The sequence below is a fragment of the Lithobates pipiens genome, unplaced genomic scaffold (genome assembly GCF_037356315.1).
Source record: "Lithobates pipiens isolate NorthernLeopardFrog02 unplaced genomic scaffold, aLitPip1_a1.2 Scaffold_8, whole genome shotgun sequence".
NCBI classification, from domain to species: Eukaryota; Metazoa; Chordata; class Amphibia; order Anura; family Ranidae; genus Lithobates; species Lithobates pipiens.
The window spans coordinates 620572635-620684658 of NW_027507903.1; the positions used below are offsets into that span (position 1 = coordinate 620572635).

Below are 112024 nucleotides of genomic sequence, written 5' to 3' on the forward strand. Positions count from 1 at the left end.
TACATGTGCAATGGGTTGGAAATATGGGAAGGAATATGACACATCCAATCCATCAGAACATGAAAAATGTAAAATGTGTTTTTTTTTTGTTGAAGGGAGGAGTTTTTCTTTTTAAGGTATGACATGTATTGACGTAACGGAGTTAAGATGGTGCAGGTACCCAGGAGACTGGTACTTATGCATAATAAGGTGTCCATTGGCCAGGTGATACTAGGCTTGTGCAATTCGTTTCGTAACTAATCGAAATTCGGCCGAATTTTGCATCTTTCGGACATTCGGATGCATTCGAATGATCGAAAAAAAAAAAAAACGAACGAATAACAACAAATACGAAAGAAATATAACGAATGAATTCGAATGAATTTGACATGATTCGGTAATTCTTTAACCACTTGCTTACTGGGCACTTAAACCCCCCTCAGTCCCAGACCAATTTTCAGCTTTCAGCGCTGATGCACTTTGAATGACAATTGCGCGGGCATACAACACTGTACCCAAAGGAAATTTTTATAATTTTTTTCCCACAAATAGAGCTTTCTTTTGGTGGTATTTAATTACAGCTGGGAGTTTTATTTTTTGCTAAACAAACAAAAAAAGATGCAAAAAAAAAAAAAAAATCATGTTTAATAGTTTGTTATAAAATTTTGCAAACGGGTAATTTTTCTCCTTCATTGAAGTGCACTGATGAGGCGGCACTGATAGGCTGCACTGGTGGGCACTGATGGGCTGCATTGGTGGGCACTGATGGGCTGCATTGGTGGGCACTGATAGGCTGCACTGGTGGGCACTAATAGGCATAGTTAAGGCGGCACTAATAGGCACAGATAAGGTGGCACCAATGGGCACAGATAAGGCGGCACTGATGGGCAAAGATGGGCACAGATAAGGTGGCATGGATGGGTGGCACAGATGGGTGGCACGGATGGGCACTGATAGGTACCACTGGTAGATGGGACTGATGGGCACTGATAGGTGGCACTGATAGGTGGCTCTGATAGGTGGCACTGCTGGGAACTGATGGGCGGCACTGCTGGGCACTGGTAGATGACACTGATGGGCACGGATATGTGGCACTGGGATGCAGCACCTATGTTGAGGCAGATTGTGGGCACTGCTGGGTGGCACTGTGGGCACTGCTGGGTGGCACTGCTGGGTGGCACTGTGGGCACTGCTGGGTGGCACTGTGGGCACTGCTGGGTGGCACTATGGGCACTGCTGGGTGGCACTGACGGGGGGCCCTTTATTTTTTCTATTGTGGCACTGGCAGGGGGCAGGTGGGCACTGGCAGGGGGCAGGTGGTCACTAACAGGGCTGGCCATGATCGGGACTGATGTCCTGATCACGGCCGCCGGCGATCTGCTTTTTTTTTTCTCCTCGCGCTGTCAGGAGGAATAATAGCCGATTACCGGCTCCGTTATATCACATGATCAGCTGTCATTGGCTGACAGCTGATCACGTGATAAGGGGTCGGGATCAACCCCTTGCACGGATCAGTGATCAGGCGAGTCTCGTAGACTCGCCGATCACAGAGCGCGCCGCGCAGGGCGCTCGTGCATGGGACTACGTCTATTGACGTCGTCTCGGAAAAGGAGATTCGCGCTGTAGCCGTCATTTGGCTATAGCGCGGATCTCAAGTGGTTAAAGATCTAATGAAACAAAAGGTCAGCTCAAAGTAAATTTTATAGTCCAATCAGCTAATTAATTTTGTGCCGGAGGATGGATTACTGGCAAAGTGCATTCCTGAGAACTGAGTTAGAAGGGTGTTGTATTGTATTTGAGCCGAGGAGAAGAGACGTTGTCATTGTGTGTGTTAAAAGATTCAATAAACAAACGACTTTCCAAACTACGAATCATTATCACGAATGTAAAAACATACATAAATAGCGAATTTCAACAAATACGAATGAATAAATTCGACACTCTACGAATAATAACGAATTATCCGAAAACGTATTAACATAACATAACGAATATAACAGAACGAAATGATGTATTTTACAAATGACAACGAACCGAAACTAAACGAAATTTTCCGTTGTGCACAAGTCTAGGTGACACATCAATGGGGGGAAAATGTCCTTGTATGGGGGAGATACGCCTGGTTGATGTCTCACCTGAGAGGTTGAATACCAATGAATGAATACACACGGGAGCATGCTCCGTTAGATAAAGGGAACAAACGCTGGCTACCAGGGTACAGTATGCCTTCACCACATGGCGCTGCAACATCTCACGGTGGTTGATAAAAACTAGACATGTGCGATTCGTTTCGTACGAATCTCAAATTCGTATGAATTTCCCTAAATTCGTACATTCGGGAGGATCCGAAATACGACTCGCCATGCGTCCGAATATTGTACGAAATACGAACTTTTGTTTTACGAATCCCCAGGAGGAAGTCAGCACAGCACAGGGATGCTCCCCCTCATCTAACGAAAATTCGTATTTCGGATAGGAAATTCTTCAACGGAATTTCGGATGAAAACCAAACTTCCATCAGCATCGACTGTCATATTGAGTTATATTTTTGCCTTTAAATTCATCGTAAAGAACGTTCGTACAAGTTAACGGACCTAACGACAATTCGTATTTCGTACGAATTGAAATTGAATTTCGGACACGGAATACGAAGTACGAATTAATTTTAATACGAACCGTAACGGAACAGAACTAAACAAATTGATTGACGGCGTCCATGTCTAATAAAAACCCTATAAATCACCCTTTATGTGCTGAGTATACACTGAATCAAGTGCGGTCATTGTACCAGTGATGTGCGAACACAGAATGAGGTCCATGCAGGATGCTTATTTCTGAGGAGTAACCCAAAAGAGGAGGGATGTATTCAGCACTATATTGGGGGGAATAGGAGCTGGGATGGGCGTTGTTAATGGAGTGGACATCAACCTCCTGAGGAACAAACTCACAACCATAGCTTCAGAGAAGAAGCGTGACTTTGTTACCCAGAGAGATTGGTGGCATCCTTGATAACATTCAACGAAGTCACAGAAACACCCAGGTTAGAGTGGCTCCGGATTTTGTCAACCATGTTGAGAGGTTGGTGAAGAGTGTGATGGTACAGGGCAGAAATCTGTCATTGGCTCTGGCGCGCACTCTGTGGCAGGCAGAAATATCAGCCAACATCAAGCTGATTGTACCGTCTCTGTATGTGGGGCAGTGGCCTGATGAGTTAGCATCGACCCTCATTAAGATTTTGCCAAAACATGTCGCTAACACTAATCCAAAGTAGTGCTATACCGCCTAACCTGGCACTAATGTATACTGCCTAACCTGGCACTACTGTATATCACCTAGCCTGGCACTACTGTATATTACATAGCCTGGCCCTATTGTATACCACCTAGCCTGGCACTACTGTATATCACCTAACCTGGCACTAATGTATGCCAGATATAGGATCCGCCCCGGGTGCCAATTTTGAAAAACATTTATCATTTTCCTTCCACTTCACAATTATGTGCCACTTTGTGTTGGTCTATCACATAAAATCCCCCAAAAAATAAATTTACGTTTTTGGTTGTAACATGACAAAATGTGGAAAATGTCAAGGGGTTTGAATACTTTTTCAAGATACCTGTGTGTGTGTGTGTATATATATATATATATATATATATATATATATATATATATATAATTTTTATAGTTGGCCCCCCTACCTTTGTATCTGCCCCCCTCCCAAATATGAAAGCTGGAGACGCCACTGGTTGGCAAGCGGGTAAAGTAGGCTTTGCTGAAGGGGAATTCTCGGGTGCGGTGACGCCTGTAATCCCTGGGATGTGCCATCAGCTGGCAATCATACAATTTATGATCACAGTCCTCAGACACATCTTCCTGCAGAGCGACATTCCACAATCACTATTATGAAATATGAGAATTATTCCTATGGGGAGGGGTCAGAGGAGAGGGAAACACAGACTGACTTCCAGATCTGTCATTCCACACACATCCCCGGGGAGCTGAGACACAGGAGCTGACACTCTACACCCAGCCGCTACTTACAGGTACTCACCGCACTCTCTGATTGGCTGTCACATTCCCTTACTCGCTTATATCTTTAACGTCTGTAGATTTGCTGATAAGTACATGGCAAATGAGCTTCAATGTAGAAAGATAAAATAATGCATTTGGGTGGAAAAAATATGAATGAAATCTATACACTGGGGGGAGAACCTCTGGGGGAGTCTAGGATGGAAAAGGACCTGGGGGTCCTAGTAGATGATAGGCTCAGCAATGACATGCAACGCCAAGCTGCTGCTAACAAAGCAAACAAAATATTGGCATTAAAAAGGGAATCATCTCCAGAGATAAAACAATAATTCTCCCGCTCTACAAGACTCTGGTCTGGCCTCACCTGGAGTATACTGTCCAGTTCTGGGCACCAGTCCTCAGGATGGATGTACTGGAAATAAAGCGAGTACAAAGAAGGGCAACACAGCTAATAAAGGGTCTGGAGGATATTAGTTATGAGGAAAGGTTGTGAGCACTGAACTTATTATCTCTGGAGAAGAGACGCCTGAGAGGGGATATGATTTCAATGTACAAATACCGTACTGGTGACCCCACAATAGGGATAAAACTTTTTTGCAGAAGGGAGTTTAACAACACTCATGGCCACTCATTAAAATTAGAAGAAAAGAGATTTAACCTTAAACTACGTAGAGGGTTCTTTACTGTAAGAGCGGCCAGGATGTGGAATTCCCTTCCACAGGCGGTGGTCTCCGGGGGGGGGGGGGGGCATTGATAGTTTCAAAAAACGATTAGATAAGCACCTGAATGAACACAACATAAAGGAATATACAATTTAATACTGATATATAATCACACACATAGGTTGGACTTGATGGACGTGTGCCTTTTTTCAACCTCACCTACTATATAACTCTCTCGCTGCTGTTAGTGCAATAACGGACAGCCAGAGCTGAGATCCTCCTGAAAATACTACTCACCTGGCTGACCCTTGGATACTTCCTGAGCCAGGCGCCCCAAATCAAGATCCTGTGGGGCAGCCAGGCCACTAGCATTAGGGAGGGAGCAGAAATTTATGTCACTCCCCCTCCTCCGTGTCACCTCCTCTCCTCTGTGTTACCCCATCCCCGTGTCACCCCTCTCTCCTCTGTGTCACCCCTCTCTCCTCTGTGTCACCCCCTTCTCTGTGTCACCCCCCTTCTCTGTGTCACCCCCCCTCTCCTCTGTGTCACCCCCTCCTCTGTGTCACCCCCCTTCTCTGTGTCACCCCCTCTCCTCTGTGTCACCTCCTCCTCTGTGTCACCACCCTTCTTTGTGTCGCCCCCTTCTCTGTGTCACCCCCCCTTCTCTGTGTCACCCCCCCTCCTCTGTGTCACCCCCCTCTCCTCTGTGTTACCCTCCTCTCCTCTGTGTCACCCCCCTTCTCTGTGTCACTCCCCCTTTTCTGTGTCACTCCCCCTTCTCTGTGTCACCCCCTCTCTTCTGTGTCACCCCCTCTCCTTTGTGTCACCTCCCTCCTCTGTGTCACCCCCTCCTCTGTGTCACCCCCTCTCCTGTGTCACCCCCCTTCTCTGTGTCACCCCCCTTCTTTGTGTCACCCCCTCCTCTGTGTCACCCCCTTCTCTGTGTCACCCCCCCCTTTCATCTGTGTTACCCCCCTCTCCTCTGTGTCACCCCCCTTTTCTGTGTTACTCCCCCTTCTCTGTGTCACCCCCTTCTCTGTGTCACCCCCTCTCTTCTGTGTCACCCCCTCTCCTCTGTGTCACCACCTCCTCTGTGTCACCACCCTTCTTTGTGTCGCCCCCTTCTCTGTGTCACCCCCTCTTCTCTGTGTCACCTCTCTCTTCTGTGTCACCCCCCTTCTCTGTGTCACTTCCCCTTCTCTGTGTCACCCCCTCTCTTCTGTGTCACCCCCTCTCCTCTGTGTCACCCCCCTCCTCTGTGTCACCCCCTCTCCTGTGTCACCCTCCTTCTCTGTGTCACCCCCCTTCTTTGTGTCACCCCCCTCCTCTGTGTCACCCCTTCTCTGTGTCATCCCCTCTCATCTGTGTTACCCCCCTCTCCTCTGTGTCACTCCCCCTTCTCTGTGTTACTCCCCCTTCTCTGTGTCACCCCCTTCTCTGTGTCACCCCCTTCTCTGTGTCACCCTCTCTCCTCTGTGTCACCACCCTCCTCTGTGTCACCCCCCCCCTCTGTGTCACCCCTCTCTCCTCTGTGTCACCCCCCTTCTCTGTGTCACCCCCCTTCTCTGTGTCACCCCCCTCTCCTCTGTGTCACCCCCTCCTCTGTGTCACCCCCCTTCTCTGTGTCACCCCCTCTCCTCTGTGTTACCTCCTCCTCTGTGTCACCACCCTTCTTTGTGTTGCCCCCTTCTCTGTGTCACCCCCCCTTCTCTGTGTCACCCCCCTCCTCTGTGTCACCCCCCTCCTCTGTGTCACCCCCCTCTCCTCTGTGTTACCCTCCTCTCCTCTGTGTCACCCCCCTTCTCTGTGTCACCCCCTCTCTTCTGTGTCACCCCCTCTCCTCTGTGTCACCACCCTCCTCTGTGTCACCCCCTCCTCTGTGTCACCCCCTCTCCTGTGTCACCCCCCTTCTCTGTGTCCCCCCCCTTCTTTGTGTCACCCCCTCCTCTGTGTCACCCCCTTCTCTGTGTCACCCCCCTTTCATCTGTGTCACCCCCCTCTCCTCTGTGTCACCCCCCTTCTCTGTGTTACTCCCCCTTCTCTGTGTCACCCCCTTCTCTGTGTCACCCCCTCTCTTCTGTGTCACCCCCTCTCCTCTGTGTCACCACCTTCTCTGTGTCACCACCCTTCTTTGTGTCGCCCCCTTCTCTGTGTCACCCCCTCTTCTCTGTGTCACCTCTCTCTTCTGTGTCACCCCCTTCTCTGTGTCACTTCCACTTCCCCTTCTCTGTGTCACCCCCTCTCTTCTGTGTCACCCCCTCTCCTCTGTGTCACCCCCCTCCTCTGTGTCACCCCCCTCCTCTGTGTCACCCCCTCTCCTGTGTCACCCTCCTTCTCTGTGTCACCCCCCTTCTTTGTGTCACCCCCCTCCTCTGTGTCACCCCCTTCTCTGTGTCACCCCCCTCTCATCTGTGTTACCCCCCTCTCCTCTGTGTCACCCCCCCTTCTCTGTGTTACTCCCCCTTCTCTGTGTCCGCCCTTCTCTGTGTCACCCCCTTCTCCGTGTCACCCCCTCTCCTCTGTGTCACCCCCTCCTCTGTGTCACCACCCTTCTTTGTGTTGCCCCCTTCTCTGTGTCAACCCCCCTTCTCTGTGTCACCCCCCCTCTCCTCTGTGTCACCCCCCTCCTCTGTGTCACCCCCCTCTCCTCTGTGTTACCCCCCTCTCCTCTGTGTCACCCCCCCCTTCTTTGTGTCACTCCCCCTTCTCTGTGTCACTCCCCCTTTTTTGTGTCACCCCCTTCTCTGTGTCACCCCCCTTCTTTGTGTCACCCCCCTCCTCTGTGTCACCCCCTTCTCTGTGTCACCCCCTCTCATCTGTGTTACCCCCCTCTCCTCTGTGTCACCCCCTTCTCTGTGTTACTCCCCCTTCTCTGTGTCACCCCCTTCTCTGTTTCACCCCCTCTCTTCTGTGTCACCCCCTCTCTTCTATGTCACCCCCCTCTCCTCTGTGTCACCCCCCTCTCCTCTGTGTCATCCCCCTCCTCTGTGTCACCCCCCTTCTCTGTGTCACCCCCTTCTTTGTGTCACCCCCTTCTCTGTGTCACCCCCCTCCTCTGTGTCACCCCTCTTCTTTGTGTCACCTCTCTCTTCTGTGTCACCCCCCCTCCTCTGTGTCACCCCCTCCTCTGTGTCAACCCCCTCTCCTCTGTGTCACCCCCTCCTCTGTGTCACCCCCTTCTCTGTGTCACCCCCTTTCTCTGTGTCACCCCCTTTCTCTGTGTCACCCCCCCTCCTCTGTGTCACCCACCTTCTCTGTGTCACCCCCCCCTCTCCTCTGTGTCACCCTCTTTTTTTGTGTCAGCCCCTTCTCTTTGTCATCCCCCTTCCCTGTGTCACCCCCCTTCTTTGTGTCACCCCCTCCTCTGTGTCACCACCCTCTCCTCTATGTCACTCCCCTCCTCTGTGTCACCCCCCTTCAATGTGTCACCCTCCTTCTCTGTGTCACCCCATCTCCTCTGTGTCACCCCCTGCTCTGTGTCACCCCCTTCTCTGTGTCATCCCCTCTCCTCTGTGTCACCCCCTCTCCTCTATGTCACCCCCCTCCTCTGTGTCACCCCCCTTCTCTGTGTCACCCCCCTTCTCTGTGTCACCCCCCTTCTCTGTGTCACCCCCTCTCCTCTGTGTCACCCCCTTCTTTGTGTCACCCCCCTCTCCTCTGTGTCACCCCCCTCTCCTCTGTGTCACCCCTTCTCTGTGTTACTCCTCTCCTCTGTGTCACCCACCTTCTTTGTGTCACCCCCCTCCTCTGTGTCACCCCCTTCAATGTGTCACCCCCCTTCTCTGTGTCACCCCCCTTCTCTGTGTAACCCCCCTCTCCTCTGTGTCACCCCCTCCTCTGTGTCACCCCCCCTCTCCTCTGTGTCACCCCCCCTCCTCTGTGTCACCCCCCTCTCCTCTGTGTCACCCCCCTTCTCTGTGTTACTCCCTCTCCTCTGTGTCACCCCCCTTCTCTGTGTCACCCTCCCCTTCTCTGTGTCACCCCCCTCTCTTCTGTGTCACCCCCCTTCTCTGTGTCACCCTCCCCTTCTCTGTGTCACCCCCTCTCTTCTGCGTCACCCCCTTTCTTCTGTGTCACCCCCCTCCTCTGTGTCACCCCCCTCCTCTGTGTCACCCTCTCCTTCTCTGTGTCACCCCCTCTCTTCTGTATCAACCCCTCTCTTTTGTGTCACCCCTACTCCTCTGTGTCACCCCCCCTCCTCTGTGTCACTCCCTCTCTTCTGTGTCACCCCCTCTCTTCTGTGTCACCCCTCCTCCTCTGTGTCACCCCCCTCCTCTGTGTCACCCCTCTCCGCTGTGTCAGCTGCCCTCCTCTTTGTCAGCCCCCCTCCTCTGTGTCAGACCCCCTCCTTTGTGTCACCCCCTCCTCTCCTCTGTGTCAGCCCCCCTCCTCTATGTCACCCCTTCTCTGTGTCAGCCCCCCTCCTCTGTGTCACCCCCTTCTCTGTGTTGCCCCCTCCTCTGTGTCACCCCTCCTCTGTGCCACCCCCTTCTCTTTGTCATCCCCCTCCTCTGTGTCACCCCCTCTCTTCTGTGTCACCCCCTTCTGTGTCACCCCCTTCTCTGTATCACCCCCCTTCTTTGTGTCACCCCCTTCTCTGTGTCACCCTCTCCTCTGTGTCACCCCCTTCTTTGTGTCACCCCCTTCTCTGTGTCACTCCCCCCCTCCTCTGTGTCACCCCCCTCCTCTGTGTCACCACCTTCTTTGTGTCACTCCCTTCTCTGTGTCACCTTCTCTCTTCTGTGTCACCCCCATCCTCTGTGCCACCCCCTCTCCTCTGTTTCACCCCCCTCTGTGTCACCCCCTTCTCTGTGTCACCCCTTCTTTGTGTCACCCCCCTTCTCTGTGTCACCACCCTTCTCTGTGTCACCCTCCCCTTCTCTGTGTCACCCTCCCCTTCTCTGTGTCACCCCTACTCCTCTGTGTCAACCCCCTCCTCTGTGTCACCCCCTCTCTTCTCTGTCACCCCTCCTCCTCTGTGTCACCCCCCTCCTCTGTGTTATTCCTCTCCGCTGTGTCAGCCCCCCTCCTCTGTGTCACCCCCTCCTCTGTATCAGGGGAGTCTGTGGGGAGGGAGGTGGACGGTGTGAGTAGGGCAGAGAACGGTGTCAGTAAAGCAGAGGTCGGTGTCAGTAGGGCAGTGGACGGTGTCAGTGGAGCAGTTGATGGTGTCAGTAGAGCAGTGGACGGTGTCAGTAGGGCAGTGGACGGTGTCAGTAGGGCAGTGGACGGTTTCAGTAGGGCAGTGGACGGTTTCAGTAGAGCAGAGGATTGTGTCAGTAGAGCAGAGGACGGTGTCAGTGGAGCAGAGGACGGTGACAGTGGAGCAGAGGACAGTGTCAGTGGAGCAGAGGACAGTGTCAGTAGAGCAGTGGACAGTGTCAGTAGGGCAGTGGATGGTGTCAGTTGGGCAGTGGACGGTGTCAGTAGAGCAGTGGACGGTGTCAGTAGAGCAGAGGACAGTGTCAGTAGAGCAAAGGATGGTGTCAGTGGAGCAGAGGACGATATCAGTAGAGTGGTGGACAGTGTCAGTAGAGCAGTGGACAGTATCAGTAGGGCAGTGGACGGTGACAGTGGAGCAGTGGATGGTGTCAGTGGAGCAGTGGACAGTGTCAGTAGAGCAGTGGATGGTGTCAGTAGAGCAGTGGATGGTGTCAGTAGGGCAGTGGACGGTGTCAGTGGAGCAGTGGATGGTGTCAGTTGGGCAGTGGACGGTGTCAGTAGAGCAGTGGACGGTGTCAGTAGAGCAGAGGACAGTGTCAGTAGAGCAAAGGATGGTGTCAGTGGAGCAGAGGACGATATCAGTAGAGTGGTGGACGGTGTCATTAGAGCAGTGGACAGTATCAGTAGGGCAGTGGACGGTGACAGTGGAGCAGTGGATGGTGTCAGTGGAGCAGTGGACAGTGTCAGTAGAGCAGAGGATGGTGTCAGTAGAGCAGAGGACGGTGTCAGTGGAGCAGAGGACGGTGTCAGTGGAGCAGAGGACAGTGTCAGTGGAGCAGAGGACAGTGTCAGTAGAGCAGTGGACAGTGTCAGTAGGGCAGTGGACGGTGTCAGTAGAGCAGAGGATGGTGTCAGTAGAGCAGAGGACGGTGTCAGTGGAGCAGAGGACGGTGTCAGTGGAGCAGAGGACAGTGTCAGTAGAGCAGTGGACAGTGTCAGTAGGGCAGTGGATGGTGTCAGTTGGGCAGTGGACGGTGTCAGTAGAGCAGTGGACGGTGTCAGTAGAGCAGAGGACAGTGTCAGTAGAGCAAAGGATGGTGTCAGTGGAGCAGAGGACGATATCAGTAGAGTGGTGGACGGTGTCAGTAGAGCAGTGGACAGTATCAGTAGGGCAGTGGATGGTGACAGTGGAGCAGTGGATGGTGTCAGTGGAGCAGTGGACAGTGTCAGTAGAGCAGTGGATGGTGTCAGTAGAGCAGTGGATGGTGTCAGTAGGGCAGTGGACGGTGTCAGTGGAGCAGTGGACGGTGTCAGTGGAGCAGTGGACAGTGTCAGTAGGGCAGTGGACACTGTCAGTAGGGCAGTGGACGGTGTCAGTAGAGCAGTGGACGGTGTCAGTAGAGCAGTGGACGTTGTCAGTAGGGCAGTGGACGGTGTCAGTAGGGCAGTGGATGGTGTCAGTAGGGCAGAGGACAATGTCAGTAGAGCAGTGGATGGTGTCAGTAGAGCAGTGCCGGTCGGGACCCCAGTGAGTCCAGTTGCGGGTCCCGCGGACTCGATCACCACGGGGATATCCTCGATCGTCTCACGGGGAGGTTGAACGGGGAGATGCCGTTGTAAACAGCATCTCCCCGTTCTGCCTAGCAACAAGTGACGCTGATCTCTGCTCCATGTGATTGGAGCAGAGATCAGTGTTCACTAACACAAAGCCCAACCCCCCACAGTTAGTAACACGCCCCTAGGAACACTTAACCCCTACACTGCCACCCACTGGTTAACCCCTTCACTGCCAGTGCCATTTACACAGGAATCAGTGCATTTGTATAGCACTGATTGCTGTATAAATGACAATGGTCCCAAAAATGTGTAAAAAATGTCCGATGTGTCTGCCATAATGTCGCAGTCACAATAAAAATCGCTGATCGATGCAATTACTAGTAAAAAAAAAATATTAATAAAAATGCCATAAAACTATCCCCTATTTTGTAAATGCTATAACTTTTGCGCAAACCAATCAATAATCGCTTATTTCGATTTTTTTTACCAAAAATATGTAGAAGATTACCTATCGGCCTAAATTGAGGGAAAAAATGTTTTTTTTTTATATATTTTTGGGGGATATTTATTATAACAAAAAGTTAAAAATATTGCGTTTTTTTCAAAATTGACGCTCTATTTTTGTTTATAGCGCAAAAAATAAAAACCACAGAGGTGATCAAATACCACCAAAAGAAAGTTCTATTTGTGAGAAAAAAAGGACGCCGATTTTGTTCTGGAGTCAAGTCGCACGACCGCGCAATTGTCAGTTAAAGTGACGCAGTGCCGAATCGCAAAAAGTGGTCTGGTCTTAAGTCAGCAAAATGGTCCGGTCTGAAAGTGGTTAAATCTTTCTATTTGATTGACAGGCTGGCCAGCCCATCAGATCTCTCTGTTTCTATTTCCTCTGTAATATAAGACTGCCAGGTTTGCCAGACAATCATGGTCTGATGAAGAATCTGTAGCTTTGAAATGCATTGCCCTTCAGTGCCTCTGTGAATAATCACATTTCCTGTGAAGACAACCAGCTGCTTCTTGTTTCCTGCCTCCTGGTTCCCAGCATTCTCTGGATCTCTGTAAGATCACACCAGTGGCCCAGGCTGCGAAGGGAAGACATTTATGAGACTCCAGGACTGGCGATTTTCACCACATACTCATAGTTGCCAACATTGTAAAAAAAAAATTCGTGACACTTTTTTGACAGTAGGCGGGGTTGTATTATAATTAGGGGGTGGGGCATGCGGTTATAGGTGTGGCATATAAAAAGGTGAAAAATGTGGTGCGCGAAGCGCGTCGCTGCAAAACATGGGCGTGGTTTGCGTAAAATAGTGGGCGTGGCTTACATGGAGCATGGCTCAAAGGGGTGTGGTTAGAGTCTGAGATTCGGGGGGGAGAGGGAAAGGAGGGGGGGAGAGGGAAAGGAGAGACAGCAGCCCCCCGATCCTATACCACAATAGCAATATGTGTTTGCCAGAGTTTGACAATCAGCAGAAAAAGATACTCCAAATACATGGTTTTAGCGTTTCAATCATCCCGGCGCCATGATTGTTATGGTGTCAGGATGATTGAAGCGCATTATTTCTATTATTACATTGTAATATGAAATGAAATCATTCAACTCACCATAATGCAGAATCAGTGGGAGCCATGAGTGCATCACTAGCCAGGTTGCCTGCCACCAGATGCCATCAGGTGTCCCAAGTGGAGTCTGTCCTTACATCAGGTGCCCCATCAGAGGTACCTTCCTCACATCTGTGTCCATCAGCGGAGCCCCTCCTTACATCTGGTGCCCCTCTGACATCCAGACTGACCGGCCCCCACAGACTGGCCCCGGCATCCACAGACTGGCCCTGCCATCCACAGACTGGCCCCCGCATCCACAGACTGGCCCCGGCATCCACAGACTGGCCCCCGCATCCACAGACTGGCCCCCACATCCACAGACTGGCCCCCGCATTCACAGACTGGCCCCCGCATCCACAGACTGGCCCCGGCATTCACAGACTGGACCTCGCATCCACAGAATGGCCCCCGCACTCACAGACTGGCCCCCACATACACAGACTGTCCCCCGCATCCACAAACTGGCCCTCACATACACAGACTGGCCCCCGCATCCACAGACTGGCCCCCACATATACAGACTGGCCCCCACATATACAGACTGGCCCCCACATACACAGACTGGCCCCCACATACACAGACTGGCCCCTGCATCCACAGACATTGTCTCTGCCGGCCGCGGACCTCTAGCCGGTGGCAAAAAAACGGGAAATTCAATTTCCCGGGACAAAATTAATTTGGGACAAATGTCCTAATCCCGGGAATGTCCCGGGAAATTCGGGACAGTTGGCAACTATGCATACTGAACTCATCTAATTTAACCTGCGAGTTATTACTTGTTTTTATTAAATATATGATTTACTGTATACTGCACTCAGTCTGGTGCCCCTCTGTTCCCATTTCTACACAGAGCCCAACGCTGCACTCTAAGGGAGCTGCCTCCATGTTTTAAACAAATGTTTTAATATGATTATGTGTGCTTATTCACACACATTTTATGTATACCTATATTCCAGTTGTTATATATTTTATGTTATCACCATATTTAGCGCCGCTGTTCACCCCTGTTTTGACGGTGTCAGTAGGGCGGAGGACGGCGTCAGTAGGGCGGAGGACGGTGTCAGTAGGGCGGAGGACGGTGTCAGTAGGATAGATAGTGTGTGTGTGTGTGTGTGTGTGTGTGTGTATGTGTGTATGTGTATATATATATATATATATATATATATATATATATATATATATTCATTGCAATACTTTCTATCCCACCGTATTTGCGCAGTGGTCTTACAAGCACACTTTTTGTGGAAAAAATACTTTTTTGAATTAAAAAAATAAGACGGCAGTAAAGTTATTTATTTATTTTTTATATTGTGAAAGATAATGTTATGCTGAGTCAATTGATACCCAACATGTCACACTTCAAATTTGTGCTCGCTCACTCGTAGAATGGCGACAAATTTTACCCTTAAAAAATCTCCATAGGCGACGTTTAAAAAATAAAAATAATTCTACATGTTGCATGTTTTGAGTTACAGAGGAGGTCTAGGGCTAGGATTATTGCTCTTGTTCTACAGATAGTGGCGATACCTCACATGTGTGGTTTGAACACCGTTTTCATATGCGGGCGCTGCTCACGTATGCGTTCGCTTCTGCGCGCAAGCTTGGTGGGACGGGGCACGTTTAAAACTATTTTATTTTATTATTATTTATTTTAACTTTTATTTTTGATTTTTACACATTAAAAAAAATGGTGTCACTTTTATTCCTGTTACACGGAATGTAAATATCCCTTGTAACAGAAAAAAAGCATGACAGGACCTCTTATATATGAAATCTGGGGTCAAAAAGACATCACATCTCATATTTACGCTAAAATGCAATAAAAAATAAATTGTCATTTAAAAAAAAAAAAAAACCCTTTAAGAGCTGTGGGCAAAAGTGATGTTTTGACGTCGCTTCTGCTCTGCAATGATATGGAGATGGGTGGGGTTCATCTTCCCCCCCTCACTCGTCTCCATACCAAGGAAGGAGAAGGATCCGATCACCTTCACCGCTACCGACAGCTTCAGAAAGCGGCGGAGAGCAAAGGGAGGGGGGGGGGGGGGTGCCTCTCTCGCCACCGATAAAAGTGATCTCACTGCGAATCCGCCACAGAGACCACTCTTATCGGAAACCGAACCGCCGGCTGAAGAAGAGGATACTGGGGTAATGGCAGCTAGATGCTACCATAACAACAATATTCTAAAAAAATAAAACGAATATACCGCGCTGTCTACAAAAAAAGATGGTCTAAAAGCAGCCAGCAAAGAAATGGATCATTTTTTTTTCTCCCCACAAACAGATCTTTCTTTTGGTGGTATTTGATCATCTCTGCATTTTTTTTTTTTTTTTGCGCTATAAACAAAGTGACACTTTTGGAAAAAAAAACACAATATTTTTTACTTTTTGCTATAATAAATATCCTAATTAAAAAAAAAAAGAAGAATTTCCCTTATCGTCATTCAAGACAGCCACTATGAGAGATAGGCTCCTCCTCTTCCTCTAGGAAACACTGCCCCGGTGTAGTGTCATATTTTGCTGCCTATCACAGGATGCTACGCCAGAAATTGCGCACTGCGCATGCGCAAAGCGTTCCAAACACTCGCGCCGTGCGTTCCAACATAGTTTCGGCAATACAGTTCAGCGAAACCATCACATAATGTTAAGGAAGTGACGTTACACACAACACAAACAATGGGCCGTGCGTTACAACACTAATACTTCCCTTGTTACCTCGTATCATTATTTACCAACCATGCTGAGCTACGTGCCGTGTTAGGTTCTGCATTGCTGGGACTTGTAGTGCCTATCCTGAGCTACGTGCTTCAATGTTCAGTGTCCTCATCCTTATCCTCATGCTTCAATGTTCAGTGTCCTCATCCCTATCCCCGAGCTTCAATGTTCAGTGTCCTCATCCCTATCCCCGGGCTTCAATGTTCAGTGTCCTTATCCTTATCCCCGAGCTTCAATGTTCAGTGTCCTCATCCCTATCCCTGAGCTTCAATGTTCAGTGTCCTCATCCCTATCCCCCTGCTTCAATGTTCAGTGTCCTCATCCCTATCCCCGAGCTTCAATGTTCAGTGTCCTCATCCCTAACCCCCCGAGCTTCAATGTTCAGTGTCCTCATCCTTATCCCCGTGCTTCAATGTTCAGTGTCCTCATCCCTATCCCCCTGCTTCAATGTTCAGTGTCCTCATCCCCGTGGACACTGAACATTGAAGCAGGGGGATAGGGATGAGGACACTGAACATTGAAGCCTGGGGGTAAGGATGAGGACACTGAACATTGAAGCACGGGGATAAGGATAAGGACACTGAACATTGAAGCCCGGGGATAGGGATGAGGACACTGAACATTGAAGCTCAGGGATATGGATGAGGACACTGAACATTGAAGCTTGGGGATAAGGATAAGGACACTGAACATTGAAGCCCGGGGATAGGGATGAGGACACTGAACATTGAAGCTCGGGGATAGGGATGAGGACACTGAACATTGAAGCATGAGGATAAGGATGAGGACATTGAACATTGAAGCACGTAGCTCAGGATAGGCACTACAAGTCCCAGCAATGCAGAACCTAACACGGCACGTAGCTCAGCATGGTTGGTAAATAATGATACGAGGTAACAAGGGAAGTATTAGTGTTGTGACGCACGGCCCATTGTTTGTGTTGTCTGTAACGTCACTTCCGTAACATTATGTGATGGTTTAGCTGAACTGTATTGCCGAAACTATGTTGGAACGCACGGCGCGAGTGTTTGGAATGCTTTGCGCATGCGCAGTACGCTATTTCTGGCGGCAACGTCACTTCCGTACGTAGCATTCTGTGATAGGCAGCAAAATATGACACTACACTGGCCCATAAATAAATACTTCCTCTGCCTGACCTCAGTTCTAGTGTTTCCTCCGGTGGGGAGACACTGTGGATAGGACCAGGCTTGAGAGCAGCCAGGGGGACTGCGGCCATTAAAAGAGCCCTGATGGAGGCAGGGGTTTTCCTGGGCACATTTAGTGTTTTTTTTACCTGTAACTGAAGCCACCCCTTCCTTGCTGAGCGCAGCATCAGGTTGCGCGGGGGGGGGGGGGGGGCTCTATTGCGTCCATAGGGCCGCAGCAAGGAACCTTCTGCTCTCCCTGTACTCCGTATGGGCTGCATTGTTTGGAACCTGAGCGCTGGACGGCGGGTGTTACCTTTGACCCATGACTTCCGGTTGCAGGTCACGGTGCTGATGGGGGGCCGGGCACAGGCTGGAGAGAGTCTGTAACATGCACAGGCATTGTGGGACTCCCTGGAAAGCAACCACCTGCAGTCATGTCGGAGGCAGATGCTACGACTCATACTGACCCCACCTCCAACCTTCCTAAGGTAAGAGCACCCTGGGGAAGGGTCCTCTCTATCCGGGATTGCCCCTCCTAGTATGGTTCCTATCTGGGGGGGGCAGACCCCCTGGGTGGTCGGGGGCGGGGGGGGGGGGAGGCTCAGATCCCATGTAAGAAGGGTCTAGTGCACTCCCAGGGGGTTGTTGTATGCCTGTTTTTTTTATGTTCTTTTTCTGTCTTTTTTGGTCCATGTTTTGCAGAAAGCTACAGAAAAGACTAAATCAACTCATGGCTCTAAGAGGAAGTGTGCCTCCTGTAGAGATGTTTTAGGGGAGTCCTGGACAAAAGTTTTTTGTAAAGGGTGCATAGAGTCCCTGCTCAAAGAGAGGGAAGCTGAGCAGGAGTCTGGGTTGGCAGCCTCTGTAAAGGAGCTCTCATCCACCTTTTCTTCATTTAAAACACTTTTTGAAAAACTCCAGCTCCCCCCCTAATCCCAGTCCCCAGGATACAACCCCGCCACAGCCACCCGCTCAGGGCTCTGTACCTGCCCGACCTGCGACTTCAGCTAGGGCAGAGGAAATTGCAGGCCCTTCCGAGGTGGAGCAAAGGCAGCCAGATAGTGGCACCTCGGACACCCAGGAGGAGTCAGAGGGTGAGGACAAGGATGGAGAGGTATAAATTGTCTGACAAGGATGGAGAGGTATAAGTTGATAGGTATAAGTTGTCCTTAGATGAGGTAGAGGACCTCCTGGGGGCAATTTACACAACCCTCAGTATCCAGGACGACAAGAAGCCCCTGACCCTCCACGACCTAATGTACAAAAGCTTGGGGGAGCAAAGGAAAAGGTTCTTTCCAGTACACGATGTACTGATAGAAAAAATTCTAAAAGAGTGACAGGATCCTGAAAGGAAGCCCTTCTTTTCTCGTTCTCTAAAGAGAAGTTTTCCATTTTCAGAAGACCCAACAGCCATTTGGAATAAAAGCCCCAAATTGGATGCTGCCTTTTCTCAGGTTTCTCGGCACACGGACTTGGCCTTCGAGGATATGGGGGCCCTGTCCGACATCGTAGATAAGAGCATGGACTCGCTGCTTAGGAAAACTTGGGACTCAACAGTAGGCAACCTTAAGCCAGAAATGGCTGTTACTGTGGCAGCCCGCAATTTGGAGCATTGACTCTCTCAGATCCAGGCGCACATTGAAGCTGGTACAGGGAAGGAGTCTATTCTATCCTCTTTCCCCACGATTCTACGTGGTGTCGCATACATAGCAGAGTCAGTCCGCATGTCGGCTAGGTCAGCGGCTCGGGCCAACTCTGCCAGAAGAGCCCTCTGGCTGAAAACTTGGCCCGGCGACAGCGCCTCTAAGGTCAAGTTGTGTAGGATACCCCTGACAGGGGATCTCCTCTTTGGTCCCTAGACTGTACGGTGGACAAAAAAGAAGTCTTTCCCTCTCAAACGGAAAGTCCTGGCTCATACTAAGAAAGGGTTTCGTCTGCAAAAGGGTAGGGAAACTTCAAAGCCTGAAGGTCAAAAAATCTTGGGGCTGAGGAGGGGCGATTTTTCGCCCTCCTGAAAAGGCCCGTAAGGAACAATGACTCCTTTGGTGCGGTAGGAGGAAGACTGGGGGCCTTCCTTCCACCGTGGGAATTAATCTCCCCCAACCAATTCATCCTGGAGGTCATAAGAAGGGGGTACCTCTTGGAGTTCACAAGACCTCCCCTACAGAAATTCCTTGTCGTGCACCTTTCCAGTTGCACGACAAAGGCCGAGGCTCTGTTAGAGGCTCTAAGGTATCTAGAACAACAGAGGGTAGTTCGCAGAGTTCCAAGAGGGGAAAGAGAGGGATTCTATTCCCATGTTTTTGTGGTGAAAAAACCCTCGGGGAAATTCAGACTAGTTCTGAATTTAAAACCCCTAAACAGGTCAGTCACTAACAAGAGATTCCGCATGGGATCTCTATCTTTACGGTCAGAGCCCTGGTTCCGCACAATTGCTTCATGGTCTCACTGGATCTGAAGGACGCGTATTTACACATTCCTATCACAGAAACATCTCAGTGGTTTCTCCGGCTAGCTATAGACCTGAATGAGTAATAGTGCATCTGCAGTTTCAAGCACTGCCTTTCGGGCTATCCTCCTCGCCACGCATTTTTACCAAAGTCTTGGCGGCGGCCATAGCTTTCCTGCGACTCCAGGGAGTCTCAGTCATAGCGTACCTGGATGACCTGATCCTATTTGCAGTATCCCCAGATACTGCAGGGACCTGGACCTAACAAAAAGGGTCCTAATAGGCTTGGGCTGGCTGCTGAACTTAGAAAAGTCCAGTCTGATCCCTTCACAGCGGATTATGTACCTTGGATACCTGTTGGACTCAACACAGTTGAGGGTGTTCCTTCCAAGGGAGAAATTCCTAAAACTGGACAGAGTGGTTGCCTCTCTACAATGCAACCAGCAGGTCTCCAAGAGGTGTTTGATGTCGACTCTGGGCCTTCTAACTTCTACTCTCCCAGCAGTACAGTGGGCAGGACTGCACTTTCGTCCCCTGCAGACGTTTGTCCTAAGGGTATGGGATCACAGTCAGGGAGACCTAGACGCACTAGTACATGTTCCTCACCATGTAAAAAGATCTCTCTAGTGGTGAAGGGAAGAGAACCTGTCGCAGGGACATCTGTGGTTCCTGCCAGTCTCTCAGATAGTAACCATGGACGCAAGCGGCAGGGGCTTGGGGGGCGCATCTGGGTTCCCTTTTGGCTCAGGGCTCCTCGGAAGGCGATGAAATAAAAAGGTCGTCCAATTGTAAGGAGCTGAAGGTAATGGGACTAGCCCTCAGGTTCTTCAGGGAAGAACTCCAGGGCCACCAAGTCCAGGTACGGTCGGGCAATTCTTCGGCTGTGGCCTATATAAACAAGCAGGGCGGCACAAGAAGCGGAGCCCTGATGGCCCTGGCAACAGACCTTCTGCGCTGGGCCGAGTCTCCCTCTCCCTTCTTCCTGAGAGGGGAAAGCAATGTTGTAGCGGATTTTCTCAGCCGAAGGAGGTTGAGGGAGATTGGGTCCTCCAAACAAGAGGTCTTCAATCTCATATCCAAGAAATGGGGACCCCCGGAAGTGGACTTATTCGCGTCAAGAGACAACACAAAAACCTCCCTGTGTTTTTTTTTTTTTCCTCCCTAAACGGAGAGGGAGCACTGGGAGTGGATGCATTGTCCCAGAGTTGGCGGTTCAGGATATGTTATGCCTTCCCCCCCTCCGGCTCTGTTGCTGGCAGTGCTGAGGAAGTTTCAACTAGAAGACACATCACTGATTCTGGTGGCTCCACATTGGCCGAAAAGGGCATGGTTTTCGGTGCTCAGGCAATTACAGCAGAGCCTCCCCTTTTCCTTTCTCCACTGGAGGATCTCCTCTCGCAGGGCCCAGTCCTCTGTCCACAGGTTCATCAGTGGAAATTAGCAGCCTGGTTACTGAGGAGGGTATATTAAAGTCAAAGGGGTTTTCAGAGAGATTAATCTCTACTCTCCTCAATAGCAGGAAAGAGACACGCCGGATATATAAAAAGGTCTGGCTTTGTTTCAACGATTGGTGTGCGGGAATCTCTTTTTCAGTGCAGAGCCCCATAGCGGTGTTGGAATTTCTACAGTGCGGGGTGGACAAGGGATTATCCATAGCTACCCTGAAGAGTCAGGTATCAGCACTTGGTGCTTATTTAGAAAGATCTCTGGCCACCGACCTGTGGGTGGTCAGATTTTTATTTTTTTATTTTTTTTAAGGCCTTGTCTAGACAGAGACCGGTCGGAGCTCCCTTTCCCAGTTGGGACCTATACTTAGTTTTGCAGAGCCTAACGGGACCTCCCTTTGAGCCTTTAGACAAATGTTTGCTAAAGGTTCTCACCCTAAAGACGTTAATTGCAGTAACAACTGCCAGGAGAGTCAGCGAGATTGAAGCTTTATCTATTAGACCTCCTTTTTGTGTTATTTTTCCAGACCGGATAGTTCTCAGGGCTGATCCGGCTTTTTTTGCCCAAGGTGGCTTCGGGATTTCACAGAAGCCAGGAGGTAGTTCTACCTTCATTTTGTCCCAACCCCTCAGGTGAAGGGGAATGGAAATTTCGTTTTCTGGATGTAAGGAGAAGTGTCCTACAATACCTGGAGCTGAGTAGGTCAGTGAGGAAGTCAGACTCTTTATTTGTTTTATTTACCGGTGCCAGAAAAAGTTGCAGAGCATCTCGTCACACTATTGCCAGATGGCTTAGGTCAACCATTGCACAGGCTTATACATTGGCAGGGAAAGAGATCAAGGCACACTCCACCAGGGCCATGGCAACGTCTCAGGCAGAGAGGGATGGAGCAACGCCAGAACAAATCTGCAAGGCAGCAACATGGCCCAGCTACTCCACCTTTGTAAAGCATTACAGAGTGGACCTGGTGTCAGCAAGTGAGCAGACCTTTGGTCGGAAGGTTCTGCAAGCTATAGACACACCCTAGTTGGTAAGTGCTCGCTTTATCCTCTCATAGTGGCTGTCCTGAATGACGATAAGGGAAAAGTAAAGTTATGCTTACCGGTAACATCTTCTTCTGTAGTCTTTCAGGACAGCCCTAATTACCCACCCGAAGCTTTGGGGGGGGGGGGGGGGGGGTCTTGTTAAAGACCAGAATGCATGACAAAGATAAGGGGAATAATAGGGAATAAAAATAGGGGAAAAATTTATGGCATTATTATTTTTTATTATTATTATTTTTTTTACTAGTGATCTGCGATTTTTATCGGGACTGTGATATTGCGGTGGACACTTTTGACACATTTTTGGGACGATTGACACTTCTACAGTGATCAGTGCTATAAAAAATGCACAGGTTACTGTAAAAATGTCACTGGCAGGGAAGGGGTTAGCACTAGGGGGCGATCAAGGGGGTTAAGTGTTACCTAGTGAGTGATTCTAACTGGGGCGGGGACTCACAAGGGGAGGATACTGATTGGTGTTCCTCTGTACTGGGAACACGCGATCGGTCTCCTCTCGCCTGACAGGACGTGTGTTTACACGCACAGATCCACTTCTCGGACACTGCTACCAGCAATCGCGTGTGTCCGGCGGACGTCGCAGCCGCCGGTGTCACGCACACCGGGTCCTGAGTGACCCCCCCCCCCCAGACGGCTGGGAAGCCGAGGACGCCTGCTTATGATGGGAGATCCTTCCTGCGGATGTCATATTACTATGGGTGGGGTATGAAGTAAAACTGGATGGGTTTAGCCTGGAGTTCTACTTTAAGCCTGTCCAATGCAAGTCTATAGGACAGTGATGGTGAACCTTGGCACCCCAGATGTTTAGGAACTACATTTCCCATGATGCTCCACTGCACTCTGCAGTGTACTTGAGCATCATGGGAAATGCAGTTCCAAAACATCTGGGGTGCCAAGGTTCGCCATCACTGCTATAGGGCATATGTATGTTTTAGTGCAGCATTTACAGGTAGGGTTGGCACCTTTTCTCCAAGCCCGAACACTTTAGCAGCCTGGGACACCTTAGTAATGCGGTGGGCATAGCACACCGCATCGAATAGTGGGTGTGGCCAAATTGTTCTTGCTGACATCATTGCCCTGCCCCTAGACAGCCTCCCGCACCTCCTGGACGGCAACAGATCTGTGTGACCATCTTGAATACTTGGGGAGCCACAGCCTGGTCTGAATAATGTGTGCGGGTTTCATTCTGCCCAAAACCCGGACACATGATTCAAAACCTGGACTGATGAATCCTGGGCAGATGGCAACCCTATGTTGCACATTTTCAAAGCTGCCTGTCAGTACGACTTCAGGTGCAACTTGGCTGACATCTGTGCAACTTCATGCACAGACGTCTATGAAAGTCGTGCCTGAAATCAGAAAAAAGTCTTGCAGGAGCAACTTTTGCAAATTGGTGCGGCGCCACAAAGTCGGCGTCATGCCAATTTGAACAGTTCTAAATAGGGTGCGACTTGTAATGCCATTTGGACCTGTCAAATTGCATTGTCAAGTCGCACTGGTGTGAACTTGGGGGGCTGAAAAGGGATCCACCGTGGATTACTTTTTAGAGGGATGGCAAGGCCTGCCGCACATGTAAACCAGGCCCCCTAGGCATTGCCTTAGTGGACTGCGATGCCATTCACAATGAAGCACTGCAGTGCAGCACCGCATGTTACATACATTACTATTACACTAGAGTGTGAATCCGGCCTCACCTCTTTGAAGTGCGTTATGTTGCTCCTTCAATATAAACTGGTGGCCAATGCAACTCAATGTGCTTAAAATCGTTTTTTTTTTCTTTTTTTTCTTTTTTTCTTTTTTTTTTCTTTTATTTTTTTTATTTTTTTAATGGAACACAACGCACAGAAATGCACAGCTGTAGGGTGCGCTGTAATGCCGATGCATCATCTTAGCGTAATAGGATGGTATTTTAAATAACTGGCGCCCCCAACACATTTTATGTGCGTTGGCACGCATTGCACACAAGAGTTACCACAATGCAGAAATGTGAGCTGACAGCGCGAGGAGAAAAACAAAACAAAACAATCACCGGCGACAGTGAGAGGGACATCAGTCCCGATCACTGCCATGTGCTGCCAGCTCCTCGGTGCCCACCTGTGCCACCTAGCAGTAGGCAACTGTGCTGCCTATCAGTGCTTTCTATCAGTGCCTGAAGAACAGTGCCACCCATCCGTGCCCATCAGTGCCACCTTATCTGTCCCCATCAGTGCTGCATTAATTGTGCCTATTAGTGTCCATCAGCACATATAAATGAAGCAGAAAAATTACCTGTTTGCAAAACTTTATAACAAACTATTAAGAGCCCATTCACACAGGGGCAACACGACTTGTAGGCGACTTGAGTCAGGCAACTTGGACACGACTTGAGTTAAGATCACAGCGCGACTTTGGACGACTTCAAAACGACTTGTGATGACTTCAAGCCCGACTTGGGACGACTTACAAGTCGCCCCAGGCCAGGCGACTTTTGCCGAGGCCAAGCAGAGAATGAGCTCAAGGGGGAACTCCACGGCAAATTTCTGAAAAAAAATTTGGCGTGGGTTCCCCCTCCGAGAGCATACCAGGCCCTTAGGTCTGGTATGGATTCCAAGGGGAACCCCCTACGCCGAAAAAACGGCGTGGGGGTCCCCCTCAGATCCACACCAGACCCTTATCCGAGCACGCTACCCGGCCGGCCAGGAAAGGGGGTGGGGACGAGCGGGCGGCCCCCCCTCCTGAGCCGTACCAGGCCGCGTGCCCTCAACATGGGGGGGTGCCTTGGGGGAGGGGGGGCGTGCGGCCCCCCCACCCCAAAGCACCTTGTCCCCATGTCGATGAGGACAAGGGCCTCTTCCCGACAACCCTGGCCGTTGGTTGTCGGGGTCTGCGGACGGGGGGCTTATCGGAATCCGGGAGCCCCCTTTAATAAGGGGGCCCCCGGATACCGGCCCCCCACCCTATGTGAATGAGTATGGGGTACAATGTACCCCTACCCATTCACCTGTGGAAAAAAAGTACAAAAAAAAAACACAACACAGGGAAAAAATATTTTATTGCACAGCTCCGGGGGTCTTCCGTCTTCGGGGGTCTTCTCGCCGGACTCCTCCGCTATCTTCTTGTAGCTCTTTTACTAGCGGAGGAGTCCGGCTTTCTTCCTCCCCGCCGCCGGCCTCTTCTCCCGACTTCGGGGGTCTTGTCCCCCTCTTCGGTTCTTCTGCCGGGCCACCGCGCCTTCTTATAGCTCTTTTGCAGGCGGTGGCCCGGTCTTCTGTCGTCGCCGCCGCCGCCGCCGCCGCCGCCTTCCGTTCTTCTTCTTCTTCTTCTCCAGGAGATGTTGACACGACGCTCTCTCCGGCCGGAATGCCAGAGCCGCCCTGCGCTGCCACTTATATAGGGACAATGGGGCGGTGTCACATGGGTTGATGTCACATGGGTTGGTCACATGGGTTGATGTCACATGGTAAGGGTAAATATTTTTTCCCTGTGTTGTGTTTTTTTTTTGTACTTTTTTTCCACAGGTGAATGGGTAGGGGTACATTGTACCCCATACTCATTCACATAGGGTGGGGGGCCGGTATCCGGGGGCCCCCTTATTAAAGGGGGCTCCCAGATTCCGATAAGCCCCCCGCCCGCAGACCCCGACAACCAACGGCCAGGGTTGTCGGGAAGAGGCCCTTGTCCTCATCGACATGGGGACAAGGTGCTTTGGGGTGGGGGGGCCGCACGCCCCCCCTCCCCCAAGGCACCCCCCCATGTTGAGGGCACGCGGCCTGGTACGGCTCAGGAGGGGGGGGGGCCGCCCGCTCGTCCCCACCCCCTTTCCTGGCCGGCCGGGTAGCGTGCTCGGATAAGGGTCTGGTGTGGATCTGGGGGGGACCCCCACGCCGTTTTTTCGGCGTAGGGGGTTCCCCTTGGAATCCATACCAGACCTAAGGGCCTGGTATGCTCTCGGAGGGGGAACCCACGCCAAATTTTTTTCAGAAATTTGCCGTGGAGTTCCCTCTTCAGAGCTAATAATTCTGTCAAAGTCGCCTCCGTATAGACAGAAATCCGACTTGGAGGCGATCTCCATTGAAATCAATGGGTACCAGTCGCCTACAAGTCGGATAGAAGTAGTACAGGAACCTTTTCTGAAGTCGGAGCGACTTCAGTAGTGTGCATTAAGACGGCTCTCATTCACTTACATTGCTTTTTAAATGTTGTCCGACCTGAGGCGACCTGAGGCGAATAGGGGCGACCTGAAGTCGGATCAGGAGTTGCCCCTGTGTGAATGGGCTCTGAACGTGTGTGTTTATTTTTCGCTAAACAAAATAAAAATAAAAAAGTCCCAGCAGTGATTAAATACCACCAAAAGAAAGCTCTATTTGTGGGAAAAAATGATAAAAATGTCATTTGGGTACAGTGTTGTATGACCGCGCAATTGTCATTCAAAGTTCGTCAGCGACGAAAGCTGAAAATTGGTCTGGGCAGGAAGGGGGGGGGGGGGGGGTTTAAGTGCCCAGTAAGCAAGGGGTTAAAAAGCAAAAAATACCTTTCTCAATATGGCAGTCGTTGACTTATTATGGGGGTCTCCCCCCGTCCCTGTGCTGTGCCCATTATGAGGGGCTCCCCCGTCTCTGTGCCCATTATGAGGGGCTCCCCCGTCGCTGTGCCCATTATGAGGGGCTTCCCCCCATCGCTGTGCCCATTATGAGGGGCTCCCCCCCCATCCCTGTGCTGTGCTCATTATGAGGGGCTTCCCCCCGTCACTGTGCTGTGCTCATTATGAGGGGCTTCCCCCCCGTCTCTGTGCTGTGATGACTTCCTGGGTTTTTAACTTCATCATAACGAATAATCGTAATTATTATGACGATAATAAAACGATATTAATGAACGTTCGTTCTTATGTCCGATTCTTAATCTCCCAGCGACTACCAGTACCAGTCTCTCCCACTCCCATATTAAAAAAGGTAACATTACCAACCCTCACTCAGCAGCAGAAGAAAACCTCTGATTGGTCAACAAAACACCGGTCACATTTCTGTTGTAACGCAATGTGGATCCGAAATTTGTCAACGAAATTTCGTATACAATTCGGAAGCATAGAAATTCGTATTTCGGATCCTCCTGAATGTACGAATTTTCGGAAATTCATTCGCATTTTCGATTTGTACGAAACGAACCGCACACGTCTAATTGACACCATTTACCCAGGAGGCTGAGGACACCTTGTGGTGAAAAAAAAGTACTGCAGGGGGAGACTTTCAAGAAATAATATGGCACACAAATTTCTTTTTTTATTTTGTTGTTTGGCTGGAGGCTCCCATTATTATTTAAAAAAATAAAAAATCCCTGGAGTTTAGCTTTAAAGTAGATACAAACCCCGACTGGACTTCATTTAGTTTTACTGAAGCACTTTAACTCATAAATAATTGCCACTTTTATTTTCTAAAATGCTGTTTTCTCCCCCTTTTTTTTTCATGCTTATTGTATCTCCTGCAGCCTCTTTCAGCCACTTCTTGTCCAGCAAGAAGATAAATGACGCGAGATGATCGTAGCTTTTTTATTTCCTTTTTATTGCAGTTCAAAGTACAATGTTCTAAGATGAAAATCCGGCCAGCAAGCTCTCACCTTTCATAACCACTTCAGCCCCGGAAGGATTCCCCCACCCAGCCCCCTCACCCCTTCCTAACTAGGCCATTTTTCAGATTCGGCACTGTGGCGCTCTAACTGACAATTGCACGGTCGTGTGACGTGGCTCCCAAACAAAATTGACATCCCCCCCCCACAAAGAGCTTTCTTTTGGTGGTATTTGATCACCCCTGCGGTTATCTTTTGCAATATAAACAAAAAAAGCGACAATTTTGAAAAAAAATTACTTTTTGCTATAATAAATATCACACAAAAATATATAAAAAAAAGCTACTTTTTTTCCCCTTAGTTTAGGCCGATACGTATTCGTCTACATATTTTTGGTAAAAAAAAAATCGCAATAAGTGTATATTGATTGGTTTGCGAAAAAGTTATAGCGTCTACAAAATAGGGGATAGTTTGATGGCATTTTTATTAACCACTTCAGCCCCGGACCAATTGTCAGCCCAAGGACCAGAGGTCTTTTTACAATTTCACACTGCACTGTTTTAACTGGTAATTGCGCGGTCATGCAATGTTGTACCCAAACGAAATTTGTGTCCTTTTCTTCCCACAAATAGAGCTTTCTTTTGATGGTATTTGATTGCCTCTGCGATTTTTATTTTTTACGATATAAAAGGAAAAAGACTGAAAATTAAAAAAAAAAAATCTACTTTTTGTTATAAGAAATATCGAATGAACTAAATTTTAGTCATACTTTTAGGCCAAAATTTATTCAGCCACATGTCTTTAGTAAAAAAAATGTCAATAAGTGTATATTTATTGGTTTGCGCAAAAGTTATAGCGTCTACAAACTAGAGTACATTTTCTGGAATTTACACAGCTTTTAATTTATGACTGCCTATCTCATTTCTTGAGGTGCTAAAATGGCAGGGCAGTACAAACCCCCCCCCCCCCCAAATGACCCCATTTTGGAAAGAAGACACCCCAAGGAAATTTCTGAGAGGCATGTTGAGCCCATTGAATATTTTTTTTTGTCCCAAGTGATTGAATAATGACACAAAAAAAAAAAAAAGTTTACAAAAAGTTGTCACTAAATGATATATTGCTCACACATGCCATAGTTATATGTGGAATTGCACCACAAAATATATTCTGCTGCTTCTCCTGAGTACGGGGATACCACATATGTGGGACTTTTTGGGAGTCTAGCCGCGTACGGGGCCCCGAAATTCAATCACTGCCTTCAGGATTTCTAAAGCCCCATACACGCTATCAGTTTTTCTTCAGATTTACCAAAACCATATAATATGAGGTCAAACCTTAGGAGTTTCAATTTGCATGCAATCAGGCAGGACCTTGTACTACATGGTTTTGGTAAATCTGAAGGAAAAACTCTGCAGAAAAACTGATAGTGTGTATGGGGCTTAAGGGTGCAAATTTTTGATTTCACTCCTCACTACCTATCACAGTTTTGAAAGCCATAAAATGCCAAAATAGCACAAAACCCCCCCAAATGACCCCATTTTGGAAAGTAGACACCCCAAGCTATTTACTGAGAGGCATGTTGAGTCCATGAAATATTTTATATTTTGCTACAAGTTGCAGGAATAATAAATGTTTTTCTTTTTTTGCACAAAGTTGTCACTAAATGATATATTGCTCACACATGCTATGGGTGTAAGTGAAATTACACCCCAAAATAAATTCTTGGGTGGGCTGGGCAGAGGGGCAAAACGCAGGTGTTAGCAGGTATCTGGGCTGATCCCGCTAACAATGCGTTTTTTTGGAACCATAAACTGCTGGGGACGCTAGTATAGATCTGATCAGATCAGATATTGATCTGTTCAGATTCTATACCACTACGGGAGGTGTATGCTTTGCGTGTGGGTGTTAGCGGTACTGGCACTAACCTAGCGCTGCCTGGGGCGACGCAGACCCTGACCCTAAAACCTAATTGATATCACCCGCCGGGTGATCAGGGGGTTAAACCTTTATTTGGTATTAAATGGTGGGTGGCCTGATGCTATAAAAAGCAAACTAACTAACCAGAGTCATCCGTAACACTTATACGGTGATCACTGGTGAAAGGGTTAACTAGGGGCAATCAGGGGGTTAAAATCTTTATTAGGTAGTATATGGGGGTCCCTGATGCTATATAAAAACCTGACGGGGAACCTAAATAACTAACTGGCTATCCAGCGTCACCAGTGACACTTATACGGTGATCGCTAGTGAAAGGGTTAACTCTAGGGGCAATCAGGGGGGTTAAAATCTTTATTAGGTAGTATATAGGGGTACCTAACGCTATAAAAACCTGGCGGTGAACATAAAAAAATAACTAGCTACCTAGCGGCACCAGTGACACTAATGCAGCGATCAGAAAAACAATCACTTAGTGACACTGGCTAAAGGGGATGAAAGGGTTAATTCTAGGGGCAATCAGGGGGTTAAACCTTTATGGGGGGTAGGGGGCTACCCTGGACCTAACACTAACTGCCCTGACAGTTTTAACTGACACTAAATGCAGTGATCAGTAAATAAATGATCACTGCAATCAGTGACACTGTGACTGGGAGGGGGGGCGGGGGGGTGATCGGGGGGGGGGGGATTTGTGTGCCTATGTGTGCCTACATGTCAGTGTAGTGTTTGGTGCACTTACTATTGTGTTCTCCTCATAGTCCGGTCAAAAAGACTGCCCCGAGGAGAATGACATCACTTCCTCCCTGCCTGTGTTTACACTACACAGGCGGGGGAAGCTTCTCATTCGCCAGGAGCAATCGAGAGGGGATGGCCAGAAACCAACGGCCATCCCCTCATCCCGGATCGCTCCTGAAGCGAAACGGACTGCCGCAGCCAGCGGGAGGGGGTCCGATCGGACCCCCCACCCTCTGGAAGGCAAGCACGTACATGTACGTGCTTGTGCCATTCTGCCGACATACATTGCCATGCGGCGGTCCTTAAGTGGTTAATATAGTGGCTTTTTTTTTTTTTTTTTTTATCATGAATGCGACATTATGGCGGACACATCGGACATTTTTGACACATTTTTGGGACCATTGTCATTTATACAGCAATCAATGCTATACAAATGCACTGATTCCTGTGTAAATAACACTGGCAGTGAAGGGGTTATCCACTAGGGGGCAGTGTAGGGGTTAACTGAGCCCTGGGGCGTGTTTCTAACTGTGGGGGGGGGCGTGGCTGTGTGTGACACGTTGCTGATCTCTGCTCCCGATCACAGGGAGCAGAGATCAGTGACACTGTCACTAGGCAGAACAGGGAGATGCTTGTTTACATTGGCATCTCCCCGTTCTTCTTCTTCAAGGCAATCGCGGGTATCCCCTCAACCCTACTCGCGGAGCAATGTACAGGTTACGTGATTCTGCCTGTACGAGCCCTTCTGCCATGGTATATTGGTGTGATGCAGTCAGCAAGCAGTTAACGGGGCGTGGCAAGGGGTGTGTCCTAGGCCTGCGTACTTTTGCTGATAGGTGTCCCTCATTCCCATCTCAAAAAGTTGGGAGGTGTGCCAACTACAGTATGCAGAGCTGGCTGGGTGCTTCAGCCTAATACAGCAACAAAAAGAAAACACGTGGAAGTTGGTGGAGCTTTTAAGGAGATGGGGAGGAGATGGGGCAGTAAAGGAGTGTTGCATGCAGTGGTCAGAGCTGAAGAGGGGTAAACATGAGATGTGGATGGGGGATGCAGAGGTAAGCAGCTGTGGAAGAAGGATGAATTCTGCATACTGTGTGTAGAGCACCACTAAACTCTGCACTATTTACGTAGCACACCCTGAACTCTGCAGTCTGTGTGTAACCTCCCTCCATGAACTCTACAGATTGTGTGTAACCTCCCTCCATGAACTCTGCAGACTGGCAGACTGCGTGTAACCTCCCTCCATGAACTCTGCAGACTGTGTGTAACCTCCCTCCATGAACTCTGCAGTCTGTGTGTAAACCTCCCCCTCCATGAACTCTGCAGTCTGTGTGTAACCTCCCTCCATGAACTCTGCAGTCTGTGTGTAACCTCCCTCCATGAACTCTGCAGTCTGTGTGTAACCTCCCTCCATGAACTCTGCAGTCTGTGTGTAAACCCCCCCTCCCCTCCATGAACTCTGCAGTCTGTGTGTAACCCCCCCCCATGAACTCTGCAGTCTGTGTGTAACCCCCCCTCCATGAACTCTGCAGTCTGTGTGTAACCCCCCTCCATGAACTCTGCAGTCTGTGTGTAAACCCCCCCTCCATGAACTCTGCAGTCTGTACATAATGCACTCCTGGTAATTAATGGCCCTGTTAAGACCCCCCTGCTGTTAGTGAAATTTGACCACAACCACTATTTGATGCAGTTTGGAGGGTGTTTTGTAAGGGGGGGGGTGGTCGTGATTGAGTTCCTGTACCTAATTCTGAGAAAAAAAGCCCTGGCTATAACAACGTACTGATTAATGCATAAATGACACTGGTAGGGCAGGGGTTAACACTAGGGGGCGATCAAGAAGTTATGCGTGTTCCCTGGGTGTGTTCTAACTGTAGGGGGGAATGGGCTCACTGGAACATGACAGATCACTGCCCCCAATCACTGTCATGTCACTAGGCAGAACGGGAAATCGCCTTGTTTCTGCCAGGTTTCTGTACATACAATAGCTGCCTGCCTGAGTACCTCTTGTGACAGTAGCAGTCTCAGATCCCACTGCTGCCACCACAATGTGCCGTATTGCACTCTCAACCTCACCCTAAGCAGAGATTTTCCAGCTTGCAGGACAAAAACCAGCAGACTATCGGTGGGGTCAGTTATCCCTGTAGTTAACCATTTACATCAGGGCTTGACAAATTTGCTTAGAATATAGGAGCCAGCTGAAAAAGTTAGGAGCCAGTTATTTAAATCCTCTGCTCAGTGCCCAGAACTGCATATCTGGGGCATTGGACAATAATTGCTCATGTAGAAAAAAAGTAGCTGAAAAAACAGCGACTAATAAACTCTGCGCCACTAAAAAGTGAAAAAAATTGACTAGTACTCAGTGGATCAAATATACTAAATAAAACACTGATAGCTGCTCCCTAAAAAAACAAGAAAAACGACTTGTAGTGCTAAAAATATTCTAATAGTAGGGGCGCTTGAGCAAATATAAGTATCAATCACAAAAATGTGAGACTTTGATAATCATATAGCATCTAAAGTGATAAACACCATATCACCAAATACAGTAAACAAAAAATGACAAACAAAATATATAATGAGAACAATAATAAATAAAGTCCCAATTGGGTAGTGACACCAAAAAGAAAAAAACTTATATAAATATAAATCCAAAGCCCAAAACAGTGATTTTTTCAGTGAAAAACTCCTTCTGAATCCATAAATCAGAAAAAAAGGTGGAATCTTCTATAACGTAGTGACACGTCCCTTCACCAAAACTTATGGACATAGAAAAAACACCCCACTTGTGAAGATAAAGATGTCTTCTTACCAGATGCTGTTGACTACTTTATTTAAAAAGATAGTCAAATGGGCTTATGCAGGTTAATTCCCTGCTCACATGGAATAAGGTGGACCTCGTATGGACAGAAGCTTCTCCTCATAGACTCAGATAGGTCATACAAAAAAAGCCAAACAAAAATCCATAGCGTAACACCGTTTAATAATAAAAGTAAATTTTAAAAAAACATAAGGCCAAATGGCTGCTTACATATGCCGGTGCCCGACCTGGCACTGGGGCTGCTTGCTTAAAACAAACGTTTCATAATGGATACGTAGTTCCTCGTGGTGTAGGGCGTGCGTTCCACCAAGGAGCAGCCGATGACCAAAGACGACCGGAACTGTGCGTGTACGAACGTGACTGGATACCGCCTCGACGTACGTTTCGTTTGACACGTCATCAGGAAGTGTACCCAGTCACAAAGTCAGCGTTCTTTATGGTGTCTCGATCAATCCATAGACCAATCGAGAGACACTTAATTTAGTGCGCAGCCTCAGTCCCACTTAAGGCTAACAACAATACATGGTTCATTAAAACATAACTGGCAAATGAACAATAGAACATAATTATCCCAAAAACAAAGGGATGAATTGTACATACCAGAAATTTAATAGTAAAAAGGAAAATTAAAAAATACACATATAATAATCTGATGGGTTTTTTCATTAGAAAAACAAGAGGGAGTAAGTTGTTTGTAATTTGCAAAATAACCTCTAGATGTCAGTCTGTAGTTGAAAATTTTCCCACCACTGACTAGACAAGAGAAAGAGGGACTTTTCCACCTAACTGATTAGTTGTAGTTATCTTATAAAAAAATATATATATGCTTCTTTAATGTATTGGTGCCATTACCAGAAAAATGCCTGGCATTATTTCTGGCTCCAAATGTAAGGAAAAACCCCACATCATAGGCCAGAAAAAAACGCCAAATAAATTCGGAAATGGAGGAATGGCAGAAAAATTCCTAAATAAAAAAAAAATAAATAAAAAAAAATAAAAAAAAATACGGGGAACTTTTCAATCGTTAGACAAGAAACAATTTAGATCGAGCTCTATGTTCATTCCTAGAGGCTGCATAGTTTTTAAATTATATATCCACTTCGTTTCATTCTTTGATATTTCCCTTTTCATGTGGGTTCCTCTCCAATGTTTTGAGATCTTATCGATCCCATAAAATTTACAAAGTGAAGGATCGCTATCGTGATATGCTTTGAAATGTCTTGACACGCTATGATTGGGAAAACCTTTCTTAATATTTGTAAGATGCTCATTAATTCTAATTCTTAACTGTCCAGTAGTTCGACCTACATACTGCATGGAGCAAGGGCATTCCAGCACATAGGCTACATGATCCGAATTACACGTAATTAGTGGTTTAATTTTATACTCCAGCTTAGTGACTTGGGATTGAAACTGAATAATCTTCCTTGATGAGCCGGGTCCTCTGGTGGTCTTGCAGGCTTTGCATCTCGTGCAGTAATGGAAGCCAGATCCATCAAGGAAGGTTATACGTTTTTTTGGGGGGTCAGGGACATTACGGGCCAGTTGATTTCTCAGACCCGGTGCCCTTCTGTAGATAAATTTGGGATTCTGTGGAATAATAGAGGCCAGATCTTTATCTTGTTGTAAGATAGGCCAATATTTTTTAAAAATGGTTTCTACTTGTCTATACTGCTTATTGAACCCTGTCACAAAGGCTATGGCTCCTTGGTGTTCTGGTTTGGCTTTAGATACCAATAAAGTTTGTCTGTCCATCTGTGACACCTGTGTTACAACTTTCTCTAGAGTTTTTTGTGAATAGCCTTTTTCTAAGAACCTACTGGTTAGAACCTTAGCTTGTGAATGGAAGTCCGACTCTTCCTCACAGTTCCGTTTTAATCACATATATTGTCCTTTCGGAACAGCTCCTATCCACTGTGGGTGATGGCAACTATGTGTGGGCACGTACCCATTTCTGTCTGTGACTTTAAAATAGGTTTTAGTAACAAACTTATTATGCTTTTTCGTAATAGTAAGGTCCAAGTAGTTCACTTCTACCTTACTAAGTTCGGCTGTGAACTTCAAGCAATATTGATTGGCATTCATATTGCTCAAGAAGTCTTTAAAACTCTCTAGAGTACCTTTCCAAAAAAGAATTACATCATCTATATATCTTTTATAGAAAATAAGAGATTTGTGCATGTTTTTATAGATGGTTTCTGATTCCCATCTATTAAGAACAATATTGGCTACACTGGGAGCATAACGTGCTCCCATGGCCACTCCTGCTATTTGGTTGTAGTACTCATTATTGGCCCAAAAAAAGTTGTTAGTCATAGCAAGATCCAGGCCTCTAATCAAATAATTTATCTGAGCCTTCTTCAGTTTGGATTCTTTTGTTAGTGCCCACTTTATTGCTGTAAGTGCGTCCTTATGTTGGATGTTGGTATAAAGTGACTCAATGTCTACCGTAATCATGATGATGTCGTCTGATGCCACTAAATCCTGTAAAAGTACTAGCAGAACTCTGCTGTCTTTTAAATACGAGGGACTGTTTATCACTAGTGGTTTAAAAAAAACATCTAGATATTCTCCCAACCTAGCAAACAGGGACTCCATCCCGCTTATTATAGGTCGGCCAGGTGGTCTCTCGTTATTTTTATGTATTTTTGGCAAAATGTACATAACTGGAATTTTCGGAGCATGTGGTATAAGGTAATCAGCTTCCTTTTGATTTAAAATATATTTGTATAGGCCCTCTGTTACCCAATCTATAAGTAATGCTTTTATTTTTAACGTCGGATCACTATTTAATTTTTTATAAGTATTGGTATCATTTAGTAATCGTCCCATCTCATGGTAATAATAGTCTCGGGATAATATCACGAGACCCCCCCCCTTATCTGCCGCTCGTATCACTATCTGTTTGTTTTCCTCTATCATTTTTATACCTTCCCATATAGTTTTATTTTTAGCCTGTCTTTTGAATTCTAAATTCCTCACATCATGTTGTACCATATTTTTAAAAACTTCTATATGATGATGCATTCCTTTGTTGGGATTGAACACAGAATTGTTTTTTAACCCACTATGTACATATAATGACTCAGTAGTGGGAATACTGGTTTTTATATTGGGGTTAGCAAAATATTTTTTAATATTAAGTTTCCTCACATATTCCTCGATGTCAACAAATAATTCAAACTTGTCCACATCTTTATTAGGTGCAAATTTTAAACCCTGATTTAATACTTCTAATTCTTTCTCAGAAAGCTCGACACCTGCTAAGTTAAAAATACCCTCATTTACTTGTCTCTCTTTCTTTTTCTTTCTCCTGCCTCCTCTCCTTCCTCGTTTTCTATAGATTCTTGTGGGGGGTAGGGGGTAGGAGGGATACGATAAGGCCCTTTCCATCCTCTCCCTTCCCCCCCCCTGGTGATGATTTTGATGAGGCCCTGGCCTCCCTCTAAAATTACCTCTAAAAGCACCTCTAGGAGGTCTCGGTGGAAAATGATTTCTTGGTGGTTCATAATAGCTGTAATCCGGATATCTGTTGTCCAAAGGGCCATACCTATTGTAAGTATGTATCGGACAGGGAGAGGAGTGGGGGTAGGAATTGGAAGGTGGATAATAGTGGGTTTTAGGATTTCCCCCTTGTTTGATATTTGTTTTTTGGGGGTGCTGGAAACTGGTTTGGCTTTGGTCAATGAGTCTAAAGTGGGCTCTCTTTCACCTGAAGTCTCATTGCCAGATGTGGCCAGAAGAGTTTCCTGCCATTTGTATACTTTATTTTGTTCAAAATCTTTAATGTCCCTCTGATATTTTTTAATTTTTTTATTTTTAACTTCACTATCATATTTAGCTAAATGACTCTGTAAAGTTTTTAGCTCTTTCTTAATATTCATCAGTGACACTGAATGGCACCATTCTTTCTTTAAGGTCTGCGATTTTGACATCCAAAATCGCAGATTTAGCTTTCCTTTTCCTGACCATGAGTTGCATCAATTTTTGCTCACAGGCATTGAAAAACTGGTACCATTCATCCAACATTTGGAGATCCTCAGTCCCTTCATTGGGACTGATATCCCACCTGAGTCTCCTTGGAGTTAAGCTCTTTTCCATATACATATCAAATGAAGCAACATCCCACCACAGCCTTATTTGCTTTTCCATGTCTGTTTGTAATTGTGTAAAGCCTTTTTCTAGATCTAAATTAAGACTGGGAGTCTGTTGAAAGACTTCCTCTAAATTAATGTGCCTTTCTTTCATGAAATTAAACACATCCATGTCTGCGTGAGTTTTCTAAAGTGAACAAGAAATACTTGATACTAGAATAAATGTAGAAAAAAAGTAGCTGAAAAAACAGCGACTAATAAACTGCGCCACTAAAAAGTGAAAAAAAATTGACTAGTACTCAGTGGATCAAATATACTAAATAAAAAACTGATAGCTGCTCCCTAAAAAAACAAGAAAAACGACTTGTAGTGCTAAAAATATACTAATAGTAGGGGCGCTTGAGCAAATATAAGTATCAATCACAAAAATGTGAGACTTTGATAATCATATAGCATCTAAAGTGATAAACACCATATCACCAAATACAGTAAACAAAAAATTACAAACAAAATATATAATGAGAACAATAATAAATAAAGTCCCAATTGGGTAGTGACACCAAAAAGAAAAAAAAACTTATATAAATCCAAAGTCCAAAACAGTGATTTTTTCAGTGAAAAACTCCTTCTGAATCCATAAATCAGAAAAAAAGGTGGAATCTTCTATAACGTAGTGACAGGTTCCTTCACCAAAACTTATGGACATAGAAAAAACACCCCACTTGTGAAGATAAAGATGTCTTCTTACCAGATGCTGTTGACTACTTTATTTAAAAAGATAGTCAAATGGGCTTATGCAGGTTAATTCCCTGCTCACATGGAATAAGGTGGACCTCGTATGGACAGAAGCTTCTCCTCATAGACTCAGATAGGTCATAAAAAAAGCCAAACAAAAATCCATAGCGTAACACCGTTTAATAATAAAAGTAAATTTGAAAAAACATAAGGCCAAATGGCTGCTTACATATGCCGGTGCCCGACCTGGCACTGGGGCTGCTTGCTTAAAACAAACGTTTCGTAATGGACACGTAGTTCCTCGTGGTGTAGGGCGTGCGTTCCACAAAGGAGCAGCCGATGACCAAAGACGACCGGAACTGTGCGTGTACGAACGTGGCTGGATACCGCCTCGACGTACGTTTCGTTTGACACGTCATCAGGAAGTGTACCCAGTCACAAAGTCAGCGTTCTTTATGGTGTCTCGATCAATCCATAGACCAATCGAGAGACACTTAATTTAGTGCCCAGCCTCAGTCCCACTTAAGGCTAACAACAATACATGGTTCATTAAAACATAACTGGCAAATGAACAATAGAACATAATCATCCCAAAAACGAAGGGATAAATTGTACATACCAGAAATGTAATAGTAAAAAGGAAAATTAAAAAATACACATATAATAATCTGATGGGTTTTTTCATTATAAAAACAAGAGGGAGTAAGTTGTTTGTAATTTGCAAAATAACCTCTAGATGTCAGTCTGTAGTTGAAAATTTTCCCACCACTGACTAGACAAGAGAAAGAGGGACTTTTCCAACTAACTGATTAGTTGTAGTTATCTTATAAAAAATATATATATATGCTTCTTTAATGTATTGGTGCCATTACCAGAAAAATGCCTGGCATTATTTCTGGCTCCAAATGTAAGGAAAAACAACAAAAATCAAAAACCCCACATCATAGGCCAGAAAAAAACGCCAAATAAATTTGGAAATGGAGGAATGGCAGAAAAATGCCTAAATCAAAAAAATAAAAAAAATAAAAAAAAACAGGGTTCAATAAGCAGTATAGACAAGTAGAAACCATTTTTAAAAAATATTGGCCTATCTTACAACAAGATAAAGATCTGGCCTCTATTATTCCACAGAATCCCAAATTTATCTACAGAAGGGCACCGGGTCTGAGAAATCAACTGGCCCGTAATGTCCCCGACCCCCCAAAAAAACGTATAACCTTCCTTGATGGATCCGGCTTCCATTACTGCACGAGATGCAAAGCCTGCAAGACCACCAGAGGACCCGGCTCATCAAGGAAGATTATTCAGTTTCAATCCCAAGTCACTAAGCTGGAGTATAAAATTAAACCACTAATTACGTGTAATTCAGATCATGTAACCTATGTGCTGGAATGCCCTTGCTCCATGCAGTATGTAGGTCGAACTACTAGACAGTTAAGAATTAGAATTAATGAGCATCTTACAAATATTAAGAAAGGTTTTCCCAATCATAGCGTGTCAAGACATTTCAAAGCATATCACGATAGCGATCCTTCACTTTGTAAATTTTATGGGATCGATAAGATCTCAAAACATTGGAGAGGAACCCACATGAAAAGGGAAATATCAAAGAATGAAACGAAGTGGATATATAATTTAAAAACTATGCAACCTCTAGGAATGAACATAGAGCTCGATCTAAATTGTTTCTTGTCTAACGATTGAAAAGTTCCCCGTATTTTTTTTAATTTTTATTTTTTTTTAATTTTTTTTATTTTTTTTATTTAGGCATTTTTCTGCCATTCCTCCATTTCCGAATTTATTTGGCGTTTTTTTCTGGCCTATGATGTGGGGTTTTTGATTTTTGTTGTTTTTCCTTACATTTGGAGCCAGAAATAATGCCAGGCATTTTTCTGGTAATGGCACCAATACATTAAAGAAGCATATATATATATTTTTTATAAGATAACTACAACTAATCAGTTAGGTGGAAAAGTCCCTCTTTCTCTTGTCTAGTCAGTGGTGGGAAAATTTTCAACTACAGACTGACATCTAGAGGTTATTTTGCAAATTACAAACAACTTACTCCCTCTTGTTTTTCTAATGAAAAAACCCATCAGATTATTATATGTGTATTTTTTAATTTTCCTTTTTACTATTACATTTCTGGTATGTACAATTTATCCCTTCGTTTTTGGGATAATTCCGTTCTATTGTTCATTTGCCAGTTATGTTTTAATGAACCATGTATTGTTGTTAGCCTTAAGTGGGACTGAGGCTGCGCACTAAATTAAGTGTCTCTCGATTGGTCTATGGATTGATCGAGACACCATAAAGAACGCTGACTTTGTGACTGGGTACACTTCCTGATGACGTGTCAAACGAAACGTACGTCGAGGCGGTATCCAGTCACGTTCGTACACGCACAGTTCCGGTCGTCTTTGGTCATCGGCTGCTCCTTGGTGGAACGCACGCCCTACACCACGAGGAACTACGTGTCCATTACGAAACGTTTGTTTTAAGCAAGCAGCCCCAGTGCCAGGTCGGGCACCGGCATATGTAAGCAGCCATTTGGCCTTATGTTTTTTCAAATTTACTTTTATTATTAAACGGTGTTACGCTATGGATTTTTGTTTGGCTTTTTTTATGACCTATCTGAGTCTATGAGGAGAAGCTTCTGTCCATACGAGGTCCACCTTATTCCATGTGAGCAGGGAATTAACCTGCATAAGCCCATTTGACTATCTTTTTAATTAAAGTAGTCAACAGCATCTGGTAAGAAGACATCTTTATCTTCACAAGTGGGGTGTTTTTTCTATGTCCATAAGTTTTGGTGAAGGAACCTGTCACTACGTTATAGAAGATTCCACCTTTTTTTCTGATTTATGGATTCAGAAGGAGTTTTTCACTGACAAAAACACTGTTTTGGACTTTGGATTTATATTTATATAAGTTTTTTTTTCTTTTTGGTGTCACTACCCAATTGGGACTTTATTTATTATTGTTCTCATTATATATTTTGTTTGTAATTTTTTGTTTACTGTATTTGGTGATATGGTGTTTATCACTTTAGATGCTATATGATTATCAAAGTCTCACATTTTTGTGATTGATACTTATATTTGCTCAAACGCCCCTACTATTAGAATAATTAAAGGGAAAACACTGCGCTATAGTTAAATATATATGAAAAAAGGGCCTCAACAGCCAAAATAGCAGCCAACACCAAAAACAAACAAAGTTCAACAAACAGAAAGGTAAAGATAGTGTAGCGCTTCAATAGTGATAAGTGTAATCAACATAAATTGAAAAAATTATCATATAACAGAGGTCATATAAGTAATATAAATGACTAAAGAAAAAGTCTGTAAGATGGGCACAAATTTCACAATGTAGCTGGCACGGGGGTGACCGAACCGTCACAAAGCAGGAAGAGATCACACTAAGCAGATGTATTCATATGAATCAGCTTGTCTGTAAACATCAAGGAAGGTAGATAAATACTTCTTACCAACTCTGTTGGACTCACACAGTCGTATGACAGTTGAGTCTAAAAGGCTTGAGGTCACAATCTGGGACCAAGGAGTATGTGGAGGGAGGTCCGTTGAACTGGTGGAGGAACTCCAAACGGCTGTGTGTTCGATGTTGTATTTCACAGATGGAACATCAAGGTAGTTTGAAATCCAGCTCAAACGCGGCCCATTACACCGATACTCCAATCTCCCCAAGTGGGGAGGAAGATGTTTGGGGGTTTAGCCCAAAAGGAAGGGAAAAAAGAAAAAAGGGCTCCACATGGTGCGGGTCAGACGGTATAAAATAGTAATTTATTAAAGTCAAAAAGTTATTAATGACTTGGTGATCACAAAAAATGGAATAAAATGAAATTAAAAGCAATGTGGGGTGCCAACAGCTAGCCCAACGCGTTTCGACACATATGTCTTCGACAGGGGCATGTTGGACATGCCCCTGTCGAAGACATATGTGTCGAAACGCGTTGGGCTAGCTGTTGGCACCCCACATTGCTTTTAATTTCATTTTATTCCATTTTTTGTGATCACCAAGTCATTAATAACTTTTTGACTTTAATAAATTACTATTTTATACCGTCTGACCCGCACCATGTGGAGCCCTTTTTTCTTTTTTCCCTTCCTTTTGGGCTAAACCCCCAAACATCTTCCTCCCCACTTGGGGAGATTGGAGTATCGGTGTAATGGGCCGCGTTTGAGCTGGATTTCAAACTACCTTGATGTTCCATCTGTGAAATACAACATCGAACACACAGCCGTTTGGAGTTCCTCCACCAGTTCAACGGACCTCCCTCCACATACTCCTTGGTCCCAGATTGTGACCTCAAGCCTTTTAGACTCAACTGTCATACGACTGTGTGAGTCCAACAGAGTTGGTAAGAAGTATTTATCTACCTTCCTTGATGTTTACAGACAAGCTGATTCATATGAATACATCTGCTTAGTGTGATCTCTTCCTGCTTTGTGACGGTTCGGTCACCCCCGTGCCAGCTACATTGTGAAATTTGTGCCCATCTTACGGACTTTTTCTTTAGTCATTTATATTACTTATATGACCTCTGTTATATGATCATTTTTTCAATTTATGTTGATTACACTTATCACTATTGAAGCGCTACACTATCTTTACCTTTCTATTAGAATAATTGCTCATGCCTGATGCCAAGAGAAAAAAGGACAATATTACATTTAAAAAAAAAAAAAAATCAACTTTTGTTTTGTTATAAGACTTTGCAAAAAAAAAACTTTTCTCCTTCACTGATGTGCTCTGATAGGCTGCACTGATGGGGCGGCATTGAAGTTGGATTTGATGGGCATTGACAAGTGGCACTGATGTGCACCAATAGGCAGCACTGAGGTGCCACTAATGGGCACTGGCAGGTGGCACTAACTAGCATTGGCAGGCGGTACTAACTGGCAGGTGGCCCTGGATGCACTGCTTGGCATTGGCAGGTGGCACTGTATTGCACTTGCAGGTGGCACTGGATTGTGGCACTGATTGGCACTGGCAGGTAGCACTGCTTGGCACTAATTGGCAGGTGGCACTAACTGGCACTGGCAGGTGGCACTAACTGGCACTGGATGGCACTGCTTGGCACTGGCAGGTAGCACTAACTGGCAGGTGGCACTGGATGGCATTGACAGGTGGTACTGCCAGATGGCACTGGCAGGTGACACTAACTGGCACTCAATTTGCACTGGCGGGTGGCACTGCTTGGCACTGGCAGGTGGCACTGCTTGGCACTGGCACTAACTGGCACTGGCAGGCGTCACTGGATGGCACTGGCAGGCGTCACTGGATGGCACTGGCAGGCGTCAGTAACTAGCACTGTATGGTAGCACTGGCAGGTGGCACTGGATGGTAGCACTGGCAGGTTTCACAGCCGATAGTGTAACTGTGAAACTGAATGCTCCCTGCAGTGCTGCACTGTGTGAAACTGTATGGAGAGAGAGGAGCTGACAAGTTCAGCGATGTCAGAGGTGGGCGGGACCCGGGGTGGGCTATCCAGCCAATGATTGGGCTGCTTAAAGGGGCGGGGCCACATACACGTATCGGCCCGCCCAGATCCCATCCCATTGGCTGGTGCTGGAAAGCTGGGGTCCGCCCACCCCGGGTCCTGCCCACCCCGACATTCAGCCTCAATTTTGACATCTCCTCTCTATACACAGTTTCACACACTGCGGCGCTGCTCTGCCAACAGTGTGTGGAGAAGGGAGGAGGATGTCAGAGGCTGCTGAGCCGCTCTCTTCCTGCTCCATCCCGACAGTGATCTGTGTCTGGAGGCACCAAACACAGAACAACAGAGGCACCTGTCAGTGACAAAAACCCAGGCGCCAGGGCACTATTTCTAGTCGCAAAGGCGACCTGGCGCCTGGGATTTGTCGAGCCCTGATTTACATACACTCATTATACCCTTTTAATAGAAACACACTCCTACTCTGTATTACCAAAAGTATTGGGGCACATGAACTTTAATGGCATCCCAGTCTTAGTCCGTAGCGTTCAACATTGAGTTGGCACACCCTTTACAGCTATAACAGCTTCAACTCTTCTGGGAAGGCTGTCCACATGGTTTAGGAGTGTGTCTATGGGAACGTTTGACCATTCTTCCTGAAGCGCATTTGTGAGGTCAGGCACTGATGTTGGATGAGAAGGCCTGGCTTGCAGTCTCTGCTCTAATTCATCCCAAAGGTGTTCTATTGGGTTGAGGTCAGGACAGTCAAGTTCCTCCACCCCAAACTCGCTCATCCATGTCTTTATGGACCTTGCTTTGTGCACTGGTGTGCAGTCATGTTGGAACAGGAAAGGTTCATCTCCAATCTGTTCCCCCAATGTTGGGAGCATGAAATTGTCCAAAATGTCTTGGTATGCTGACGCCTTAAGAGTTCCCTTCACTAAACTCAAGGTGCCAAGCCCAACCCCTGAAAAACAACCCCCCCCCTCCACCAAATGATTTGGACCAGCGCACAAAGCAAGGTCCATAAAGACATGGATGAGCGAGTTTGGGGAGGAGGAACTTCACTGGCCTGCACAGTCCTGACCTCAACCCCATAGAACACCTTTGGAATAAATTAGGGCGGAGACTGAGCCAGGCCTTCTTGTCCAACATCAATGCCTGACCTCACAAATGTGCTACTGGAAGAATGGTCAAACATTCCCATACACACACTCCTAAACCTTGTGGACGGCCTTCCCAGAAGAGCTGAAGCTGTTATAGCTGTAAAGGGTGGCCAACTCAATGTTGAACGCTACAGACTAAGACTGGGATGTCATTAGAGTTCTTGTGCGTGTGAAGGCAGGTGTACCAATACTTTTGGTAATATAGTGTATCATGTTGCGCCAAAACATGGTACTTGGTGCCATTGGTGTGGGGGCGCCATTAAGAATGAATTTATTGAAAATGTAAATACTTATTGTAATACTGATCATAGTTATGTTATCTTATTAGTGCCAGAAATAGATCCTGACTTCGTCTTCAGGAAAACATGTCTGCAGGTAAGGACTAGAATTTTAATTTTTTTTTAGTTTTGCATAGTAAAAATAATATAAAAATACATATCCTGTATATCTGTATAGTGGGCATAGGAAAAAAAATAAAAATAAATTACATTTAGTTGCTTTGTTGCCTGAAATGAAGACTGACACTGTTTTTGTTTTTATTCAGCTGTATTTACTCAATGCATCTTATAACATCCAAGTGAAAGAACACCAGTATGTCAGGAAAAAAATAAAATCATTCAAAAACAGAATCGCTGAGTTCGAAAAATGATCACCCCCCTCCTAAAAATGACTTGTAAACACAATCAGGTGTAGCTAATCACCTTCTCAATGGCGCACAAAACTGATTGCCTTTCAACTGTGATCAGCTGTGGTCATTTTGATCAGCTCAGCATGAAAAGAGCTTTCCTGGAGCATTTCAGTCTCTGGTAGTGCAACTGAAGCAAACAATCAACTATGGGTGGCAAGGCAATGTCACCAGGATCTCCGGTATAAAGATGTGGACGGGCACAAGTCAGGAGATGGATATAAAAACACGTCAAAGGCTTTATTAATGCCTAGAAGCACAGTGAAGTCCATTATTAACCACTTAAGGACTGGGCCTCTTTTTCAGACTGTTTATGAGTTAAAAAATGTTTTTTTTTTTTTTGCTAGAAAATTACTTAGAACCCCAAACATTATAATTTTTTCTAACATCCTAGAGAATAAAATGGCGGTCGTTGCAATACTTTCTGTCACAGCGTATTTGCACATCGGTCTTACAAGCGCTCTTTAAAAAAAAAAAAAAAATATATATATATATATATATATATATATATATATATATATATATATTCGGTTTGAATAAAAAGTCACAAGGTCCTCCCCAAATTCGTTTTGAAGGGAGAACCCCACACAAAAATAAAGAGAACTTGAGGCCCACCCCCTAAAACAAGACACACCAGGCCCTTATCTAAGCTTGCAGCATGGCAGGCTAGGAAAGTGAGGTGGGAATGTGTCCGCCCACCCCCCTCAAATCATACCAGGCCATATGCCCTCAACATGGGGGGGTACCTCAGATCCCACATGGCATATCGCCTTGTTAATGAGGAGAAGGGCCCTTTCCCCACGAGCCTGGCTCGTGGTTGTGGGGAGCCTGTGGGTGCAAGGCTTATCAGAATCTGGACAGGAGAACACAAAGGCAAACTATAAGCGGATTACACTTCAGCTGTGGAAATCCCCCTCTTAGTCAACTGTCAAAAGGAGCAAGTGTCCCCTCTGGAAGATTCCCCTATATTCCTGTACTGGAGACAGCTGTCAAATTTAGGATTTCTCATCACTTTTTTGACAAAAGTCAGAAGGAATAAAGCTTAAACCTTCCCAGCAGGGACACAGCAAACAAACAAACAAAAAAACTTGACAGGGGTTCTAACCCTTCCTTACTAGGTTGTGTGTGTGTGTGTGTGTGACCATTTTTGCTCTGTAGAAACCTCCAATACTTTTGCTGCATGGTATTATTTTTGTTTGTGGTTACAGGATATCCTGCGCCTATCCAGTCTCAGCCCCAATGGCAGAATGGCTACCCCTTCTCCAAATCTACCGCTATAGTGCCACCGGGACTAGAGTGTCTTGTGGAGGTCGGTAAGACGGCAAGCTATAGCAGGGTGGTGGTGTGTGTGTGTGTGTGTGTGTGTGTGTGTTGTTTTTATTTTTTTTATTTTTATTTTTTTGGTGCTGTGGGAATTTCTGCCAATTCAGCCAAAAGAGCAATGTGAAGTGTCAGGGACTGGTGTTGGGGGAGAAGACCTGATAATTGGGTCTTCTCTTCTCAATCAGTGTCCCAATTCATTCTAAAGGTGTTCAGTTCCTCCACCCCAAACTCATCAGACTATGTCTTTATGTTGGTAACTTTGTACACAGGGGCGCAGTCATACTAGAACATAATCCCCGACTCTGTTCTTGCCCACATCTGGATTTTGGGTGTTCTTCCCAACCTTTATGTGCCCCAACACCTCCTGTTTGAATACCCCATAATAAAAAAAATCCAAAAAAATCATGAAAGCATGGTGGGAACTCCTCTTAAATGGCACAGAGATGGCGGAAAGCCCTCAAAATGGGCACAGCAGGTGTACAGACCTGGGAACTCAGCATAGGGATGGTGGGAAGCCCCATGATGGGCACAGCAGGTGTACAGACCTGGGAACTCAGCTTAGGGATGGTGGGAACCCCCATGATGGGCACAGCAGGTGTACAGACCAGGGAAATAAGCAAAGGGATGGTAGGAACCCCCATGATGGGCACAACAGGTGTACAGGGATGGTGGGAACCCCCATGATGGGCACAGCAGGTGTACAGACCAGGTAAATAAGCAAAGGGATGGTAGGAACCCCCATGATGGGCACAACAGGTGTACAGGGATGGTGGGAACCCCCATGATGGGCACAGCAGGTGTACAGAACTAGGAACTCAGCACAGGGATGGTGGGAATGCCTCATAATGAGCACAGCAGGTGTACGGGCCCAGGAGCTCGGTACAGGGATGGTGGACACTCCTCATAATGGGCACAGCAGGTGTACAGACCCAGGAACTCAGCACATGGATGGTGGGAACCCCCGATGATGGGCACAGCAGGTGTAAAGACCCAGGAACTAAGCAAAGGGATGGTAGGAACCCCCATGATGGGCACAACAGGTGTACAGGGATGGTGGACACTCCTCATAATGGGCACAGCAGGTGTACAGACCCATGAACTCAGCACATGGATGGTGGGAACCCCCGATGATGGGCACAACAGGAGTACAGACCTGGGAACTCAGCACAGGGATGGTGGGAATCTCCCATGATGGGCACAACAGGAGTACAGACCTGGGAATTCAGCACAGAGATGATGACAACCCCTTATAATGCCTCTCAAGCATCTATCAAACACTGAAATACCACATTTTGGGGGAACGCAAAAGTTGCTCTATCAAAGGGACAAACATTTTATTATTGAAATTATAGAAAAATATAAGATGCCTGTGGATGCTCCAGACCCCCAGAGTTCACTATAACTGGAACATCGGTTTCGGGTAGATTCATTTACAAATAGATAAAATAAGAGACACATTCACAAAACATAACGATCTATAAAAGCATAACACAGAAACAGGAAAAATAAAGAAGAAAAAAAAAATATTAACTACATAATAACTTTGTAACGCATTTCCTTATTTACTTTCAGGTGGAAGAAGTGATATTAAAGGATAGAGGTAAGAGAAGGGAATTAATAGAGTATTATAGATTTTCCTGCCTTTTGTGCTGGTTTTTATAGAAGAACAAATGTCTCTTGACAAAAAGCATTGCAAAAGAAGTCAAAGCAGAACTCCAACCAAAAAAAAAAAGTAGAAAAGCCCACTAAAAGATGAAATAACACTTTTGACGCAATACTCGCCTTTAATCCAGAGCTGTGACCTGCAGAAATCTTTGGTTACAAGATGCCCTTTTTATTTTGGGATGAATGATGCTGCCAATCACTTCCTGCTGAGCCCAGGCTGCCATGGACTTCACTTATTTTTTTTACATACTGTCACCAGTACAGTGCAGTGCATCATATGACTAGTGTCACTGATTGGTGACAGTATGTGAAAGACAGATAAATTGTTTTTGAATTACATTTTTTTAACAACTCTTTTAAAATGGTTTTTATTTATTTTTTTACTTGATTTTTTTTAAATGTTTAGGGATGTTTATGGATTTTTTTTTTATGGATTTTTTAATTTTTTCTTTTTTAAACTTTGATCACTGTAACAGCAATGTTTTAATCTGGCATGAATGGGTTACATTCATAAAAGCTGTGCTTACTATTGTGTTCTGTGATTGGCCCACAGCTATAACATGGTACAGGGTGATGTGATTGACCAGTTCACCAGATATCATGTGATAGCTGAGGGCCAATCACAGAATCACAATAATAAGCACAGCTGTTATGAAACTCATTGTGATCATGTGATACCCTGGCTGCTCAAAGTGGTTGGGTACCGGGAGCCGCAATCCACTGTGTTGATGTAGGTGATCCAGCCTACCCGTGCAACCCGCCAGCAGTAAATGTACTGTAGGAACTGGTAAAGATGTTATTATTGATTACAGAGCCACATTGCTTTGTGTTTATCTGCCTGGAGTCCACCTTTAAATCTAAGTCTATTGTGGAGAGTTTTGCAGCAATGTGGGATAGCATTATCTCCACCATCTGTGCCCGTTCTGGACCCAGCACCTCCAGGCACAACATGGGCAAGAGAAAGATGAGAGAGGGGCCGAGTTAGCTGACAGATTTCTTCCTCTTGGCTGACTCTCTCTCAGCCCAAGATGGCGCCAGCCATTTTCTGGCCTCCACAGGCAGTGGATTGCCAAGCAGAGGGAGAGGAGGAGACGGCTATCCAAGCGGGTCACAGAGGATCTGCCCGCTCCCCCCCCCCCCCCCCGCAGCACACCTCTCTCAAGCCCTCTAAAGAACAAGCCGTAGCATGCCCTTGATCGTCCTGGAGCAGGTGAGCACATGGCAAAGGAGTTTAATTCCAGGGATGACACAAGGGAGCTGGTGGAGAATCTGGAGGAATTTCCAACTCGAGGTCAGCCAATAATGGACACTACTTTGAAAGATATGCTGATATCTTTAAAGGGCTCATTACACAGAGACATGGTCTCCTTTTTGGCACAAGTGAAAGCTGAGGTCTCTGAGCTGGGGGACCGCGTGTATCATATTGAGAACAAAATCAGGGGAGTATGCCTCTGCTCACAATCAGCTAGTTGATGCCCATAGAGAAAAATGATGAGGAAATTGCAGCTCTTAAAATTAAACTGGCAGGTCTTGAGGACAGATCTCGCAGAAATAATGTGAAATTCAGAGGGATCTCTGAAACCATGTTATCTGCAGATTTTGGCCGGTCTATACAACAGATGATTGCTACTCTTCTCCTGGATACCCCAGTGAGAGAGATAGACAGATCCATAACAGATTATCCCTTCCCTCATTAAAGAGGATCAGGTAGGGTTTGTAAAGGAGTGTCAGGTTCTTGACAGCACTAGAAGGATGCTTGATCTGTTAAGCCTACTTGAAGGCCGTAGAGAACCCTCAGTGTTTTTCAACTCTTAACGCCGAAAAGGCATTTGATAGGGTTCACTTGGGATTCCTTCAAGCTGCTCCTGACAAATTTGACCTTTCAGGGTTTGTACAAATTACAATTATGGCTTTATATTCCCAACCCTCAGCCTGTGTGTGTGTGTGTGTATATACCTCCAATGTCCTCTCTGATCCTATTAAAATTACGAAGGGAGCACCCTTGCCTTTTGCCATATCTCCCATTATATTTACACTAATTCTGAAACCCCGGGCAACAGCTATAAAAATAAATCCACGGATCTATAGTGTAAAGGTAGCGAATTTGGTTCATAAGATTGGTTTATTTGCTGATGACATCATATTAACTTTGAAGAACCCGGTCCCTTCTCTGCAGGTTGTCCAGATGGAATTGGAAAATTTTAGTAAAGTATCCTACTCTAAAGTTAATGTCACCAAATTGTCGGCTTTTCCTATCTGTATTAAAGAGGAAGTAAACCCTGATGAGTTTACTTCCTCTTTCATTCCCTGCAAAGGCAAAGCATAATGGACAATTCTGGATAATGGATAATGGGCATCGCATAGTAGCCCATTATGTGTCACTTACCTGACACAGGAGCCAGCGAAGTCACCGCTGTCCCCTGTAGTCCGGCGCATCCATCTTCTTGGTGGGGTGTCGCAGCTTCGCCGCTGTCATTCGGCGAAGCATGGGAGCCGACACGCGCGGCAGCTCCGTTGTTGAGAATTCAGCGCTCAGTGCGCCTGCGCGCCGCTGTCTACGGCGCATGCGCCGTAGACAGCGGTGCCTGTTTTCGGGCAAATATCTCCTAAACCGTATAGGTTTAGGAGATATTTCTTGGACCTACAGGTAAGCCTTAATCTAGGCTTACCTGTAGGTAAAAGTGGTTTGTAAGGGTTTACAACCACTTTAATAACTCTTCACTTCAATACTTGAGGAATAAGTATCATTATTCTTGGGAATTACTTAGGAATTAAACTTACAATCCCATCTTCCAAAATTTTTGCGAATAACTTCCTTCCACTTTTAGACTTCCTAAAGGAAATGACAGCTATAGCTTATCATTCATGAACTGTCCTGGCCAGGCAGAATTGCGGCATTTTAAAATGCTCATTCTAGCCAAGGTGAGATATATATAGAGAGAGAGATTTTATTATTTTATTTTTTTTACCATTCCCATGCCTATCCCAAACAAGTTTTTTTTCATGGCCTTGATGTATCCGTGAAGAAATTTATATGGAAAAGGGAATATCACTGCTCCAGGAGGATCGACCAAAAGTTAATCTCTTCACCAGTTTAGAAGCCACAGGTGCTGGCAATGCATATAGGAATTAGTTCTGGACAGCCGCACTCTGAAAAACTATACCTTTTATTCAAAAACTACAAACAAAAATACATGCCACAGCAGAACAGGAAAGCTGACGCGTTTCACACTACAAACAGTGCTTCATCATAGCTAACTCAAAAATAAGAATTGTATAAATACTCTTTGTTGAGGCCCATGTGACCATACCCAGGGACTAGATGATTGATTAATTTATGAATTAACATGTCAACAGAATCCCATTCAACTGGCCACCAAGGGTTTCAACATGGGCTGTGAATATAAATAATTTTTACCTCTAAATGTGATAAAAATAAAATGTAAAAGCCTTACCCTTAAAAACCATACATCTGGTGGTTATAGAAAGATCTATACATTCAGGTTCTAGTTTTATATATTAATAAAACTCCCAAAAAAGTGAGGCCGCGTACACACGGGCGGACTGTTCGCCCAACCTTGTCCGCTGAACAGTGTTTGGGCGGACAGTCCGCTCGTGTGTGGGCTTTCAGCGGACAGTTTCAGCGGACAGTTGGACGGACAAAGTCTTTCGGAAATTCCGAAAAACTGTCCGCTGAAACTGTGTTTGAGCGAACAGTCCGCCCGTGTGTGGGCCTGTCCGCTGTACTTTCGAAATGAGCGGACTGTTCCCGCTCCGAAAGTCCGCCCATTTCGAGCGCGTGTACAGGTAGGCGGGGCCCGCGAAGGAGACGTCGCGGGCTCCGCCGCCTGGAATGGGCTTAAAGGGGAACCCCAACGCCGAAAAAAATCGGCGTGGGGGTTCCCCCCAAGTCCACACCAGACCCTTGCCCGAGCACGCTACCCGGCCGGCCAGGAAAGGGGGGCGAGCGAGCGCGCCCCCCCTCCTGAGCCGTACCAGGCCGCGTGCCCTCAACATGGGGGGTGCCTTGGGGAAGGGGGGGCCGCGCGGCCCCCCCACCCCAAAGCACCTTGTCCCCATGTTGATGAGGACAAGGGCCTCTTCCCGACAACCCTGGCCGTTGGTTGTCGGGGTCTGCGGGCGGGGGGCTTATCGGAATCCGGGAGCCCCCTTTAAGAAGGGGGCCCCCGGATACCGGCCCCCCACCCTATGTGAATGAGTATGGGGTACAATGTACCCCTACCCATTCACCTGTGAAATAAAGTACAAAAAAAAAACACAACACATGGAAAAAGTATTTTATTGCACAGCTCCGGGGGTCTTCCGTCTTCGGGGGTCTTCTCGCCGGACTCCTCCGCTATGTGTGTGTAGCTCTTTTACTAGCGGAGGAGTCCGGCTTTCTTCCTCCCCGCCGCCGGCCTCTTCTCCCGACTTCGGGGGTCTTGTCCCCCTCTTCGGTTCTTCTGCCGGGCCACCGCGCCTGGTCCGGTGGCCCGGTCTTCTGTCGCCGTCTTCCGTTCTTCTGTCGCCGCCTTCGGTTCTTCTGCCGGGCCACCGCGCCGGTGGCCCGGTCTTCTGTCGCCGCCGACTTCCGTTCGTGTTCTTCTTGTTCTTCTTGTTCTTCTCCAGGAGATGTTGACACGTCGCTCCCTCCGGCCGGAATGCCAGAGCCGCGCTGTGCGGTCACTTATATAGTGACAATGGGGCGGTGTCACATGGTATATGTCACATGGGTTGGTCACATGGTGACCCCGCCCCCTTACGATGTCATAGTCCCCATGTGACATCAACCCATGTGACCAACCCATGTGACATATACCATGTGACACCGCCCCATTGTCACTATATAAGTGGCAGCGGAGCGTGTCCCTGGCATTCCGGCCGGAGAGATCGTCGAGTCAACATCTCCAGGAGAAGAAGAAGAAGAACAAGAAGAAGAACAAGAACGGAAGGCGGCGGCGGCGACGACGACAGCGGCGACAGAAGACCGGGCCACCGCCTGTAAAAGAGCTACAAGAAGGCGCGGTGGCCCGGCAGAAGAACCGAAGGCGGCGACAGAAGAACGGAAGACGGCGACAGAAGACCGGGCCACCGGACCAGGCGCGGTGGCCCGGCAGAAGAACCGAAGAGGGGGACAAGACCCCCGAAGTCGGGAGAAGAGGCCGGCGGCGGGGAGGATGAAAGCCGGACTCCTCCGCTGGCAAAAGAGCTACACACACATAGCGGAGGAGTCCGGCGAGAAGACCCCCGAAGACGGAAGACCCCCGGCTGTGCAATAAAATACTTTTTCTCTGTGTTGTGTGTTTTATTGTACTTTATTTCACAGGTGAATGGGTAGGGGTACATTGTACCCCATACTCATTCACATAGGGTGGGGGGCCGGTATCCGGGGGCCCCCTTCTTAAAGGGGGCTCCCGGATTCCGATAAGCCCCCCGCCCGCAGACCCCGACAACCAACGGCCAGGGTTGTCGGGAAGAGGCCCTTGTCCTCATCAACATGGGGACAAGGTGCTTTGGGGTGGGGGGGCCGCGCGGCCCCCCCTTCCCCAAGGCACCCCCCCATGTTGAGGGCACGCGGCCTGGTACGGCTCAGGAGGGGGGGCGCGCTCGCTCGCCCCCCTTTCCTGGCCGGCCGGGTAGCGTGCTCGGACAAGGGTCTGTTGTGGACTTGGGGGGGACCCCCACGCCGATTTTTTTCGGCGTTGGGGTTCCCCTTTAAGCCCATTCCAGGCGGCGGAGCCCGCGACGTTTCCTTCGCGGGCCCCGCCTACCTGTACACGCGCTCGAAATGGGCGGATTTGCCTCCTCCTTACGTGGGCGAGTCCGTTCATTTCAAAAGTTGAGCGAACTGTTTGCCCAACCTTGTTCGTCAAACAGTCCGCTCGTGTGTGGGCAAGTCCGCTCATGCAAATTTTGAGCGGACTGTTTGACAAACTGTTTGCCGAACAAGGTTGGGCGAACAGTCCGCGCGTGTGTACGCGGCCTAAGAGTTCTGTCTATACCCAGATCTAGATTTGAATCTAGATTTAGGTTTAATTTTATACGTACATCTTCTCCATCGTCTTTTTGGAGCGTTCTGAGGGCTACATTAATGATACTCGCTATGTGTACTATATAAAATGGTTTATTCACGTGCTTTAAATAAGCTTGGTGCGCACAGAATGAAGTGGGGTTAGATGTCCATTAGTGCACATTATAGGTTTTGGTGTAGATTTTAAGTGTTAAAATTTGTTTACACAATTTGTTATTGAATTAAGATACCAAATACAAGTGGCTTACATTTTAATATAATGGTGGTTTTATATGTATATTTTCTATTAATGTACCTATTTTAGATTATCATTACATAGCCTACATAATTTGGTATAATATTCATGCATAGGCAGAAAGAGGTATTACATGAGTTCACTAAGGGAGCATAATTTATTTCTGTACGCCGATATCTTTCTTTATGTGGATAATCATTGGCATCCCATAATATACACACTGATTCGCATATATCTATTGTAGGTGCCATCTAGTGGCCATAATTTTGTACCTTCCTAGTTAATTCTATGATGGTCATTCAACCTGGAGAGAAAATAGCCTGATAATATATTATTTCCTCTCTAATTGTGCATGTAGATTCACAGAAGGAATAGCTCTATTGTTTTTTTTTATAAACCCCCATACTCTCTAAAAGGTCAAAAAAAAATAATGGTTCGGAGTACCCGATACTCAAAATCAGTGCACATAAAAAAAAAAAACTAAAAAACAAACAAAAATCTAGTAGACTCTATGAACCATGAATAATAAAAATATATACCGTGTATATACTTTATACGCTATATTACCAAAGGTATTGGGACGTTTGCCTTTTACACGCACATGAACTTTAATGGCATCCCAGTCTTAGTCCGTAGGGTTCAATATTGAGTTGGTCCTCCCTTTGCAGCTATAACAGCCTCAACTCTTCTGGGAAGGCCGTCCACAAGGTTTAGAAGTATATCTATGGGAATGTTTGACCATTCTTCCAGAAGTGCATTTGTAAGGTCATGCACTGATGTAGATGAGAAGGCCTGGCTCACAGTCTCCTATCTAATTCATCCCAAAGGTGCTCTATCGAGTTGAGGTCAGGACTCTGTGCAGGTCAGTCAAGTTCCTCCACCCCAAACTCGCTCATCCATGGTGTTTATGGACCTTGCTTTGTGCACTGGTGTGCAGTCATGTTGGAACAGGAAAGGTCCATCCCCAAACTGTTCATACAAAGTTGGGAGCATGAAATTGTCCAAAATGTCTTGGTATGCTGACGTCTTAAGAGTTCCTTTCACTGGAATGAAGGGGCCAAACCCAACCCCTGATAAACAACCTCACAACATAATTCCCCCCCCCCCCCCCTCCACCAAATGATTTGGACCAGTGCACAAAGCAAGATCCATAAAGACATAGATGAGTGAGTTTGACTGGCCTGCCTGACCTTAACCCGATAGAGCACCTTTGGGATGAATTCGAGCTGAGACTGCGAGTCAGGCCTTCTCGTCCAACATGAGTGCCTGACCTCACACATGCTTCTGGAAGAATGGTCAAACATTCCAATAGACACTCTTAAGCCTTGTGGATAGCCATCGCAGAAGAGGTGAAGCTGTTATAGCTGCAAAGGGTGGGCCAACTCAATATTTAACCCTATGGACTAAGACTGGAATGGCATTAAAGTTCACGGGAGTCTAAAGGCAGGTGTCCCAATACTTTTGGTAATATAATGTATGTATACAAAAAGTACCTAAAAGCTTCTTCTCATTGTCCTCATATTGATTGATTATACAAAAGAACACACCATGGTAAATATCAGTAAAAATCCCCCCCAGCCCAGGAGGACAATAATAGTCATGATATATAAAGGATATCTCCGTGCTGTGAGGAACGGAGTGTCCCTCTATTACAGATGAAAGTCCACATCCATAACTCCTAATATGTAATCTGCGATTTGGAAGCCATTGTTCACAACTTCATACCGAGGTTAATGTAAATGTATGCCCCGTACACACGATCGGAATTCTCGTCGGGTTTCGCTCAAGCTTGTGTTGCCTGCACACGGTCGCACCAAATTCCGACTGTCAAGAATGCGGTCAGGGCTGTTTTTAGGGCAGGGCAAAAAGGGGCAGCTGCCCTGGGCCCTGTCATTGTTGTGGGGCCCAAAGCAGCTGCCTCATACTTGCCACCTATCCTGGTTTAAATTCCCTTGTCCCTTGAGGTTTTAGCCCCGTGCTGTGTCCCAATATCTCAGTGTGAAGTGCTGCTACTAATGCTGCCCAGCTCTGCCCTATTGTTGTGTACAGATGACTCACTTTCAGACCCTGTGTTTACATGTAAATTACCGGCATTCATATGTAAATAGCTGTGGCATTCATATGTGAATAGAGGGGGACCGGCGGCATTGATATGTATAACATGCCCCCCCCCCGAGGTTATATCCACAGTAATCTCTAGCAACCAATCAACAAGAAGAAATCATGTGCTGTAACCTCTAGCAACTAATCAGTGAGCCGTAATGTGTGCTGTAACTTCTAGCAACCAGTCAGTGAGCGGTAATGATACACCTCTGGCAACCAATCGCAATATCTGCCTGATCTGATTCAGTAAACTGATTTTGAGTCTAGCTGCTATTTATTGTATGTCTCAATGCAGGTGGAGAGCGAAACTGCATGGGGGGCCCAAGAAAAATTTTGCCCAGGGTCCAATCAATATTAAAGATGGCCCTGAATGCGGTGACTTACAAAACGTACGTTGGGACTAGAAAAGAATTATACCCAGTAGCCAATAGCTTCGATCTCTTAGTTGAATCTGAGCATGCGTGATTTTTGGCGCGTCCGAATTGCATACACACGATTGGAATTTCAGATAGAAAGTTTTTCCATTGGGGAAATTGAGAACATGCTATCAATTTTTTGCTGACGGAAATTTGGACAGCTAAATTCCGATGGAGCGTACACACGGTCACATTTTCCGATGAAAAGCTCTCATCGGTCTTTTGCTGGCCAAAATTCCGATCGTGTGCACGTGGCATAAGGACATCACATCCAATGCCTCTTGGCTATTGACCTCTCTGATCGGTGTACATCCTCCCATGGTCTTCATCGAAGAGGACAAATATCCCAATCCAACCCATTCATGGAGTCTAAAGAAGTAATGGCTTGCCACTCATTCCAACATTACCATCAGCACAGCCAACAAAGTCCTCCATTCCAAGATAGTAGAGTATGAATTCTATGCATGAAGGTTAAAAAAAAAACTTCAGTGTGTAACTGCCCCTTCAGTGTGTAACTGCCCCCCCAATACTCACCTGAGCCCGATGCTGATGGAGCAATATGCCCGAGAGCAGCAGCTCTTCTGGCTCTCTTAATCCTCATTGGCTGAAACATAAGTAGCAGGAGCCATTGGCTCCCACTGCTGTCACTCGCAGCCAGTGAGGAGGGAGCCGGGGGGGGGGGAGGGGTGCGGTGCCATGCCGCATCATGCCACACTGCACTCTGTCAGTTGCCAGGCAATCTTCTGGGATCTGTGACGTGTCCCAGAAGATTGCAGGGAAGGAGGGGTCGACTAGGCGGCTAGGTGATCAGACCAGTAAGTGGGAGCTAGGTACCTGCTCCCCCTTCCCCCAAAAAAATAACATGCTAATTGCGGCATGTAAGGGGGAAAGGGTTACTTAACCACTTTCAGACCGGACCATTTTGCTGGTCAATGACCAGAGGTCTTTTTACAATTTGGCACTGCGCTGCTTTAACTGGTAATTGCGCGGTCATGCAATGTTGTACCCAAACAAAATTTGCGTCCTTTTCTTCCCACAAATAGAGCCTTCTTTTGATGGTATTTGATTGCCTCTGCGATTTTTATTTTTTGCGATATAAACGTAAAAAGACTGCAAATTTTGAAAAAAAATGATATTTTCTACTTTTTGTTATTAGAAAAATCCAATAAACTCAATTTTAGTCATACATTTAGGCCAAAATGTATTCAGCCACATGTCTTTGGTAAAAAAAAAGTCAATAATTGTATATTTATTGGTTTGCGCAAAAGTTGTCACATCTACAAACTAAGGTACGTTTTCTGGAATTTACACAGCTTTTAGTTTACGACTGCCTATCTCATTTCTTGAGGTGCTAAAATGGCAGGGCAGTACAAAACCCCCCCAAATGACCCCATTTTGGAAAGTAGACCCCCTAAGGAAATTGATAAGAGGCATGTTGAGCCCATTGAATATTTTATTTTTTTGCCTCAAGCGATTGAATAATGACAAAAAAAAAATTTTTTTTTTTTTTTACACAAAGTTGTCACTAAATGATATATTGCTCACACATGCTATGGGTATATGTGAAATGACACCCCAAAATAAATTCTGCTGCTTCTCCTGAGTACGGGGATACCACATATGTGGGACTTTTTGGGAGCCTAGCCGCGTACGGGGCCCCGAAAGCCAAGCACCGCCTTCAGGCTTTCTAAGGGCGTAAATTTTTGAGTTCACTTCTCACTACCTATTACAGTTTTGAAGGCCATAAAATGCCAAGATGGCACAAAACCCCCACAAATGACCCCATTTTAGAAAGTAGACACCCCAAGCTATTTGCTGAGAGGCATGTTGAGTCCATGGAATATTTTATATTTTGCCACAAGTTGCGGGAAAATTACAAACTTTTTTTTTTTTTCACAAAGTTGTCACTAAATGATATATTGCTCACGCATGCCATGGGCATATGTGAAATGACACCCCAAAATAAATTCTGCTGCTTCTCCTGAGTACGGGGATACCACATATGTGGGACTTTTTGGGAGCCTAGCCGCGTACGGGGCCCCGAAAACCAAGCACCGCCTTCAGGCTTTCTAAGGGCGTTACAATTTTGAAGGCCATAAAATGCCAAGATGGCACAAACCCCCCCCCCCCCAAATGACCCCATTTTGGAAAGTAGACACCCCTAAATTTAGGGGTACACTAGTGAGACTAGGTAATAAATGGCGGGTGCCCTGAAAATATAAAAAAATAACTAACCAACCAGCGTCACCTGTAACAGTTATATGGTGATCACTGGTGAAAGGGTTAACTAGGGGGCAATCAGGGGGCTTTATGCGGTAGTATATGGGGGTCCCTGGCGCTATAAAAAGCTGCGGCGAACCTAAATACCTACCTGCCTAACTAGCGTCACCTGTGACACTAATACAGCGATCAGAAAAACGATCGCTTATTAGGCTGAGTTCACACTGGAGCGATGCGGGAACGCCACGAATCCGCGGCGGGTTCCCGCATCGCATGCCTCCCGGCGGCAGTTCACACTGCCCTATGCGAACTGCTGGGAGTGTCAGTGAAATGTTAATGACACCCCCAGATCAGTTCGCATATCGCAGTGCGATCTGCAAACTTGGATCGCATGGTGTGAACACCCATGCGATCCGATTCTGCTGCGGACCAAAAAAAGGGTCCCGTGCGAGTTTGCGGCGGGTGCGGCGGGTGCGACGCAAATTCAGCCATACTATCTGTATGGCTGAACTCAAATCGCACAGAGATCGGATGTGATTTGCACTGCAGTGCGGTGTGAATCACATCCGTTCTCATAAACCGCTGCAATGTGAACCCAGCCTTAGTGACACTGGCGACGGGGGGTGATCACGGGGTTAAACCTTTATTGGGGGGGTTAGGGGGGTACCTTAGAACTAAAGGGGGCTAACCCTAACTGCCCTAACAGTTATTACAGTCACAAATGACACCCGCCGGGTGATCAGGGGGTTAAACCTTTATTAGGTAATAAATGGCGGGTGCCCTGAAACTATAAAAAAATAACTAACCAACCAGCATCACCTGTAACAGTTATATGGTGATCACTGGTGAAAGGGTTAACTAGGGGGAAATCAGGGGGCTTTATGCGGTAGTATATGGGGGTCCCTGGCGCTATAAAAAGCTGCGGCGAACCTAAATACCTACCTGCCTAACTAGCGTCACCTGTGACACTAATACAGCGATCAGAAAAATGATCGCTTATTAGGCTGGGTTCACACTGGAGCGATGCGGGAACGCCACGAATCCGCGGCGGGTTCCCGCATCGCATGCCTCCCGGCGGCAGTTCACACTGCCCTATGCGAACTGCTGGGAGTGTCAGTGAAATGTTAATGACACCCCCAGATCAGTTCGCATATCGCAGTGCGATCTGCAAACTCGGATCGCATGGTGTGAACACCCATGCGATCCGATTCTGCTGCAGGCCAAAAAAAGGGTCCCGTGCGAATTTGCGGCGGGTGCGGCGGGTGCGATGCGAATTCAGCCATACTATCTGTATGGCTGAACTCGAATCGCACAGAGATCGGATGTGATTTGCACTGCAGTGCGGTGCGAATCACATTCGTTCTCATAAACCGCTGCAATGTGAACCCAGCCTTAGTGACACTGGCGACGGGGGGTGATCACGGGGTTAAACCTTTATTGGGGGGGTTAGGGGGGTACATTAGAACTAAAGGGGGCTAACCCTAACTGCCCTAACAGTTATTACAGTCACAAATGACACCAATGCAAAAAAAAAAAAAAATGACATTGGTGTCACTGTGACTGGGGGGCAGGGGTAATTGGGGGGGTGATCGGGGGGGTGTGAGTGTGCCTGGCATGTTCTACTGTGTAGTGACGTGTTGGTGCAACTCACCGATCCTCTCTCCTCGGTGTCGGAACGAAAAATACCGACACGGAGGAGAGAATACATCACTTCCTCTCCTGTGTTTACATTACAGGAGAGGAAGTGATGTCACGAAGGATTTCTATTCGTCGGGAGCGATCGCGAGGGAGTGGCCATGAATGAATGGCCGCCCCCTCGTCCGGGATCGCTCCCGAACGAATACCGACCGCCGCAGGCACCGGGCGGGGGCCCGATCGGGCCCCCGACCCGCGGGAAGGCAGGGACGTACATGTACGCCAATATGCCTGCCCGTGCCATTCTGTCGACGTACATCGTCGTGCGGCGGTCGGGAAGTGGTTAAAGCGGAAGTTCCACTTTTGGGTGGAACTCCGCTTTGAGGTACAAAACATGGCATACGAGAACTTTTTAAATTGGCAAGAAGACAGTAGACGGCTAGAATGTAGCTGCCGAGAATGTAAAAATATCTAACAGTTTAAATGGTATATTGACCCCTTGGTGGCGCCCGCCCACGCAAATATGTAGCCTCTCGACGCAGAGGGGGGTGCATATTTGCATGAATTGCTGTGCATACAGCTGTGCTGAGAGCACGCGCAGTGCACTCTGCCGGGCACAGTTACCAGCAGCAAACCAAATCTTAACCACTTCAGCCCCGGAAGGATTTTACCCCCTTCCTGACCAGAGCACTTTTTAAAATTCGGCACTGCGTCGCTTTAACTGACAATTGTGCAATTTTCCCACAAATAGAGCTTTCTTTTGGTGGTATTTGATCACCTCTGCAGTGTTTATTTTTTGCGCTATAAACAAAAAAAGCGAAAATTTGGGGGAAAAAAAACACAATATTTTGTACTTTTTGCTATATCCCCATTTGTTTAGCTTTTAAAAATCTCAGTTTAGGCCAATACGTATTCTTCTACATATTTTTGGTAACAAAAAATCACAATAAGTGTATATTAATTGGTTTGTGCAAAAGTTATAGCGTCTAAAAATAGATTTATAGCATTTTTATTCATATTATTTTTTTTATTTTTATCATGACTGTGACATTATGGCGGACACATCGGACAATTTTGACACATTTTTGGGACCAATGGCATTTATACAGTGATCAGTGCTATAAAAATGCAATGATTACTGTAAAAATGTCACTGGCTGGGAAGGGCGATCAAGGGGACTGACCTAGAGGAAGTGACGGATCGTGGTTCCTAGCTAATAGGAACACACGATCTGTCACTCCTCTCAGAACAGAACATGGATTTGTGTGTTTACACACACACGCTTCCGTGTGTGTGTCCCTTGTGCTCGCGGCCGGCAGTCATCACGACCGTTGGCCACAAGCATTGGCACCCCCAGCAGTAGAGCAAGTGCTTGCCTGTGTCGTATAGCTATGATGGTTCTTGGGATCCTGCCAACCTGCCGCGGTAAAATGAGGGCGGCTGGTTGGCAAGCCGTTATAAATGCAAAATGTGTCTGAAAAACGCATCAACCGCATAGATGTGAACCTAGACTTAAATATGATACCTAAAAATGGTTTATTAGTTGACGTGTAACAGGTATATACAGTGCAACTTAATTCAGACACCATTAACCTACCACCATGTGTGTAGGGGGCAGATGCAGAGTAGGCAAGAAGGATGTCATTGGCTGAGTCTAGTGAAGACTTCTCATCCTTCTCGGCAATGGAAGATCATATTTAGTACATAAGGCTCCCAGTATAGTATCTGTCTTCTGTCTTTTTTTTTTAGAGGAACTCTTTAGAAACCATTGACCTTTAAACCTCATTCAGTTTTTCAGACCAAGAACGGGCAGGATCTGTTCACTGCATGGCGGAAGTCGGAGTGCTGTGGACCTTCACTGAACTTACGTTTTCGTAATCCATTCCAGAGGGACGTGGTTTCCCTTTACCTGAACTCCAATGGTAACTGCTGTAGAGGGCAAACTTATGTAAGTATTCTGTTTCCATGCAGCTTCCTAACTTTATAAATCAGCTGAGTTCATTCCTCATTAAAACTTAAAGAACATGAGAAGGTTCTTTAAGTTTCTTTAAGGGGACATATAATTATCAGATGGTCTGATTTCTATGTTGGGTATGTATCAATGTAACCAATGTTGGTATTCGTATCATCTCAGGGTGAGCTTCCATAAATGCACCAGTGTTTTCTCTGGTTCCAGCACTGCCCTCTTTCTAGTGAAACATTCCTGACACACTTGAGTGGTGGTCAACTTTGTCAGTATAGACCAGTGATTCTCAACCAGGGTTCCTCTCGAGGTTGCTAGGGGTTCCTTCAGCATTTGTAAGGAGGTCATTCTTCCCAATGACCACAAGTGTAAGGACCATTCTTCCCACTGACCATCATACTGATGTATCATGAGTTGTAGACTTCAAATTTTTAGCAGGGGTTCCCCGAGACTGGAGAACTATTTCAAGGGTCCTCTGTGTTGAAAAGGTTGAGAGAGGCTGGTATAGAGGGATTAAAGTGTGGCCTCGGAAATCACCAATGGGCAATTCAATGTATGCATTATTAGAAAACTGTCAGACTTCAGCAATGCTGCAGGAGATGTTCAGAGACTGCAGACTTTTTTTTAAATCAGAAAGATGTTTATTGGCACATCCAAAAACATTACATACATAGGCATATTCATGTTGTTACAAATATGGTATGAACAATGATCACTATAAGTAGCATATAACATGTAACCTACTATCGTATCAACCAGATTAGCGTGTATATATGCAAAGCATGTACCTGAGCATAGTAGTCATGCTGCCATATGTATCGAAAACCAGTGGGTTAGCAGATTTTTATACCTTTCCCTATCAGGGCAGATGTGACCATTATGTGGTCCAGCATTCTAGGTCTGCATTTGGTTTAACCGAGCCCAAAAAAAAAAGAAACAACAAAAAAAAAAATTAACTTCCTCATCGTACTCATTATGACCTGTTAATTGTATGCCATGATCCTCTAGATATAGATACAGCTATGTCTCAGATAACTGGGTTACCCTCACATAATCTGTGCACCGGCCCATCATACAGTATCTGCAGAAGTCTATCCATAATCAGCTGAGTGGGAGCCAATCCAGGTGTGTCCAGCCAGGGTTGCCACAGCACATAACATTTTTTAAGAACGTTTCTATGTTGATAAGTACGTTTTTCACGTATAAGCATAGCATTCACCATTGCGACCCAGCCTTTCCCTTTTGGGATTTTCGGAGTTATCCAGAACCTCGCAATAGCTTTGCGTTATAGGTAAAGTAATCGTAGAACCGCGGTGTGGCCACTGGGCGAGAGAGAGGGGATCTCCAGTGCGCCCAACAGACACACCACCGGATCCCGTAAAATCGGAATTTGATATACCTGGGATATAGTCGTTAATACGTACTGCCAATATCTGAATAATTTTGGCCATTTCCACATCATGTGTAAAAGGTCGCCCTCTTCTCTGCTACATTGTGGGCATAATGGGGAATCACGCAGCCCCCATTTATATAACTTGGAAGGAGTCCTGTATGCTTGATGCAACAAAAATAAGTGCGATAACCTGTGCAAAGTGGAAACTGACACTACTGGGGCCGATGTCAGACATAATTCCCACTGTTCTCCGTCAATGGGGCCCAGATCCTGCTCCCACCCCCGCCTACAGGGCAGTTTAGAGGCGTCATGTGTTGTAATCTAGCATATATTCTCGAGATCATGCCCTTTCTGTCTCCTGATAACAACACATCATTCATCAGGGGATGTGGCACTATCGCCAGAGATGATAGCCGGAGCTCGCTGTGCACTGCATGCCAGAGCTGCATATATTGATAAAACTGTGTCCTGTTAATTGGGAACTCCTCCTGTAGTTCTGCAAAGGATTTGAGCTCTGTACCTCCAAAGAACTGCGCAATAAAGTGCACCCCCGCTGCCTCCCACTGGCCAAAACTTGTAAGTTTGCGTAATTCCTTATAATATTTATTACGCCATATGAGGGTGAAGGGACAAGCTCCCCTCACCTTCAGAATGGTTCTAACATAAGTCCATAGGTTGTGCAGTAACCTTATTGTGGGGATAGATCGCTCTACATGAGTTAGGCCTGCATCCAGGTGAGGCAGCACTGTAAGCGTCGAGGCTTGTGGGACCAGTAGGGATCTAATGGGGTCCGCAACATCCAGTTCCCCCCACCCACCCAAGTGTTGAAGTTGGGAAGCCACAAAGTAGTATCGGGCATGCAGGACTGCCAGACCGCCTTGGTCTTTCGCTAATTGCAGTGAGTGCAAACTAATTCTTGCCGATTTTTTTTTTTTCCCAAATCAGTTCTCGAAAATTGAGCATCTATTTGCATGAACCATTTATGAGGTATCCATACGGGGGAGTTATGGAAGACGTACAAGAGTTGTGGAGCCCACACCATTTTAATCAGGTTCGCTCTCCCGGCCACCGACAGAGGGAGCTTCACCCAAGCAGCGCATTTCTCTCTAAATTTGCGAAGTAAAGGAACCAAATTCAAAGCCAGGTATTGGTTTGGGTCCACCTTCACCTGTATGCCTAGATAACGGAATTCATCCACCGTAAGGATATCCTTGGCACAGTCAGGAAGAGGTTGCGGTAAGGGGTCCAAGGGAAGGAGCACAGATTTGTTCCGGTTAATACTAAATCCCGACAGCTCTCCGAAATCTGCAATTAAACGCATCACATTTTTCAGTGAGTGGTCGGTGTCCCCAAGGTAAATCAGCGTGTCGTCTGCATACAGCGAGACTGAGTCTTGCCTAAGGCCCAGACGGAACCCTACTATGTCCTGAGAGGCTCTGATGTGTATAGCTAGAGGTTCAAGAGCGAGAGCAAACAGGGGTGACAAAGGGCATCCCTGTCGTGGGCCTCTAAAAAGATTAAAGGGATCCAAAACATCACCATTAATTCTCATTCTCGCTGTCGGGGCATGGTAGAGTAATTGGACCCATTTTAAAAACGAGGGACCTACCCCAAACCTCACCAGCGTTTCCCAGAGGTATGGCCATTCAACGCTGTCAAACGCTTTGGCCGCGTCTAAGGAGAGAATGGCCCGGATTATCGACAGGGATTTGTAAATTGAGGAATAGTCTGCGTAGATTTTGAGCAGTTGACCTGGTTGGGATGAACCCAGACTGGTCTCTGTGTATTACTGTTTGGATACATTTGGCCAACCTATTAGCCAGCACTCTGGCCAACAGCTTAACGTCAAACGTAAGCAGCGAGATAGGACGGTAGGCATCTGGAGACAGAGCATCCTTCCCAGGTTTCAACAGGACCACCACTAAAGCCTCACTCATAGAGGCGGGTAGTGAACCAGTTTCAAAAGCACTATTATAAACCTGAAGAAGGATAGGGATCAACTACAGGGTATAACGTTTGTAGACCTCTGAAGGCAAGCCATCGGCTCCTGGAGCCTTCCCATTTTGTACATGAGCTAGGGCCTCTAATAATTCCTCCTCCGTCAGCGGAGCATTCAGCAAGGTAGTATCCTTTCCAGATAAACAGGGTATGGGATATCTGTCTAAAAAACGACAAATATCCTCCTTAGCCCACGTACACACGGTCGGAGATTTTGCCAACCAAATCCGTCGGATTTTGCCTGTCGGATTTAGTCCGACGGATTGTGTCCGAAACTGTTGCATACACACGGTCGGGCCAAGTTGGCGAAAAATCCGATCTTTCAGAACATGATGACGTAATTTCGTTACGATGGGACTACATTCAGGCTAGTAGCCAATAGCTTTGATGTAGGAATTTGATCTGAGCATGCGTGGCACTTGGTCCGATCAAAATGCTCTACACATGATCGGATTAGGTCCGTCCGGCCCAGTTGGTCGGGAAATATTTCCAACATGTTGGAAAATTGGGTCGGACGGAGATTCGGACGGAATCAGTCCGATGCATACCACACACAGTCAAATTATCTGACGACACGGTCCGATAAGACTCATTCCGACAGATTCTCTGACCGTGTGTACAAGGGCTTAGAGGGGTGCACTTTGGATGTATAAACCTCCTGAAAAAACAGTTTGAACGTATTCATAATGGCCTGTGTAGAGCAGCAAAGATTCCCTTGCTTGTCCCTAACCGCAACTATGTGAGATGCTGGCTGTTGTGACTTGGCCACCAGAGCTAACATATGACCCGTATTCTCGCCTTCCTCGTAATGAGCTTGTTTCAGAAAGAACCTTTTATTTTCTGCTAGTTGTAGGGTTAGGTCTTTAAGTAGAGACTGGGAAGATAACCACCCTCTCTTGGTGGTGTCATTGGGGTCAGCTACATAAAGTGCTTCTGCTCTCTGTGCCTCTGCCAATACTGAATTTTCCCATTCCTTAGTTTTGGACTTAATGTAAGAAATGTCCTTTATAAATTGTCCGTGGAGGTATGCCTTGGCTGCCTCCCAGACAATAGGTAAATCTGTGGAACCTATATTCTGTTGAAAAAAAGAGGCCAGGAGAGACTGTATCTGGTCTGGGTGTGGTAAGAGGGACAGCCAGAATGGATTCAGCTTCCAGGAGCCCCCCTTCCTAACCGCTCCCAGGCCAATGTCCACAGAGAGCGGAGAATGGTCAGAGATGCGTCTGGCATGATATTCCGAGGAGACAATCAAAGGTAACATACTTTCATTCCCCAATCCCATATCAATGCGAGATAAACCCCCCACAGAGGCTGATTGACGGGAAAACACCCTAGCCTCGGGGTTATGCATCCTCCACACATCCATGAGGCCCATCTCTTGGAGAAGGCGTGCAAACGGCTTAGCCCATTGTTTGATCTGGGGCCCAACCCCTCCCCCGACACCCAATTTGTCCTGCACTACGTCAAGGTAATTGTTAAAATCCCCTACCACCAATAAGGGTACACCCGGGAAGTGGGACATATAGTCCGCCAGTAAGTTAAGGAGGATGACCGAGAATGGAGGAGGAATGTACAACCCCACAATAATACATTTAGTCCCAAAAAGGGAGCATAATAAAAAAATATAGCGGCCCTCTGGGTCGATTTTGGTATCCAGCGGGGAGAATTGTGTGCCACTTTTAACCAGGATATTCACCCCCCTTGAGTACACCAAGCAGGTAGCATGATATTGATGGCTAAACTGTCTCCTCGCCAACCCTGGAGTGATGGTTGGGGGAGGTGAGTCTCCTGTAGGCACACCACATCACCATTCAAGCGCCTGACCATCTGAAGCACCGCCAAGTGCTTGGTTGGGTTATTCAGGCCCCGGACATTCCAGGACAACACTCTTGCTATAGACATTGGGGTAAGAGCACATAATCAGCAAAGAGTATCGTTACAAGCAAAGCGTATACATATGACCCTATAGTGTGCAGGCCACCCCCTAGGGTGGGATATGGCCAGGTTAGAAAATTGCCCCTAGGAGGGTGCAATAAGTCCAGTAGCAGCAACCCTAAAAATAGACATGGAGCAATATCATAGTGAGAGGGGGGTATCCCCATTGTCAAGGCAAGTGTTGAGGGAGTCAAGGCAAGCATTGCGGTAGGAGAAAAAGATGAGGAAATCAAAAATGACAAAAATAAAAAAATTAACCAAAAACAGGCCAACAGGGCCGTAATAACTGTCCGGAGTCTGGATGGGGATCCTGTCCAGTCCATCCTGGGGGCAACAGAGGAAGTGCACCGAAGTGTCCCAAACTTCTCAACAGCAAGAACTGTACTGTAGCTATACGTATTTCCAGACACAAAAACACAGTTAGACAGATAGCAAGTTACCTCCGCCTTGGCATGATGTAAGTGGAGAGAGAAAGTGCAGTGGGACCCATATGACGGCATGCAAGATAAATTCCTCATGGGGGTGCGCCGCACCTGGCGTGCGCAGCACGAATAGTCTGTTCCTCGCAGTCCAACCATTGCACTGCTAAAGATGGAGTATCAAAGAACTGCACAGAGCCCAGAGCTTCAACCCGTAATCGAGAGGGGTATAACATAGCATACTTAAGATCGAGCTCTCGAAGCCGACGCTTGACATCTGTAAATTTAGCAAGTTTCTTTTAGAGATCAGCGGAGAAATCAGGGAAGAGAGAGATCTTGGTATTTTACATTTTCAGGGCGGTGGGCTTTATCCTGGCATTGAGGAGAATCACATCTCTGTCTTTATAATTAAGGAGTTTGAAAATAAATGGTCTAGGTGGGGCTCCCTGTGGCGGTGGTCTGGCTGGGACTCGGTGCGCATGTTCCACCGAAAACATGGGGGAGAACACCTCCCTGCCAAAGGCATTGATCAGCCATCTTTCAATAAACTCCACCGGGTTTTTACCCCCCAAAGCTTTCCGGGATGCCTATGGCCCTTATATTATTTCTTCTCATTCTATTCTCCATGTCATCTAAACAGGCGGCATGTTGCAAGAGTTGATGGTTGTTGTATGTAAGGTCATTCTGCATGGGCGCCATGTCATCCTCCAGGGAGCTCACTCTCCCAGTCTAGTGCAGACGTCCTCTCCCTAAGCTTCTGCGCATCGTGGTGCAGCAAAGTAATCTCAGCCTTAACCCCCTTGATCTCAGTGGTGAGGGTTGTTATAGAAACATTACAGGAGTTTACTGCCGTGAAAATGTCCCTTAACGTAGGTTCCCCCTCTTTGTCAGGGCTGCTCTGGGATAAGGGCCCAACAGAGGCGTTTTTTGGCGTACTCACTGTGTCCCAGGGTAGTGTGGCGTTATGCGAATCCTCCAGCAGCATGGTATCATCCGCATCCAATGTCCCTCCATTGAGCTCCTCTGTCCTGCTGGGGAAGGCTGCCAGGTCCGAAGAGAGCGGTTTGGAGAACAGCTTTGCGGCCGCCTCCCTATGGATGTCCTTCGCGGAGCGCTGCGAGGCTGCGCCATTTTGGCCCATGCGGTCCGTCTCGCGGGATGGATTTAGCCGCTTCATGGAGGCTGTCTGACTCCCGGATGGCATTGGGCGGCTCAGTCAGGATTAGCGAGGTAGATAGGTACCGTTCGGTGGGTCTCCGGGCTGAATAGAGCTGGCTCCCAGGATAATATCACGGAGATTCGGCGGAGCTGTCTGAGTGTGCGTCCAGCTACATCCGCTGCCTGGCCACGCCCCAGAGACTGCAGACTTTACTTTAGAAGGCTGCCAGAAACTTTAAATATGCCACAGGAGATGTTAAGAGACTACAAATATGTTACAGGGGATGGTCAGAGATGGAAAACATGTTACAGGAGATGGTCAGAGGCAGCAAACATGTTACAGGAGATGGTCAGAGACAGCAGACATACAATAGATGGTCAAGTTACGTATAGAGTAGTGCTGCCCTAGTAATGACACTGAGGCCCAGATGCAAAAACTAGGATATTGATGAACTTGCAAAACAGCCACAACAACCTGGTCAGCACGTCCGTCCAGCAAACCTATAGTGAATACAGTGGAGAGTAGCAGTAGAAGACCCGAGCTGAAGACAACGCCTGGCGAGAGAGGTGGAGTTGTGACGTGGCCGGTCTGACTCAATCAGGAGCTTGGAGAAGTGTAGACGTAGGCCCTATGCTTTCTCTACTACTCGGGAACCTCTCCCTACCGCTAGTGCTGTCCTTGACAGGGTACATCTCCCTACACTAGCCACTTCTGAAATGCCCACCAAGAACTGAGGGCAGGCACTTAAAAAGGCTCTGCTTGGGGGGGCGTGGCCGGACGTACATGGCGGACGTGTTTGAGGCTGGCTCCTGAACACACGGAGCAATCCGCCGCCATCCGCATTGCTGCTGGGGTTTTTTTCACCCGAGACCCACATCATCGGGTCCGGGACACTACGCTGCATCCTCCTGGGTGGTTATTGTGGGGATCCCGGAGCCATCGGATCCCGCGGAGCCGCGAGGAGAACCGGCGCCGGCCGCCGCCATCTTGCCGCCTCGAGGCCTCCCAATCGCCGCCACGCTGAGCCGCTCGGGCAGGTAGGGGACCTCCATCTTCACCCCCCCTGCCACTCATCCATTGCTGGGGGTCACTCCGGTGGCGTTCGAGGGCCCGTACGGCGCTCGGGGAGGCCGCGGCAGGCTCCGGCCTAGTGCGGCCTAGTGAGGCCTGTGAATCCCCGGCCTTTCCTGATTCTGTCACCCACGGGAGAGCTCCGAGGCCGGTCCGGCCTCCTACTGTGAATTCCACCCTGCCCAGTAGCCGTCCTGTGGGAGGTGAATTAAAGATGGACATGTAAAAACGCAGTTTGGAGCTCTGCAGGAGCTAGCCAGGGAACCAGCCGCAAACTCGCCAGACGTGGTGGAACTACATGCCAGGAGGGCGCAGGCACCGGCGGGGCTCGGGGACACCGTCAGGACACGCCATAAGCAACTACTTTCTTCGCCAGCATGGGCTCGATTCCCCTGTCGTACCGGCCAAGATGGCGCCGCAACATCTTTCCTCCTCACAAGATATCACCCCGCGGGAGATGGGTGGTGCAGCGGGGGCAGTTTCATCCCACCGGGACCCCCCTCGGGCCGAAGCATCTTCTTCCCTGGCCCCCACCCCTGCTTCACCGGCCTCTCCAAACCTGGACATTCCCTGCAGTCTAACAGGAGGGGGGGGCACGGGGGCTGGGGTGGACGGCCCCTGGCGGGACTTAGTAGCAGGCCTGCCATCCAAGCAGGACCTGCAGGAGATGGCTGCTTCTATAGTCAATGCCCTGTCTCGCGAGCTCCACGACCTGCGCCAACAAGTGGACACTGTTGATGAACGGGTTACCGCACTGGAGACCTCCAGCTCTTCCTCGGAAACCCGCTTGGCCGCCCTCGAGAGCGGGCAGCAAGCCCTGCAGCGACACTTGATTGAAATGCAACTCCGTGTAGATGACGGCGAAAACAGAAGTCGGAGGAACAATCTGCGCCTCCGGGGCATACCGGAGGCGACTATGGGACCTGACCTACGTACTACGGTGGTGGCCATACTGAATCAGGTCCTTGGGAAGCCCCCAGGTACTGACCTGGAGCTAGACCGGGTCCATCGGATCCCAGGCCCCAGAGTGACTCCGTCAGCGTCCAGGGACCCAGGAGCAGCAGACCTACCCCGTGACGTACTTTGCAGAGTGCACTTCTTTACTGTGAAGGAGGAAATCCTACGTCTTGCTTGGGAACGGGGCCCTATCGATTTTGATGGAGCGCTTATCAGGATCTACCCGGATGTCTCCAGGCAAACGAGAGCCCTGCGGGGCCTCCTGCGCCCCCTTCTTGAAGTGATCCGTATGGCCGAAGCTACTTATCGATGGGGCCACCCCTTTCATCTAATAGTCCGGAGGAGGGGAGCAGAGTTTTCTCTTCGTTCTCCTGATCAGTTACCGAACCTCTTTGGGTTTCTTGGTAGGCCAGCCGTTTCAGTCCCTAACTGGTTTGACTACTTGCTTTCCCAGGAGGCGCTCGGACCACCTTTGCCGAGGCCGCAGCGAGTGCGCCGTCCCCGGTCTCGTGCGCCCAGCAGAGAGGACACTAGACGACATCCACTGGCTTCGGAGGACTGATCCTGCCCCTGTCCGGGGTTGGTAAGCAGCTGAACTTTTTCTTCATCATTGCTGTGCTACTTAATACATTCCTTGGTTCCCAGGATTCTGTCAACGATGAACTGTGGGGTATTATTGTAACTGATATTGCATGTCCTTTCCCATGTATCTCCTACTGGTTGTTTGGGTGGGGATGGGGTTGCTCTTCTGTGTGGTGGGGGGGAGGGGGTTTGTGTTCTGGGTGAGGGATGAAGGGGTCCATGCGGGGGGATGGATAGGTCCGCCTGCCCACGGCATAGCTGGGGCCCTGCGTCCTTTCCTCCCCCCCGTTGCCCGACAGTGGGGATGCCCTTGGTCCTTCTGTGGTGCCCTTACTCGCCCTCACATATTCGGGCCCCACCCGGCAGGTTTCGGGGTGCTGGCCCCTCCCTCCGGTCCTTTTGCCCCTCCCCTACTACCGCTGTTTGAAGGTTTGAGAGTCACCTCCCCACACTGATAATGCTTTGGGTGCGGACCTACTGATCATCCCCAGCGTGCTGACCATGATGAGAATCCTCATATTCTGTATGGGTTGCTCCTGCTCCACTTTCTCCGGTCCCAGTGTGGGGACCCGGGACAGTGTCGTGGGTGGCCGGTTATGTTATGTTATGATATGATATGTTCTGCCAGTATTGACACCTGTTATGTTTTTCTGTATTAATGTTTTGTTTGCCATGTAGTTTTCTAGGTTTCCAGTTTTTGGTTCTCATTGGCTAGTCTCCTGCATCTCCAATGTTCCTGATTTATATCTCTCCACGAATTCTCGATTGACCATCTTCGGGAATCCCAGCGTTCTTTCCCCCCCCCCCCCCATTAGGGTAGGCCCTGGTGTGGACACCTAGTGTGCCCAATCGTAGGGCTACAAGTTTAAGTAGCGATCACCGTAGACTCTCTTTTTTCCTGTCCCCCTCTTTTCTCTTGTCCCGCCCTCGGTGATCCCTTTTCTCCTCTTTTCTCCCCTATCTTCCTTCCTCTCCCCCCTCTTCCCCCGTGTTCTCCGCCCTCTCTCTTTTGGGGCTCCTGTGGGTTGATCCCGTGCCGTGAGGGGGGCCCGTGGGTTGGGGATTGGCGAGCTCCTTTACCGTTGGTCTCCAGTGGGGTGGAATGGGTCACCTCCCTGAATGTACGGGGCCTCAACACCCCGGAGAAGCGCTCGCAGCTGTTGACGAACCTCCGCAAGGGTGGGTCGCTGGTAGCATTTTTGCAGGAGACGCACTTTTGCGCAGGTTGCACACCCAAACTTACTAATGGGGCCTTCCCCTGGGCCTATCATAGTGTTTCTCCGATCTCCAAATCAAAGGGGGTGAGTATTACTATTCAGCTGCTAAACGCGGCGAAGGCCTGTATCCCTTTGTGCTGGAGATCGGAGAACCCACCAGCAATGGCCCTATGGTTCTCTTAAGTAAATGAATTAAGAGATATGGCAGACCTCACAGCGACGCTCCATAATCGGGAGGAGGCCTTTCGTGAGACTTGGAGACCTTGAAAATCATTTCATCTACACTGAGGCGTACCTTCTGGTGGTAGCTTCAAATGCCCGTTGAGAGAGAGTCTCTGTTTGCTGGCTGCGGCCCCCTTTCCCCCCCCCCACTGCGGTCGGGTGGCGCTCACAGTCCCTGTTTTGCTCTTTTCTGTTAGCCTTCCTCGTTTTAGCTCGCCTGGAGCCTTGTCTGTGTTTCTTTTACTTGGTCTGTCTCTCTGTTCTGATCCCCCCTCTTTCTCCCTGGCCCTCCTTCCTCCCTGTCTCCCTCTGTAGCCCCTTCCTTTCGTAATTCCCTTCCCCTTTACCGTTTCGCTTCCTCAGCCCTTTATCTTTCATGATTAGATCCTGCCGGTTAGCCCTGGCGGGCAGCGGTGGATTGTGGGCCTCCCTGGGAATGACCAGTTCCAACAAGTGTATGCTCTGTCCGCCTGGGGCCCGGCTCTCCGCCCATCTCCCTCCTTCTCCCTTTCTTTATAAAACAACAAAACTTTGGGCATCTCGTTGTAATGCATGGCCATGCGATGATTACTACCCACCTGGGTGGGATTGGTTAGCCTAATTGGTGTTGGAGGTCTTGAGAAGGGACTCTAGCCCCCGGTTCGGGAATGTTTATTTTAAGCCTATATTGGGGGTGGTCTCTCTGTATATCCCACCTGGGTGATACTGTAAGCTGTATGTTGTGAAATTCTGTATGTTCTATTGTTGTTGTCCATGTGCCTGTTATTTCTTCCGACATTAAATAAAAGAATTACAAAAAAAAAAAAGGCTCTGCTTGACCCAAGATGGTCACCAGGATCACCTGAATGCAGAGTAGCTTGCCAGAACGCTACTCCAGGGGGCCGAGGAAACCATAGAGAAACCAAGTTCAGGGGCAGCTAGTCCATTAGGGGTGCCTGGGCGCCGCTTCCTCTCTCCAGGCCACCCCTATATGCAATGGATTGATTCATTCGAGACCTATTTTCTGATTGGCCAAAAAGAGAAGACTCCTGATTGGCCGCGGAGGAGGAGGGAGGAAGCGGAAGCCGCCGCCGACATCGCCATGATGACCTGCGGGGAACAAGAGAACTGGAGGCTGCCACCAGTGATGGGGTACTTGCTACCAACTAATGAATAAAATACTGTTTGCCACCCCCCCCCCCCCCAAAAAAAATAATTCCTCCGGCCGCAGCTGACCAAGTTTCTCCTGACTTCCTCTCCTCTTTGCAGTACTGCTCCGGTCAAACCTCACTTACAGTGGACAAAGCAGAATGCACCTGCCTACAAGAGACTGCAAACCTACAAAAGAAGATGGTCGGAGACAGCAGACATACTACAGTAGATGGCTAGACAGCGGGCATGCTAAAAGAGATGGTCAGAGATTGCAAGCTTGCTGAAGGAGATGGTCAGAGATTGCAGACATGCTATAAGAAATGGTGAGAGACTACAGATATATTATAAGAGTTAGTCAGAGACTGTAGACGTATTACAGGAGACGGTCAGAGACTTATTACAGGAGATGGTCAGACTGTGGGCATGCTAAAAGAAATGGCCAGAGACCTGCTGTAGGACATTGGTTCTCAACCCTGAACCCCAACAGGCCATGTTTTGGGAATTTCTCTTGGATAAAATGGATTTCCAAAATACCAAGCCATTGACTCTGATCTAAAGCACCTGTGCAAGATAAAGGAAAACCTGCAAACATGGCCTGTTGGGGGTACTTGAGGACAGGGTTGAGAACCACTGTTATAGGAGACGGTGAGACAGACACTATAGACATAAAACAGATAGTGAGATACTGAGAACGTGCTGCAGAAGATGGTCAAAGACTGCTGATGCACCAAAGGAAATAGTCAGAGACTGCAAAAATATTAGGGAAGATGATCAGCGACCAGAGACCTACTACGGGTGATGATGATATACAGAGGACATGCGGCAGGAGTTGATCAGGGATGGCAGGCATGCTACAGGAAATAATTAAAGACTGCAGAGATATCTCAGGAGATGGTCAGAGACTGCAAACAGCATAGCACCCAACTGTCCCTGATTTGGAGCAATGTCCCTCTGTCCCTCATTCCTCCTCATTTGTCCCTCATTTTGTTCTGATCCATATAGATGTATATAAAATGCACTTTTTTTAATCTTTCAAAAAGCGTTTCCCATCGATAAATCTTTCATCCGATTTCTAAATTGCTGCATTTGTAAATTCCAAGAGCCAATATAAAGGTATAATAGTGGTAAAAAAATAAAAAAAATAAAAGCACTGCAGCAGGTCGGCACGATCCCACGAGCCGTCGTAGCTGTGCATTAGCTTTTTTAAGCGAGATGACAGGCGTGTGCACGTGTCCGCTGCACTGCTTATGCTTGTGACTGGCGGTCGGGATGACCGCTGGCCACAAACGATCGTGGGCACGAGAGGCAGAACAGGGATGTGTGTGTGTACACACACACACGTCCCTGTTCTGTTCTGAGAGGAGATGCAGATTGTGAGTTCCTAATAGCTAGGAACCATGATCCGTCATCTCCTATAGTCAGTCCCCTCCCCCCACAGTTAGAACACACAGTCAGGTAACACGGTTAACCCCTTGATCGCCCCCCTACTGTTAACCCTTTCCCTGCCAGTGACATTTATACAGTAATCGGTGCATTTTTATAGCACTGATTACTGAGCACTGTCAATAGTCCCAAAAATGTGTCAAAAGTGTCCGATGTGTCTGCCGTAATGCCGCAGTCACGATAAAAATCGCAGGTCGCTGCCATTACTAGTAAAAAAATAATAATAAAAATGCCATAAATCTATCCCCTATTTTGTAGGCGCTATAACTTTTGCGCAAACCAATCAATATGTGCTTATTGCGATTTTTATTACCAAAAATATGTAAAAAAAAACATGTCATCATTAAAATGAGAAAAATTGGCTTTTAAAAAAAAATTGGGGAAAAAAAATTATAGCAAAAAGTACAAAATATTGTGTTCTTTTTCAAAATTGTCACTCTTATTTGTTTATAGCGCAAAAAATTAAAAACGCAGATATAATCAAATACAACCAAAAGAAAGCTCTATTTTTGGGGGAAAAAAAGGGCATCAATTTTGTTTGGGTACAACTTCTCACGACCACGCAATTGTCAGTTAAAGAGACGCAGTGCCGAATCGCAAAAAATGTCCTGGCCGTTGAGCAGCCAAATCTTCTGGTGCTGAAGTGGTTAAGAGGGCATGGCAGGGGGTGTGTCCTATGCCTAAATACATTTGCTAATAGGTGCCCCTCGTTTCCATCTTGAAAAGCCGGGAGGTATGCAAACAGGCTACAGGAGATAATGAGATACAGAGGATATTCTGTATGTAGCACTGACCCCCGAAGGAGCTGCCAGTTTTATTTGGGCTTACCGTTACCTCACCTGCTTGCTTCTCCGTCTTGTGGTTCCCGTGGTAGATGGCCCAAACAATGTGGAAACTGACACTGAATCCTCTGTTTTGTTCTAAATAAATAACCCAAAAAAGTCTCTCAATAAAGGGTAGAGGGTTAGGAGTGAGCTCAGGCACTTAGATTGCAAGATGGAAGTCTTGAGAGAAAATCCAGAGAATAAAAACTGTTTCACAACTGGATTTTACAACCCCCGGATAGACCTCCTCTCACTAGGCCTAGCAGCCGGTGGGGTGATCGACAAAGTCTCTGCCACTTGAGATACACTTGAGCGTTACTGAGGGATGTGGATAAATTTAAAGAACTGACATACGGTACCAGTTTCTCTCAGCCGATCCGGCGATACCGTATGAGTGTTGTTCCAGGTTGTGTCCTTCAACTAAGCCTCCAGGCTCCTTCAGAGAATCCCACCTTGCTGGACCTCTCACTTCAGATGAGACGGCCCCGGACCACCTTTGGATCAGTAGGCCCCGAAATTCACTCGGGCCTGTCCCTGCAGTTGCTTCGCCTCGAGCTAGCCGGCCCCGAGACTCAGGATGCAGAGTTCCGCACCCTAAGCCAGGAGGGCCATAGGGCTGGGTCAGGAGGACCACCGGAACCAAACAGAAGAAAATCTCCCGCCACTGTGGCATCGGTACTTTAAATACCACCGCCCCCCCCCCCCAGGGATAAGTGGCATTCAATGCACCCAGTTAGACTGCATTTCTATTCTTGCCTGTGGTGACAGCGACACCTGCGGTCAAGGAGAACCCAGTGGAACTCAGCTGGACTGGTACTGAAACCAGAAATTTAGAGAAATAGTCCCGAAGCCCAACTGTGGCCTCAGGAAACGTAACTTTTAAAAAACAATAGCGCCTGCTCGTCAGATGGTCAGAGAGCATGGACATGCCGCAGGGGATGGTCAGAGAGCAGGGACATTCTGCAGAAGATGGTCAGAGAGCAGGGACATTCTGCAGGGGATGGTCAGAGAGCAGGGACATTCTGCAGGAGATGGTCAGAGAGCAGGGACATGCTGCAGAAGATGGTCAGAGAGCAGGGACATTCTGCAGGGGATGGTCAGAGAACAGGGGCATTCTGCAGGGGATGGCCAGAGAGCAGGGACATTCTGCAGGAGATGGTCAGAGAGCAGGGACATTCTGCAGGAGATGGTCAGAGAGCAGGGACATGCTGCAGGAGATGGTCAGAGAGCAGGGACATGCTGCAGGAGATGGTCAGAGAGCAGGGACATGCTGCAGGAGATGGTCAGAGAGCAAGGGACATACTATGCTAGGTGGTCAGACTTCAGGCATGCTACAGGAGATTTCTAGGGATACAGTAGTTGCCATTAAAACCCCTTTACAAATCAATACTCCCATAGTTGTACTCCCTAACATCCTCCAAAAAAATGACTGGCCCCACCATCGATATGACTTTCAGCAAGACCCAGTATAACCGAACAGAGACCTCAGGTTAAGGGCCTATGACTTTGTGGTGTCAATAGTTTACAGTTCTTCTGCTGTAGCCCTGAATTGTAGTAGCAGAGCGGCCTGAAGATCACTGGAAAAGGGTATTTAGAGGCATCTATTTAACCAAACATTTGGAGAATGTGTTCTTGCCAGATAAAGGATTTTAGGGTTACAACCAATCAGCTGCAATGTAATAAAAGTACAACATTGTTGTAAAAGTTGAAAGAAGGGTAGGAAATGAGTACTTTATCAATCGACAAAATAAATGAATGAAGTGGACAGCAGCAGCTGATTAATAGTGGGGGGATTTTAACATTTTTTTTTTTTTTAACCTTTTCACCTCCCTTCTCTCCTGTACCTCCCATCTCCATCAGCAGCATCAGGTGCACCACCACCAAGCTCCATGTTTTATGGATTAGCAGGACAGCCAAGTCGAATGGCATTTTTAGAAAGAGAGGTCAGCGGTGCCTGGGGGTCCAGGGCTGCCATCTTGAAGACAGGAACAAGATGTGGCTTCCTGAGGAACCACAATTGGCTTCCCCACTGTGCATATGTGAGCTCATCCAACACTCTGAATAGTCCTGCAGCCTCCTGGGACATGTGATGTGTCCCATGAGGCAGCAGGGCAAGAGACGCCATCCTCGCCTACGGTGTCATGAAAAAGTATTCATACCCGTTAAACTTTTCCACATTTCGCCACGTTACAACCAAAAACATAAATGTATTTTATTGGGATTTTATGTGATAGACCAATACAAAGTGGCACATAATTGTGTTGGAGGTAAAGTGGTAAATGGTTTTAAAAATTGTTTACAAATAAATATGGGAAAAGTGTGGGGTGCATTTGTATAGCGCCCCCCTGAGTCAGTACTTTTCACTGCAATTACAGCTGCAAGTCTTTTTGGGGATGTCTCCACCAGCTTTGCACATCTAGAGAGGGACATTTTTGCCCATTCTGCTTTGAAAAATAGCTCAAGCTCTGTCAGATTGGATGGAGAGCGTCTGTGAACAGCAATTTTGAAGTCTTGCCACAGATTCTCAATTGGATTTAGGTCTGGACTTTGACTGGGCCATTCTAACACATGAATCTGCTTTGATCTAAACCATTTCATTGTAGCTCTGGCTGTATGTTTCGGGTCATTGTCCTGCTGGAAAGTGAACCTCCGCCCCAGTCTCAAGTCTTTTGCAGACTCTAATGCCTCGTACACACTTTCCGGCAGACTAGGTCCAATGGTCTTCCCGACTGACTTTCGGCAGAGTTCTGGCAGGCTTTCCGAATGAACGGATTTGGCCACACACAATCACACCAAAGTCTGACGGATTTGAACGCGATAACGTATGACCAGACTAGAATAATGAAGTTCATAGCCAGTTGCCAATAGCTGCCCTAGCATCGGTTTTTGTCCATCGGGCTAGCATGGACACAAATGGATTTCTTGATAGGAACTGGGTCTGGCCAAAAAATTTGAAACATGTTATTTCTAAAGTCCATTGGATTTTTGGACAGCAAAGGTCCGCTGGAGCCCACACACAATCGAATTGTCCGGATTCGTTCCATCTGACCTTTGCTGTCAAAGTCTGTACACGGCATTAGAGATTTTCTTCTAAAGGCCCGTACACACGGTCTGACTTTTTGACAACAAACATGCAAATTAGCTGTTTTGGAGCAACATCCGACTGTGTGTACGCTCCATCGGACAAACTTTTTCTGTTTTCATCGGACTTTTGTTGGCTGTGCGAACGGACAAACTTTCTGGCAACAAAAGTCAGATGGAGCAAAGTCCGACCGTGTGTATGCAAAAGCATCTGACTTTTGTACAAGGTACAAACACGCATGCTCAGAACCAATGCAAAAGATCAGACTACAATACAGAAGTTGACCAAAGGTGGCGCTGGAGTCATTGAACGTCCTCTTTTGAAGTGGCGTCAGTACGTTGTGATGTCACTACGTTCGTGTTTGTTGTCAAAAAGTCCGACCGTGTGTATGCAATACAAACTTGTGGACCACGCCCTTTGTACAAAAGTCCACGGAAACGTTTGTACAAAGTCCGACCGTGTGTATGAGGCTTAAGATTGCCCTGTATTTGGCTCCATCCATCAACTCTGACCCTGTCCCTGCTGAAGAAAAGCATCCCCAGAACATGATGATGTCACAAACATGCTTCACAGTGGGGATAGTGTGTGCAGGGTGATGTGCAGTGTTAGTTTTCTACCACACATAAGCCCCATACACACAATCGAACTTTGTACAAACTTTCCCTTGGATTTTTGTACAAAGGGCATTGGCTGTAAGTTTGTATTGCATACACACAATCTGACTTTTTAGGTAACAAATACGAATGTAGTGACATTTCAACGTACTGACGACACTTCAAAAGAGGACGTTCAATTACTCTAGCGCCACCTTTGGTCAACTTCTGTATTGTCTGATCTTTTTCATTGGTTCTGAGCATGCGTGTTTATACTTTGTACAAAAGTCCAATGGTTTTGTGTACACACGATCGGACTTTGCTCCATCAGACTTATGTTGTCAAAAAGTTTGTCCGTTCGCACAGCCAACAAAAGTCTGCTGAAAACTGAAAAAGTTTGTCCGATGGAGCGTACACACGGTCGGACGTTGCCTCAAAATAGTTAATTTGCATGTTTGTTGTCAAAAAGTCTGATCGTGTGTACGGGCCTATAGAGTTTTTTGCTTTTAGGCCAAAAAGTACATTTTTGGTCTCATCTGACCAGAGCACCTTCTTCCACATGTTTGCTGTGTCCCCCACATGGCTTCTCACAAACTACAATCAGGACTTCTTATGGCTTTCTTTCAACAATGTCTGTCTTCTTGCTACTCTTCCATAAAGACCAGATTTGCGGAGAACACAACTAATGCCTTGTACACACGGTCGGACATTCTGACCACAACATTTTCTCAGATGGATTTTGTCCGAAACTTTTGTTGCATACACACGGTCGGACAAATGCGATGGTTCAGAACGTGTTGACGTTTGTTACGTATGATGGGACTATGTTCAGGCTAGTAACCAATAGCTTCCATCTTGTAATTTGATCTGAGCATGCGTGGCATTTTGTCCGTCGGAATTCTCTACAAACGATAAGAAAAAGTCCGATCAGATTTTGTTGTCGGAAAATTTGAGATCCCGCGCTCAAACTTTTTCCATCAGAATTTCAGACGGAAAAACTCTAATAGAGCCCACACACAATCGGATTTTCCGACAACATAATCCAATCTGACCTTTTCCGTTGGAATTTCCGACAGTGTGTACAGGGCATAATAGTTGTCCCATGGACAGATTCTCCCACCTGAGCTGTGGATCTCTGCAGCTCCTCCAGAGTTACCATGGGCCTCTTGGCTGCTTCTCTGATTAATGCTCTCCTTGCCCGGCCGGTCAGTTTAGGTGGACGGCCATGTCTTGGTAGATTTGCAGTTGTGCCATACTCTTTCCATTTTCGGATTATGACGGTGAGATGTCACATGTATCTTTGACCTGTCTGGTGTGTTCCTTGGCCTTCACGATGCTGTTTGTACACTAAAGGTTCTCTAGTAAACCTCTGAGGGCTTCACAGAACAGCTGTATTTATACTGAGATTAAATTATACACAGGTGGACTCCATTTACCAATTGGTTCCACTAGATTTTACTTAGGGGTACCATAATAAAGGGATCTGAATACAAATGTACCCCCACACTTTTCACATATTTATTTGTAAAAAATGTTGAAAACCATTTTATCATTTTCCTTCCTCTTCACAATTATGTGTTGGTCTATCACATACAATCCCAATAAAATACATTTATGTTTTTGGTTGTAATATGACAAAATGTGGAACATTTCAAGGGGTGTGAATACTTTTTCAAGGCACTGTATGTCATTACTATATTATGTTATATTTTTATGTCATTACTATATTTGTATGTTAAATTGTTTTTTTTTAATATTGTTATGTTATATTGTCTCCCCCCAGCTGAAAGTTATGGATCAGTCTGCTCACCACATCGGGAATGTCAGGATCATCACCTTCTCCAGCACTATAGATGTTTACATTGAGAGGGGGAATGGAGAGCCGGTGTTCAGCGCCAAGCTGCCTATATCTCTGGACTCCAACTATCACAGTACTATTGAGGTGAGGTTTTTGCTGGGTTGGGCAGCAGAAGGGAACTAGAAGCAGAAACTCAAGCTAAAATGTATACACACAGCAGTGTGTGAGAGCACCGGCTCCTCCCCTGTACCTCTTGGATGGGCAATCTCTTATTGAAAAACTTGGACTGAGCCATGCCCAGAAGGGCACTGCCCTGACTTACCCACTCCTGTCTTTATTTTTGATCTTGAACTGTTAAGCTTTGTAGACAACACAGCAGCTAAGAACAGACAAGTAAATATGTGAGAAAGAGCGTACAGTGCCACCTGCTGGCTGTAAATGTAATGATGAAATATCACATACAAATATATTGTATTCATGTTTTTCCGCTCCGCCTTACTTTCTCTTGAGTAAAAAAATCTTGTTGTTTACAGAGCTCATCAGCTCAAGCTAAAGCTTAAAAAAAAAAGTCAGAGCAGCAACCCCTCCTCCTCACTCCGTATGACTCTACCTATGGTTTCACTGTCAGACAGTCTGAAAGGAGACAACTACTGCTGTGCTGGTCCTTTAACCACTTGCCGACTGCCGCACGCCGATGTACATCCCTACTTTGGGGACAGATATCGTTGCTAGCTGCCATAACCTCGGTATCCTCATGTTCGGTTGGCTACAAGATAAAAGTGGTCTCTGCGGTGGAGTCGCTGCGAGATCACTTTTATCGGTGGCGGGAGAGAGGGCCCCCCTCCTCCCGCTGCGATCAGGTGCTCTCTGCCGCTTACCGGAGCCGTCGGCAGCGGCGGAGGTGATCGCATCTGTCTCCTTGCTGGGTATGGGGACGAGTGCTTGGAAGATGGGCCCCCACCCGTCTCCATACCATAGCAGGGCGGAAGCGACGTCAAAACATCACTTCCAACCATACTTCTTAAAGGCACTTTTTTTTTTATTTCATTTTTTTTTTTTTTATGAAAATTTTTTTTTTTTATTGCATTTTAGTGTAAATATGAGATGTGAGGTCTTTTTGGCCTCCAGATCTCATATTTAAGAGGACCTGTCATGCTTTATTTCTATTACAAGGTTTACTTTCCTTGTAATAGGAATAAAAGCGACAAAAAAAGCGACACAATTTTTTTATTTTTTTTTAAAAACAGTTTAAAAATAAAAAGTAAAATAAATAAGAAAAAAAAGTTTTATAAGCGCGCCCTGTCCCGCCAAGCTCGCATGCAGAAGCAAACGCATACACGAGTAGCGCCCGCATATGAAAACGGTATTCAAACCACACATGATTGGTAGAGCGAGAGCAATAATTCTAGGCCTCCTCTGTAACGCAAAACATGCAGAAATTTTTAAATGTGGCCTATGGAGATTTTTAAGGATAAAAGTTTGCCGCCATTCCATAAGTGGGCGTGACATGTTAGGTATCAATTTACTTACAATATCATTCACGATATAAAAAAAAAAAAAAATTGGGCTAACTTTACTGTTGTCTTATTTTTTTTAATGAAAGTGTATTTAACCACTTGCCGACCAGCGCACGCCGATGTACGTCGACAGAATGGCATGGGCAGGCAAATGGGCGTACATGTACGTCCCTTTAAATTTTCCGCCCTACCATCGGGGGTACCACGCTGGTCGGGACCCCCGTGAGTCCGGTCGCGGGACCCGCGGACTCGATCGCCGCGGGCATACCCGTGATCGTCTCACGGAGCGGCCAAATGAAGAAATGCCGTTGTAAACAGCATTTCTCCATTCTGCCTAGCAACTAGTGACGCTGATCTCTGCTCCATGTAATTGGAGCAGAGATCAGTGTTCACTAAATGAAAGCCCAGCCCCCCCACAGTTAGTAACACACCCCTAGGAACACTTAACCTCTACACTGCCACCCACTGGTTAACCCTTTCACTGCCAGTGTCATTTACACAGGAATCACTGCATTTATATAGCAGTGATTACTGTATAAATGACAATGGTCCCAAAAATGTGTCAAAAATGTCCGATGGGTCCCCCACAATGTTGCAGTTACAATAAAAATCGCTGATCGCCGCCATTACTAGTAAAAAAATAAAATAAAAAATGATTAATAAAAATGCTATAAAACTGGGGGGCGTGGCTAGCCGCGGAGCGAGATGGCCGCTTGACTGACGAGCTCCGCTCCACAGCAGGCTTAATTCGCTACATCAGCGCAACGGACCACCGTTCTCTGGCCCACCGGAGAAGGGAAGTCGCGGGACACACGGCGGTATGCCCGGACGCCGCCATCCGCCACTGCAACCGCGCCGAATGACGGAATATTTCGGCCGCATGGAGCACGGAGGACTCCAAGATGGCGCCGACCAGGCCGCTCTCCACACAGGCTCTGCAAGACACAGCCCGACACCGCTCGATCTGCCATATGAGCGACCTGGCACAGACAGGATCAGCAGGGGAGAACATGAGGAGATGGACAGCTTACCCCCCCCTCAGACCCACGCAGGGGACATTCCGCAGGAGAGAGGTAAGAGAATGGCCTCCTCCCCCTGTAACTCTCCTCAGAAAGCACCCACAGCTAAAAAGCATCATGGCTCGGACCCAGGCCCTACATCTGCTGTTTCAGCCCCCTTATCTACTCTGGCTACCATGCCAGTGACTGACAATCCTGTCTCTGAAAGCATGCTGAAATCTATGCTGCTCACTCTGCAGAAGGATCTCCACAGGGAGCTGCAACTCTCTCTATCCCAAGCACATGACAGGCTGGACTGCCTGGAAGACAGGGCAGACATGACGGAGGAACACCTCTCAGATATGAACAGGGCTCATAATGAAATCCTCAATGCACACGATCATCATACAGAAGAGATTCAGAAAATAAAGCTGAAACTCGCAGACCTCGAGGACAGGTCCAGACGTAATAATATAAAATTTAGAGGTATCCCTGAAACCGTGCAACCTAACGACCTGCCCAAGTACCTGCATCAACTCTTCCTTACCCTTCTCCCTGATCTCACAACCCAAGATATGACCATCGACCGAGCACATAGAATTGCGAAGCCGGACCATTTACCAGCTGACACACCTCGAGATGTCCTGGCCAGGATCCATTTCTATCAAGTTAAGGAACAACTCCTTCGTGCGGCCAGGAACCTGAGGCCCCTTCCGTCTCCCTACAATGCAATATCACTTTTTGCGGACTTGTCTCCCGCCACCATGGAACTTCGCAGAGCATTCTCACCGGTCACTTCCTTGCTTCAAGAGCACAATATTGCTTACCGCTGGGGTTTTCCCACCAAGCTTCTAGTCACTTACCAACAGAAAGTGGTTCCGATCCTATCACCTAAGGACGGCTACAAGAAGCTAACCAACTGGGGACTGCTTCCTCTCCGACCAAAGTCGCACAACTCAGCGAAACATCCTACAGGTTCCCCGCCTTCTCCCCGTCGTGGCTCGAATAAATCCAACAAAACCTGATGGACCTCCATGACCAGCAATGTCCCTGGCATGTGAAGCCTGCCTGGGCGTTTTCTTTTCCAGTTTCACACCCCGTTGAATTATAGTGTGCCACGCACACTGATACTTCTTTCTCACTGTACCTCTTTTTACTACAAAGGTAATTTGTTCATTTGTTACGCTTGCCCATTGTTGATACCACAGTTTTTGACTCATAATCCCTTATTATTCTGTTTTTTTTCTCTCATTTTTCTTTATTTTATTTTCCTGCCGCCCTTTGCTCCATCGTTCTGTTAATCACTGGTGCCCAACTAGCCTTGATAGAACTACCAGTCCCTGAGGACAAGCGCTCTCTTCACATTCCACATTCTAGGATCGCATACGCGATCTCTATCCTGTTATTAGCATTAAATTTATAGCCACTATAGGATGTGATTTGCATATGATTATATTTATTGTTGTACTATAGATAAACTGTACTAAGCTTTCTCGTAATACCTGTGGTCGCGCTCAACACCTGTGCAACACCCACCATACATAACCATCATGCCACTTAAAATTGTTTCCCTTAACGCCAAAGGGCTTAACTCCCCTTTCAAAAGAAACCTCCTCTGGAAGGAGGCATATAAACAAAAAGCTGACATAATATGTGTACAAGAAACCCACTTTACGCAACAAAATCCACCCAAATGTACACACAAAAGATACTCCCACTATTTTTTCTCTAACCATGCCCAAAAGAAATGTGGGGTGATGATCGCTGTGAGTTCCGATTTATCCTTTATCCCACAACAAGTTGACACAGATGAAGAAGGCAGGTTCATCATATTAACTGCGTCCTTCGACAATCATCTCTTAACATTGGTGAACGTGTACGCACCCAATACTTCTCAAAAGAAGTTCTTCAAATGTCTGAAGAACAAAATACAACTGTTTAAACATAACCCCATAATCATTTGTGGGGACTTTAATGATATCCCTGATCCTATGTTAGATACAACCAACCCCGATAGGAAGGCATCCACCGCCCTCTTTAAATTTATGACTGATGAGAACCTGTATGATCCCTGGAGATGCACACACGATGTTGAGCGCGATTACACCTTTTATTCCTACCCTGGTAATTCCTACTCTCGGATTGACCTCTTTCTCACGAACCAAAAAGCTTTGTTATCCTCCGCTGAATCCCACATTGGTACGATTACATGGTCAGACCATGCACCAATCTCCCTGACTCTATTCCCCTCTCAACGGCCCACTAACCATTCTGTGTGGCGCATGAATGCATCCTTATTTACCAATCCCATGTATGACAAGGAGATAGAATCCGAGATTAGGAATTTCTTTGAGCACAATTGTGCGTCGGTAGACAATCAAGCTACTGTGTGGTTAGCACACAAAGCCTCGTTACGGGGGCTCTTTATGAAATTGGGAGCCCAAGAACGTAGGAGACGAGACGCAGAGGTAGACCATTTATTACAACGTCTTAAATCCCTAGAACTAGCCCACAAAGCCAACCCCACTGATATGCTTCTAGACTCCCTTCGGGACCATAGAAGACAACTTACTGAATTGTTACACAACAAATTTGACTACTATATCAAAAGACTGAAACTGAATTCATATACCCTCAGCAACAAATCAGGAGCCTTTTTGGCCAAACAAATCAAAAAACAACAACGCAAGTCGAAAATACCGTACCTTCTAAACTCCCGAGGCATACGTATGACCAATCCCCTAGACATAGCCAACACATTCGCAGACTTCTACTCAGACCTTTACAATCTCCAATCCTCAGGGTCAAATACCCCAATCACTACCGACGCTATAGACTCTTTCCTTTCTTCAGTCCAGTTACCGACGCTAACTCCGACTCAACTTACAGACTTATCCACTCCCTTCTCGCCTGCCGAAGTCCACTCAGCTATCAAATCACTCCCGCTTCACAAAGCACCGGGCCCTGACGGATTTGTCAATGAATATTATAAACACTACAATGACATTCTCTCCCCCCATCTTTGCAACGCCTTTAATCATTATGCCTCCTCTGGCACTATGCCAAAGGAGTGCCTGAATGCCCTTATAGTGACATTACCCAAACCGGGTAAACCTTCGGACACCCCGGGCAATTTTAGACCTATTTCACTCCTGAACACAGACACCAAACTATATGCTAAGTTGCTGGCCCTTAGACTCTCCACGGTGATGACACAACTGATTCATATAGACCAGGTGGGTTTCATCCCTGGCAGGCAAACCTCGGATGGCACCCGTCGTTTTATAGACATCATTCAATGGACGGAACACAACAAAACGCCTTCTCTGCTCCTCTCTTTGGACGCAGAGAAGGCGTTTGACAGAGTGCACTGGATATACTTAGAAGCGGTGCTACGTAAGTTCGGTATTTCTGACCAATTGCTCCAAGCCATCCTCTGTCTCTATTCCTCCCCCAGTGCACGTGTATGGACATCAGGAGTCACCTCTGACCCCTTTTATATCACTAATGGCACACGCCAAGGGTGTCCTCTTTCCCCTCTAATATTTGCTATGGTCATGGAACCATTAGCCCAACACATTCGTTCCAACCCCAACATTAAAGGTATCACGATAGGCCCAGTGGAACATAAGATAGGATTATACGCAGACGACGTAATAATATCACTCTCCGACCCACGACAATCATTGAGGGAAGTTCAAAAAATTCTAGATCAATTCAGTGCAATCTCTCTTTACAAAGTAAATCACAGTAAATCCCTGATGTTAGCTCTAGGTCTTGACAAACCGACGATCCAGCATATATCCGCAGAATCACCCTTTTCCTGGTCTACCTCTGCGTCTTTAACTTACTTAGGAATTCAATTAACCTCTTCCAGTACACAACTTCTACGGTCTAACTACTCAACCCTCGTGGCGAGGCTCCATCAGTTGTCCCATTAGATGAACCACCCTTTTGTCTCGTGGGCGGGTAGGATTGCGCTAGTTAAGATGTTTTTACTCCCTCACATTCTATATATCTTCCGCACTCTCCCAATACCGTTTCTACCGATGCACCTAAATTCTCTTCAGAACATTCTCCATACCTTTGTCTGGCAAGGTAAAAAACCCAGGATAAACAAGAAAACTCTAACCACTCCAACCTGCAGAGGGGGAATGGGTGTTCCCAACGTCACTCTTTACTACAAAGCAGTCCTCCTGGAACAACTTAGAGTTTGGTGGATCTCACCTGTCTCTTCTAACTGGGCACAGATAGAATCGGAAACGCTACCCGACAAACCCAGGTTATTCTTATCCGCCTACCTTATAGCACCTGGAACACGACATTTCCCACTGGACACAGTGTCTGCCTCTATTAGAGTATGGACATCTCTACCACAACTGTCGAAAGGCATACCTCAATCTATACTACCCTTTATTCCTACTCAGTCGCTAACTCTAATATTACCTGACCTGCCTGTGCATCAGTGGATTGAAGCAGGCATCTCGGATCTAGGAAAATTATTTTCCGCCTCACGGCTGAAATCTTTTGCAGAGCTTCAATCCGCTCACGGAATCTCTCACAAATCTTTCTACATATATTTAAGGATCAGATCCCTTCTTAGCAAGATCGAATGGTCACACCAACGTGGGATACTGCAGTGCACACCATATTCACATACTTCACTACGAGCAATCTTGCGAGCAAAGGCATATCGTATATCTACAAAGACTTATCCCGATCCGCAGATGACCAGATTCAAACCCACATTTCAAAATGGACTACACACATCCCGACTAGCCCACCTAACAATGTGTGGCTTCAGGCTCTCTCTCTTCCTGCCAAACTCTCACGCTGCACGACTCATTGGGAAACTTTACAAAAAGTATTCCACCACTGGTACTACACACCCGACAGACTTGCAAACATTTTTCCGGATGTATCTCCTCTATGTTGGAGGGGGTGCGGTTCTGTAGGATCACCTTTCCATGTTTGGTGGGAATGCCCATCGCTAAAAGTTTTTTGGTCGCAAATACGCAACATCCTTCACACAATAAACTGTGCTGCCACGAACCTAACCCCCCTGGATATCCTTCTTGGACTGGCGATCCCATCCTGGCCTAAAAAGCTACAAACAGTATCCACCCACGTTCTAATTGCTGCAAGACTGGCTATCGCTCGTAGGTGGAAATCTGCTCAACCCCCAAACCTCCGAGAGGTGATATCTATTCTAAACTCCAATTTCGAAATGGAACATATCTTTTCCAAAGCGCACCTCTCCAAAAATAAATTCCTCAGGGACTGGGATCCTTGGATCAATGACCCAAGGAGCATGAAACTGACATGATCTCAAGCACCAGATTCGTTCGCTATAACATTCTGTTTTACGAGCTATGCCTACATTGTTCTCCTTACAGTTCCAGTTAGATATACGTAAATCTCATAATTGTTTTAAACGATGGCTATATTCTGTATTATATCCAAATATGTTGACCACTAGGCCTTTCACGTGCGGCCATGTCTGAATTGTTACTATATGTTTTCTATTATTTCAACAATGTTGTTTTCAGTCTTAATACCAATTGATATCGACAAACATGATTCTGTAACCTGATCTTTTTCTTCTGTTCTTTTTACGTGATAAAATGTATTCACACCTTCCTTTCTGTGAAACATGTCTATGCCTCTGTACCGCAAATATTATAAATAAAAACCTAAGTTACAAAAAAAAAAAATGCTATAAAACTATCGCTATTTTGTAAACGCTATAACTTTTGCGCAAACCAATCAATAATCGCTTATTGCGATTTTTTTTACCAAAAATATGTAGAAGAATACGTATCGGCCTAAACTGAGGAAAAAAAATTTTTTTTATATATATTTTTGGGGGATATTTATTATAACAAAAAGTAAAAAATAATGCGTTTTTTTTCAAAATTGTCGCTCTATTTTTGTTTATAGCGCAAAAAATTAAAACCGCAGGGGCGATCAAATACCACCAAAAGAAAGCTCTATTTGTAGGAAAAAAAGGACGTCAATTTTGTTTGGGAGCCACGTCGCACGACCGCGCAATTGTCAGTTAAATCGACGCAGTGCCGAATCGCAAAAAGTGGTCTGGTCTTTGACCAGTGAATTGGTCCGGTCTGAAAGTGGTAAAAAAAAAAAAAGTGCGCTTGTAAGACCCCTGCGTAAATACGGTGTGACAGAAAGTATTGCAACGACTGCCATTTTATTCTCTAGGGTGTTAGAACCCCCAACCATTATACATTTTTTTTTTCTAAGTAATTTTCTAGCAAAAAAACAAACAAACTGTTTTTAACTTGTAAACACAGAGTCTGAAAAAGAGGCTTGGTCTTTAAGTGGTTAAATAACCCATTGTACTGTGGGAATCCTGTGTTATATATAGATAAGCTGCAAGTTTCAACTGGCTGCCTCCATACAAAATATTCATTGGCTTCATAAGAAATATATTTTATTAAAGTTACTCAAAATTCAATGACATTCATGTGTGTCTTTTCTATCTGCCTGCAGTTCCTCTTTATTGTAATCTGCTTCTACCCTTCAGATACTCGGCATTTATGGCTCCGAGCCAGTGGCTTACATCACCAAAGAGAGGGAAGGGAGGTCTTCTCGGGTCATCTTCCTCTTCCCGATGAACATGGAAGCCGCTCTGAAAGCCGTGATCCTGGCAGCCTTCCTCTATGTGGTGAGTGGAAAGGGTCGGGCCGGTCCCAGGACTCCTAGAAGGTCAGAATGGAGAGAGCAGAGAGTTCATCCAATCCTAGTAGAAAGAATTATATGAGACGTATGAGGCTTTAGCAGCCCCTCCCAAATGCCATAGTCCTGTCCAATGTCAGTACCCTTACTATTGAGGTGCTAGGGCACTGATCTCCAAACTGCAGCTCTATGCAGATCTTCCTTGGGGCCTTAAGGCACCATTGACAGCAACAAGCGGGCACTGTTTCTCCAATTGACACCAACAGGGGGCCTAATTCCTTCTACTCCTATTCAGGGGTAGGGCATTATTCCTTTCAATTACACCAACAATTGGAAATACTTTCTCCCACTGGCACCAACAATGGAGCACTATTCCTCCTACTGATACCATTGATGGGGCACTGTTCCGCCCTCTGACACCAATGTTAGGGTGCTCTTCCTCCGACTGACACCAATGATGGCGAACTATTCCTTCCACTGACACCAATGATGGGGCAATAATCCTTCCACTGACACCAATGATGGGGCAGGATTCCTCCAGTTGACACCAATAATGGGGCACTATCCCTCCAATTGACACCATTATTGGTGCACTATTCCTCCCAGTGACACCAATGATGGGACGCTCTTCCTCCAACTGACACCAAGGACAGGGCACGATTTCTCCAATTGACACCGACTATGGGGCACTATCCCTCCCACTGACACCAATGATGGGTCACTATTGATCTTTTATTAAAAAAGAATCAAGCGACCAATTTTATATAAAAGTAAAAAACAAAACCATAGTATAAAACTTCAACAGAAAACAAAGGAATAAACATCCATGTTCAGAATATATACAATATATACATAGCCTATTACCAAAATATTTTTAGAAAACTATTTACATAAAGCAGCAGAGGGGGACCTAAGAGGCACAACCCATCACCTATGTACGCAGCCATTTATCAAACATGAATCATAAGTTTTAAAATCTAGGGTGATAAGAGACAGACAGCCACATCCGGGAAAGAGACTCCTGGCAGTCAGGGAGGGTTGAAACCCCTCCATGCTTTCAACCAAGCCCCCTGACTCCGCTTGTCTCTCTCAAGCACCCGAATCTTCTCCACCTCATGCAGAATGTCATACACTACCACCTCAACAGGAAGGATTTTTCGCCGAGTGCAGACCTGACACCGTGCGTTCCAGGTGAAATAACAGACTACTAGGCTAACTAGAAAAAATTTATCCAAACAAAAAAACACACCAGTATTAAATGCTCTGTACGCCCACTCAGCATAACCCAGCCTGGAGAGGAAAGGAACACAGAGGGCCCGCCCCACCTATTTGTACACCTCTATGTTAAAGGGGCAATGAAACGAAAAGAAAAGAAAATGGTCCATAGTCTCCTCCTCACCTGCACACTCCTCCCGAGGACAGCTACGATCCACCCCACTGCGGAATTTCAACTTGCCCCGAACATAGAGCCTCCCATGGAAGCACAACCAGGCCAGATCCCTAAATTTAGGGGGTACTCTGTCCAAATGAATCAATCTTAACCCCACCCTCAAAACTGGGCCTGGGCAATCCCTTAAGGCCAGTGGGTCATGAAAGAGTTCGCTCAAGACTCGACTCATAAGGACTTTCCTCTGAACCGATCTGAGATCTTCAGCCGACAATTGCCACTGCCGCAGTAACTTCAGGCATGGAGCAACTTAGGCTGGTAGCTGACCATGATACACCTGAGATTCTCCACTTGGCCACCTTCTTCCCAAAGTCGTAGAAAAGGCCTAAACCAAGATCTAAATATTCCTACCCATCCAGGAGGTTCCACTGCAAGCATATTACCAATGTTAAATTTGAGAAATAGCAGTGAAAAGAAGTGGGATGACCATACCCAAGCCACCCTCCCTCCTGGATAGATAGGTGACATTCCTCTTGATGGGGTTCAGTCTGTTCCCCCACAGCATCTGGAAGAACACATTACTGACCCTAGCATAGAGAGACACTGGTAAGATGCAGACAAAGCTGACATACAAGATCAGAATCGGGTAAGTCTTAATCAGATCAACCCTTTCCCTGAGAGGTAACTTCCATCTCTTCCAGCTGACCACCTTAGTATTGGCAATTTCCAGTCTGCCTTCCCAGTTTGAGGCCATAATCTCTGGGTCCAAATTCAATGCCTAGAATCTTTCCTGGGGCACTGGAAAGGTGTTCGGGAGATCAAACCCCTCACCTTCCTTTCCCATCCAGAAAACTTCACTCTTTTTCTGATTGATCTTGGAGCCTGATGCTTCAGAATACCGTGATGTCAGAGAAACCACCTCCTCTGCTTAATCTGACCCAGTGACAATCACCGACACATCGTCCGCATAGGCAACAACCCTCAAAGGCGGCTCACCCGGGAGCCCCACTGGCACCCCATACAACATGCCACTCTCTAGCCTCCTGATGAAGGGGTTGATTGCAAAAACATAGAGCAGGGGACAACCCTGGCACACCCCGGAGCCAACCTAAAGAACTGCCCAACCCAACCATTAACAAGAGGAAAGCTTTCTGCCCCCTTATACAAGAATTTTAACTAATCGACAAAACCACCCGGCAGACCGTACTTACTAAGGAGCAACCACAGGTACTCATGGTTAACATGTTCAAAAGCTTTTGCCTGATCCAATGTCAGCAAATACTTTCCCCAGCCTGCAGCCCTGCATTGCTCCAAGGCCTCCCGGACAGCTAAAACCGCTGTGAAGGTGCTTCTACCCTGGACCGAACAGTGCTGATGGCGAGAAAGCAAAGACTCTGCTACTGACGATAGGCGCCAGAAAAGAATCTTTGCCAGTATCTTTCTATTGACATTAAGAAGGCTGATGGGGCGCCAATTCTCAATCATCGAAGGATCTTTACCCTTTGAAAGAAGAACCACAGCCGAGTGCCTCATGGAAGGGGAAAGCACCCCCTCAGCAAGGCAACTGTGGGGGCCAGAATAGACTTAAAGGCTTTGTAAAACTCAGCCGTCAAGCCATCCGGTCCAGGTGACTTTTTGAAGGCACGCTGTTTAATTGCCCTCATCAACTGGGATATCCTTTGTCAAATTCATCAATGGAACATCTCCACCATTTAGACCTGGAGTCCAAAAAGCTGTCCATCTTGTCACGGTCAAGCTCTTTCCTCCCAAGAAGGTTAGCATAAAAGGACCTCACAACCTCCAGGATCCCTGACCTGGACTTTGTCAAGGAACCTGTACTGTCCTTAAGGCTAACAACCATTTTTAACAGCTACACCTTGTTTGCAGTTCTGGTAAAGGTCAGGCAAGTGGTATTTCCATAGTCCCTCTCTAGAACCAAAGAGGCATGCCGGTCATATTGACACTTCCTGAGGAGGAGTTTCACTTCGGAGATTGCCCCAGGATCTCCTCCTCTCGAGACAAGAATATCCAGCTTCCTCCGTAAACGTTGGTAGGTCATGTATTTATTAAACTGTTTTCTATTGGCTAGGCCTCTGAAGAATCCAGCGATCCTCTTTTTGGTCAGCTCCCACCACTCAGCCTTGCTGCTACAAAAGTCCAGGATGGTCATCTGAGCCAAAAAGAAATTCTCAAAGGATTGTCTAACACAGGGGTGCTCAACCTTTTGAAGAGTGAGGGCCACTTAAGCAACTTGGTAACTGGTCGTGGGCCACAATGAACAGAGCAGGCAGATTACAGGTCCATGCAGAGTGGACACGGCCACAGCCCACTCTACTCTATGGGCCCTCCGATCCACCCTAGCTGAAGGGGAATGATCTCCTTCTGTTTTTTGTTTTTTTTGTTTTTTGCAAATCAGATTGGAGCGGGTCAGGTATAAAAGGAAACAAATCTGTTTACATCTGCCATTTCATAGAGGTGAATGGAGGGTTTGATTGTGTTGGACCGATTGTGTGAAAGGGGCCTTTCACACTAAAGCAGCACAGTGCACCTGTGTATTTCCTGTGGGTTGGCTACACTTTGCCATGTACTTCTAGTATATCCTGCAGGTGTGGTGCACTTTCTGAAAACTCACCAAAATTGCAGGTAATAACAGAAGTCTATGCCTCAGTGTAGGTAACCTGAAGGTGCACTGCACCTGCGTTTGAAAGCAGCCCAGTAACCACTGTGCAGATATGCCCATATATACACTGCAACTTTAGTAATAAACTGGCCTTTAATAACAGTCTTTCCATATAGGTATCGCCGGCTGTTGCTGCCCCTGGCAGAGTGCATTTGGTATCACTCCACCTGTGGCAAGAGACGGCGCTATACAGGAAGCATCAGCTTATACATTTCTGCTCCACAGCTGCCGGCTTCATTAACAACACAGATGATCTGGGCTTGCCAATCTGCCATCCCACAGAAGGAGGTTGTGGGCCACATCAGAGGGCTCCGTGGGCCACTGGTTGGGCACCCCTGGTCTAACATGTTCTTCCTTGAGTAGAATCAAATTCAATCTCCAGATGTCCTTGCCCATCTGAGGGGCATCTGAAGCATTCAGGACCACAGATAGCATACAGTGATCGGAGAACTCTACTGCCTGCACCACTGGGGGTGAGAAAGCAGATGCCTCCTTCAAAAAAAAAAAAACTATCTATCCTACTCTGACTACTACCTCGATGAAAGGTGAACCTGGTGTCATCCGGGAGGTGCTTAATGTGCACATCCACAAGACCAGCATACCATACTATTTAAAAAAAGCTATCATACCCCAGCCTGTCCTTGAAGTCCTTCCTGTCCTTGGGCCTAGTTACTGTATTAAAGTCACCTCCAAAGACCACTTGCTGGGATGTAAAAAAAAATGGCCTGATCCTTGTAAAAAGGCATTTCCTGTCCCACTTTGTGTGCGGCCCATAAACATTAATTAGGCACAGGTCCTGCCCCCCCACAAGGACGTCTAAGACCATACATCTCCCAATCTCCACCTCAATAACCCGCAGGACATTTACCATGCCGGTTTTAAACAACACCGCCGTAAGGCTCGGCCGCAAGAGACCAGTAAGATGGACCATACCGCCACTCTCTCTTGGCCATATGAATATCTGCGAAGGAGGTGAGCCTAGTCTCTTGCAAAAATAAAATTTCAGCGTCTAATTGGCTGAACAAAAAGAAGGCCATGGAACGAGCTCTTACTGACTTAATGCTGGTGACATTTATTGTCACCACTTTTAACGGAGGGGGACCGCCATTTGGGTTATTGGGTGGATTGCTTCTTAGCTCCTCTCTGCTGCTCATCACCAGAAGCCTCTCTCTTTCTTGAGGAAGCCATAAACTCCATTTCAGAATCGTAACTTTGCTCCGAAGAAGCTCCAGATGAAGAAATATACCATTCAGAGGACCTATGACAGTTGAAGACAGGCACTGGAGCCCATTCCGTTCTCACCACCTGCTTCCGCTTCCCAACCTTCCTTCTCTCCTCCAGGTACTGCAGGTCAGCTTCAGAGATGCCACAATCTCTTGTTTTTTTCTTTGGAGTCTTCACAGAAGACTCCTTTACAGAGGAAGAAGTGACCTTTTTAGTACCTGCTACCACTCCTGGTGGGGGTGGTCCTCCATTTGAGACAGACTCAGAATGATAGTGATTTTTTTTTGCTGTTGACCTCTGAGAGATCGCAACTGGGGCCAGACCTCCCCATTCAGGTCTTGACCTGCACCGAGCCTCATATCGCTCCCAGAACAGGTCAAGACCCTCTGGGGATCTGCATCCAATTCGCAATAGCAGGAGAATGTGACCGGCTCTCTATGGAGCCAGTTCACATATCTCAGATGTGGCTCTGGTGCGAATTTGCACAGGAGCCCTGTGCGTTTTTTGGTCCGTTTCATGTCCAACGCACAGGACTCCTGCTGAGAGCCACATTGGCATCCAGTGTGAACTAAGCTTAAGGGTATTATTTTCCTCTGGATATTAGGTATGCTCAGGCTAAATCCCCAACTTCAGCCAAAGCTTTTCTTCTTTTAGGTTCTTATTTGTGTTCTATGTCCACACTGGGGTGAATCAGCCAAAACTCCCTCTTCTGTCACTTCGTGAATACACAAAATGTATGGAATTTGAGCGTAAATTTCCAAGATGGAGTCACAGAATGGAATAAGAATATTATTAGAGTGACCATGTCATCAAACAAAATATGGGCCACTTGTCCGTATTTGTCCTTACTCGTTTTTTCTTGTCTTCACTTGTCCTTTGTTGTCCATATTTCTTCTTGGTCTTTCTTGTCTTTACTTGTCCTTATTAATCTTTACTCATCCTTATTTGTTCTTCCTTTTTCTTATTAGTCCATTTGGACATTACCCAAATGTGAATTTTGTAAGTTGACTGGAGTTCAGCTTTAAATAAGGAATAAAAAATAGATGCAGCACACACATTCAAACTTTATTATTTAAATTGACCAAAAGATATGCCGTACATGGATTGGTTTTAATGATCTTGCCTACACACAGTCATGCTTAGTTTCAGGTCTGATCAACCAGGTAAGGAAGATTTCTCAACATCAACATCTGTACCTTGTGATATTTAGGATTAGACGGTTCCTCACCCTACATAGCTGCTGGGGAATATTTTTGCTCTAACAAATTGAATCTGGGATATCTTCTGATTGTGACCAACTTTTTATTTGAAGTGTTTGTAAACCTTAATAATGAAATTCGATAAAATAACTCATTAATTTGTCCATAGTAACTATTGGGTATTTATCTTTATTTTTAATGCAAGTCTGAGGCCGCGTACACACGGGCGGACTGTTCGCCCAACCTTGTCCGCTGAACAGTGTTTGGGCGGACAGTCCGCTCGTGTGTGGGCTTTCAGCGGACAGTTTCAGCGGACAGTTTGACGGACAAAGTCTTTCGTAAATTCCGAAAAACTGTCCGCTGAAACTGTGTTTGAGCGAACAGTCCGCCCGTGTGTACGCGGCCTGATAGTTATGAGCAAATATCTGCAGATCCTGCCAGTCTCTTTGTGTTCCTCCAGAATTCTGACCACACCAATCATGGAAGCAGATCTGTTCTGGTGTGGTCGGTTTATGCCCTTCAGTACGACTCAGAGCTACAAGATTCCAACGTGTGGTGTGTCTGTAACTCTGTAGTCAGCCTGGCTTAGACATCTCCTGCCTAACTCCTATTGGCATTGGATCTTAGCAGGAGCTTCTGAGTCAGAGCAAGTAGCTGTAGGGTTGAACTCCACATTAGCAGACGGGGGAACGACAGTATGTTCCTCGCCAACCCATGCATCATGTCTCTGTCTGCCCTGGAAATGCATCCACATCTCACCCACATATCATAAAACCTGATAAGAAAATCCTGTGTTGTCACGTGACTATGAAATGAAGGTAGAATTTATGGGAAATCTGAGAATTACTTTTATCAATGGCTTGTGATGGCAGATTTTTTTGAATGTTGTCTGGTGTGATTTCAAATAATAAATCTTGAAATTACATATTGAATAATCTGAATGAGCAGCAGACTGTATCATATCAGGGTATCAGCAGAGAAAATATTATACCAGTGGTCTCCAAGCTGGGGCCCGGGGGCCAGATGCGGCCCTTTACTTGCATGTATCTGGCCCTTGGGGCACTATTTTATCCATTGATACGAACAAAGTAGCATAATCTTCCCCCACTGACACCAATGAGGTGACACAGTTCCTTTCCAATGACACCAATGATGAGGCACAATTCATCCCACTGACACTAACAATGGGGCATAATTCCTCCATAATTCCTCCCAATGACACCAACAATGGGGTCCAATGACATCAAGGTTGGGGCACAATTCCACCCGTTGACATCGATAGGGCCCAGTGACATCAATGATGGGGCACAATTCCTCCCACTTAAACCAATAATGGTGAGCATATACTCTCACTGAAACAAACAATGGTGCGTTATTTTTTCCCCACTGGCGTCGGGACCTTTTCTGCTCCCACTGGCCACAGTCCAGCCCTCCTAAAGTCTGAAGGACAGCAAACTGGCCCTTTTGTTTAGAAAGTTTGGAGACCCCTGTATTATACAAATTGTAAAGTCACACCATACAGATGTATCGGAAAACTTTCCAATAAGCCACTCACTTTCACATCCAACCCTTTATAATACTTATTATTCTTATATAGAATAAATCTTACGACCCCCTCCACTGTAACCCTAGCTTAGTAGATTGTAGAGTCTGGTGGTGATGTGTTTGTGCAGGTTAACAACATTGAAGGGTCCATATATAAAAACGTTGCTGGCAAATGTGTCAACCATTCTCACAAGTGCAATGGCTCTTTATTCGCCTCTCACATGGGCGGCTTAGAAAAAATATAATGCTTGGGGGTTCTAAGTAAATTTTTTAGTGAAAGTACCCCAAATATAGATTTTTACATTTATGAGAGAAATGTCAGAACTGGGCCGGCTGCAAAGTGGATAAGAGGGGATTTGCCTTTATCATAGCTGTGTATTTCTTCTTTTTTTTTTTGCAGAGTTTGCGCATACAGGAAATGTCTCGCGATCACAACCAACGCTACCACCGCCGCTCTAATGATACCAACTTCAGTTGGGCCGGTGCTGGTGGGGTAGACTTTGGGGGCAGTAACTGGGGGGGTGGTGGCGACTGTGGTGGTGGTGGCAGTGGTGGTGGCGGTGGCGACTGTGGTGGTGGTGGTGGTGGCGGTGGGGACTGTGGTGGTGGTGGTGGGGGGGACTGTGGTGGTGGTGGTGGTGGTGGTGGTGGTGGTGGGGGGGACTGTGGGGGTATCTGTACCTAAAAACACTGTATTACAAAACACCAAGAAATTGTGAGAAAATTCAGTTGAATCTTTAGGTATGTGAACTTGACCGATGAAGTAGGATGACGAGTGACGTTGTTGCACTTCTTGAATGTTTAGATGTTATTATATTGTGCTGTATTGTATTATATTTTTCAAGTTTTGTGATTATGTAAAGAGTACCTTTATAAACCAGCAATCTGCAGGGGCTGCAGGTTTATAATGGGCTCTCCAACCCTACATATTGTGATACTTTCATGTCGCTGGACCTGGTCAACACACTGACACACCAGTAGTGATAATTAGGCTTCAGTATCTATTTTTTTTTGTAGTTTATGTGCTCCATGGACCAATGTATTTGTGGAAAGAGGTTTAGGGATATAGAATAACTCAAAATGGCAAAATTGCACAGGCCTTCTTATATCAACCATAAAAATTGATGCTCGCTCTAATTTCTTATGTAGGGGATTCCCAGTAATATAAAAATTAATGTTAAACCTAATGTTTCAGTTACAAATAGATCCTTCAAGAACAACAAGCGTTGGCCCTAGATTCTTCAGTGGCAGCTTCCCAAAGACAATAGATTCTTTAAGTACCTCTGTCCATGGTCCAAGTTTAATCAACGGCAGTCTCCCAATAGGAGTTGGTCCTCTGACCCTATGAGAGTAGTCGTAGGTAAGATCTGAGTCATGAGGTCTCCATGCAATGTCCATTATGCAGCAGCTTTGCTGAAGCTCTCATTTACATTGTTCAGACTCCCCTGAAGATGCTCCAAATGGGCAGCAATCTGCTTTATTCCCCAGGCCCGAACACAGGACATCTTAGATTCCATGGGACTTGGCTTGGGCCTCAGACAAAGACCTTCTCTACAGTATCGTTGTCTCCAGGCAAAGCCTGGGAGGAAATACGAGGACTGCCACCCTGACATCCTCTTCAAGCATCAGTTTGGGTTGGAAGAACCCTTCTGGGCTGTCAACCCAAATGTCCTCTCCCCCTCAGCTCACATCACTGGAATAAACAGCGTCAGTGATTGGCCAAAGCAGATACATATTTAGAACTCAATACATTGTTACTCATACTAACAGAAACCTGTTGTATTTTCTGAATGAGTACAATGCTTCCTCTGGTTGTGACTTCATCCACCCATCTCACCACCTCAGCCAATCAGAGGAAGCTTTTTACCTATTCCGAAAATACAAAGCTTCCTGTGAATGGCTGAGCTCAACTTGATTTTGTTGCAGTAGCTGATACTAAATTCAGCGGCGACAGTGAGTGCATCTGTTAGTAAAGGTAATAATTCATTTGGACCAGCTAGGTCCAAACAAACTATTTTAAAGTGACAGAAAGCTGATGATGGTAGTGCCCCTTTGGAAGAAGATTGAACACCTGTATATGTTATTTAGCGTCATTTGTCTTTCCTCTTCTTTACTTCCTCTCTGTGACTTATGCCTTGTACACATGGTCGGACATTCCGACAGCAAAATCCATCGGATTTTTTCCGACAGAGTTTGTGCCAAACTTGTGTTGCATACACTTGGTCGGACAAAGTTGTCAGAAAATCCGATCGTTCTTAACGAGGTGACGTCAAACACGTACGTCAGGACTATAAACGGGCCAGTAGCCAATAGCTTTCGTCTCGTAATTTATTCTGAGCATGCGTGGCACTTTGTCCGTCGGAGTTGTCTACACATGATCGGAATTTAAATGAACGGATTTTGTTGTCGGAAAACTCTCTCTCAAACTTTGTGTGTCGGAAATTCAGACGGAAAAAGTCAGATGGAGCCCACACATGATCGGATTTTCCAGCAACAAGATCCGATCGCACTTTTTCTGTCAGAAATTCCGACCGTGTGTACAGAGCATAACTCCACTTGACTTCGTAAGCTCGGGTGCTCAAGTGCATATTTTGATTGATAGGCCAACTGCCTGGCACCACACATACACAAAATTAACAATGCCAGTACTTCCAGGTGGATTTCCGGTGTAATATCAAACCTGTTATGTCTGCTTTTTTCTAAACCCGTGCCTTTTAATGGTAAAATGTCTGCTATGCACTATGCTGTAATAATTACTCTATGTATGTTGTGTCTGAAAAACTACTAACTGCCACTTGTGCACTTTCTATACTGTTATTCTGCAACAAAAATGTAATAAAACATATTGTAAAAGCAGTATATTCATTATTAATGCATTGAAGTTGTTATGAGATGTCATGCCAAATGAAGCATTTTTTTCCACCAATCGTCTTTCAGAACAGCCACCTGAGAGACCTTGGCTCCTCTCCTCTGTAGTAAACACCTGCGCCAGCCTTCTTATAAATTTCCTCCTCCCCTGCTGCTCCTCAGTTATTTGTGTTTCCTCCAGAAAGGGGAGACACCAAGGAAACCCAGGCAGATGTCCTGAAAAGCAGCAGAGGCTGCTTGGGCAAAAACAAAGACTGACCTGTATGCCGCCCCCCGCATCACTGAGCGCAGATAGAGGTCGAGGGGACGCCTGTTCAGCTCCGAGGGTGGTGCAAGGGGGTGCATGCCGGCTGTCTCATACCTCCAGCAGCGTGAAGCACTCATCAGTGCAAATGGTGATCGGCGGCGCCAGTGGCGGGTGACGTCACATATGGCGAAAGGGGCGTGCACTTCTGGGTTCGTGGCTTCCGGTTTCCGGCCATGAAAGATGAACAGGCATCAGGCATGGGCTGGAGAGGAGCCACATTCGCTGTAGAGACAGCGGAGGCTCCGGTGGTGACACCAGCACGTCGGACACAGAGGGAAAAGGCACTACTCCAGCAGAGACCAGCTCCAGCCATATCAAGGTAAGGGGAACCTAGGGTGGAACTCCCCTGCCCTAAACCACTATCACCCAACAACCCCCCCCGTCAAGGGTACATGGTTAAAGGGGTAAAAAAAGGGGGGGGGGGTTGGCAAGGTCCCTCCGGTGTCAGAGGGTGGTTCATGGGGCCCCTAGTGAGGGTAGCCCACATGAAAGAGGCTGTGCACCTGCATTGTGGCAGGTAGGAGTATGGCAGTATTAATATTGTGGGGTTTTTTCTTTATGTCATTGCAGGAAACGGATAAAACCAAGCCCTCTCACAACTCAAAAAGGAGGTGCCCTTCTTGTAAAAATACACTTAAAGATTCCTGGGGGAAAACGTTGTGCAAGGAATGTATTAATAAACTAGTGCAAGAACATTCCACTGAACAGGTTTATGATTTAGCGGCCTCTGTTAAAGAACTATCCAGTACCTTTGAATCTTTCAAAACCTTTTTTGAAGGATTTCAGATCCCACAGCTGCAGACTGCTCCTCCGTCAATACAATCATCCCAACAAAGATGCAAGCATTAACTTCCACTAGTGCAAGTCCTTTAGTAGCCCCTAGGGAGGAGGCAGGGGACCAGCCTGACAGCGCAGCATCTGGCCCCCAAGAATCTGAGGGTGAAGCACTGGAAGGGGATTCCAGAAAACCCTCCCGATACAAGCTCTCATTAGAAGAGGTAGATCAACTTTTGGGAGCCATTCATACCACATTAAGTATACAGGAATATAGATCGGGAAGCCTGGTTCCCACACCAGGCTTATTGGAAAACAAAAGCGAGCTAGTGGACTATTGCGGTACAGGTAGGGACATTAGTAAGAAGTATTTAAACCAAAGTTAAAAAACAGACAACGTTTATTCAATAATAAAATCATTGAACAAAATACAGACTGGCACAGGTGGTGATATATTTCTACTAGTTTCGCTCTAAATGAGCTTCTTCAGGAAATACATATGTCTGTAAGGAAGTATAAATGTACATGAATAAAATGATAAGAAAAAAACATTTAGGGTACAAAATAGAAGGTAAGAGGGGAAAAGTAAACACCACAAAATACATTTATGGTTCTTACCCCACTCGATGTACATTAGATATACAAACGGAAAAGAAACCTTTATCCCTACACGATCAAATGTATGAGGGTTTAGGAGAACAGGAAAAGAAGAATTTTCCTGTGCACAAGGTCCTAATAGAGGCAATTAAAAAAGAATGGCAGGAACCAGAAAGAGAACCATTTTTTTTTCTAAAGCCTTAAAGAGACGGTTTTCTTTTGCAGATGACGAATCATCAGTATGGAACAAAACCCCAAAGCTAGATGCAGCCTTCTCACAAGTCTCCCAGCACACAGATTTAGCTTTTGAGGATATGGGGGTCTTATCTGAAGCAATGGATAAGAGAATGGACTCTCTATTAACCACTTGCCGACCGCCGCACGACGATATACGTCGACAGAATGGCATGGGCAGGCATATGGGCGTATATATACGTCCCTGCCTTCCCGCGGGTGGGGGGCCCAATCGGGCCCCCCCCCCCCGGTGCCTGCAGCGATCGGTATTCGTTCGGGAGCGATCCGGGATGAGGGGGCGGCCATTCATTCATGGCCACCCCCTCGCGATCACTCCCGACGAATAGAAATGCTCCATGACATCACTTCCTCTCCTGTAATGTAAACACAGGAGAGGAAGTGATGTAATCTCTCCTCCGTGTCGGTATTTTTCGTTCCGGCACCGAGGAGAGAGGATCGGTGAGTTGCACCAACACGACACTACACAGTAGAACATGCCAGGCACACTCACACCCCCCCTTTACCCCCCGATCACCCCCCCAATTACCCCTGCCCCCCCAGTCACAGTGACACCAATTGCATTTTTTTTTGCATTGGTGTCATTTGTGACTGTAATAACTGTTAGGGCAGTTAGGGTTAGCCCCCTTTAGTTCTAATGTGCCCCCCTAACCCCCCCAATAAAGGTTTAACCCCGTGATCACCCCCCCGTCGCCAGTGTCACTAAGGCTGGGTTCACATTGCAGCGGTTTATGAGAACGGATGTGATTCGCACTGCAGTGCAAATCACATCCAATCTCTGTGCGATTCGAGTTCAGCCATACAGATAGTATGGCTGAATTCGCGCCGCACCCGCCGCACCCGCCGCAAATTCGCACGGGACCCTTTTTTTGGTCCGCAGCAGAATCGGATCGCATGGGTGTTCACACCATGCGATCCGAGTTTGCAGATCGCACTGCGATATGCGAACTGATCTGGGGGTGTCATTAACATTTCACTGACACTCCCAGCAGTTCGCATAGGGCAGTGTGAACTGCCGCCGGGAGGCATGTGATGCGTGAACCCGCCGTGGATTCGTGGCGTTCCTGCATCGCTCCAGTGTGAACCCAGCCTAATAAGCGATCGTCTTTCTGATCGCTGTATTAGTGTCACAGGTGACGCTAGTTAGACAGGTAGGTATTTAGGTTTGCCGCAACTTTTTATAGCGCCAGGGACCCCCATATACTACCGCATAAAGCCCCCTGATTTCCCCCTAGTTAACCCTTTCACCAGTGATCACCATATAACTGTTACAGGTGACGCTGGTTGGTTAGTTATTTTTTTATAGTTTCAGGGCACCCGCCATTTATTACCTAGTCTCACTAGTGTACCCCTAAATTTAGGGGTGTCTACTTTCCAAAATGGGGTCATTTGGGGGGGGGGGTTTGTGCCATCTTGGCATTTTATGGCCTTCAAAACTGTAACGCCCTTAGAAAGCCTGAAGGCGGTGCTTGGTTTTCGGGGACCCGTAAGCGGCTAGGCTCCCAAAAAGTCCCACACATGTGGTATCCCCGTACTCAGGAGAAGCAGCAGAATTTATTTTGGGGTGTCATTTCACATATGCCCATAACATGTGTGAGCAATATATCATTTAGTGACAACTTTGTGTAAAAAAAAAAAAAAATTTTTTTTTTTGTCATTATTCAATCGCTTGAGGCAAAAAAATAAAATATTCAATGGGCTCAACATGCCACTTATCAATTTCCTTAGGGGGTCTACTTTCCAAAATTGGGTAATTTGGGGGGGTTTTGTACTGTCCTGCCATTTTAGCACCTCAAGAAATGAGATAGGCAGTCGTAAACTAAAAGCTGCGTAAATTCCAGAAAACGTACCTTAGTTTGTAGATGTGACAACTTTTGCGCAAACCAAAAAATATAAACAGTTATTGACTTTTTTTTTACCAAAGACATGTGGCTGAATACATTTTGGCCTAAATGTATGACTAAAATTGAGTTTATTGGATTTTTCTAATAACAAAAATTAGAAACTATCATTTTTTTTCAAAATTTGCGGTCTTTTTCCATTTATATCGCAAAAAATAAAAATCGCAGAGGCAATCAAATACCATCAAAAGAAAGCTCTATTTGTGGGAAGAAAAGGACGCAAATTTTGTTTGGGTACAACATTGCATGACCGCGCAATTACCAGTTAAAGCAGCGCAGTGCCAAATTGTAAAAAGACCTCTGGTCATTTACCAGCAAAATGGTCCGGTCTGAAAGTGGTTAAAGAAATCTTGGCACTCCACAGTGGGAAGCCTAAAACCAACAATGGCAGTCACGGTGGTGGCCAGGAATGTGGAGTTCTGGTTAAACCGTATTCAGGCACATATTGAGGAAGGAACTGCAAAGGAGCAGATTCTCTCCTCATTTCCCACTCTTCAGGCATTGCGTATATCGCAGATGCATCGCCAGAGCTGGTATGCATGGTAGCCAGATCTTCGGCTCTAGCCAATTCTACCCGAAGGTCCCTATGGCTAAAGACATGGCAGGGGGACTACGCATCCAAAGCCAAATTGTGCGGGATCCCGTTTACAGGGGACCTGCTGTTCGGGCCAGGATTAGAAAAGGTACTGGACCGTACAGTGGACAAAAAGAAAGCGTTTCCGCTAAAGCGGAAAGCAGCTTGGAGTCAACCTCAACAAAATAAAAGGAGGCAAAGAGGGGACACAAAAGCCTGTTTCTCAACACCCAAGGCAGATAACCAAAGAAAACCTTGAGTCCAGAGAGGGAAAAGCAAAGGAGGAGCGATTTTTCGTCCTCCTGAGCAAACCCGTAATAAACAATGAAGCCATCTCGGTGGGAGGAAGACTGGGGGCCTTCATCTCACAATGGGAAAAAATATCGTCCAATCAGTTTATTTTTAAGGACAATAAGAGAAGGGTATTTTCTAGAGTTCTCAAAATCCCCCCCAAACAGACTTTACACCACCAAACTTCCAAAAAACAGAGAAAAAGCCAGAGGGTTAATGAGGTCCATAAAGGATCTCAGGAAACAGGGTGTAATCATAAAAGTACCAAAAGAAGAAAGAGGACAGGGCTTCTACTCCCACATATTTGGAGTACAGAAACCCTCAGGAAAGGTCAGGCCAATCCTCAACCTCAAACCTTTAAATCTATCCATAACGTACAAAAGATTCAGAATGGATTCCATATACTCAGTAAAGGCTCTGTTACCCCCAGACTGTTATATGGCGTCACTAGATTTAAAAGACGCATACTTACACGTACCAATACATCAAAGTTGTCAGACGTTTCTAAGGTTAGCAATAGAAACAGGAAAGGAGACCATACACCTTCAATTCCAGGCTCTACCCTTCGGCCTATCATCTTCGCCCAGAATTTTTACAAAAATTCTAGCGGAAGCTCTGGCACCATTGCGACTAAAGGGCATATCATCATTGCCTATTTAGACGACCTTCTCCTGTTTGCAAAAACTCCCGGGAGGTTATTAGAAAACCTCAAATACACAAGGACATTCTTAGAAAGTCTAGGTTGGTTGGTAAATGTAGAAAAATCAAACGTACAACCCACGCAACAAATAAAGTATTTGGGATATATAATAGACTCAGTCCAACAGAGTTTTTTTACCCAAGGAGAAAATAGGGAAAATTCAAAAAGAAATAAGAACTATGCAGACCAATCTACCATGTTCAATAAGGAAAATAATGTCAACACTGGGGTTGCTAACGTCTGCAATCCCAGCGGTACAGTGGGAAAGTCTACATTTTCGGCCACTGCTGATGTTCCTATTATAGATATGGGATCACAGGCAAGAGTCGCTGGATACACAGGTGTTAGTACCAGCAAAGGTAAAAAAGACCTTATGGTGGTGGAGAAGGGCAGAAAACATAAACAAAGGACGGCTATGGATCCTACCCATTTCCCGAATCCTAACCACAGATGCAAGTGGCACAGGGTGGGGAGCACATTTAGACTCCCGGATAACACAAGGGACTTGGGGGAAGGAAGAGTGGACGAGGTCATCCAACTGGAAAGAGTTGAAGGCAGTATGGTTCGCATTTCAGTCCTTCCAGAAAAAGTTAAGAGGACATCATATACAGATCAGATCAGACAACTCGTTGGTAGTAGCCTACATAAGCAAACGGGGGGAACCAGAAGCGGAGCTCTATGGTCTTTAGCAGAAAAAATCTTGAAACGGGGAGAGAAAAACAGTCTTTTTCAGCAGTCCACTTAAAAGGGGATTTAAACAAAGTGGCAGATTTCCTCAGCAGGAAAAAAGTAAGAGAAGGAGATTGGGTACTAAAACAGGAGGTATTTGACCAGATTACAAAAAAATGGGGAATACCTCAGGTAGACTTATTTGCTTCAAAGGAAAGCAGGAAAGTTCAAGCATTCTTCTCCCTGAGAAGAGAGGATGGAGCGCTCGGAGTAGACGCATTAGCGCAAAAATGGGCATTCAGCAAATGTTATGCCTTTCCCCCACCAGTGCTACTACCAGCAGTAATAAAGAAAAATTACGTACAGAAAACACATCATTAATTCTCATAGCACCTCACTGGCCCAGGAGACCGTGGTTCTCTATGCTTAAAGAACTCGCCATAGAGCCTCCTTGGTTGCTACCAGTCCAGGAGGACCTGCTATCCCAGGGCCCAGTGTACTGTCCGCAGGTGGAAAGGTGGAAGTTAGCCGCCTGGTATCGGAGGAACAGCTGCTAAAAGCAAAAGGGTTCTCAAGCCACTTGATAGAAACACTGCTGAAAAGCAGGAAGGTTGAGACACGTAATATATACCAGAAAGTATGGAGATGTTTTAGCAGATGGTGCACAGAGAACGACTTCAAAACACAGAGCTCAGTAGCAGTCTTAGCCCTTGTACACACGGTCGGAGATTCCGACAACCAAATCCGTCTGATTTTGTCCGACGGATTTTGTCCGAAACTGTTGTATACACACGGTCGGACGAAGTTGTCAGAAAATCCAATCGTTCAGAACGTGATGACGTTATTTCGTTACGACGGGACTACGTTCAGGCTAGTAGCCAATAGCTTTGATGTAGGAATTTGATCTGAGCATGCGTGCCACTTTGTCCAATCGGAATTCTCTACACATGATCGGAGTATGTCCGATCGGAGCATTTTGTCAGAAAATATTTCCGGCAAGTTGGAAAATTTGGTCCGACGGAAACAGTCCAATGCAGACCACACACAGTCAGAATATCAGACAAAACGCTCCGAACGGACACATTCCGTCGGAATCTCCGATCGTGTGTACAAGGGCTTAGAATTTCTACAGAGTGGTATAGACAAAGGACTAGGCCTAAATACCTTTAAAGAGTCAAGAGTCAGCATTGTCGGTTTACCAGGAAAAAAGTTTAGCTTCAGATCCATGGATAATCAGACTCTTTAAATCTGTGAGCAGACAGAGGCCGATACAAGGTACGGCCTTTCCAAAGTGGGACCTGTCACTAGTGTTGCAAACTATGACGGCAGACCCCTTTGAACCATTAAAGGATTGCAGCCTGAAGAGGCTGACGCTTAAAGCCATCTTCTTGGTAGCAATTACTACAGCCAAAAGGGTCTGCAAGATAGAAGCACTATCAATCAGACCCCCCTTTTGCCAGATCTTCCCGGATCGTATAGTCTTTAAAATGGACCCAGGATTTCTGCCTAAAGTGGCCTCAAGATTTCATAGAGACCAAGAAATTGTGTTGCCATCATTTTTGTCCAAATCCTTCTCGGGAACAAGTAAAATTCCATAATTTAGATGTCAGGAGATGCATCTTACATTATTTAGAAGCAACAAAAACAATTAGAAAGACGGAGTCTTTATTTATTTTATATTCGGGAGCTAGGCTAGGACACAAAGCTTCAAGAAGCACAATAGCCAGGTGGCTAAGAGAAGCCATAGAACAGGCTTACAAGCTAGGAGGTATGCAGATCCCAGAGGGAATCAGGGCACACTCCACGAGGGCAATGGCAATGTCGCAGGCAGAGAGAGCTGGAGCAATGCCGGAACAGATTTGTAAAGCGGCAACATGGTCCAGTTTCACCACTTTTCTAAGACACTATAGAGTGGACTTATGGTCAGCTAAAGATTAGAAATTTGGACGCAAGGTCTTGCAAGCTGTGGTCTCACCCTAAGGGTAAGTGCTCGGTTATCCTCTCAGGTGGCTGTCCTGAAAGACGATTGGGGGAAAAACTAAGTTACCGGTAACGTTCTTTCCCAGAGTCTTTCAGGACAGCCGGGTACCCACCCATATGTACATCAAGATGTAAAGATTTCCTTACAGGAAATGTGATATAATTGATTATGTGTATCATATGTTCTTGTGTCACCCCCTCTCCGCTGTGTCAGCCCCCCTCCTCTTTGTCAGCCCCCCTCCTCTGTGTCACCCCCCTCCTCTGTGTTACCCACTCTCTTGTGTGTCACCCCCCCTCTCTCTCTCTCTGTTCTCTCTCTCTCTGCCTCTCGCTCACCCCCTCTCTTGCACCTACCACTCTTTCTCTAATCCCCCTCTCTCACCCCCACCCCCCTCTCTCTCTCATCCCCACCCCTTTCACCCCCACCATCTCACCCGGCCCCCACTCTCACCTCCTCTCTCTTCTGCCTCCTCCCCCCCTTTCTCTCACCCCCACCTCCTCCTCTCTCTCAGCCCCTCACCACTGCCTCTCTCTAACCTCCTCCTCTTACCTTCCCCTTTCTCACCTCCCTCCCCCCACCTCTTTCCCTTCTCAGGAGATGGGGGCCCCATGAGTTTAGTTGTATGAGGCCCCAATAATTGCTAACAGAAGCCCTGTGAGTGAGTGCACCAGTTCGCAAGTGTTCTGAATCCTGTGTCTGTGACACACTTCTCCCCAAGGCTCCCCACACAATGGAAGGAAGGAAAACAGCACTACAGTAGAGGAGCTCCACCCCCCCAAACTCCGGCTCCCACACTTCCTGGCTCGAAGTGGCTCTCAGTAAGGCAGTCCAATGGGGGTCTTTCGGGGCAGGGGACACTGATGGGTGGGTTCCCTGATCGAATAGAAAGGGGACCGATATAACGGAAGGGGAGGCTATGGGGAGGGAGGTGGACGGTGTGAGTAGGGCAGAAAACGGTGTCAGTAAAGCAGAGGTCGGTGTCAGTAGAGCAGAGGACAGTGTCAGTAGGGCAGAGGACAGTGTCAGTAGGGCAGAGGATGGTGTCAGTAGGGCAGAGGATGGTGTCAGTAGGGCAGAGGACGGTGTCAGTAGAGCAGAGGACAGTGTCAGTAGGGCAGAGGACAGTGTCAGTAGGGCAGAGGATGGTGTCAGTAGGGCAGAGGATGGTGTCAGTAGGGCAGAGGACGGTGTCAGTAGAGCAGAGGACGGTGTCAGTGGAGCAGAGGACGGTGTCAGTGGAGCAGAGGACGGTGTCAGTGGAGCAGAGGACGGTGTCAGTAGGGCAGTGGAAGGTGTCAGTAGGGCAGAGGACGGTGTCAGTGGAGCAGTGGACGGTGTCAGTGGAGCAGAGGACGGTGTCAGTAGGGCAGTGGAAGGTGTCAGTAGGGCAGTGGAAGGTGTCAGTAGGGCAGTGGAAGGTGTCAGTAGGGCAGTGGAAGGTGTCAGTAGGGCAGAGGACGGTGTCAGTAGGGCA

The 112024-nt window shown here is 46.6% G+C and overlaps 1 protein-coding gene across 1 annotated transcript; it reads left to right on the plus strand.

Annotated features, from left to right (window-relative positions):
- Positions 1-3960: 3960 nt before the first annotated feature.
- LOC143962361 (uncharacterized) lies at positions 3961-103392 on the plus strand. The gene is made up of 9 exons (XM_077471654.1): positions 3961-4022; positions 44619-44665; positions 46184-46284; positions 47871-47898; positions 62394-62551; positions 82376-82534; positions 91450-91590; positions 100037-100226; positions 103382-103392. The coding sequence occupies exons 2-9, from the start codon at positions 44656-44658 to the stop codon at positions 103390-103392; spliced, it is 798 nt and encodes a 265-aa protein (XP_077327780.1). The 5' UTR covers positions 3961-4022; positions 44619-44655.
- Positions 103393-112024: the final 8632 nt, after the last annotated feature.

Excerpts from the sequence above, each read along its gene's own strand:
- LOC143962361 (XM_077471654.1), top strand. Across the intron at positions 47,899-62,393 it reads AGTGATATTAAAGGATAGAG|TTTTTCAGACCAAGAACGGG; the intron begins GTAAGAGAAGGG and ends AACCTCATTCAG. Across the intron at positions 91,591-100,036 it reads TGGCAGCCTTCCTCTATGTG|AGTTTGCGCATACAGGAAAT; the intron begins GTGAGTGGAAAG and ends TTTTTTTTGCAG.